The 125,219-nt window shown below is 39.6% G+C and overlaps 4 protein-coding genes, 2 long non-coding RNA genes and 1 other non-coding gene across 16 annotated transcripts in view; 4 read left to right on the top strand and 3 right to left on the bottom strand.

The window, feature by feature from the left end:
* UBN2 (ubinuclein 2) overlaps positions 1 to 25,834 on the top strand; it is a 74,297-nt gene extending 48,463 nt beyond the window's left edge. Inside the window, exons 14-17 of the mRNA XM_029917915.1 lie at positions 4,262 to 5,806; positions 11,972 to 12,203; positions 12,637 to 12,726; positions 15,675 to 25,834. Coding sequence (XP_029773775.1) covers positions 4,262 to 5,806; positions 11,972 to 12,203; positions 12,637 to 12,726; positions 15,675 to 15,724 — 1,917 coding nt within the window. The 3' untranslated portion in view covers positions 15,725 to 25,834. The remainder of the gene's footprint in view (positions 1 to 4,261; positions 5,807 to 11,971; positions 12,204 to 12,636; positions 12,727 to 15,674) is intronic.
* A 16,847-nt stretch (positions 25,835 to 42,681) lies between these two features.
* On the top strand, positions 42,682 to 42,754 carry TRNAR-CCU. Its single transcript has one exon. It is a non-coding gene; the product is annotated as a tRNA-Arg (tRNA).
* Positions 42,755 to 43,308: 554 nt separating this feature from the next.
* Positions 43,309 to 47,116, top strand: FMC1 (formation of mitochondrial complex V assembly factor 1 homolog). Its single transcript, XM_029922796.1, has 2 exons — positions 43,309 to 43,504; positions 46,636 to 47,116. The coding sequence occupies exons 1-2, from the start codon at positions 43,367 to 43,369 to the stop codon at positions 46,837 to 46,839; spliced, it is 342 nt and encodes a 113-aa protein (XP_029778656.1). The 5' UTR covers positions 43,309 to 43,366; the 3' UTR covers positions 46,840 to 47,116.
* Positions 47,117 to 52,446: 5,330 nt separating this feature from the next.
* LOC115278362 lies at positions 52,447 to 55,070 on the bottom strand. Of its 2 annotated transcripts, XR_003902841.1 has the most exons (3): positions 54,772 to 55,070; positions 53,957 to 54,391; positions 52,447 to 52,586 (listed from the first exon to the last, which is right to left on the bottom strand). It is a non-coding gene; the product is annotated as an uncharacterized LOC115278362 (long non-coding RNA). The 2 variants fall into 2 exon arrangements; XR_003902840.1 differs by lacking the exon at positions 52,447 to 52,586 and having other exon boundaries at positions 53,770 to 54,391.
* LOC115278295 (putative RNA-binding protein Luc7-like 2) lies at positions 54,216 to 112,008 on the top strand. 9 transcript variants are annotated; one of them, XM_029922750.1, is made up of 13 exons: positions 54,615 to 54,697; positions 57,656 to 57,739; positions 60,399 to 60,500; positions 67,660 to 67,730; positions 69,308 to 69,402; positions 86,028 to 86,126; positions 87,352 to 87,462; positions 91,940 to 92,083; positions 99,121 to 99,297; positions 100,745 to 100,836; positions 103,481 to 103,510; positions 107,204 to 107,395; positions 110,894 to 112,008. In XM_029922750.1, exons 2-13 carry the CDS (start codon positions 57,702 to 57,704, stop codon positions 111,069 to 111,071), a joined length of 1,329 nt encoding a protein of 442 aa, XP_029778610.1. In that variant the 5' UTR covers positions 54,615 to 54,697; positions 57,656 to 57,701; the 3' UTR covers positions 111,072 to 112,008. The 9 variants fall into 9 exon arrangements, with proteins under 9 accessions (XP_029778614.1, XP_029778610.1, XP_029778611.1 ...); XM_029922751.1 differs by lacking the exon at positions 60,399 to 60,500; XM_029922765.1 differs by lacking the exons at positions 54,615 to 54,697; positions 57,656 to 57,739; positions 60,399 to 60,500 and adding an exon at positions 57,918 to 57,932.
* Positions 95,013 to 95,574, bottom strand: LOC115278355 (transcription factor BTF3 homolog 4-like). The gene is made up of 2 exons (XM_029922801.1): positions 95,370 to 95,574; positions 95,013 to 95,168 (listed from the first exon to the last, which is right to left on the bottom strand). The coding sequence occupies exons 1-2, from the start codon at positions 95,538 to 95,540 to the stop codon at positions 95,100 to 95,102; spliced, it is 240 nt and encodes a 79-aa protein (XP_029778661.1). The 5' UTR covers positions 95,541 to 95,574; the 3' UTR covers positions 95,013 to 95,099.
* Positions 109,106 to 110,616, bottom strand: LOC115278370. Its single transcript, XR_003902847.1, has 3 exons — positions 110,132 to 110,616; positions 109,704 to 109,757; positions 109,106 to 109,529 (listed from the first exon to the last, which is right to left on the bottom strand). It is a non-coding gene; the product is annotated as an uncharacterized LOC115278370 (long non-coding RNA).
* Positions 112,009 to 125,219: the final 13,211 nt, after the last annotated feature.

Genomic DNA, 125,219 nt, shown 5'->3' with positions numbered 1-125,219 from the left:
GCAAAGCAAAGAAGAAGCTGCCAAAGTGTTATGTTGTAAATGTGTTTGAAACTATTGTTGCCTATAGGGGCATTTGCTGATTTTCATCCATCACTTAATGGTTTCTTTTCAAATTTCTTCTCAGAGCACAAGAGATAGGGTTTTCTTGGGCTTATAAGGTTAAGAATTAGACTGAAACTCTGCTTAAACCTGGACCTTAAAAGGGTAACCTCTTTGATAAAAGAAAGGACTAGAAAAAATCAGTCAGCAGTACCAGCAGAAAGTGAGAAACTTGTGTGTCTTGGCCTGAGTTCTAGATTAGGGGAAGGAAGACCTCCCTGAGGATTTAAGGAGTTTTATAGTTTAATTTACACTACCTGCAAGATCTGCGAAATCCTTAAGCTTTGAAATAACTTAAAGGTATTAGACCCAAGGCAGTTGGCAAATCAAATTCTCCTTGAAGTAATGCATTCTCATCCCAGGCTTCAAAGGCTTCCCTCATAGATACTGTATCAAACATGAGCTTACAATCTGAAAATACAGAATACACAAGGAAGTAAATTACTATGAGTGAGAGTGGCAGAAACATCTGACAGAATTAGATCCCTGAGAGGGGCAAGTGATGGGCTTACTGGGTTTCAACATAAAGGGATTTAATTTGTTTAATATTCAAAGAAGAAGACAGATAAAAAAATATCAAAATAGACAAAGCAGAGTTGAAAAAGAACCAAGTACAATCTCTAGAAGTGAAAACTATAATCATTTGAAAGTAAAATTATAAAGAAACCCCACACACTTTATTTAGGTTTTAGCCTTTCCCCATGGACTTCATCTCTTTGAATAGATGAGATTCTTTGCTTATGAGGTATGGCCAGAAGGTCATCCTTCTCTGTGGCCTTCTTAACCTTTAATCCTAGAGGCTCTGTGAGTACAGAGTAAATAGTCCTCTTTTTCTAAGATAACCTCATTTGTCTTCTAATTCAAGTAATACTGAGCTAGTATTTCATCTCATCTGTTGAGTTTGTGCTTTCTTTTGGTACTTTATTTTTAAACTCCTAATGCTCTTCATAAAGCGTTTGTTAAATTTTAATACACCTATTCAAGCATATGATTAATTTATCAGAATTCTAATAATGAAAGGGATGGTATAGGGAATTACCTGTTTTTGCTTGTTTGTGTCTTTGTGATTAAATTACTTTTTCCCTAATGGAAAATCTATGTTGCCGATTGGTGTTTTTTTTTTACCCTACTGGCCCCCAAATACATGTTTTAGTTATAAAGATAATATAAGGAAATAGAGTAGAAGATGTGGGGGTGCCTGGCTGGCTTAGTTGGTGGAGCATGTAACTCTTGTTCTCAGGGTTGTGAGTTCAAGCCCCACATTGGGCATGGAGCCTACTTTAAAAATAAAAAGAAAGAAAGAAAGAAAATGCAAACAATACAGAAAAGTAAGAAGGAGAAAAGTATAAGTATCCAGGAAAAAAACCTCCTACTTTGTGGTACAAACCCATCCTCCCTTCCTGGCCACCCTTCTTCCCTCCATCCAAACACCTGTTCATTTATTCATATGATTTAGCATTTTATAAATGGGGTAGCTTGCTTTTTAGACTCAAGTATATACCCAGAACGATTCTCTCTGCCAGTACAAATTCACACAGTACTCTGGTGGGTGGGTTTACTGTTATTTTTATAAAGAAAACATTAACTCGGGGGTCACCTGGCTGGCTCCGAAGAGCATGCGACTCTTGATCTCAGGGCTCTATGTTCCAGCTCCACGTTGGCCCTAGCCCTGGAGCTTACTTTAAAAAGAAAGAGGCACCTGGATGGCTCAGCCAGTTAAGCCTTTAACTCAATTTTGACTCAGGTCATGATCTCATGGCTTGTGAGATGAAGCCCCACTTGGGATTCTCTCTTCGTCTTCCCTTCCCCTGCTGGCGCACACACTCTCTCCCGCTCACTCACTCTCTCTTGCACCTTGCACATGCAAGGTCTCAAAATAAATAAAAATAAAAATAAATAAATCAGTAAGAATAGAACCAGTTTATTCATTAAAAAAAAAAAGTAAAAAGTTACTTTAAAAAGCAGTTTTATATTGGTAACGTGCCAGAATTATTCTGATACATTCTCCCACCATCAGTTTCTATACATTTTTTAAAAATGTTTATTTTCAGAGAGAGAGAGAGCATGAGCAGGGGAGGGGTAGAGAGAGAAAGGGAGACACAGAATCTGAAACAAGCTCCAGGCTCTGACCTGTCAGCACAGAGCCTGACATGGGGCTCGAACTCAGGAACGATGAGATCATGACCTAGGCCGAAGTTGGCTGCCTAACCGACTGAGCCTCCCAGATGCCCTCTATACATTTTTTTTTTTTATAAAATGAAATTTTCACTACTCATAGTTAGATGGATGGTATGTCAAATCAAATGTGTTTTACATGTATTACCCATTCATTTCTTAACAGCTTTGACCTTAATGCAGTTACATTCCAGAATTCTGAGAGACTGGGGTTTTCTATTAGGGCTTTGGAGTAGCAGCTTAGAAGTTGCTGAAGCAGTTAAGAGTTGAGCAGCATTCTTAACAGCTGCTCTACGGTAATACTATAGCAGGTGGTTGATGGTAGAGACACTTCTCTCCATTCTTTCCCCACGTGGTTAAGGTGATATAAACTGATACACAGTTTAAGCCTTTGGGCTTAGGTTTATTTGGGTTTGTTTATAAGAAACTAATCAAAAACTTTGAAATGATTTTTATGTAATAGTTTTATTTCTTTCAAAACATTTTTTTAATGTTTATTTTATTTTTGAGAGAGAGAGAGACAGAGTGTGAGCAGGGGAGGGGCAGAGAGAGAGAGAGAGAGAGAGAGGGAAACACAGGCTGATGCAGGCTCCAGGTTCTGAACTGTCAGCACAGAGTCTGACGTGGGGCTTGAACCCACAAGCTGTGAGATCATGACCCGAGCAAAAGTCAGATGCTTAGCCAGCTGAGCCACCCAGGGGCCCCAGATTTATTTCTTCTTCTTTTTTTTAATTTAAAAAAAATTTTTTTTAATTTATTTTTGAGACACAGAGAGAACATTAGCAGGTAAGGGGCAGAGAGAGAGAGACAAAATTGGAAGTAGACTCCAGGCTCTGACAGCACAGAGCCTAATGTGGGGCTTGAACCCATGAACCGTGAGATCATGCCTGAACCCAAGTTGGACACTTAACCAACTGAGCCATGCAGGTGCCCCTATTTCTTCTTAATCTTAAAAAAAAGACATGAGTCAAATACTTTATATTTCTTTTTTAAGGGAAAAGTTACTTTTTAATTCTTTCCCTCTTTGAATATTTTACGCTATGCTATATGGGTTTTCTGGGTGGCTCAGATGGTTAAGTAGTTAAGCATCTGACTCTTGATTTCAGCTCAGATCATGATCTCATGGTTTGTAAATTCGAGCCCCAAGTCGGACTCTGCGCTATTAGCATGGAGCCTGCTTTGGTTCTCTCTCTCCCTCTCTCTCCACCCTTCCCCTCTGCACACGTTCTCTCTCTCAAAATAAGTAAACCAAAAAAATAAACTGTGCTCTAATCCTCTTTTCTCTTACTTGAATTTTAAGATTACTTTTTTTTTTTTTAAACAAACCATATTCTCTTGGGTATTCAGAATTTTAATTCCTGCTAACCCTGTTTTCTTAGTATATGGCCTTGCTCATAGTAGACATTTAGTAAATATATCTTGACTAAAGTACAGATGACTTAATATGCTTGGATGAGCCCCGGTTTGATGTGCCACCTCCTCTGTGTACTGGCTCTGGGTGGCTATGGCACAGGGCATACAGAGGCCGAAATACAAGGAAGCGGAAAGTGAGGGTCAGTGTCCTCACAAACCATTCTTAAGAAGAAGGGTGGAGTCTTAGGATAAATGCAGAATTTCTTACAGGTACAAGGAGAATAAAAAGAGAATAGTCTCTGAACAGATGGATTTGGAAAAGTATGTGAAGACCTGATGCCAGTGGGCAGGGTCAGGGGGCTTCACAGATAACGTAACTAGTATACGAATGTTCCTTTGGCGTAGTTTTCGGTCTTCTCAGAAGAGCTGACTACAATATGGCAGCTGTGTGCAGTGTGTCAGATGATTTGGTTTATGAGCACACTTCGTCGAAGCTCTGTCCTCAGAAATGTTTTGGTTTTCACGGTCTCTAAAGATTTCCAGTAGAATTTTAATCATTGTGAGAATTTCTTAGTCCTTTAAAAACTGATAATAACTTATTTAATTTTTTCCAACATAATGCTGTTTATGATAGGAGTGTAGTCCAAAGAAGGACCAGAAAACTGCATCCTTGGTGGCTTCAGTCGGTGGTCCTTCAACGAGCTCTAGCACGTCTGCCGTGGCCTCTACCAGCTCGGGCTCTACTCCAGCCCAGGAGACCATCTGCCTTGATGACTCACTAGACGAAGACCTTTCTTTCCATCCACCTGCACTGGATCTTGTTTCTGAAGCTTTAGCTGTTATCAACAATGGCAACAAGGGCCCCCCAGCTGGCTCAAGGATAAGCATGCCGACTGCGAAACCTCGTCCAGGACTGAGAGAAGAAAAATTAGCAAGTATCATGAGTAAGCTGCCACTGGCTGCTCCTAAAAAACTAGATTCTTCTCAGACTGCACATTCATCAAGTCTTATTGCTGGTCACACAGGGCCGGTACCAAAGAAACCCCAGGATTTAGCTCATACTGGCATCTCTTCAGGCCTTATTGCTGGTTCCTCAATTCAGAACCCTAAAGTCTCCTTGGAACCGTTGCCAGCCAGGCTGCTGCAGCAAGGACTACAGAGGTCGAGTCAGATTCACGCTTCCTCCTCCTCACAGACCCATGTTTCCTCTTCTCAAGCCCAAGTTGCTGCCTCCTCTCACGCTCTGGGAGCATCAGAGGCCCAAGACGCTTCTTCGTTAACACAAGTAACAAAGGTGCACCAGCATTCAGCTGTCCAACAGAACTATGTGTCTCCATTACAAGCCACCATTAGTAAATCACAGACCAACCCAGTGGTGAAATTAAGTAATAATCCCCAACTTTCCTGTTCATCCCCGCTTATTAAGACTTCAGATAAGCCACTTATGTACCGCCTTCCCTTATCTACTCCCTCTCCTGGAAATGGTTCTCAAGGGTCCCACCCCCTGGTTTCTAGGACAGTACCTAGCACCACTACCTCCAGTAACTATTTAGCCAAGGCTATGGTGTCACAGATGTCAACGCAGGGTTTCAAGTCTCCCTTCTCAATGGCTGCATCCCCCAAACTTGCCGCATCTCCAAAACCTGCCACATCTCCTAAACCCTTGCCCTCACCTAAGCCTTCTGCCTCACCCAAGCCCTCTCTGTCCGCTAAGCCTTCAGTATCAACTAAACTTGTTTCTAAGTCCAACCCAACTTCGAAGCCTCCTGTACCCCCAAGCTCTTCCAGTCCAAATGCACTAGTAGCCCAGAGCAGCCACTCCAGCAGTAACAACCCAGTCCATAAACAGCCCAGTGGGATAAACCTCAGCAGACAGTCTCCCACCTTGAATTTGCTGCCCTCCAATCGTACTTCAGGCCTTCCATCCACAAAAAATCTTCAGGCCCCTTCAAAGCTAACAAATTCCTCACCCACTGGAACTGTTGGGAAGAATAGCTTGAGTGGAATTGCAGTGAATGTACCTGCCAGCAGAGGTAGCAACCTAAACTCAAGCGGAGCAAATAGGACTAGTCTCGCTGGGGGAACAGGAAGTGGAACACAGGGTGCTACTAAACCGTTGTCTACTCCACACAGACCATCCTCTGCCTCAGGGTCTTCGGTGGTGACCGCCAGTGTGCAGGTATGTACGCTCCCTGTGTTCCTGGGACAAAATGCCAGCTTGTTTGATCATTCTTGTGAGTCAGCCTGATAGCCATAGAGAGAGAAGGTGTTTGTAACAGCTTCTTACCTATGGCTACGGCGTGTTCCTGACGTTGACCTGACAGTGATGGGGATACTTGGTGGATGAGGTTTCTCTTGGGATGTGGACCCCCCCACCCCCCGGTAAAGTAGCACATGCGTACTTTCACAGTTTTTGAAAAACATATAGAATGAATATTTAAAACTGTATGTTGTCAAAGTCAAGAACAAAGCAGTAACTTACAAGTTTAATATACCCTCACTTGTCTCCTTTCTAGTCCCCCCTCTCCTGCTACCTTTCTGATTTTTTTTTATTTAATCAGATTTATACATTTGTGGGGTTTTTTTCCTTTAACCATTTGTCTTTTCAAGTAAAATTCTTATTTTGCATGAAACTTGCAGTTATTTATGTATGGTTCTCTCTCTCAAATTACTGTCAATCATCCTTTTATATACTAGTTTTCCCACTCATGAGTTTTTAATTTAAATTTGTCTTGCAGTTAGCAGACTGCCTCACTCAAGAAAGGAGTCTTTTCAAGAAGGCTAACATGAAGCCTAGTTTCCCTTAGCTCTGGCGTCCCTGACCATTTCTGTTCCCTCACACGTGAGGGTGTATAGCCTTCTTGGTCACTGTCTCCCTCCCGATGTTACAAATACTGTCCCACCAACCTTTGCTTAGCATTTAGGATTATGGAGAAGTCTGAGGCCTTTCTGATTTTCTGTTCCCTTATATGTGTTTTCTTTGCCTAAATTGTAGTAAGATTTTCTCTTTTACTTGGAATTCAGGTATTCTTGGATTATGACTAGATTTATCTATAAGTGCTCATTAACTTTGTACCTAAAACATGGTGACCTCTTTCAGTCTTAGACCTGGTGGTTTTTTTCAGCTCAATAATAATTTGTTCTATTATGCGTTTCATGATCATTTCTGAGCCATATGGCCTTAGCTTTGTGAGAGCCCTTTATCACTCATATATTTCATCTCTCTTCTTTCTATATCATCTCTGTCATTGTTTTCTTCTTTCTGCCACTCCTTGTATTGAGACCTTGTCAGATTTGTCCTTCATGTGACCAGTTTGATTTCTTTAATATTCTTTCTCCCTGTCCCCTGTCCCCAAAAGTAATATGTATTCACTGTAGGCAAATTCAGAAAAAAGAAAAATCTGGGGCACCTGGGTGGCTCACTCAGTTAAGCATCCGACTTCAGCTCAGGTCATGATCTCGGGGTTCATGGGTTCGAGCCCCGCGTCAGGCTCTCTGCTGACAGCTAGAGCCTGTCTTCAGATTCTGTGTCTCCCTCCCTCTCTAACCTTCCCCTGCTCACGCTGTCTCTTTCTCTCTCTCAAAAATAAATAAAACATTTTAAAAAATTTTAAAAAAGAAAAAAGAAAAATCACTATCATCCCACCAGTATTTATGTTTTCTGGGTATCCCTTTAGAGTCTTGTCAAGAAAATAGGTTTTACATAATCTGTTTCATAACAAACTTTAAAAAAATACATAACATTTTATGATGTGTTCTTGGGTTCTTAAATGTTTTTTGAAAATATGGACTTTTATTGATTTGTGGAATTCTGTTGTCTGAGAAAGTACTGCTTCTTGTTTATGTGGAAGAGGAACATCTGCTTGGAGAATGTTTACCTTAGTGTTTGTAAATTTTTTTACTATTCAGTAGAAGCTAAGCATCGGTATTCATAAACAAATGAAACCAAATCATCACTCTGCCTTTACTGTAGGCTTAGGAATGAATTCATTCCAGAATTCTAATAAAAATAAAATTAAATTAACTGATACTTGATTAGTTGAAATCTTGGACTCACTGATTTTTTTTAATCTATTTTACTTTTATCAGAAATAAAATAAGAAACACTAATTAGGGATTGCATGTTAAAATTTAAGTTATAACTAAGATCTGGGGAGTTAGTTCACATTCCTATTACATTTATTAAAATGTTGACTGCTTTTGATATTAATCTTTAATTTGAATAAAGGAAAGAATTATAACAAAAATACCCGTTCCCTGCCAAAAGGGTTCTCCTTCCTAGTATCAATTACTTTTAATTCTCCTGGTGTTCTTTTGTGTTTTTAAGGATGAAAAATGGATAAAGACAGTTGATTCATTTTAGAATTAACTTTTAACTTCTTGTCATTATAAGGCTTTTAGCTCACTTCATACCTTTGCCATTCTTCTGAAAGTAAAATTATAACCTTTGACCACGTAAAATATTGTCTCTGTTGAGCTAACTCATAAACTATGGTTTCACTTACGTTCTTATTACATGATCTTTGGCTCTTTTTCTTAAGTTAAAAATAACCTTTCTCCCCTTCACTCATGAATTTAAGGCTACATCTTTCTCCACCCTTCGTCGTCTCCAGTGTCTGTCTGTTCTGTTCCCCACCCCACTCCCTCAGCCTTCTTGTATTTCATTACTTATCCCAAGGGAAGCTAGACACTGGCAGACCGATTGGTTTGTCATTAGGGAACTATATGGCAGAATTCGTGTTTCCAGAAAGTAACTGCTTCCCTCTGGTTGTCTTCCTTCCTGAAATGACTTTATGATTGAAGGCCTTAGTGTTCGTGACTTCAGACCTGATCCTTTTTGTTCTGTCTTACTGGTTTGAATGAAGAAAAGGTCAGTAATTGAATAAAGTTGTTTGTAAGTTTGGGAGAACCGATGGCTTTTTGTTTTTAATGTAGCCTCTCACTGAAACCTTGTGACCTCTAGATCCTGTTTCTCTAGCTCTCCGATACTAAAGAGATACATCCGTGCCTGCAGAACACTCAGCTCCTGTCTGAAAGACCTCTTTAGCTGTCTGTTCATTTGCAGAGTGAAAAGGACAGGTCCTGAGCTTAACAGAAGTTAAAATCTTTCTGGGTTCAGAGTATTTACCTCTACCTTCTTTCTATTTAATAACTTTCTGCTCAAGGCTTTCCTCTTCTTTCTTACCCTTCAGCTTATTGATTTTTCTATGAATCCTGTCTTTGCCACTTTATAATTCCCAAAATAATTTATTCCTTAAGCAAATGTTTATGGGGTATATAATATGTGCCAGGCACTCTTCTAGGTGCTGGGGAAATAGAATGAACACCATACTCAAGATTCTTTTCTCTTGGAACATATATTCCAGGTAGAGACATAAACAAAACACCAATTTAAAAAAAGATATGTTAAGTGCTCTGAAAAATTAAAACAATTATATGATAAACTGTGATTGCTGCTAACATAGATAGGGGAGTTGGGAAAAGCCTCTTTCAGGACGCAACATTTGAGCAGAGAATTGAATAAGCAGGCCAGTCCTTTGGAGATAGGTGGGAACAAACAGTCCAAGCTGTCGTGAAGACACGGAACTAGGAAGGAGCCTGATGTGTAGGCACGCACGTCTAGACTAGGGAGAGACGGACAGGTGATAAGATCTGGGAGCAACCAGAACCACGTGATGGACAACCTTGCAGGCCACGATAGGGACTTGGGGTGTTAATCTGTGTTCAGTGGGAAGCTTTTGAGGGTCTTCAACAGGGAAGTAATATGGTTTGATTTATATTCTAAAAGATTAGGCTGGGCGTTGTGGAGCATGGGGGACTGGTGTACTCACCAAAATAAAACATGGTTAAAAAATTTTGTATATATGAATAAATACTGCCCACCACAGGAAGATCAAGGTTTTCCTTTATATTATCCCCCAGAAATCATGGAGGTCATGGCAGTATTTCTGACCATGGGGCATCCTGGGTTTCGCCTGTTTATGCTTGCCTGTTTTATGTTGACAACTTCTCCTGTGTACTTCTGAACGATATCAACAATAGGATTCCCAATTTTTGGAATGTCTCCATCTTGTAAGAGAGAGAGATTTATAAATGCCTTGTAACATTTAGATAATCTAATGTTTCATTTTAGTTTTATAAACAGAAGTCGATGTGGAAGTTTTTTGGAAGTACAAAATGTTAGTTATGTCATGATATCATTTTCAGTTGCTCAGTTACTTAATTTTGGAAGTTGCCCTAATTTACATTTTCCAGCTATTTTAATACTTCAGTTAGCCTCCTCCAGAAAAGCTTGAGTTCTCCTTATTACCAGTACCTAATGTTCCTTCCCAGAGGGTTTACTTGGGGCAAACAGTATTGGAGTATGTACACCATATTATCCTGAGATTACAATAGAATTATGATTTAAAAAAGAACTATTATTAATTCTTAAATTGATACAGGATCCCTTCTATCCAAATTGCTTCAAAGCATTATTTCTAAGTTAGTAATTCTTTCAAATGTATCTGTTTAGTATATAATGGTTGGCTCAGAAAGGGAAAGTCTAGAAAATAAGAAAAGTAGCCAAGTCCAAGCAAAAGTGATAAAGATTTGTACTTAAGTGTTGGAAGAAGTGGTGGTTAAAAAAAATTTTTTTTAAAGGCAGAATAAGTATGTTGACAGTGAATTCATCTGGTCTTGTTATTTTATGGTGTCTGTTTGGAAAGAATGAGATTGCTAATGACAAATAAGGTCGGTCACATGATTGCAGGGCCTGAGGAGTTCATTGGTGGCTGATGAGGCTTCCATATCCAAGTGACATTCCTCACTGAGCTTTCAGATTTACAGGATGAAAACTGTGATGAAGTCAGAAGTATGGATGTAAATTTGAGATCTAACAAAGAAGATAAGGGAAAGGAAGGCTATTGGAGAAAGAGTTGAAAAACTAGAATTGAAGCCTTCCTGAGGCTGTTCTTCATGTTTTGTTTAGCAGTGGCATGGACCTTTTGGTGTATAAATAAATATATGTAATTGCCATATATGTATGGGAAGATCACTTATATTTTTTCATGGATTAACTAAGAAAATGATCAGCCCATTTATTAATAATGTTTACTGAAAGAGTAGCATTGTTTTCTGACTATAGTTAACATTGATTACTGACTAAAAAATATTCAAAGAATTCAGTTTTCTTGAATAAGTTTAGAACTATAAAATTTTTGCCCAGGGAAACTTAGAATTGGTGAAGATAAGACTACAAAAAAAAATCACAGTTGCAGAAACTATAATTGCTAATATCCGATACTGAAAAAATTTTTATTTTTTGTTGATAAGTATATATAGAAAAGAAAATGAGGAAAGATTATTGCTGAATAGAAAATTGTTCAAAGGATTAAATTAGCTTAATGAACTATAAGTAATTTCTCAGCGAAAGCTAACTAATGTTAGCATATTTCAGATTTAAATGTATTTTTCACAAACATGGCATCAAAGCCCAGGTAGAGGAGTGTTAAAACACCTTTTTACCTTAAGGAGTCTTAAGTTGAGAAAGGTAGTGAAATGGAAACCAGCTTTCAGGGGTTAAGGAGAAATGAAATAATGTGGAAAATGTAGGGTATCGTTTAGTAAATTTGATAACAAAAGGAGTACAAATAAGGTTGTTTCTAGGGGTGAGAAAGAGCCAGGGGTAACTGTGGTTGTTTAAAAAGAAAAAAAAAAAGATGAGGACTCTGTATGTGACAAGGCAGAGGAAACATGGGAAAAGGTATAATACTAGATATTTGTACTAGAAAGTTCTGCCTAGGTGGGATTCAGGGCACAGGTCAGATGGTTAGTCTTGGAGAGGAGACAGGTAAGGCTAACGATGAGGAAGACTATCCGGATGGCCTCATTTCTTTAGGGCTTTATGATGGAAGCAGAGGGTATTCCTTTCGGGGTTCTCAGAGAGTCCTAGTCTGGCTTTAACCACAGGGATTGTGTCAGGAAGACGGTAAAACAATGAAATTACCAGGCATTTTCAAAGATCATATATTAATTGAATGGAATTAATGACTAGTGGCTCAGATCTAGGGGCTAGAAGCAAAAGTGGATAAATGGAAGTCTGAGGTGAGGAAGAAGTGTTAATATAGACATTAAAATAAGTGACGGAGTCTAAACTGGTGATGGAGAGCTGAGTAGAGAATTATGTCCGAAACCAATATGGGTAGCTCTTAGAAATCTGCTTTTCACCTCAGTCTTCATTTTCTGTCTCATGACATTTCTGTTAGAGTTAGGACACAGTGCACCCCTGAGGATATTAAATGCAATAAATCAATTCAGGTTAAAGATTTGATTTCTTATGTATTTTGACCCCTGGTTTCTGCAGTCCACAGCAGGAGCATCATTATTGGCTAATGCCTCACCTCTGACTCTCATGACATCACCTTTGTCTGTAACAAATCAAAATGTGACTCCTTTTGGGATGCTGGGTGGCCTTGTTCCCGTGACCATGCCCTTCCAGTTTCCCTTGGAGCTACTTGGCTTTGGAACGGACACAGCTGGAGTGACAACCACCTCGGGATCTACCTCAGCCGCTTTCCACCATAGCCTAACTCAGAGTAAGTGGGGCTCTTGTAGTTACTGGCCTACCTAGTTTGACAGAACGGGAAGTCTCATGAATTTATAGTCAGCAAGAGTAGTCCATGTGGAGTTAGTGAAGATTACAGAACTTTTTTTTTAAGAAATGCAGTTTAATTTCATTTATATATAATAAATCAAATTGGTGGATTCAGAGTTTATTTACAGTTCTTAAATGAACCAACTCTACCACATTTCTGTCTGAATGAAATTTATAATAAGCGGAAGGCAGATTTGCTGGATCATTTGCATACACATATTTACGTACGTACATTTTTTCAATGTATGTACTCGAAGAAGGACTTTGAAAGGAGGGGCTATGCTTAACATTAGATAAACTGTTTTCATTTTTTATCTAAGAGGGCTTAAACCTTCGATTGAAGAAGGTCACTAACAGTTCTGTTTCTCTGTCAGATTTACTAAAGGGTTTACAGCCAGGAGCTCAGCATGCAGCAACACTTTCCCACTCACCTCTGCCTGCACATTTACAGCAAACGTTCAATGGTAAGAAAGATGCCTATTTTTTCATCTCATAATATTTATATAGATTTATAGATTGGATTATAAATCTCTGGAAATTGAATGGGTTGACAAAAGTTGGAAAAAACAAATTTTCACATGACCAAATCCTCATTAGCAACAAACTCCTTGTAAGCGAAAGGACATAGGTAAAGAGATCTTTTGTTGCATGTGAAGAAAAGTTTTTGGTTGTTGAGAGCGGAACATCACGAGTGGAGGAGGGGAACAGAGAGGGGGACAGAGAGAATCTTAAGCAGGTTCCACACCCAGCACGGAGCCCAACATGGGACTTGATCTCATGAACATGAGGTCATGACCTGAGCAGAAACCGAGAGTCAACACTTAACCAACTGAGCCACCCAGGCTCCCCTGAAGAAAACATTTTGAAGGCATTTGTTTTATTGAAATGATGACAAAGAACAGGATTCAGAAAACAGTGTACAAAAGTCATGTCCAGTAATTGTAATAGTTCACATCTTTTGAAGGTTTACTAAGTGTCAGTTAGTCTTGTAACTACTTACATGTATTAGCTAATTGAATCCTTACAACACTTGTGAGTGAGCTAATAACCATCCCCATTTTTGTAGATCAGGAAACTGAATTAGAGATAAGCACCTTGCTCAAGATGATTTGGTAGTAAGTGATCTGAGACACCAATCTGAAAAGTCTGACTTGGTAATTTTTCTGCCTTTTAAGAGTGTTCCAGTTAATACCCTCCACACTGTATGCATTATACACTTGCAGCCCAGCTAGATCACTCTGAAATTAGTGGACATTGGACATAACATTTTGGCCTCTAGGTTATAGCTTTCAACAGCAGTTGACCTCAGTAGACTGCTGATACTATTGTTGAAAGCCATTTTCAGGATCTTTTGAACAGAAGTAAGTGTTCAGCTATTATTTTGAGGTTAGCTGGGATTTCACAGTTTTTTTGGCCACTGCATTTAAAATGATCCTTGAGGGGGGTCACCTAGGTGGCTCACTCAGTTAAGCATCCAACTTCAGCTTAGGTCATGATCTCACAGTGTATGAGTCTAAGCTGTGTTGGACTCTCAGCTGTCAGCACAGAGCCTGCTTCGGGTCCTCTCTTCCCGTCTGTCTCTGCCCCTTCCCTGCTCATTCTGTCTATAAATACATACATACACACATACATACACCCACACACTTTAAAGAATAAATAAAAATAAAATGATCTTTGAGGGGCACCTGCTTGGCTTCGTTGGTTAAACGTCTAGTTCTTGATTTCACCTTATGCTCATTAGATCAAGCTCTTTGAGAGAATGAATATAACTTCTATGTATTCATCTTTATATGTAATACAAACTTTTTCTATAATGTCTTCAGTAGTAAATATTTTTGGCTTTGCAGGTCATATACTCTCTATCACAGCTACTCAACTGCCAGTCTAGTATAAAAACAGCCATAGATAAATATGGAGCATGAGTGTGGCTGGGTTCCGATAAACCTTTTTAAAGTAATAGTGGGCCATATTTGGTGCTTGGGCCAAACCTTGGTCTAGAGAAGCTCACAGTTCAGTTAATATGAGTATTTTATTTTGTAATTTACCACAGCTGCTTTGAGCACAATCCTACCTTACCATTTTATGAATTTAATCATTCCTTAGGTCAAATCATTCTCTCTACAAACACAGGTACATAATATTTCATTATAAATGGAAAAGCCAATTCCTTAGATGTTGTCACCAAAGTTATTTTAATAGTGTTCTATTTATACAGCTTTTGAAACCATCATCCTCTCTCATTGATATATCTTTTCTTCAATAGAGGCAGTTTTTTGTTTTGTTTATGTTTTAGCAGTTAGATATCATATGCATGACCCTGGCAGTGTGGCTTGTGGTCTCCTTTGGCCTTAAGGTTGATCCTGTCATGCAGCAGTTTGTTCCTGTTCACCTGTGTGTTTCCACCATTCCTGCCTCGCCCTGCCTTTCTCTCAGGCCTAGGAGTGGGAGGCTTCATTGTCCTTGCTACGGCAGGACCCTGTTAAACTTTCTCTATATTTTGTTGGCCCTTGAGGTCACTGGGTTCTAGTCTTACCCATTTTAAATAATCAACTGACTAAAATTTAATAAATAAGTAAAATAACATTTTTCCAGTTAAGAAAACCATACGTAAGGGGTGCCTGGGTGGCTCAGTCCAACATCAATTCGAATCATGATCTCACAGTTTGTGGGTTTGAGCCCTGCGTCAGGTTCTGTGCTGACATTTCAGAGCCTGGAGCCTGCTTTGGGTTCTGTGTCTCCCATCTCTTTCTGCCCCTCCCCTGCTCACACATTTTCTCTCTCTCTTTCCCTCTCTCAAAAATAAATTAACATTAAAAAAAATTTTTTTAAACATGTAAAACTAGAAACCATTGTTCCCAGTAGCCGACTTTTCTATCACTTACAACTTTTGCCAGGTTAGGACCAAAACAAAGACTCAGCTAGATTTTTCACTACCAGTGTATCCCACTCATTTAATAAATAATTGAGAATTAATTATCCAGTGCTATGCCATGGCAAGAAATTCAATTTCACTAGCAAGAAAATGAAACTGACTTGGTCTTCTAAAAGGATGGAAACATGTGGTAGGTTCCTTCAAGATGGGGATTGTCTCTTCTGTTCCTCTATGATCCTCATAGCATTTGCCACAGTCAGCTCTGAGGTAGATAATAAACACATGCTGAAGTAGTATTTCATCTAAAAACCAATTGAACCGCAGTCATTTGAGTTAAGAGGCTCTTTTTTGTTGAGTTCTCTTTTATGTTTCTCAACCTCTGTAAAGCCATCCATAGCATGTAAGTTATTAGAGGTTGTCTTTTTAGCAATGTCATTCACATGAAAATTAAGAGTTAATTGTTCTCGTTGCTTCATTTGCTTTTAGTCTGTATTTTTATAACACACCAACACAGTCCAATTAAACATCTCTTTTTCTCAGATGGAGGCCAAAGTAAAGGGGAAACTAAATTACCACGGAAATCTCAGTGACTTCCCAGCGAGCAACGGAGATGAGGCACTCAGCTGGCTGATGGAATCTACCTGATGGGAAAGTACTCATGTGGTCGTAGGGCTGCTGTTCCGTCGATGTTTACATTCTCTCGTCCCAAGCACTGTGGTGAGGAGGAAAAAAGAAAAGAGAACATTACTTGAGTCAAACCAGGTGCAGGAGGAAGAAATGCTTTCGTGCAAAGTTAGTGACCTGTGGTCTCCTCTAAAGAAAGACAAAGTGACCATATTAACTGACTTGAAAGAGACTCAGTTGTCAAACCCACAGAAGTACAAATTTGATTTTTTTCCCCGGGGGAGGAAGAAGGAATCTGAGGATTTGGGTAAACTCCATCCATCCTGGGGGTTGGATCTGAACACTTGTAGACGTAATCGCATAATAAAAGGCAGTCTATCTGGAATTAGGCCAGTTTGTCAGGAGTAACAGTCATGTTTATCTGAGTGGACTCTGCAGCAGATTTGCCACACAACAAAATTAATGACCCTGTGTTTGGTCCAGACAGTAGCTGAGGAAATACTGTCCTCTCACAAGTCCTGAACAAACTTGAATCTTCTCCAGTGTGTAGCAACCCCCCATGCAAATCAGTGGACTAAAGATGTTTCAGGAAAGTTATTTTAGCACAGTGATATATATTCTTAAATCATCAAGATTTTTAAAAGTGAAGAAATTGAGCCTGTTGCTCTTAACAGACAAAACTTAGATGTCCCCTTTTTGTAAAAGGGTCAATTTCATCTTCCATTCAGAAGCAGGTACTTAACTCTTCTTCAGGTGATTTGTGCATCTGGTATTGACTGGTTAATTCTTATTTCCATTCTTGATGTTAAAATGTGACTCTTCAGAAATGGGGATCTTTGACGTAGGGCTGCGACTTCGGTGCTCCCAGCCCTGCAGACCCGACACTCTGACTGTCAGCTTCCCCAGCTTCGCCTCGGCTCACCACTGCTCCTGGGGCTTGTAGCTAGCGGTACTCGAGGTAATTCTTAATTGTTGGTAGAGACAGGTGTACGTGTACTGCACATGCCTCTTCGCTGGTCATTCAAATGGCATATATATATTTTTGGAAGTTTTAAGATAGTATTTTAAAGGGAGGAATTACATTAGGATCATTATGTGTATAAGGGATTATTTTTTATAACAATCACAGTGTATTTTTACTCCCTGTATCCAGTGTAGTGAAATTGATTTGGAGCATTTGGGATCTTAAAGCTTTATTAATATTTACTGAGAATATTGATATGTGGGTAAACCTGTAGATAACAAAACTACTTAGTTATAGCTTCCTTCTGCAAATACATATTCAACAAAGGATGTTAAGGGAGAAAGTTTAGTTCTTTTTGGATACATTTTATTTTATTTTTTTGGCCTCACTTTTTGTCTTGTCTCTTTTTCTCCCTATTTAGGCTTCTGAATGTTTTCAAACTATTCCCAAGATTGATGTAAGCTTGACCCATTTATAACAACAGACTAACCTAAAAAACAGCATGAGATTGGTAGTAGCAAGATTTGCATCTGTTTTCATTACAAGTTACCCTATACGCTTAGATTTCTTCAAATAAGTGTATTAGCCTGGCCCTTGTTTCCTTTGACAAGCACAAGTCCCACACAGCCTGCAGGTCTGTGAATAAATTACCACCGATCTGGTCAGATCTGTGTATCTATATTTTGACTTCAGAGTCACATTGGCTTGCTTCAGAGCTAAAAGTTAGTAAGTAACTGAAAACTTTAGTTCCAAGAACTTGTTACAGTCAGGGGAAAGGACTATTTCAAAGGAAACATTGATATAGTTACTTACCTCTAAGAATTTAGTTTACCTGTAAAACAAATCAGAATGTTGTATCAACCCCAGTAGATATTTTGGAAGGATATTGAGATGTTGCAGAGAGGTTTGACTTGACTTGAATATGTTTAATTAAAAGTTGTTTGTTTTTTTTAAATTAGGGAAGCTTACCCAATTCTTGACTTATTCCAGTGTAGTATACCTGTTGCTTTTATCTAATTTAGAAAAAGAAGTCTTTGCTTATACTCTGTGGGAGATTTCCTTTAGGAAGCTAGTCTTTGTTTTACTTCCCACCCCAGGAGAGAAGTCAGAGTGCATACTAATCTCTCTTCCTGCTGATAATTGTGCATGTGTTCATCTGTTTGTGTGCATACAAAGATTTATTTATATATAAATTCATTACTAATATAAGTCAGAGAATAATTTCAATTTCTTAAATCTTAAATCAGTTCCAAATCATGCTATGTGAAGATCCCTGATAATTCTTGGTTGTCGTTAGAGAACAGGATTATCAATTCTTCCCCGGTGTATTATTTTATAACTAACCATTAAAATTATCTGAAGGCTCTTGGCTCTGAAAAGCCCATATATATGGAGATGATATTCTATTCTCTTCACTCTTGATTCCTTGAGGACTACTACCAGATCCCTCCCTCAGCCCCCCACCACATTTTCACTAACTTATATCCATTTCGGTCAAGAGTGCCCTTTTATGTTGTACAAATGAAAGAAACATCCTTCTATTTCTTAATAGATAAGTAGGACCAGAGAGCTCCTAGATGTAAATACAGAACTGTTTCTTTTCTAGATCATAACATTGAAAATGGTGTACATACTTTATGGGCACCTGTCTTTACAGTTTTTCTTACTAAATACAACCATATAAATTGGTTATTTTTTAGCACAGAGACTTGTGACTCATACTGTATTTTTGCACTTAAAAGTCAAATCGTGTTATTTTTTAAAATGGTGAGTAATTGGAAAGGATATAGAGCAATGTGTATTTCTGAAGAGCATTAGCAACATCCCAATGCAAAAATAATCAGCACACTTAATTATGTCCCACTCAGCGGGATTCTTGATTCAGGAAAACTAAGCTGTTTTGTTTTCAACTGTCTTATGTTTTAAATTGCCTTCACTGATGTATAAGCTGTTACTGTACATACAAGTTACTCCTCAGTATTCACAAGCAATAACGGTCAGCAGAGCTGTCTTCAGAGATAGCAGTGCTGAGCCTCAGTTGGAGACTGTTTGGGAGCAAAGTGTCAAGCTCATTCAGAGCCTCCAAAGTCAATGCAAGCAATAATTCCACTATAACTCAATCCTGATTCTTTCTCACATGCTTCTCAAACCCGAGAGTAAAAGAAATCATGGTTTTAAAACAGCCTGAAGAATAACGTTTTGGAAAAAGAAGTGAAGTTAATCCGAAGTCACAAAAATCCTGATATTCTGAGGAAATCAGAGGATTGTGTCAGTCCATTCTGTCATGCCTACCACCCCTTTGATGGATGTTGTTGGCCCAAATTACGTTTTTTTATATCCTAGAAGTTAGTAGGGTTTCTTGCATCACCAAGGTAGGGGGAAGAACCGGGCACATACACGTTTGGATACTGTGGGTTTGACACCTGTTTGAAAACAACTTACTGGGAAAGATTTTTAACCCAGGATTTCTGCCCCCGCCCCGTCTGCTCTTCCCCCCAAGCAGATCTAAATTGTTTACTACCCAGGGTCGGAAAGGGCAGACACGTCTAGTTTGTTCTGGTTGCCATTACCACTCCCCTTTCCGCCTCTACTTGGTTCAAGACATTTTCTGAAATGGAAATTCTGCTGTTAATCAAACTGCCATTGATTGTGAGAACTCTGTGTCCCTTGGGATCGTCTCTTAGAACTCCAGTTATCTATCATATTTGCTGCTACATTTGTAAAATGAACTTTGCCTGTATTGGTCGATTTTAACCTAATTTACAGTTCCTCATTTCCAGGAGGTTTTGTCATATAACTTGACCCACGTATAGAGTTAGGATACTTTATTTTAGGAGTGTACCATAAAAGCACACTGGTTGGTCCCTGTATTCTTTTTATTATCACTTAGGTTTTGAATTTATGTTTGCCTTTTTTGGTTCATTGATGTTTTGTTTTGCTTTATTTTAAATTAGAAGTAGAAGAGTGGGAAAAATCTATAATCAGGCCAAACTTGAGAACTTTCCCTGTGCTTCAGCACTATAGATTCTGCTGACCATATGTTCTCAAAAGGGGCACTTTTACTTTCTCTTGTGCATGTATGATTGTTCTGTTGTGTTTTTTGCTTTTGTAAAAATGAAGCGGAAGAAAAATGCAGTAGTAAGTAAATGATTACAAACATGTTCTGTAATTTTATTTTATAAAATTTAAGGGGAAAAGTTTAACTCTGTAAATCATTTCTTAGCTCTCGTAAAATGCTTCCTCCTCTAAAACATGCTGAATTCAGGCCTTTGTCTTCGTTAAGTGCCTTTTTTTTCTTTCTTTTTTCCCCCCTCTTGAAAGTGTTCTCAGATATCCTAAAGTACAGGCTACTAAGTCAGGGGATTCAGAAGGAAGAATCTCATACTTGCCAACGTCATGTCATGCTGTAATATTCTTCCTTTTTTTTTGATGTATAAGGATATATGTGTAAGATACATACATACATATATATATATATATAACTAGTAGCTGCTGTACCATTGCATCCTTTCCAAACACACTTCTTTCAATGTCTGCAAAACTTCTGGCTTGTTTATTCCATTGCTTTTAGTCAATTCAAAAGGGTAGATTGGGAAACTGTCTTTATACAAGATGCTGTCTTCCCCCTTTGAATATCTGTTTGTAGAAGTTAACAAAAATACCTAAATATAATAAGTCATTTATTTCAATTAAGATAAATTTAGTGGACTCATTGACTATTCCTGGATATAACCCACTGCTCTGAGCCCTTCAAACTTGGCATGAGTAATATTGGAGAAAGCATTGGAATAACAAGAGTCTTTTGTGGGTCAAGTTGATAAGGAGCAGGATGGCAGGCGAGACTTTTAAGACTGGAGGCAGCTAGAGTCAGAATCTTGGTATTGTATCTGAATCAGTTTTGAAGAAAGGTAGCAACTTGGTCAACATTAAACATGCATCCTATTTTCTTCTGGGAAATTATTTTTCAAGAATTCATATAGCTACATATCTGTGAAAAGTTTAATAAACGTAGAAAGACTTCAGATACTCATGGAAACACTCATATAACCTATAGCATTCTTGAGAGATCTTCAATTTTCTTTTTATTTGCCAGATACTTACATTTGGCTTACTCTGGTTTTATGGTTATTTAGATTTCTCCCTTGAACAGAATAGCCTAATTTTCAGTATCTAAAATTCATCTGTGTCTCGTTAAAACCAGATATGACACCTTAAGGAGACTAAGTTGAACCAATACTCAAAGCCCAGAACGAATTTATCTAATAAGTGCCCCCTTTTAAAGACGTTTTAATTGGGAAGAGGAGACTGGTGGTGAGCAAGAAGAAAGCAGTGGCTCCTGGTGGTGTTACCTGATAGCAAAGTGCTTATCAGGTAGCCTCAGTTCAGTTGAGTCACTCTTGAATTACTACATTTAACAGGGGGAATATCATTTTAACCTTCGTGCCTCAGATTACCCATTTGAAAATTGGGTATAATAATATTCACCTACCTCCCAGGGATATCAGAGACTTTACTATTTCAAAAATACTTTGAGTTTTTCTAAAATGTCCTATAGATTTAAAAAAGTATCACCATCTTCCCGCAGAGGCTAAAAAATGTTTCCCTATGATGGGTATAAAAAGCACCATATGATTTTTAAGTTTAAAGAAGAATCACTGGAATTCTAATTTAGATGCATATTATTTAAACATATTTGTGGTGGGATTAAAATGATTAATTTCAGGTTAATAAGTGGGAAGGGGGAATAACACTAAATTGCTTAATTATGAATAGATTTTTTTAGCCTTTTACGGTGTTAATACATGTGTGATTTTTGCCAAGGTCATGGAGCTACAGCTAGGTAAAGTTTGGATGATTGGTTATTGGAGTTGATTAATGATCCTGAAAGTTTTATCTGTCTCACTTTTTCATCTTCTCAATCTGCTTTCCTTATAGCACTTGTTTGGTGATGGATAGCTAAGCTTTTAGCTTTCTAAGAAGGAAATGGGTATCTCCTCATTCTTGAAAATCAAGAGACTGTGTGCTATTCCGTCACTACAGTCTCCTCCGTCTTTGCTCTGAAGGGGCAGGCGCTATGCAAAGTCAGCTGGGCATGCAGCCAGCCGGGCCACCTCTGTGTAACTTAGGCTCCTCCCACCCACGACGGAGGCGGAGTCATCTGCCGGCCAGGCTGTAAGAGAATGGGGAGAGGGGAGGCAGGATTCACTTAGCTGGGACACTGGTGGGAGGGGTAAGGGGAGAAGGAAACATGATTTTGCTCATCTCTGAGGATGGAATGAAGATCATTTTATTCCACCTTCCATCCTGGCATATTAAGTAGTGATACTTGGAATTTTCCTTTATCATTTAAAACAAGAGCAACAGCAGGAAAAAATGGATGTTGTGTTTTTAGTTAGGGCTAAATGCTAAGCAACAATTGTTAGAGAATATGTGTAGATTTAAATTCTAGCACATATTCAGGGTCAGGAAAGAGAATGTAGACCGTAAGGAACAAATTACCCAGCTCAAGTGAGTCAAGAGAAAGCACCAGGCCCAAGCAGACCAAGCATCTGGGTTAATTCCCACAATTGGCCAAGGCCCATTTAATCTCTAGTGATAGGACGTTTTTCCTTAAAAGTCACTTTTTGGTTGTTTACTGCTTTTTTCAGATAAGGCCTTAGTTAGTAACCTCTAAATATCAGCTATGCAGATAAACATACTCCTTATTTTCCACATTTCCCTCTTTTTCCATTCTTCAGATAACAGATGTTAAATGACTTCTACCCAAAGAAATAAGGCATAAGGGTTTTGTTGAATGTGTGTTTGTTCCTTGGGGAAAATTAACAGAAGCATAAAACAGAGATATTTTATGTGTTCATCTATCCTAAAATGTGAACTTTATATTCAGAAACTTAAGTACAGACCCTTTTACTGGTGAAAAGCTGTACTTAGAATCATGGAGTGTCTTTGGGTTGTTAAGATAAAATCGTCCCAGTGTTCAATTCTGAGAACGTGTTAGGTTCTGTGGCACAGTGTTCAGGTTTATAGAGCTGAACAGTTGGTCAGACTCTAATTAAAAGTAGCTTTGAATATTTAATGTTGAGGTCCGTCTTTCCTCATTCTTTTCACCTGTAGTTTGAGCTCAAAAGTTAACCATTTCATCAGCTAGTTGCTGTACTAGTGCATGTTGTCAAGAGTCTGGAGCAGAAAGGTTAGACTCTCTCCTCCTTTTCTCACTCACTTGGGCCACCTTTCCTGTGTCTCCATTCAACCCACAAGTGCGGACCACAGGCACAGTCCAGGAGACTGTTCTGTCCTAGCACAGACTCAGCCAGGGACTCAGAGGGTTTAATCAGACTGCCTTTGAACAACTGGATAGTAAATTACATTTTTCTCGGATATTCCCAAAGTACCATTTGCTTGACAGAAGCTATTTGTGACCTTTATTTTAATTTCCTCTTACTGTAATTCTTTGACTTCTCAGTCTTTCTTACCTATTTCCATTTAGAATGGGTTAGCAGTTTTCAGAACTGTTTCCCGAACAGGTCAAGAGTACTTCCAGGAGTCTCAGTAGTATAATTAAAGGGGGTCTGTATGTCCAGGATTTGGAATCATCACTGGTGACTGGAATTATTTTTCTCTTCCCCTTGTATTAAAACCTAGATTTCCCTACTACTATACAGTGTGGTAGCTATAATTCGTGGCTTCTTCTTAATACTTCTCAAGGTTATTCAAAAAAGATGAAGACTTTTGTTAAGGGTTCTTATTTCTCATAATACTCTGCCTTGCTTATATTCATACTTCCCCTGGAATGAGCCTACTTTGCAAAGATCTGAGTCACACAGGCCATGTAAATTCTTAGAACCAGTTTTCTGTTCCTCAGAAAACTCTGCCCATTATTTGCTCCCATTTTGCTAATGATAATAAAGTTCTATTTTATCTTAAATCTAGTTTTAAAAATATTTTATAATAGAGCACTAATGGAAACCTAACTGAAATACAAAAAAGATAACTATTCCTCAAGATAACTTGGAAATACTTCTGCTTTTGAAGTTAACAGCTCCCCCTCCCCTCTGAGCGCAGTGGAGAGTGAGCAGTAACCAAGACCAGCCACTTGGCATGTTTTTCTGTGTGACAACCTGCCTTTGTCAGATCGTCCTTCCCTTGTATTTTCTGTCCTCGGAGCCATAAACTTTCCCCATGTTTTGCTGTCGTGTGCTGTTTGCAGGGTTGACGTGCCCTGTGGCAGCGCGTAGGATTTTTCTTTCCCATACCTGCAAAATTACCAAGGATGACCCCGGTGTTGGCGAGGGGCATTAAAAGACAAAGAAGTTATTTCTCGGCTGATAAAAGTGTTACTGTTTCCATATAGTGAGTTAGAAAGTTGGCCAAAGATGGCCAACTTTTTAAATCCTGGCTATGCCTGCATAATTAATTACGTATACGTCTGAGACCTGATAAGTAAGGGGCCCTTCCACAGTAGAGGCAGGTTTCCAACCTACCAATAATTTCCTCTGATCTCTGGCTAGCCATAGAAAAGATTCAAGCTTTCTACTGTCCTTTTGTTGGCTGTCGTTGAAAAATTATATCACAGAAAGTATCAAAAATATCAGACTATTCTTAAGAAGAGTATGTAATCTGGGGCTTGCCCTTGCGTTTTGCTCACTAGATGTTGTTAAGCTTAAAAGAAAAGGAAAAGAAATCTCTGGCTGGTTAAAATTTGTGCCCCAAGTAATATGCTAATCAAAGTCTACCACGGTAACTAAGCGAAGGGTGTTTTCTCTCTTACATTACAAGCAAGAAACTTTATTTGCAGTTGTAAAATTATTGCGGACTGCAGACCTATTTGCTATAACTGATTGGAAATAAGGATTCTGATTTTTAGTCTGGGTAAGCACATATTTCCAACACTTGTGGTATGCATTTTGATAAGGGAAAGACATTTGGTTGGTAACAGAAGGAAAAAACCGGACTTATTTATACAGTGAACGTTCGCTCTGTAGAGGAACTTCCCTCCAGGCACAGTCCTCCTCCACACTTGCTACATAGATGCCAACACGTTTCACAGCTGATCTTGAAGGAGGGAGCGGAAAGAATTGCTGCTCCTCTGGGTGAAAGGCACTGATTACTGTATCGCATTTGTTTGTAGGGAGGTGCGTTTTTGCTCACTTGAAGGGATATACTGTATTTTAAATAAGTGTGTGACTTAATATTTTGGGATTTTTTTTTCCTCCTTTAAAACTGGACCTGAACACAGCTTTGAGTTGATATTTGTAATAATCTCAGGACCTGAAAGATTGTAGCATTTAGTGTGTCTTAAAAATTATGTACTGTACCAGCCATGGATTTTTGTAAATATACCTGTCTCCCTTTTTTGTATTATTTTAGTAAAAAAATAATAAATTTAAATAAAAGGGGGTGGTGATGACATGTGAATGGGTGTGGGTGTGTATGCGTGTGTGTTTGTATAAGGCTCTTTTGAGACGAACTGGTGCTTGTTTAATTTCCGGCTCTAACGAGAGCAGGAATATGGCCAAACTGCTGCTACCGACCCTGCACTGAGCCGAGGTGTTTCCATGTTGTCTTTCCCAGTACTTAACACGGGCCACCAGGAAATGACTAAGAAGCTAAATTCTTCCCACTGCCACCTTGCCTTTGCATTCTCGGTTCTACACGCCCTTTGAACTTTCATGGCAAAGCTTTCCAAACTCTGGGTGGCCTGTTGGTCTCTAGTTTTTAGAGAGCTCTTGTCACTGTTTTCTAAGAAGAAAGAAGGACAGGTCAATTTTTTTTAACCAAAAAATAATCACACATTTCACAAAACCCTGATGAATTTTGGATATGTGAGAGGGCTTAAACATTCCTAAATGTGGATCTGTGAATTGAGTAAATTAGCCCCATGGATATACGCCTTCGGTGCAGGGGAAAAAAACTTTTTTTTTTTTTTCGTTTTGCAACAGCCTTGCTCATATTCCAGGTATAGCTAGCAAACCCCTGTTTTAAAGCAGGAGCCTTATTTGATTCAGTGTAGCTGTTTCCTGTCTATCCTTTGTGACAGGACCTTTTACATGAGTGTTTTTTTCTTTTTGTATGTGTTCTGTGTTGTATTAAATAAAGAGGAATGTACATATTATTCTCGTGTCTGTTGTGTTATTGGGCTAACTCGGACTTTAATACCTTATTCTTTTAGCAGTGGTTGAGTCTCTGTTGTCTGTACTGCACCGTGCCGAGGGCTGCTGGATACAGAAGTAAAGGGCAGGGGCCCCACTTCAGGGTGTTGGCAAACACTTTGCAATCTCATGAGAGCTTAAAAGATAACAGTTCAAAATTTGTCACAAGGGTGTGTCCATTGCTGCCTGACCTATGAGTTCAGAGCAAGGAAGAAATCAGACTGGAGCGATCTGGGAAGACTTTGTCAGATGGATGGCACTTGAGTTGGGTCTCAGGATAGTGGGATTTGGCCAAGAAGAAGGCAAAAGGAATGTCCCGAGCAGAGTCAGCAAGCAGACCAGGCTGGTGTGATGTGTACACTGGGATTGGTAGAAGCCAGACCGTGGGAGTCCTGGAATGCAGGCTTGCTAGGTGTTTCCTCTGGGTTACAGGGTGTGCGTGTGCGTGTGCGTGTGTGTGTGTGTGTGTCAGAGTGCAAGGAATGCTACTAGGGTCAAGGTTTGAAATGTAGATATTCCTATCATACTGGTTCTGCAGAACCGATCATCTTTGGGGTGTCTGGCTGGCTCAGTCGGTGATAGAGCATGCAACTCAATCTCAGGGTCATGGATTTGAGGCCCATGGTGGGGATAGAGATTACTTTTAAAAATAAAAAATAAAAAGCTCCCAAAAAAGTGATCCATCTTTAAATCCATTACCTGCAGAAGACCTCTAGGAAAACTATTACTAAGATAAAGAGTAGACAAAGAATTCAATCTAACTCTGGGGAAGGAGTAGGAGAAAGAGATAGAAAGCAACATGTGAGAGAAATTGAGCACTTTGTCATTTGTACGTGTGTATGTATACACATAGAAAATACAGAAAAGGGCATATACCCCAAAATATAGAGTGATTATGTGAGTGTTTTCTTCCTTTTACTTACGCATATTTTGGTGCATTATCACTAAGATGAAGAATTTTTAAAAGGGATGGTCCTTATGCATGAGGGAAGAGCTTAGGCTGCATGCAGATGGCCCTTATGAAAAAAACAATATTTGAGGACAGACGCGCCAAAGCGGGTTCTTGGGAATAATAGCCCTAAAGATATCTGTCATTATTCAGCTACATTCACCGTCTTGTATACTAACATATTAGAGGCGTTATTGTAAGCAAGACTTTTTAAATCTATAATTTCCCCAAGTTTCTTTGACCATGAAATTTTTTTTCAGGTAATTGCAATTAATATTAGGCATGTAAAGCACTTGGCACGGCGACACGTAGTAAGCACTAGGAAAATGTTCGCTTTTATCGTCATTCAAACTAGTTCTGTAGTTTAGAAAATTTTCTAAGAAGATACTTGGCTCAAGGAGTTAAGGATTTCAGAATAACCTTTGGAGAGCCAACAAGTAGTCAGGTAGAGAAGTGTACCCGGCCTTCCAGAGTTGAATGAGGGTCAAGTGTCCGGAAGGTGGGGTTTTTCAAAGGACTACGGAAGAGTATATGACACTGTTCACCCAGGCAAGAAATGGTCTCGGGCCTGAGCTTTGGCACAGGAGAGTGGTTGGTTCTGAAAAGGGTGCATGAAACAGTTACTGGTGACGGATCTCAAAGGCAAAGTTACCCTATTGGTGCCGGAGTTTGCTTTTATAAGTTTAAGGAAGAAATGGGTGGTTCACAGATTTCTGTACAATGATGTGAATGTTTGAAACAGTAATGCCATGTGAGGATTTGGTTAAGTAAGTAAAAATCATTTTTTTTTAAAGATTAAGACTCTTTTTTTTATGTTTTATTTATTTTTGATACAGAGAGAGACAGAGCATGAGAGGGGGAGGGGCAGAGAGAGGAGACACAGAACGGGAAGCAGGCTCCAGGCTCTGAGCTAGCTGTCGGCACAGAGCCTGATGCGGGGCTCGAACCCACGAACGTGAGATCTGACCTGAGCCGAAGTCAGAGGCTCAACCAACTGAGCCACCCAGGCGCCCCGTAAAAATCATATTAAATGTAAAAAAATTTTAAATAAGAAATGACCAAGATGTCAGGGCATTAAGAAAGAGCAGATATAAATATAAACGCACATTGGCGCAGAAAAGTATATAGAAAGACCAACACTCCAAAGTACAGAGGGTGGTGTGAGTGCTTGTTCTGTATCCTTCTACTTAAATGTATTTTCAACAAATGTGGAGACATGAGAAGGAGCTTTTGTTTTTAGGAAACAAACAGGTGGACTTGGTTGAAGAAAGGCAGAGAGAGAGAGTGAAGGACTTCTTCCCTGCCTCATCACCGGGAAAAGGGAAAAGACCTTCTTTCTTCTACTCAGATCCTTCTAGATCCCCCACATTAGCTCTGTTTTGGTGGGAAGACACACTGAACTGCTCGATTTAAAATAAAAATGTTGGGGGGAAAAGATTATCCTTGAACTTGTTTCAAAAAAAATACATGGGCATCCAGAGTGCAAAGCATGTCTTTCCTAGCTGTAGTCCCTGTTTTCTTTCCTCAGAGCAACCACTGCTACAAATTTCTCCATCTGGAAGTGTAAACATGTACCCGACTCTGTAACAGAAATTCAGCATACACACATTGCTGTATGGTACCTAGCATTTTTTTTCAGTTGGCTAGACCATTCCACATCAGTACACTGGGGTCTGTTGTGTTCTTCTTGACAGCTCACAGTATTCCATACTTAAGGTATCATCGTGATTTATTGTATTTGTTTTTTACTGCTGAGCATTTAGATTCCTGTCACAAGGCAAACTGTAATAGCCTGTGTACGTGCATTGCACAGAAGTTCATTTTGGCGTGGGTAATAATGACCTCACATCCTAGATTTGAAAGTCAGTGTCTGGAATCTCTGATGTTGCTTCTTATTTAAGTAAAGCTTTGATAAATGGCTGAGAAAATCAGTCTCATGTTTAAAGGAATTTTGAAAATTGGAAATAAAAGCAGAAGAGCTGACTCCGGGCACACCACTGTTTGAGTCACAGTGCAAGTGAGACCATGAGTTTCTTCAAAGGACAGCCCCCTCTGGTGTGTCATGGGTGTCCTTGCCTCAAAATCGATGGCCCTTCCTCATCAATGTGTGCCTTGACACAGCTTTTTTTTTTTCTGTCTGTATATTTGCCTCTTCTGTGTCTCTGTCTGTCCCTTTACCATTTCCCCACTCTTCTTACTAGTAGGTGGCATAGCATGAAGGAAGACAGGCTGACGTTAGACAGACGGGTTCACAAGTCCCCATTCTGAAGCTGTAACACTAATTTAGATAAGATGCTTACCTCCTTTTAGCCTGTTTCCTTATTTCTACAGTGACGATACCCAATGTTGGGGTTTGTAGTTGAACTAAGAGCCTAGATACGGAAAGCACCTAGCATAGTGCCTAGCACATAAGACCTAATTAATGGTGGCTACCTTATTCTCTCTCCTTTCTGCCTATTTTCTTCTTAAATTCATGCTTCCTTTTGCTCTCCTAACTTCCCAAACTACAGAGGTGAAACCATAGCATTAAAAAAATATTTTTTCAAAAACTTACAGTACAGAGTGGATAAATATCAGAATTCTTTGATGGCAGGTGTCAAACCCCTGGCTTAAAAAGTAAAGAGAAACTTGTCTAAAAGTAAAATCTGTTAAAAAAAAATAGTAAAGGGAATCTTTTGGTTCATAGAACTGAGTAGTCTAGAGGTGAGCTTGGAGTAGGTGACCCTTTATCCAGTGATTCAATGTCATCCACGTCTAGCCGTGTCTCTGCCCAGGCATTCAAAGTATCAAGATTTCATAGATAGCCCTCTGACAGCCTCAGACTCTCCTTTCGTGGCCAAATGGCTGCTGTAGTTTCAAATGACACAAGTGTGTCGCGTGTAGTTTAGTTTTGCCTTATTGTACCTCACATGCAAAGCAGTGCATTAGTCATGTGCCTCCATTCATAGTACATGGTCACCATCACTCAGTACAAGAACTCATCCCTCATTTTATTGTAAAAATTCAGCTTCTCCTTCCTTAGTCCCCAGCCCCCTGTGTCTCATAGGTGCCCACTTGATATGTGCCCCTCATTATGCATGTATACTTCTAAAATATATAAATTTCATTTGTACAAATGGTCTGGGGCTATAAATTTTGCTGTTTCCTAGTTTTCTCACTTTTCTTAAATTTGCTATGTGTACATCCTGTGTGTTGCTTATCACTGCATAGTATTCCGTACTGTGTATCCACCACGTTGTATATACCCGTTTCTCTGGAGGTGGATAGCTTGTTTGCCTCCAATTCCCTATTATTGGAAGAAAGGCTAGAGGCCATCTTCCGCAAATTGCCTGTTAACCTCTGCTCATCATTCAGTTGCATTGTATCCTTCTGTTATAGATACTCTCTTACCGGTTTTAGATGTGCTTGATATTTCAGCCTGTAACCCCTCTTTTAACTTTGTGGAGGACTTCCTATATTGAACAGAAAATCTTCTAATAGTCAGATGGATCTATTTGTCTACATGTACGTTGAGGAGTTTGTTAGGAGATATTTCCCTACCCCTACATCACAAAAGTATCTTCCTACACTTTCTTCTGTTAACTTTATAGTTTTGGGGCACCTGGGTGGCTCAGTCGGTTAAGCAGCTGACTTTGGCTCAGATCTCACAGTTTGTGGGTTTGAGCCCCGCATCGGGCTCTGTGCTGACAGCTAGCTCAGAGCCTGGAGCCTGCTTGGGATTCTGTGTCTCCCTCTCTCTCTCTGCCCCTCCCCTGCTTATGCTCTGTTTCTGTCTCAATAATAAATAAATAAATAAGCATATTAACTTTATAGTTTTAAATTTTCTCTGTAAAGATATTATTCAGGTATTGATCTCTAGGTACTATGTAGTTGTTGCTTTTACGAATGGTCTGCTACTCTCCATTAGATCCTCCTGTGGTTTTTATGGGTATCAAGCTACACTGTTGATTTCTGAAAATTGAGTTTGTGTTCAGCAACTTTGCTAAACTCTCTCCTTTAAATAACTTATCTGATTATTTGCTTAGCTTTTCAATGAAGATGATCATATAATCTACAAAAAATGAGTTTAAGGGCGCCTGGTTGGTTCACTTGAAGAGCATGCAACTCTTGATCTTGGTCATGAGTTCAAGCCCCATGTTGGGTGTAGAGGTTACTTAAATAAATAACCTTTTAAAAATGACAGTTTACTCTCCCTTCCCAATTCTTTCACTTTCATCTTATCTTAAAGCATTAGACTGATCCTTTAATACTGTATTAAGTAGTAGTGGTGAAAGCGACATCTTTGTTCCTCTGTTCCTTATCTCAATTTTCTCAAGTGTGGTGTTTATTCTAGGTTGTCGGTATATAGATTTTAAGAAGCTAAGAAAGTTCTATTCCTAATTTTCTGGGAAGTTGATCATAAATATGAATTGGATTTTATCGAGTACATTCCCCCTAATCCTGATACATGATCAACACTTCCAGAAAATTTCTTAGAAATGTATTCATAAGTTTTTATTCTTATAATCATTGTTATCTTTGTTTTCCTCTTTCATCCTCTGTTTTATTTATATGCATCTTCTCTCTTTTTCTTCTTCAGGCTTGCCAGTTTTCTTCAGTCTTACAAATTTTTCAAGGAATCATGAATTTTATTGGGTGTACATATGTTCGTTATGGTTATATCTTTTTAATCTGTTGTTTTTTCCACCAATATGTCATGTCCTTCTTTTTTCTTTATGATTTGTTTTGCCCTAATATGAAGTTTGGTATCACAGCTATCTATATTCGGAGAAGTATCCCATTATGTGGATATATCACATTTTTACTTATCCATTTAACAGTTGATAGACACGTAGGCTGTTTGCACATTTTGGATATTATGAATAATGCTGCTATGAACACTTATGTACCTATGTACAGTAGGTCCCCACCCCTTATGCAAATAACATACATTCCAAGACCCCCAGGGGATGCCTGAAACCATGGATAGTATTGAACCCTATAGATTCTATGTGTTTTCCTATGCATATGTACCGATGATAAAGTTTAATTTATAAATTACGCATGGTAAGAGATGATCAATAATAACTAACAATAAAATAGAACAATTATAACAACATATTGTAATAAAAGCTAGGTGAGTATGGCTTCTCTCAAAATATCTTATTGTACTGCCCTCACCTTTCTTCTCCTGGTGCTGGGGATGACCGAGTGCCTGCATGATGAGATGAAGCGAGGTGAGTGACAGATGCAGGGTGGCCTTGCAGTAGACTACTAGTCACCTTCTGACGGTGTCAGAACATGGTTCCAGCACATGGTTGACTATGGCTAACTGAAATGGCAGAAAAGGGGGACTACTGTACAAGTTTTTGGGTGAATGTGTGTTTTCACTTCCCTTAGGTACATACCTAGGTGTGGAACTGTGGGGCCATATGGTAACTCTCCGTTTGACTTTTTAAGGAACCACAAAACTGTTGCCCACAGTAGCTGAAACATTTTGCATTTCTACTCACAGCATGCAAGAGCTTAAATGTCTCTGCATCCTTGCCAGCACTAGTTATTTTCCATTTGTTTGGTGACAGGCATCCTGGTAGGTATGAAGTGATACCTCATCCTTTTGATTTGCGTCTCCCTAATGACTCATGGTGTTGAGTATCTTTTCTTGTGCTTATTAAGTATATTCATAAGTATATTAACATAATTACAGAATATAGCTTAATACATTAAGTATATAAGTACTTCTTCAAGGAGAATTTCCAAAGAGACTGTGTGCTGTGAACTCTCCAAGGTCTTGCATGTCTGAACGTTTCATCTTTGCATTCTCACATTTAAATAAGAGTTTAGCTGGATATAATATTCCAAGTTATTTTCATTCATCACTTAGAAAGTATAACTTGCTTGTTGTCTCCAGTGCTTGTTAGAAAGATCAGTGTCAATCTAATTCTTACTTTTTTGTGGACTATCTGCTCCTTCTCTCTAGCTTTTACAATTTCATTTTTGTCCTAGTGTTCTTCAACTTCACTATAATGTGTCAAAGTTTTAGTTTTTCCATATTTATCTTGTGTGGTGCACCATGTGATCTTTGTAGTGGAATCTTTTTTTTAATTTTTGCAAGTTCTGGGGTGCCTGAGTGCCTCAGTCAGTTGAGTGACTGACTCTTGATTTTGGCTCAGGTCATGATCTCATGACCTGTTTTCAGCTGGTGAAACTCATGGTTCGTGAGTTTGAGCCCCACATCGGGCCCTGCACTGACAGTGCGGAGCCTGCTTGGGATTCTCGTTCTCCCTCTCTCTTTGTTCCTGCCCTACTTGTGCTCTGAGCTCCCTCTCTCTCAAAATAAATAAATAGACTTAAATTTTTTTTAAGTTCTTAGCATTTCTGTAAATATTCTTTCTAAATCCATTTCCTCTCTTTCTGGCATATCTATCATACAGATATTTATGTCATCATCATCTCTTAAATGTTCTTTCATATTTTCCATCTCTTTCCAGTACTTCTGAGAAAATTCCTTGAGCTGATCTGGATCATTATTCTTTTTTCAGCTATTGTAGTCATTCTTTTTTTTTTTTTTTTATCCAATCTATTGGCTTTATTCAACTATTACATATTTCATACCCACTATTTCCATTTGGTTCTTAATAGCTGCTTGTTATTATTGTCTTCCTAACTTAGTAAGGATCTTTATTATGCTTCTTTTAAGTTCTTGATTTGTCTTGTTCCATTCTGGCTTGTCTGGTACAGTTTGTTCTAGATATTGTCTCTTTTGTTGTGACTCTACTCTTCAAATATCTGATGATTTTCATTTGTGAGCTTGTTTTTTCCTGGGCTTATGAACAGCTGTCTTAGCTGGTGGAGTGCATACCAAGGGGCCTCAGGGGCATTTCCCAGAGCAAAGTCCCAGGTACCAGAGTCAGCTCTTGACCCACACTGTGGGTACAGTCTTATGGGTCATTGTTTCCTGCAAACTTGCTCACAGTGGCTTATTTCTGTATATTTGGACATTTTTTTGCTATATATCCCTGCACTTTATAACTTCAGCCACAGGCATTCTTTGAGGCCTAGATTTTTATAAAGTATGTTCCTCTAAAGAGCATTTGAGTTTGCTTCTTCAAGGTTCCTAGGAACATTACCAACCCGGGACCACTTCAAACTAAATGTTAGCGTAGGGATTTCAGGGCCTCAGAGATAGGATGACTTTCAGCCACAAATGCAGGTGAGTAGTTACTGCTGGTGGTTAGGAACTCTAGAAGAAGCCTCTCTGACCTGCTACCCTACCCCGAGCTGAGATTAAAACAGAGGGGTCTCAGGGCTCCTAGCTGGCTCAGTCGGTAGAGCATGCTACTCTTGGTCTTAGGGTTGTGAGTTTGAGTCCCACATTGGATGCACAGATTACTTAAACAAAATCTTACACACACACACACACACACACAGAAAGAGAGAGAGAAAAGTCTCTTTTTGCTGAAGTCAGTGATTGTTTTTTCATTCCCACCAATGAGGCCAATTTGGAGTGGGGGGTTCCATCATTTTGTAAGAGGTTCTGATCTGACGCCCACCATGCTAGTCTGAGGCTTTTTTTTCCTTCTGACTGTCTACAGCAAACTGAAATCCCGACTGTAGGCCACCCAGGGATCCACAGATATCTTCAGGGCAAATCAGTGCTCATTTTCCCCTTCCTCCTCCTTCCTCATCTCTGGTTATTCTGGCTCCCTCTCCTGCCAGCTCTATCATGCTCTGAAAAAGTGTTTTTATGTGTTTTGCTAAAATCTCACTCAGCACTTAAGGTGTTTTATATTGAGATTCTCTGCACATCTAATCTTTCATAATGTCAAAAATGAAAGTCCTATATGTATTTCATATAGTTATCTCTACATGTAATTATAGAATATGTAAACAATATTTAATATGAAATTATAATATATATGCGACTTAGTATTTAATTCTATTTGAACTGTACATTCACAGTCCAGTTCATAAGTCAGACTACTGCAGGTTACCCACAGTGCATCAGGTGTCCTGATGAAAGACCAGGAGTTCCGTAAAGAGGAGGGGTTGACAGTGGTGACTCCATTTACTAAAACGGGACTCTTTCTGTGTCAGTTTCACCAGAAACCCCAAAGGCTGAGAACAAAACCATAGGCGCCGAGTCTGTCCACATTCTAAAGGGAGGAGGAGCTAGACCACCTATGCACCCCATGCTAAGAGATTGTGAACTGGACCCCGGAAAGCACTAGCTCAACACTGGGAAGGATTAGCTCGCCTTCCACCTCAGGCTGTGTCAGAGAATGTGAGAGGATTTCCTTGGAAGTAGTTGTCTGTATGCTGGACGTTCCCCTTCTCCCCAAGCAGGGGAGCGTGGGGGTGCTTCCTCTTTGCTTCATGCCAAATGCGGGGCCACTTCAAGAGGATCACCTGGGGAGCTTGATGTATCTTGTGCAGTTTGAGGGACAGAGGAACTGGTGTCTGACTTACTCCCCAAAGTCTAAAGACAAACTGTTGGTGGCTAGCTCCTTGAGAAGACAGAAGAGAAGACAGTGTTCAGAATGGCTTGCGTGCCCAAAGTTCCTGAGTTCCTCGGGGCTTGAGCTGCTTATCAAGAAAGGGAACCGGGTTTGGGCATTTTAAGAAGGAGTCCAGCCAAAGGGAACACCTGGAGGGAGGAGATGACATCAGTGGTGGGGAGGCTGCTGCAGACTGGGAGGCTGGGCAGAAGCCCTAAGGAACTGGAAAAGGCATGGACCGTGGGGGGACGACAGGTGAGCGATCCCCAGTGATGGACAGAGACTGGGGAACCCATGGAAGCTCCTGGGAGAAAAGCAGCCCTGGGTTCTGCTACGCCCAGGGGACACCAGTGCCAGCTTACAGCTCGGCCACTCGCGGGAGACCTTACCCCTCCCTCCTTCCCCTGCGGCCGCTCCAGGGCAGGCCCGGAACAGCCATGAGTGGGAAGAGGTCCTGTGAGAAATCGAAATGATGCTGACCGAGACCCCCGTTCTCCCTCAGATTTCCCGGCTGGGGAAGGGGAGATGTTTTAAAATTAACTGACATTTGAAGTTTTGATCGATCACTGGATGAGACTTGTTAATAGCCAGAACAAGAGACTGTTTCGGAAATGATGATGATAACAAGTCTTCAGCCTGTTACTTTACAGAGACTGGAAAAGCTCTCCATTTCATCCAGGCCCACGGAAGACCCAACCGGGACCGCGGGTTTGTCGGCGCACTCGTGAGAAAACAGAGTTCTTTCTGTTGATACTTTACAAGTCTAGCGTGTTCCACAAACAGGTTGCATCTGAGGAGGCCAAGCGCCGATCGGGGGATGGAGAGGTTGGCCAGGTCCACCAGCCCTCGCGGTTTACGCGCCAGCCTTCGGCAGTCTCCACTGACAATGAGGAGCCTTGCTGGGTGACGTTTGGGGTTTTAATGTTTTACAGACTGGACTTTTTTTTTTTTTAAACCAAAGAATAACAGCCAATTGTCCTGTTATCTCTTGGAAGAGCTGTGTGAACCGCCCACGATCTCACGCTGGCAAAGGAAGAAGTCAGCCAGGAGGTCCGCAAGCAGCTGCGGGGAGAGACACACGTCGCGGCTCTCTGCACCCACGAGTCGCCTCCCTTGTGAACAGTCACATTCACTTCTGAGTATTATAACGTACGGAGCTGCAGGATGACACCAGCTGGGTTAATTTCATTAAAAGTAATACGTTTAAATAGAAAAAACTCTTATGTGATGCAGAGTAGCCATCAAAATTCCATAAGCCACAAAGAGACTGGTAAGTGATTCTCTTGCTGAAAAGGGTTTACCAGAGTTGTCAAACTTAAACATTAATTCCTGTTTCTTTTTACAAAAGTGCTTCTCAGTTGCTCTCTTTTCTGTGATGAGAGGCGGTCTACAGTCTGGTTTTGGACAGCCAGCATTCATTCCCATGTCCCTCTGCGCGAGGCCCTCTGTGCGACCGGAATTACGGGATTGACGTCTCCCAGACTCCTTTGCCTTCAGGGTTCTGGATGTCAGTTCTTTCTGCCAGAGTTTTCTTTTTCTTTTTTTTTTAAATGTTTTATTTATTTTTGATACAGAGAGAGACAGAGCATAGAGGGGGAGGGGCAGAGAGAGAAGGAGACACAGAACTGGAAGCAGGCTCCAGGCTCTGAGCTGGCTGTCAGCACAGAGCCCGACACGGGGCTCGAACCCACGAACGTGAGACCTGAGCCGAAGTCGGAGGCTTAACCGACCGAGCTACCCAGGCACCCCTCTGCCAGCGTTTTCATAGGAGATTGCTGTAGGCGGGAGGAAAAGTGGCTTATTTTTTTCCTCTCTGGCAGCACCTTGCAGAATGGGTAGGTCCTGGGAGACCGGAAGCTCTGCCCGAGCCTGCAGGCGATGTCAGCTGCCATCTCAGTATTTAGTTCTGATTAGCAAGAGGGGGCGCCCTGCACTCTTCTGACCTGCGTGGCGGCAGCAGTGACCTAGTTACTGCTTTTAACTGTACAGCGTCAGCGGCAACTCCCCCAAACTCCCGCAGTGCTTCTAATAGTGCCCCGAGCCTTTCCAGTGCCCTGCAGGGGGTTCTCGCTGCTGACTGGCCCTTGATGGTCACAGCGCCTGCGGAGCTGATATTGTGAAAGAAACGAGCATGCTTGATGGGTCTCTGAGTGAAAAGTAATTTTTAAAGCGATAAATGAGGCCCGAACTGCCGCTTTAAAAGAAATTCATGCTATGAAGAGAGAAATTGGAGTCAATCTTTAGAAATACTTATCACTATGTGATTCTGTTGCCCCAAATAATGTGTTAAACCAACATTTTCAAAATATTGAAACGTAGTGAATTACATTGTTTTCAATAAAATAAACAATAATCTTTCGTTACGGAGAGAAATTAGGACTTTTTTTTACTGCTAATAAATAAAAATATTTTCCAAATATTGTATATTTCACTTTTATTTCAAAAAAAATTTTTAACATTTAGTTATTTTTCAGAGATAGAACATGAGTGGGGGAGGGGCAGCGACAGAGGGAGACACAGAATCAGTAGCAGGCTCCTGGCTCTAGAACTGTCCACACAGAGCCCAATGTGGGCCTGGAACTCACAAACTGCAAGGTCATGACCTGAGCTGAAGTCAGACCCTGAAACGACTGACGCTCCCATATATTTCATTTTTAAAAGCATCCTTTTAATTCTATTTTGTGCATAGTTTTAATGTATGTACTACATCCATTCAGTAGTACATGTATATAGTTTAAAAGTAAATACAAATACTTATGGGGGAGGGCACAAGATTTTTACCACTATGAATACACAATCAAAAAAGTTTACAGGGGGGTCCTGCCTGGCCACAGTAGACCGTGCAACTCTTGATCTCACAGTCATGAGTTCAAGCCCCATATTGGGTACAGATTTACTTACTTACATAAATGAATAAATGAATGAATGAATAAATAAATATATAAGGGGCCCTCATTAAAAACTTAGAAATCACTGTTTTGGACCCTCATCTAAAGTATCACAACTGATGGAAGCGCCTACACAGAATATATTCTCTCAGGTGCACCCTTTCATTAGTCCTGGCTCTTTCCCACTGAAAATTTCCCCAGATTCCCATGTGACGTGTGTTAAGACTAACTCCTCTGGGTGCGCTCCCACAGTGTCACTGAGCACAGAAAACGTCCCGGAATTCCTCTTTTCCCTTCACAGAGCTTGAAGGATCAGAATGGATCCCCACAATGGCTGGGGAAGAGATCGGGTGTCTACTTAATAAAGTATGGGCACTAGGGTGCCTGGGTGGCTCAGTTGGTGAAGTGGCCAACTCTTGAGTTCACCTCAGGTCTCTATCTCAGGGTCATGAGTTCAAGCCGCATGTTGGGCTCTATGCTGGGCATGGAGCCCGTTTTAAAAAGAGTATGGGCGCTGTCCCACCCCAACACGTGCACCCACACGCAAGCAGAAGATGCTTATACCACTTGTGTTTCTGCTCAAATTTGTCACCAAGTCCAGAAGGACATCCCTGACCACATTATAAGGCAGCAGGTCTCAATCCCCTGCCTCCAGCTTTACTTTTTGCAATGGCACTCATCACCACTTAATAAATTTTGCTTTATTTGATTATTGTCTGTCTTCCCTTTTCTAGAATGGAAACTTCATAAATGTCGAAGTTTTACGAACTCCACTTGCTTCTCTCTCCTCATCTAGAGTGCTTGACTCATAAGCAGATGCTCAATAAACATTCAATGAATGATAAAATATTTGCTTTCGCAGCCATCCTTGACCAAAACATAGGGATATGACCCAGGCCACGCTAATCACAAGTACTCACCCCAGAATGAGACTCTTAGGAAAAGACTTAATCCTTTCTGGCACAAGTTACGAGCAGAGAAACCAGCCCAAACCAGTGTCCTGGAGCAGCAGCTTCCGTGCGGTGCCCGGTCCTTGTCCACTGTCATTGTGTCTGCATTGTAAAGCTGTAGTAATTGTGCCTGGTGGCGTTTTCACTGGAGCAGTCCTGGGGCAGGATCCTGGGTGAGGTTTCTGAGCCTGGTCTCTGGCATTACCAGGAAATTCTGAAAATTATCCAGCATCTTTTTTTAAATGTTTTATTTATTTTTTAGACAGAGAGAGACAGAACATGAGTGGTGAGGGGCACAGAGAGAAGGAGACACAATCAGAAATAGGCTCCAGGCTCTGAGCTGTTAGCACAGAGCTCACCCGACGCGGGGCTCGAACCCACGAACATGAGATCATGACCTGAGCCGAGTTGGAGGCTTAACCGACTGAGCCACTCAGATGTCCCAACCCAGCATCTTTTCAATAAAAATCCTTTTTCTGCTATAACTTTAAAAATATAATATGCTTTGGGGTTAGACTGCCTGGGGCCAACTACCGGTTTTCTGCAGACCAGTTAATGTTGACTAACCCACGAGATTGTTCTGAGATTCTGAGATTGTTCCCACATTTGTGAGTGGGTAAAACCAGGGTACTACCTCACAGGACTGTGGCCAAGGTCAAATGGGACATTGCCTGTGAAGTGCCCCGGGACACAGCTCACACACCTGCAACCCTAGACTACATAAGGCCAACAGAAGTGGTTTGTCGGACAAATTATTTTTAGCTTGGTTGCTAACATTGAAAAGTCAGGGCACTTCATAAAAATGTGGGATTTACAACTATTGAAAAACCAAAAATCCTGGCAACACTGGGACCACGTGCCTACTTGGCACGAATGAGATTGAGCGGCAAGTGTCCAGCTCCTTTGCAGGAAGCAGGAGCCCGCCTGGCCTGATTTATTCTTGTGTCACCTGCCTAGTCTCTGCTGTAGGGTTTCGAGTTTGTAGCCCTGCAACGAGGAACAGAAAGATTTTCTAAAGCTGCAAAACTGAGAAATTGGGCTAAAGTGTCTCTACAAACTTTTTCAGACTGACGTGGTGTTTTGTTGCTGCACAGAAATTCCAAAACTTCGTGGAGTCATTCCCAAACAACAGCCATCTTGTCACCTTTAAGAATTCTTTGGGTTACTGGGGTTTAGTAGGGCAATCCCCTGCTCCAGCTGACCCTGGCAGAAGCTGTGGACGTCTGAACATCCAAGATGGCTTATTCACATGGTTGGCAACTGGTGCTGTCAGAGGAGAGCTCACCTGGGCCCATCCCAGTACCCCTCCCTGTGCCTTGGGGTTTTCATAGCATGGTAGGTAGATAAGAAGCAGGAAGTGAAAGCTGCCAGTTTTAAGACCTGGTGTTCTATAGAAGTTCCAGAATGTCACGTCTGCCACATTCTGTTGGTCAAAACTAGTCAGAAAGCCAACTCAGATTCCAGAGAGGGAAGGGTGCATGAAACAGGAAATAAGCTTCACCTCTTGATGTAAGGAGCAACATACACATAGAAAGAGAAGACTGCTAGAGGGCCGTCTTTGGAGATTAATGGCTACATATACATAAACATTTCATGATTACTTACCCTTTCCTAGTGTAAGAATGGCCTAGAGCAGAAGAGTCTCTTGGCCACTGAGTAAAAAGGAATTCACAATTACTTACTGCCCTCTACCACAACATAGCAAATTATTGAAGACCTACTTCCTATCAATTCTCCCAAGTCCTCAGAGCTGGCTTAAATTTGCTACATCTTAAAAGGCTGGTTAAACAAATTTATATTGTTAAATAAAAATTCAGCCCAGTAAATTTGAAAAGATCTAATCAACTTATGAATCAGGCTGCAACCCATCTAGCAAGTATATGGGAGTTCCATTGAAAAAGAAAGTTTTTTTAAAGGTAGAGAGTTGAAAAAAGTAAATTATTAGCTAAGAATCCATTGTTTTAGGCAAGGTAGCCTTCCTAAGGGGAACGGATGGGGTCTCTCAGTAAATGTCCTGGTGCTGACTGGGAAATTTCCACACTGACTGGTTATAGGTTCCATTTTGGGGGGGCTTATTACTGCAGTCAGGTTAGGTGTTAATTCTTCATTTACAACACTGACTTGGGCCCTTAACCCAAGTGACGCCACTTTTGGCCTGTGGTTTTTCTCTTTAACAATATTAAGAGGAGAATAACTGATAGCCTTCTCCCCACCTCTCCTGCAGATGTGCCTTTTAAAATCAGATACTCGTGAATTATTGTTTGATAAATATTTTATGAATGCCACAGGGAGAGATTAACTCACTCATATGAAGTCATTCTAGTATGCTTTCCTCTAATGTCGATTCTGGGGGTGTCAGGATTCCAGTCAAAGTATGAAGCGGTACCGTTGCCACAGTTAGAGATGATTGACCCTGACAAGAGGAGGGTCCTATTAAGAGTGGGGAGTTCGAGTCTGCTCAGTTACATCCTGGCTCATGTGAAAGATAATGGAACGGAGATACAGGTAATCTTCATGTAAAAGGAAAGATTAACATGTCATGTAGAGAATCTAGAGGAGTGCAGAGGTGAAATGAATCATTTTCGGTTTACCACACCGACCACAAAGGCCTAAAGCTGTGTCTGACCTAGACTTCTCAAGGAAACTGGAAGCCCCAAACGTAAATAAGAATAGTAATACAAATGGCCAAACTTAAGGCGGAGAAATAAGACCAGAGGAGGAGAGAAGACAGAGAAGTAGAGATACCTGGCGTAGAAAGAGTGTGAGGTAACGAGAAGTGAGAGATGATGGTTACGATACAGGCAAGTCTCCGGGGCAATGCGGAACCACTGCGAGATTTTAAACGAGGAATTAAGATCGCTGATAACTAAAGAATCAGAAGTTATACAAGTTATACAATTAGGAACAGAACCAGAAAAATAGCTACTAATTATTTCTAATTAACTAATTCCTAGCGAATTAAATAATAAATTCCCGTTCTCCTACGTTTCTCTTTTACTCGGCAATTGTGAAGGTAAGGTACACGTTCCCAACTGGCCAATGGCTCTGCCGGAAATGGCCTCACCTCTACAACCGGAAACAGAAAGTGACCGCTGCGGACGCCACCTAACGGCGTTTTGGAGCCAAGCTAAGTCCGGAAAGCCTCAAGACCGGAAGGGGCCGCTGTTTCCGGTAAAAATCCGACACAGCAGCAGCTCAGAGGGCGAGTCTCCGAGATTCGGCCAATGTGCCCAGCGCGCTCGGCTCCACGACATCGCATGCCCACTTTTGCGCAGGCGCGGGGTTACCGGGCAGGGAAACGCGTACGCAAAACCGTGCGCGGGCCCGTCCTCCGTCCGGCGCATCGGTGCTGTTTCGAGGGTAAAGCTTTTGGAGCTGGATCGCGAACTCTTGTTCTCTGAACTACAATTCCCAGCATGCCTCACCCCTCATAGTGATATTAGGTGTGGTTTCTCAGGATAGGTTCAAAGGAGGCCTAAAGTGATGATGACGTACCAAAGAGGAAAAAAAAATTGAATACGTTGCTGGAGCGCCTCGCTCACAGAAGCCCCAGTGGCCTAATGGATAAGGCATTGGCCTCCTAAGCCAGGGATTGTGGGTTCGAGTCCCATCTGGGGTGATGAGACTTTTGCCTTGATAAAGGACTTTTAACCATTCTTGAAGATCTTTACCGAAACATACTAACTTAACTTTACCTTTTAAAAATTGGAAGTACATGTGTCGTTTTCCTAGGTCTTGGGCTACTGTTTGAGAGAAGCGTATCCCATTTCCTTCTTCTGACCCGCCACAGTGCCGTAAGATTTCTAGGAACTCAATGCTTTGAATTCTGATATCCTCTCTAGATATCTTTCGTGTTCTGTTTCAAATCAACACCTATTCCTACAGACCCACTTATTCTCGAGACTCCACGGTCAGTAAATGACGTCTTAAACGATGCAGTCACCAAAGACTCTCCTTTCCCCTAGCCTGGCCTTTCTCAGTATTTTCTTAAGGACCTGGCGAGTCAGTTACACTCGGCTTTCGTTTGCTTCTCTCTTAACTCCTTGAGGCGCCGCTCGGCGTTTGATTAGTAAAGCTGTGCCGAGAAGGAAGTGAGACATTCCACGACTCGGTAATCGAAGGGGGGATCCGGCAGTGTGGATCCGGCCGTACCATTGAGCAGCTGGGCGGGGTGTGAGGGAGTTAGAGAGGCGTAGGGCGCCATTGGGCACCACGCTCCGAGGACGGGAAAATGGCGGCCTTAGGGTCGCCGGTGCGCACTTTACGAGGCCTTCTACGAGAGTTGCGCCACATGAACGCGGCCACTGGCCGATCCTATCGTGACACCGCGGCCTATCGGTACCTCGTGAAGGCTTTCCGTGCACATAGGGTACGGAAGCCCGTGTCTGGGTGCTCCAGCGTCCCTTTCCCGGGGAAGAAAGGGGGAAGAGGGTAGTATCTGGCTTGGGGTATGGAGCGTCTGGCCTCAGCGCTTCTGTTTCTGAAACCAGTCCTCCCATCCCGCTGTGGTTCTTGCCAAGCAAACCCAGGCTCTAAGCCTTGATCTATGGCCTAAGCCCGGGGACTAACCAAGGACTAGGGATTTCATTGGCTGGTCTTTTGCAGGTGCGGAGGACAAAGAGCAGAGTGAAGTGGAGGGGCTGGGGGGCGGGGTGGGGGTGGGGGAAGAAGAGATGCACTTGATGGAGTGTAGGGTCACTAGCTGCAGTACTTATCAACCACTCTTCTCCCCCTTTCAGTTACTCTGAAAACCAATTTTTGAGGCAGAAAAGAACTGTAATAAGATGAGGAATACTAAGAACTTGGCAGGAACCGTGTTAAACATATGTTGTATTTCATACCCCATTTAAAGGACATGATGCTTTTTGCAGCTGAACTCGAAATCTGTAATGGGGTTGTGCTATCGCAACATTAACGTGATATCTGACCACCTGTATTTTTTCCCTTCTATAACAGATAAATATGAACATATGGGGAGCCATCCTTGGGAAATTCCTTTGTGAAATCCACACTTCATATTCCTCTTAGGCAAGAGGGGGTGGAAGATGTTTTACTTTTCAAATGGGGCAACAGAGGCTCAGGGACCTTTGCAAGGACTTGTATAGGAACAACCAGAACCTCGGTTCCCAAATATTGATCTTCTATTTAATTGCTGTCTTCGGAGTTAGGGATCGGGCTTTGAAGGAAGTTGCAAGCTATCTCCAAAATAGTATGTTGGAGAGTACCTTCGGGCTTTAGGGTAGGAAACTGCCTTCTGAGCAATGTGAGAAAAAGGAGAACCAGGATCCTGTTGAATCTTTGAGATATGGAAGTTAGAATGCATTATGTTAGAACTAAAATTCAAATATTTTTATTTTTTATGTATACAATTTTATCAAGTAAACTACACCCAATGAACTAAAATTTAAAAGCTTTACTTTTTCAATATTTATTTTTGAGAGAGAGAGAGACAGAGCATGAGTCAGGTAGGGCAGAGAGTGAGAGACACACACACACAATCCGAAGCAGGCTCCAGGCTCTGAGCTGTCAGCACAGAGCCTTACATGGGGCTTGAAAACTGGGAGATCATGACCTGAGTTGAAGTCGAACACTTAACTGAGCCAGCCAGTCACCCCTAAAATTCAAAAACTTTTTAAAGGCCACAGTGTTAGGGACTTCTAGGAACTTGGCAAAATGATGGATCAGATGCACATGGGTCCTGTCTTTTAAGAAGCTTACAGTCCAACAGAGGAGCCCCACAACAAAGCACATAGAATAAGTGCTAAGAGTGTAAACAACAGGAGGTCCTTGTATAAAGGAGGATTTCTGGAGGAAACTAAATAGCGACCTTAAGTGTAAATTAGAGTTTGCAAGCAAATAGGGGTTGGGGAAGATGAGGTCCAGGTAAAGAAGCTGTACAACTGGACGCCCAGAGGTGAGAACAGACATTTGAGACTGGTTAAAGATCAGGGTGTGGTAGGTGAAGCAGGAGATGTGGTAGGCTGGAGCTTGAACTTGATTGTGAGTGTCATGGAAGGTCGTTCTAAGATTTTTAAGATGACATGATGATAGCTGTACCTTGTGGGGGCATTATCACCCTTAAGGAGAGGCTCTCAAAGTCTGTGGAAATTCATACTAGAAGTTCCAGAAACACAGCACGGATATGGGGAATGCTTGTTTCCTGCTGGCTCCGAGCTAACTCAGTAACCATCTACGCCCATTTTCCAGTTCCCTAAACTGAAGAGGTTCAGTTAGGGGGGAACCTCTGCTTTTTCCTTAGAGAAAATAACAGTTGTTGGCTTTTTTTTTTTTCTCATTTGATCTCTTGTGATTCATGTACTGTTTATATATTGCTGACCTTTCTCTCCTGACTCATGATTCAGGCTTAGCTGAATTACGGCCTACACTACCAGAATTTGTTTCGAATCTTATCAGTTTTGGTGTTTATAATAGAAATGGATGTTACCTGTTTTTAATGTTTGACATTGGCGTTGGTCGCTCATAAGTTTTTACTTATAAAAAGCTAATTGATTAAAGCAGATGAGTTCCTTTTTTTGAGCAGCTTATGAGTGTCATTTTCACATATGTGATCTGCAGATCTTTTTTTGTACATGTGATGTGCAGATCTTAAACCACACTTTCTAGTTTTCAGATTCCAACTCTACATATTCAAGTAAAAAAAAGGTCAAAGGGGTTTAGGCAGTGGTGCAGAGGTTAATCTGCATTTAGACAAACACAGGGCTATGCATTTTAAGCTATGTACACATCTCTGTCTCCCCTTTTCTCCCTTTCTCCCAACTTCAGAACCCAAAGCTTGTCAAATAAAGGACAGTGTACAAAATCTGGAAGTTAGTTGTGATGAAGAAAAAAACAAGGTTTTGGCATTATTGTGGACTTGTGAATGGATATCATTTCTAGCTACTTACAGTCACTAGAATATGGGCTTTTCAGATGGAAACGTAAATTATAAGTAATATATATGCATATTAATTTTATATATAAAGCCTTCATTTTGTTACCATTGAGGACAAAGCTATTACTTTTCAGACAATATGGTTTTACTTTTCATTGAAATGACAGACATACCACATTAACCAAAGACAGAAATATAAAAATTAGACTCTCATTTGTTTGAAGGGGAGGAAGTTCTATACACTTTAGGCGACATTAATGATGATAGTTTCCCATCTCTGCCAGTAACCAACTCGTGAGCCTCTCAGGGCTTATAGTTGCCTCATGTGTAACACAAGGGAGTTGAAATGACTTTTTCCGGTGTTAAAATGTGAGGACACTCAATGAAGCTCCTCAGTGAAACTCCTTGTAAAACTCTTCAATTAATTAGAGGTCAGCTTTCCTAAGCAACAATTAGAGTGCCTCTACATATATAATTAATATAGACATATGCATGTTTATATTTCCTCTGGGCAGGTTACCTCCATGCTACAGAATGCTTTTTCAATCTCTCTGGCTCTGTGTTTAGCTGGGCTGTTAATAAAGTGTGTGACCTTGCTACTTCTCCAGGTTACCAGTGAGAAGTTGTGCAGAGCCCAACATGAGCTTCATTTCCAAGCTGCCACCTATCTCTGCCTCCTACGCAGTATTCGAGAACACGTGGCCCTTCACCAGGAATTTCATGGCAAGGGTGAGCGCTCAGTGGAGGAGTCTGCTGGCCTGGTGGGTCTCAAGTTGCCCCAGCAGCCTGGAGGGAAGGGCTGGGAGCCATGAGAATGGAGAGATTCCTTGGAAGCTGCCTTCAGACAAGAATTTAATCATTTCTATCTATATTTTTTTGTTAAGTTTAGGGTTTTGCTCTGTAATTTTGTCAGCTGAGTGTTTCTTAGGTTTTATCCTTAGTGAATTTACTGAATTCCTTATATTCGACTGATTGATGCTCTTCATTTACTTTTTAAACTTTATTATTTAATTTTAAAAGTATATAAACCTATTGTTTTAAGTAATTCAAATGGTATAGAATATAAAATAAAAGCTCTCTTTTCTTTTCCCTTGCCTCTCCCCTTTCCCATCCCTGTTACCAGGTGAGAACCGTTGCTAACAGTTTGGTGTGTGTCTTTCCAGCTAGTTCCTATCCTTATACAAGCATGTATTTATTCACACACACACTTCAGTACAAAACCCAGATATGATGTGTTTACGTTCCTGACGGGAAACAGATGGTATACTCAAATATGGTTGCTGAAGAGAGTTAACGAAGGGCTATAGAAAGATGTGATGCTAGCAACAGTCGGGAGCTATTACCTCCACAGGCTGGGCTGACCCTTAGGTCTAGGAACATGACCACCACACAACCCCAGGCAGCAGGGAGGAAGTCCAGGGACCGGACATGGAATGAACAGTGACTTCTTCTGCCTTCTAATCTGTCAAAGTGTTGTTCCTCTTCGAATTCTCTGTCAGGGTGAAGGGCTTCACCGTGCGCTTGGCTGACCCAAGTAAAAACACTTTGGCTTCATTCTGTATTCCTGACTGTTCTTAGTCTCCAAGTCTAGTCAGCAATTCTGCTTCTGCAGTGGCTCTAACTTCCCTTCCCCCTCCCTGTCTCTTCATTGCTTCTCTTCTTGTTCAGGCACTAAGTCTTTTCCCTGAACTACTAAACTAGTCTCCTAAATGGTCTTTTTTGCTTCTAACATCCTCGAATAGAAATTACTCTTTCTGTGAACTACTAGTGGTTCTTTATCTGTGATCACGTGGTGTCCTAGGTCAGTTTGTTGCAGGCGCGTCTTACAGCTGCTTCTCTGCACTGCAAGCTCCCGAAGAGTAAGGACCAGGTCTCGGTCATCTTTGTTGTCTCCAAAGCACCATCCACGGTGACTTGCACAGAGCATTATTCAATATTTTGAACACGTAGCTCAGTTAGCACTACTTGTTAGGAGTACAATCTGAACAGAACTGTTCAGAAAGCACTCCAAGCACCGTCTCTTCAAAGAGATCAACATGAAAACAATAGTATAAGAGGTCATACAAGCATTTATTCAATTAATGGATCAAAAAATTAGAAATATTTAGCATAGTTTGTTTCCTGTTTTATTTCATAAAATAAAACGTGGGCATAAGTATATTATTATTTTAATGTTTGTTTATTTTTGAGAAAGTATGAGTGGGTAAGGGGCAGAAAGAGAGAGAGAGAGGGAGGTAGAGAATCTGCAGCAGGCTCCATGCTGTCAGCCCAAAGTCCAATGTGGGGTCAAATCCACAAACCTCAAGATCGTGACTGGAGATTAAGTTGGACTCTCAACCTACTGAACCATCCAGGTTCCCCAGGCACGAGTATATTATCTGAAGATGTCTTACTTTGATAAAATAAATAAAGCAAAAGGATAACGGCAAGTTAAGTTTTGATTTCCTTTGTTGGTACAATATTGTACATAACAGTAAAGTTTAAGGCAGAATCGTCTAACTGGGGTAAGGTATTTATTATGGATTTGAAGTGATAGAGACCTAGGTTTGAATCCACTTTTCTAATTCAGGCATATTATCTTACTTAGATTAGTTGACCTGAGCTTGTTCCCTCTTCTGTAAAATGGGAATGCCAACAAGGTGGTTGTAATAGATATAGAAAATACTTGCACAGTATATATGGAGTACTTGACAAAAAGAAAATCTTAACTGTTTTAATCATTTTACTATACTTTCATTCTTTTATCATGAACCTTCTCTAAACTCTGTTGACACCTATCTTCTGGATTATAGACAGGGTTTTTTTTTACTTTAAATAATTTGCTCAGACCATTTTAAAAATAGATTTTAAGATTTTACTGTTAAGTAATCTCCATGCCCAACATGGGACTCAAACTCACAACCCCGAGATTAAGAGTTGCACGCTTTTCTGACTGAGCCAGACAGGCGCCCCTGCTCAGGCCATTTCTATCCATATATATTCAAGCCTTGCTTCTTAGTTATGGTCTTACCAAAAAATAATTAGTTGAAGTCAGTTTTAGAAGTAGAAGGAAATGATTTTTGTACACAAACTATTGGAGATAAACTTTCTATCCTGGGAGTTTCGAGAACTGAGGTTTTTGCACTGTGTTAATATGCTGCTCTAGTTTTTGATATGCTACATGCTTTGTCCTGTTCCTTTACTGTGCTGTCTCTTACCCTTGCTCCTTTATTTTCAACTGCTTCCTCCAACTGCATATGCTCAAGGCCCTTCCATCTAAAAACAGATACTCGGGGCGCCTAGGTGACTCGTCGGCTAGGCCTCCGACTTCGGCTCAGGTCAGATCTCACATTCGTGGGTTCGAGCCCCGCGTTCAGGCTCTGTGCTGACAGCTAGCTCAGAGCCTGGAGCCTGCTTCCAGTTCTGTGTCTCCTTCTCTCTCTGCCCCTCCCCCTCTCATGCTCTGTCTCTCTCTGTATCCAAAAAAAACAAAAACAAAAACATTAAAAACAGATACTCAACCTCTTACACAAATGCCTTTTCAGTTACTACCTCTTCATTTAAAACATGAAATAAGCTGGGGCGCCTGGGTGGCTCAGTCAGTTAAGTGTCCGACTTTGGCTCAGGTCATGATCTCACAGTCTATGACTTTGAGACCTGCATGGGGCTCTGTGCTGACAGCTCAGAGCCTGGAGCTGCTTCGGATTCTGTGTCTCTTCTCTCTGACCCTGCCCAGCTCCTGGTCTGTCTTTGTCTCTCAAAATAAATAAACACTAAAGAAAAATTAAAACATGAAATAGGCTGTATTGAGGTATAATTTATGTATAATAAATATATCCATTTTAAGTGTGCAGGCCAATGAATGACAAGTGAATATATCTGTGTAATAAACACCCTATGAAAATGAAAGAACATTTCCATCACCCCCAAAAGTTGCCCTGTGCCACTCTGAAGTCAATCCAATTCCCCTTCTCCACACCTGGTCTCAGGCAACCACTGACATGCTTGCTGTGAGCATAAATTATTTTGGCCTCTCAGGAATTTAACCCAAATTTGGTCATATAGTATCCACTCTTAAGTAGCATACTGATTCTGAGGTTAATCATGTTGTTGCGTATGTCCATTTTCTGTATTTTTCACTGCCCAATTATCCTCAATCCACTAGAGTCTGGTTTCTGCCCTCCACTCTACCAGAACTGCCTTGCAAGGTTACAAATGACCTTCAGGTCACTAAACTCAGTGGATCATTCCCTATCTTGCTCGATCTCTAGGGAGCTTATTTTTTCTTAAGAAAACATAGCTACCCTCAACGTGGGTCTTGAACTCATGACCCTGAGATCAAGATTCCCATTTCCTGCTGACTGAGCCAGCCAGGTGCCCTTCTAGGAAGCAACTGACACTACTGACCATTACTTTCTCAGGGCTTTGATGAAATCACATTCTTGTTTTCTTCTCTTGCTCTAGCCAGTTGTCTTCAGTTTCCTCTCCTGCATATTCCTTATATATGTTGATGTTTCTTGGGTTCAAATCTAGGTTGTTACTGCACACTTGATATGCTTTCCCTGGGTGAGATCACCTCTTCTTCCCAGGCTTCAATTATCATCAACAGGCTAACTCCAGCCAAGCCCTCGTGCAAACCCATATGTCCAACTGCTTTACAGACAACATGACTTAGATGATTCAAAGGCATCTCAAATTCAATGCATTCAAAATAGAACTTCATCATCTTCCCCTATAAACCTACTCTCTGGTATTGAGATTTGTGCCAGTTACTCAAGCCAGAAAATGGAGTCATTCTTGATTGCTTCTGCTCCTTCATAGCCTCAGTTAAATAATCACTGAATTAATTAGATTGTACCTCCTAAGACTCTCTTGAATCTCTAATACTCTAGTCCAGACTTCTTACCTCTTGCATCTCTTCCCTGAACCACTTTTGTCCCTTGTAAATGTAGCACATAAAGACACATATTTGGCTTCAGGACACATGCCAGTTTTGTAGTAACAGGTTCAGTAATAAAACTGAGCTGCATTTTTGGTGGGTTTGTAGGGATGGGCATGCAGAAAGCCAAGTCTAGGGCCCATCAAGGTAGGCACTCAAAAATTCCACACCCACTTGAGTCCAGAACTCTGACGTTCCCCCTCAAGGATGATCTGTAAGCAAAAAGCCCTTGCCAGGTTTCCAGCCCAGATTTTTGTCATTTTGGTGGTCAAGAGGAATTGAGACCTTGAACCTGTATTATGGTAGTCCTTGACTAGTAAGGTCTTCAACGACCTATCAGAAAAATAAAAATCTTCTCTGGAGGAAGATATTATTAGATCTTACTTAGGCTTATACTATTCCCCTACATATTTTTTAAAATACATGTTCAGCACATAAAGATAACCAGACACACAGGAAAACAAGACTCTGTAAATGAAAAACAGCAGAAATAATAGGCAACAAACAAAACTACAAAAAAAATTCAGATACTTAGATTTAGCAAACTCAGATTACAAAACAATTATGTTCACTAAGATCAAAGAATAACCAGGCTTGGAAATTATATCAGGGAACCAGAAACTATTAAAAAAAAAAAAAAAAAAAAAAAGACCACAGAGGCACAGAAGAAAAAGAACTCAAAAACTCTGAAACTGAAAAAATTGATAATTCTATACCCAATAAAAATACCTATCTAGAATGAAAAGCAAGAGTGAGCTTTTAAGATCAACAAAAATGGGACAGTTCCCCACGAGCAGACCAACACAAAAGCAAACTCTGAAGCAGGTTAGGCAAACTTCGGTTAAAAGCTAGATAGTAAATATTTCAGTCTTGCTGGCCATACAGTACGTTGTCTGACACAACTACTCAACAATGCTCAACAATGCTGTCGTAGTGCAAAAGCAACCATAGACAATAGCAAATGAATAAGCCTGGAGGTATTCCAATGAAACTATTCAGAAAAATGGGCAGTGGGCTGGATTTGGCCTGTGGGCTGTAGATTGCTGACTCCTGTCCTAAAGTTTAAACTTCAGACAAAAGGGAAATGATTCCAGATGGAAAGGCAGAAATTCCAGAAGGAATGAAGAGAAAAGAAAGTGGTAATGAACATTACATGAAGTGAAGAGAAAACAAAGTGGTAAATAGATGAACATTACATGAAGTTTAGCTTCAAAAAATGGGCATAAAACTTCAGGAGAGGTTAAAAGGAGTTAGTCTTCTTTGTGTTATCTGGACAAAGTGAAAAGGTATTAAGAATGCCCATTTTAAGTTTCAGGGTAACTGTTAAAAGCATAAAAATAAAATCAAACTTCCAAATTACTAGAATGGGAAAAATGGAATGAGTAGAAAGCAGGCAAGAAAGGAGAGAAAATCAAATAGATGAGACAAGTAGACAAAATAGAAGAGCTTTAAGACCAAACATATGAGTAATTACACAAATATAAATGAATAAATGCTTCAATGAAAAGAAATGAATATGATTATTAAATTTAAAAAAAGCCAACTATATGCTGTTCATGATTTAAAATGGAAGCAACCACTGGGTGTTGGGACCCTCCAGCTGTGTCTCAGTTCCTCATCTTGTAATCTAAAGAAGTTGAACTGTAAGAAAGTAAATCAATAAAATGTAAGCAACCAGAAAAGTAGAAGGTAAAGGATAAAAACTAAATTCTCATTAACACATAAATTATTCAACACATTAGTCTACTTCCTTCCCAAGGTTTAAAAAAAATTTTTTTTAATGACTTTATTTTGAGAGTGGGAGACACAGAGTGAGTGGGGGAGGGGCAGAGAGGGAGACACAGAATCCGAAGCAGGCTCCAGGCTCCGAGCGGTCAGCACAGAGTCCGCTGCGGGGCTGTAACTCACGGACTGTGACATCATGACCTGAGCCGGAGTCCGGCGCTCAACAGACTGAGCCACCCAGGTGCCCCCTCTTCCAAGTTTTTCAAAAGATCATACTGTATATATAGTATGACTCCCACTAGGGCATAATTTGTACACTTCTGTTGCAAATTGTTTTCAATGATATTAGTATTTGGAATTGTTGGAATTTTGAATTCTTTAAATAATTGGAGGGAAACTCTTTCGTCAGTTACAAAAGACAGCCTAATTTTAAAGTTTTTTATTGGCCCAATATTCATTGAAAGGGATCTTGGGCCTATGACTATTTTATTTATTAATTTGTTTTTTACTGATCTTGCTAATAAATTGTTTCAGGCTAATGCATATAAACTTTTAATGAAAACATTTTACTGTTATTTCTTTTCCAAGTATCTAGGAAGTACCTAGGTCTCATTTTAAGGGATATTTTACAAAAAAAGTTAAAGTACAAGGCTAAGCATTTTCTGCTAGCCCTCACAACAATTTTGTGTTTATATCCATAAACATGAGATTACGAAATCAATTGCTGAAGGTCTCAGTTAGCAATCGGTCGACCAAGATTTTGAATCCAAGGTGATGGCAAGCTATGAACGCACAGGTTTTCTTTCCCGCGGTCAATGCTGCCGATACACTGATAAGGCCTAATTCTTCAAACTTACTTCTTAAGCAGGAAAAAAAGAAATTCTCTAAAAGAAGATCACCTCCTTTCCTTTCTGAAAATACTGCTTAATTTTTATAGTTCCAAATTTAGACTACCAGCTTCCTGTTATAAATAATTATAATCAATCTGAATGGGTTAGGGCATCTGTTTCCTAGTGTATTAAGTTCAGGTGTTATTTCCTGAAGTTCAGGGGTGGGAGTTTAGCTTCTCTATGCGTAGATAAGGAAAACGACCCAGACATCAGTTCTCCAGGGTTCCTTTTATAGAAGGTCAAGGCAGCAGTGGGGAAAAGGTTGAGTGAATGTATACACTGGGTGGGCCCCTAAAAGCGAGTTAATCGGTCAGTGAATATGCGTTAGAAATACGCCCGTATTAACTACTAAGACTGCTAACCTCAGTAGAACTGATCCGCGAGGTCTCCACTTACTTTTGACTCGGGCTAACCTTCAGGCACATTTGCTAATTTGAGTTCGGTTCGCCAGCACAGCGTGCGGCGCGGGCCTAGCCCACTCGCAGACCGGTGCGTGCAGTTTGGCGCCGCGGGCGGATCTAGCTCGAGGGTCGTTTGATAACCAGTCTCGCGAGATCTGGGGGAAAGGGGCGGGAGAAGCTCGCGTGCACGCGCCCGAGAGCCGTTAGGGTGGAACCTCTCCCGGGCGGAGCGGGTGGAGCAAATGCAGTTGGACGCCAGTTGGTGGAGCCCCCGCGGGAAACAACTAAGCGCGAGGAGCGTGCGCGCTCACGTCCCGGCGACGGTGGCGACGAGCGGCGTCAGAGCTTGAAGGGGGGGCTGACGGCTTCTGGCGGGTGGCGGTGTTGGAGGCGAGAGCTTGCTTAGCCCGTAACGCTTCTGTCCCAGGACCTGACGGAGAGTGAGGGAACGAGGGTTGCGTTCGGGGGCTGCTGCCTTCCACTTAACGCATCGTCGTGAGGAGCGCAGCCCGGACTCTCCTACAAGCCCTCCGGCTCCCTTTCCACACGCCTCGAGGCGGCGGCGGCGGCAACTGAGACAGAGTCTCACCTTCCCCCACCCCTTCCCCTGTCCCCCCGCCCGAAAGGGCCCGGTCTGCGCCCCACCCCCGCCCGTCCGCTCGCTACGCCGCCGCCATGTCGGCGCAGGCCCAGATGCGCGCGATGCTGGACCAGTTGATGGGCACCTCCCGGGACGGTAAGTGTCTGCCAGCGCCCTGGGGGTGGGGGAGGGGAAGGGGCTAGCGAGGGGAAGGGGCTCCGCGGGCGTACCTGGGCTTTAGCGTGTGGCTGAGTAAGGGGCTCCCAGATTGGTAACACGAGGTCCCGGCTCCCGTCCCATCCAATCACGGCTGGGCAGGCGGGCTGGGGGGGCGGTGACCCCGCGGATTGGCGGGAACTGCTGCCAATGGGGTCAGACGGGGCCTGGAGGCAGAAAGGAGAGTTTGGGATTCCGTGTTGACTTGTCTGGGATGGGGGAAGCCCACGTCTCTCTCGGATTGTGGGGCTTCCGGTCTTGTGGCTGATTAGGTACCGGTGGGCCGCTGAAGCCTCCGCCCCCTGAACTCATTTCTTAACCCAGAGCTTTGGAATCGTCCCTCGCCGCCGCCCTCCCGAGCATCCAGAGACAACTGTCCTGCCCCCACCCCATCCTCCTCCCCTCACCTGGGTCCGGAGAAAACCCTCACAGTGATTCCAGGCCCAGAAGTGTACTCTCGAGCCCCACAGAAACAACCATTCTTACGGAAAAATCTGACCCAAACCATGGTTTCTTGAAGTGGGTGTGTTTGGCCCCATTTTGTGAAAAGAAAAAATATTATGGCCTGTTTTTTCCGAGAGACGTCCATCTTGTTAGAAAATTTAATAGAAGCTTTGTTCAGTAAATATTGACAAATTTTGCATGTCTCCCAAATAGAGCCATTTTGAAAATGTGCCCAGTGAAGTAGATTTGAGGGAAACAACAATCCTTCTAAGCACTTAGGTTAGAATTTGTGTAGAAGAATCTCTAATTGCTGGATATCTTTTTGTCATAAAGAATTTTTAATAAAAAGATGAAATGCTGTTGCTTTTTTGGTGATAATTAGTAATGTATTCTCAAATTGAGCTCAAATCTACGCTGTTTCCGAGGAAAGGCCTAGTTCAGTACTTTCTCTTAACAGCAAAACCCTTGCTCATTTTTATGTTACAGATCGTTTCTTAGCCATTAAATGGTTTTTCCTTGAAAAGTTATTTAAATTGCTCGACGTAAGAGAAAAGGCACACATTTTTTTAACAATTGCTTTTCTGATTTTCTTGAGTACTTTGCAGCAAAATATGTGAGTAGATTAAAAATATATATATACTGAATTCATCTATTTTTCGCAGTGCATACTGAGAGTGACTTTTCAGTGTTACATTTGAAATTTAATAAAAACCCACATGGGGAACTTGTCTTCATAGGACATATAAACAGGTGAAGGTGGCAGACTTATTTGTGGTTGTGTAGAGAGGAGTGGAAGATTGGGAAGGAAATGAATTTTGCGTAGTAAACCCTTGAAAGTTAACATTAATTAAAAATGCCCCTGAAGAAACGTTTACCTGTTCATTTTTCACTTTTAGATAAGAATGGCTATTTTGTAACTGCAGCATGTCTTAACATTGCTCCTTTTCCATAATGAAGATGGTATTGGGAAGAGACCTAATTCAGGATTTTGGCTGATAGAATAATTTTTGTAATAAAAATTTGGAAATCATTTAAGATTTTATATGACCCTTTTAATCCTAGATGGATACCATTTTTGGTACCTCCTGCATGGATTGAATTTTTAATTTTACTGGGAGGGTAGTTGGAACAAAGTAACTTAATCACCTGATACATTTCCAAACAAGGTAGCCAATCTAGTATTGCAAAGCTACATAAAAAAAAAAAAAAAAAAGAATACCTATCCTTCTCTTCCTGTGTGTGTAGATCGCAGAAACATGGGTTTCTTAAAATCCATTCTGCTTTGTGTACAAATAAATTTACATTTTTATGTGTCTGTTACTGGATTTTTTTTTGCCTCAAGACTAAGAGGATTTCAAATGAACTCCTGTAAACAAGTCCATGATATTATTTAGCTGAAATGACTGGGTTTTCACTGCTGTGTTGGGCCAGAAGTAAGAAACCTACTACTTTCAAGGAAAAGGATTGAATGTTTTTTTTATCTATCCAGATTAATTCATTTATGTTTACAAGAATCAGAACATTCTTTTCCTTTTTACTAGTAATGAGTTTACATATTTCATCTTATGATTCAGGACCTTTAAATAATTAGGATTGTTCTTTTTTTAGCATTCAGTCAACTTCAAGTTACCCAGGGGTAGGGGAACTTGGATTCGTTTCTGAATAACACCATATAATTTGAAACCACATAATGGAAACTTTGTATTGGACAAAGGAACAGCTTACAGGGAATGCTGTTGGGTGACTTTGGCACTAAGAGGTGGAAATGGGGATCCAAGAGGTGGGAGAGAGATGGAAAAGGTAGGTAGGGGAGGGTATTTAATTAAGGCAGCTCTCGCGCTCTCTTGCTCTCTCTTTTCTCTCTCTCTCTTTCTTTTGTAAAATCATCCCAGAGACTAACTATAAAACAACCACAGTCTTCTGGGATAGTGAGACTCAAAGTCACAATAAGGTCCCTTAACTCTCAGTGTCCTCCTGTCTCTGAGGGAATCTGAAGTGGCACAAAAGGCCTGGGGCACTGGGAAAACCTTTTTCTTGCACCTCCCCCTCTCCTCCTCCAATAAAAATATTTCTTCCTTCTTCCCCTCCCCAAAATCAGTTTTTAATTACTTCCTTTTTAAACTCCTTGGAGATGTAAGTCTATTAAAAGTAGATCTTACTTTGAGTTACTTAAATCAGTTAATCATTTAGATTACCTAATACCTAAACTTCATTGAAATTCTCAAAAATAGGAGTTTTAGTGTCAGGGAAATGGAGAGGTAATTTTGGAACACTGGGCACTTCCAGAAAGGTCAGTCCTTGGTGAGTGGTGGAAGTGGGGGGCTTTGGACAACCAGAGGGCAGCATGATGGTGCCGGGAGGCTGGGCAGGGGATGACCAGGCGGTGGGAGAGGAATGCCTAAGGGTGGTGGGAGGGCCAAAGACAAACTTTGCCTTCTTTGCAATTTTGCCTAGGGCCCTGGTGGTGGCAACCGCCTGTGTGCCACTGAAAATCGTGCCGATGCCTGGCATACTGCATAAATGGAAGCAGGGTATCGCGTGAGTTGAAACATTGGTCACACTATATAAAGTTTGTATATGTGAATCAGTGTAACTCATACCCATGTAACTGGGGGTCTGACTGTATCTGGATTTTTCTGATAAGGCATAATGGGCTAAGGAAAAGAGCCCTGGGCTGAGACTCAGGAGACCTGGTTTCTAGCCCCAGCTGTTCCTCTAATTATAACTTTGGGTAAGTCACTTAACCTTTTTTGCCTCAAGTTAAATCAATAATTTGTTCAATGGGAAACCAAATAATTTCCTATGTTACACTCAAGAAGTATTGAAAAATAAGTATATTTTAAGCTTTTTAGAAGAGAGGAACCATAAGTAGATATAAGTTAATATGTTATTTTATCTGAAGTTTGAGATACGTTAAACTTTACAGATACCTTTCTATTTTTTATTTGTTAGCATTAATAGAAGCGAAAGGGATAATTTATTTTCCCTGAACGTAGTCCATTTGAAAGTAGGGAGGAGCAGCAAAGGAAAATTCGAGCAGCAGTTTGAGAACTGTCTTTGTCACAGTGGGAGGAGGAACTCTGTGTCCTTGCACAGACTGTAGTCATTTGTTGAGAGTTGGGTTAATTGCAGGGATGTCCCTTAGCTAAAGGCCTTTCGCCAACACATAAAATTTGGTTATCAGTCTCTGGTCCTGACTCCAAAACCGCCTGGCAAGGTGCAAGGGATAGGAATTAAAATTGAGGATATGAATTTAGATTACATCCTAAGTTTAGAAATTAGGGAATTTACAGTAAGCAGTTTTGAGGACTCCATATAATATAATTGCTTACAACCTTTAAATAGCAGAAATCATCTCTGAAAGGTTAAAACAGGCCAGGCATGGCAATCACTCCTCTCTCCCCACCACCACACTCCCTACCCCCAAACAACCAGTAGAATGTAGAACCCAGAATAGAATTTTTATAGCATCCTTAATTGCCCATTATGGTTAGGAAATGTTTAGGGAAAGTTAAAGCTTTCAGATAATTTTATCTATATTTGAGGGCAATCTTTCTAACCATACAATGATGTACTTACTCAGTTACTAGAGTACATTTAGTCAGATTTAATATTTTTGCTGTCATTTATATTGTGCAGTAGTTTTCTGGAATGTAAAATTAAAAGGATACTACTCATCCTAAGAGATAACCAGGAAAATAAAGTTTAGAAAATCATTTACTTGTGTCGAATGTAAGTTTAGTGGTACATAAGTATTGAACCTGTAAGACAGTATGACATTGCTGCCTTTCTGGTAAATAATTGAAGATTGAAGTAGTGTTTTCTTCAGTAGATTTTCTCATAAAATCATCTTTACTGTAGTCTGTGTTCCTTGACTTGTCATGAACATTGAGAGCATTAAAAAAATTTTTTTTTCTCATTAGCATAATGAACCATATTTATTTCTTGGTCAGTTTTAAGCCATTCTTTATTCTCCTTGGATTGTTCATTTTAAGTGAAGGAGGCATAGCCTTTGATGTAAAAGCACACAGTTTAAAAAATAATGGGATATATCTTACTCCAGAGCTTGTAAATTCTTTTAACATAAGAAATATTAGCAAAAAATAAGGCTAAATAGTAGTTAAACATAGGCTAAATAAGAGTTTTAGTAAAAATTTGGCTTCATCAGAGGTCCAGGCATATCAAAATACAGTGAATATGTTTTGAACAAACTTTAACTAATTTTGCATCTTAAACTCTGAATATTTCTGTCTGCAAAACAGCTCAGAAAATAAGAATAGTATCATTTCATATATTCTTGTATTGTCCTTGGATTGTCTATAGCTGTTTAGCTCTCTTCAAGGAAGCCTATGCAAGAGAGCCTATGGTCTTTTTTACTTTAGGTAAATAAATAAGTTGAAATTGAAGAAAAATCATTTTGTCTATCTGCATAAGCTCTGTAAGTAGAAAGTAAATGATTTGGTGTGGATAAGATGTCAGACACGGAGAAATGGTAAGTTGCATGTTCAAGATAGGTAGCAGGAACTCAAGGGCAAGTTGATGTCATGGATCATGGTCATTCACTGAGTCAGATTGTGTTCAGTATCAGGTGATTTCATACATTAAAGCTTGAAGTTGCTGAGAGTTCGGGCAAGTGGTGGGGTTACAGAAGATAGACGGCATTGAACTGAAGGTCCCTGAGTATAGGTAAAACTATGAAAAATGAGGCAGATGCTTCTCAAGAATGAAATTCTAGAAAGATGCATGAAATGAGTTGAATCCTAAGAGCCCGGGGCTGTTAGTATAATCTGTGAAGAAATATAAATGGTCGTACTTGTCCAGCTTAATCATTCTTAAGAAGTTGTAGACTAAGAAGATAAGGAAGGTTGGGACATTTTACTGGAGCAAGAATGAGGGAGTGAGAGAGGGCACATTTTTAACAGGAGTCTTATGAATTCAGCACCTGCAGAGAAGTCATTCTGTTCCTTTTGGTTTAAATTCTCATGCACTAGTAGCTGCTAGGGTAGCAATTGGAAGGCAAGGCCAAAATGTATCAGTTAATCCATTTTTGTAAGTTTGTTGAGGTAATAGAGAAAAGTAGTTTGTAAAAACCAAATAAATTGTCAGTTTTGCTGTTTAACATGGGCTAGAGAAAGGAGTCTTTAAAATTTTTTTCTTAAAAACTCACTAGATAATTGATCCATATGTTCTAATTTAGTTGTGAACCATGTGCAGTGATGTTTGACCTGTGTGATTCAACAGGAAAAGAGGTTAACAAGCTGCCTTTGCTGAGTCTTTTGTCATGTCTTCTGAATGCATGGTAAATTGTTTTGTTTTACCTTCTTGAGATCTCAGTTTTCTCTTTGAGTTAATCTTTCCAAAATTTAGCCTTTCAGTTAAATAGGTTGGGTATTTATTGGATAGTATCTTTATTATACTTAGTTGTTCACTGCTTCTTTGTTCTATTAGATTACACAGTATACCCTTTTCAGTTATATTTTTGGGTATATTTTAGATCAGGACTGCCACTGTGGCACACTTGCTTTTTGTAAATAAAGTTTTATATAAACACAATTATGCCATTTGTGTATATACTATCTGTGGCTGTTTTGATTTAAAACAGAGTTGTCTACGGCCATACCACCCTGAATGTGCCTGATCTCGTCTGATTTAAAACAGAGTTGAATAATAAGAGACATATGGCCAGCAAGCTTTAACTGTTTGCTTTCTGGCCCTTTAAGAAAAAGCTTATTGATCACTCTTCTAGATTAGTGATTCTTAAGGTGTGATACCTAGACCAGCAGCTTTAGTAATACCTGGGAACTTGTTAGAAATACAAATTCTTGGGCCTACCTTCACCCAACTGCCTCCAGAAATTCTGGGGTTTGGGACCAGTAATGTGTGATTTAAGAACCCTTTTACAAGACTCTGATGCACATTTAAGTTTGAGAAGCCCTGTTCCAGGTAAATGTTTCCAAAATGTTAGTCACACTACCATGTTGACTATTTCTTACTCTATTTTTTGTTTTTTTAATATTTTCTTTATTTCAACTCACTTTCCAAAATTTAAGTTTAATTTTAAAATGAAGATTTATGTCAGCAGAAAAGTACAGTGAGAACAACATGGTATTTTAAGAGGTAAAGTAGACTGTTGTCACTTGTGCTGAACATTAGAACTTGTTAGATGTTAAGCACCAGATGGACTTCATGTACTTTTAAACTTACTCATGATAAATAATCACCACTAAATGATTGAGTAGTGTTTAAAATGTTGGTGAAATCCTGTTGGGGTGAAATCGTACAACAGCTAAAGTCACCTTTGGTACAAATCTCATACATTGGAATGAAAATTGTAGCTGTAATTGTGAAAGAAAAAGCTGTTTGAACTGTACATACCCAAGGCCTGAGGTAGAAATAACTGACCAGAAGAAATACATACCTGTGAGATGGAGAGATCTAAAATAATCACCACTAAATGATTGAGTAGTGTTTAAATGTTGGTGAAATCCTGTTGGGTGAAATCGTACAACAGCTAAAGTCACCTTTGGTACAAATCTCATACATTGGAATGAAAATTGTAGCTGTAATTGTGAAAGAAAAAGCTGTTTGAACTGTACATACCCAAGGCCTGAGGTAGAAATAACTGACCAGAAGAAATACATACCTGTGAGATGGAGAGATCTAGGGGTCCCTAGCAAGGTTCATCTAGACCTCTGGGGTGAAATTACCTCATTTAGCTTGAATTCTTACCTCTCCAATAGTGTTTTGGTCTATAGTGACTAGTGATTTTGCAGAATTTCACCAACCTGTTCCACAGTAGGAATGTGAAAAGCTGCCTGGCTGTGGGAAAAGTTGTTTATCAAAGATAACCCTTGGTCTAGATGCTGTGGGGGAAATGGCTGCGGTTTTACACTGGACAGGAGGACAGCAGGACGTGCTTGCTAAGAAAATAGTGCATTCATCTCAGGTTCTAGAAATCATGCATTCGTATTTTGATCTTTAACTTGCCTCTGAGTATTTAGAGGGATACTTCCCTAGGCATGGTGTTCAGTATATTTATTGGCTGATGTTCTTTAGGGTATAGTAGTTGTTGATAGGAGTAGAATCTTTCTTTCCTGAATATCTCCAGGTTCCTGAGTTGCTTTAGTTATTTCTTCCTTTCCTTGGAGATTATGGACATACTTGTTGTATTATCTTTTGTCTCTGCAATATAAAGTAGTGATCTAAGACTCTAAGATACACAGTTAACATTTATTTTTAAGTGATGAATTCTCTGATGCTGATTATGGGGCCTAGTTTTGCAAATACTGTTTAAAAATTCAAAGGACTATCAGACACCTATAGAAGTAAACAAATGTGTTTTGTATAGTTTCTTCAAATTAAAAAGCAACAAAGCATTACAGATGAAGTACCTTCTCTTCCCCTTTACAGTCACAGTCCTTTCCCCAGAGGCAATCCTTGTGAATTTAGTGTGTATTCAATGTGACACAGTATTTCTGCTGTGTCTTTTCAGAAATTAGAAGGCTCAGTCTCCTTCATGGTAATCTCTGTTTTTCATTTTAACTTCCTTTATCATTGAGACGTTTGTCACTTCTGTCCTTTGATATTCTCATTTCTTTTCCTTTTTTATTTAGCTGCATTATTTTTTGATTTGGGGAGGCTCTGCTTAGCATTTATAGCTATAGCCAGCCAGCGAGAATTTGTCTTTTGGTAAATCAGTCAATCACTTTTTCTTTGGTTCTTTTCAGCTATTTCTTCATAGCCAGAGATAGCTTTCCTTACTTCTAATTTTGTGCATAGAAAGTTGTGGATGATAGAAGGTACCAGATATCCAGAGTACAGCTGTTACTGTATCAGAATTGCAGTTCTGCAAGTAAGTATCAAAATATAAAATTTAGCAGGCTGCAACTTTTTAGTGACTAATTTTTCTCTGTGACATATATTGTAATACATTCTGTATAATCAACTTCTAGAACTTAATTTTTAGGTAGTAATTTATTAATAAGGCTTTCCTAATGTGTTAAGTCTAAAAGGAGAACTCTGTTGATAGATTTCATAAAGTATGTATTCCGCCACGACCCCTGCCAGTGGCCGAGACTCTGCTTGTGTAATGAGAGAAGATATGGTCGTGGCAAGGGGTGGAACAGCGCCTGTGGAATGTAGCCACTTTAGTACTTCTGTCCTCACATTTCCATCACCATTCTGTTAGCTCTTAAATATCTTGCAGGCTTTTTCACCTAATCCCAAGGTTATTTCCCTGTCTTGTTCTTTATAATTGGTTACAGGGATTTTTATGGACAAGTAGGCTGGTAAATTTAAAAAGTTATTTTAGCATTATTGATCTTTGATCACACTCGGTAAGAATGAACTTGTTCTAGAGATTTCTTCTACAATGGGCATTGCATTTTTTATATGTTGGGTTGTCTTGGGAGTTCTGATAGGGGTAGTAGTAGTACCCATTTGTAATTATAAACCTCTAGGACCATATGAAAAGATTAGGAGGGATAGCCTTTCTGAACCATATAATGCCCTTACTTTTGCATTTTCTGGGGGAAAGGAAATTTGCTGTTATTTACTCAGTATGATTTTGTGAGTTCTATTAGATAGAAGTGACTTGATACTACATTTGGGAAGGAGAATGCCATAATTTTTCCCACTGCCACCTTTGGCTGAGTACACTTTGTTTTCTTATGTAATAAGGATATTCTTGAGAAGTTTGACACGTATCAAGTCAGATTAACTATTTTCAAAGCATCTGTAATCATAATATGTTAAGACATGGTAGTGAGTCCTTTTATAAAACAAATTCTATACTTTGATCTATATAAACATACAGTGACTTAAACTGAGTGCATTTATTAACAATTACATGGAGTAATAGATTTTTAAAAAAGAATAATAAGACTTTTTACAGAGGAGTTTTAGGCTGAATTCTAAAGGAACAGCAAAGGTAGGTGGGAGAAGTTAGAGATGATGAGAAACCTCATGGAGGGTGTAAAAGTATTCAAATTGGTTCTTTAGGGTAGTAGGCACTGTGCAGCAGTAATCACCTGATTTTACCTCTGAACTGGGGTAAGGGCGAGTTACTGGGACAGGGCAAGTTTCTTCCTGCCCTAGACTAGAAATTGGCTCTGGGTCTTTATATAGTTTCTTTGTTACTATGTGGACTCAGTAGATAATACAAGATATGGTGGTAAGAAGGTGAACATTTCTCTGTCTTTGATGATTTGAGGGCACAGGGAAATAAGCTTTAAGCTTTTGGTTAGACGCTTGTCTTTCTTGCTCTGCTTTCCTCTCACTGAAGGTGTATGGATTTTATTTCAAGGGGAATGTGCCTACTCTGTTCTAAGCCAGTGGTGACATTTGGCCTGTAACAAGTGTACCTGTGGGGAGGGCTTTCCCTTTTCTGGCCCCATTTATAAACCAGGGGTTGCTTCTGTTTGCTTTGTGTGCTGTTGAGTTTTATTCTCTCTGGTTTCCCTAAGCTAAGCTCTAAACTAATTCTATACAAAAGAAATACTAATTAGTTGTTTTTATAAATTGCTTGCCATTAATGCCTGATAATATGCAGTAAAATTAGGATTCTGCATACCATTATATATGTCAAATATTACAGACTTTAAGGTTCTTTTAATTACAATACTAAACTCAGTTCACTTTTGCTTAGCCTTCACAGTTGTTGATCACATAGCATGGTCATCCACTCACAGCTTAAAAAAATACAGGGAGCATCGGAGAGAATGGGTAAAGTAAAATTTTGATGTTTTTAAAATAGCACCTAAATCTATGAAAGTTTATTTGATTTATTGTTTGTATGGGAGGGAGAGGGTGGGTGGCGCTGGATGGGAGGTGGGGGTGGGCATTGGTAAAATAGCATGCACCATGTAAAACGATGTCAGATATGATACAGGCTGAAGGTTTCATTGTTACTAGTACAATTTAAGGCTTACGTCAGTTTCAGAAAAGGCAGGACCATAAAATAGTGCTGTTGGCATTTACAATGAGCTTATTTTTCCCTCCCAACAGATTGAAGGGGATTTTGAGAATAGCAATATTTGACCACAGTTCGGACAGGAGCCCTCTTTTTAGAGCGACCTATTGGCATTCCCCAAGTGAAACTGCTTCAGTAACGTGTTAGACCCTGTTAACTTGCTGAAAAAACTTTTGAGAGGAATAGTAGGCATTCCTGTTTTTATTGTACCCCTGCAATCAGGTGTTCCCAAATACAAATTACAATTCATGAAACTCATGAAGGGATTGAAGCAGTGAGGTAAAATAAGTTGTTATCCTGAAGTTAGTTGCTTGGTGGGAAATAATGACAGAAATTTGATGCTTCCATTCAAATGAAAGGCACTTTGCCTACCAAAGTTCTGAGTCAAGTTTCTTATTCTACAAATCTGGCGTTGTAGTTATGTACAAAGCCTAATTAACGTAGAGGTTATAGAGTAGAGCAGCCTCCATGCTTTTATAGATTGTGTTGCTGTTAACTCAGATTGCTGGATCTAATCTCTGCCTCATAATTTTTAACTTTATTTCTTTGTTTATATACTAAAAATCTAGATTAAAAAATGAAAAAATTAAGAAATCAAATATTACCCACAAAATATTCTAGCCCCAACTTTGCTATTCCCTTACATGAAGCCATTTGCCAAAGTGAAGTAAGACTTGCTGTGTTTACCATTCCCTAAGCCTTTCTGCCTCTATAAGCTTTGTCAACGGTAATACTCCAGTTTGGAATGTTGTTCTTCTTTCCTGTAGTTTAAGTCCTATCTTTTCTTTAAATTTTGGCTTCTACTTTTTGCACGAAGCCTTTTCTGACCTCTCCATTCTTGGTGGCCATTCTGTAGAGTCTTAGAATTCCTGAAGCACTCCTGTTGAGTAACACTCATTTGGCATTCGGGTCATGCTACCTTTATTACTTGTTAAATGTCCTGTTTCTCAGAATCATGGACTCCTTGAGGGTAGAGGGCTTATAGTTTATATGCCTATTTGTAACCACATTGACTAGCACAGAGGAGATAATGTTCACTAATCGGTTTGAGGCTGTGATTTGGATCCAGTGTTAGTGTAAGAGGGTTATTGTTTTTTTGTAACTCAGGTTATTTTTATATGAATATAGGCCCAGAAGACCCAAAGATAAACTATATTGAATTTATAAAGTAATTCTTTGTATTCAAAGATTTGATTCATAATTGTTTTTTATTGTAGTGTGCCTCCCCCTCTACTCCTCCAAACGGGAGCTATTTTACCTAGTTTCTTTTGAAAAACATGGTTTGGGCCAGATACTTTGACAGAAACCAAAGTTACCAGAATTTTATTTAAAAATTCTTTTGTTGATTTAGCCAAATTATACTTTCATGGCATATGCCCAAATAAATTAATTACGTACTATATGGTAGTGTAACCATATTATTTTTAAGTATTAACCTTAAGACTCTTAAATAAAGCTTTAAAAATACCAGTAAACAAATACTTAGTTGTTAGTCCCTCAGGATATTTCTGTATCTCAAGTTATTAGGGGTTCCATTATTTCATTGTCTTAGAGGTTTCTGTAATGTATAGGCCAATATTTGATAGCTGTATATACTGTGTTTGCAGTTATCAAATGTTTATAGAGCAGCCATTCTTAGGCAGTGAGAAGTTACTTGAAAACACCTTTTGGCATTTATAGAAATAGATTCTTTTTGTAAAAGCTCATCAGGGATAATGTTTGCTAAATTCATATTTGGAATTGTTTATATTTTTTCTGATAGCTGTGTCTTCAGGGCACATATATCTTAATATTAGACTTAATGTTGTGATTTCTGAAGCAAAAACAGTCACCCTAATTCACTAATGTTTGATTAGTAAAACTCCTAAGAACCTTGATTTTATTCTAAAGTCTCATATATAATAATCTTGAGCCATTAGTTTGACATAGCATTGAAACCATACTCTTGTTGCATACTAAAAAACTTAGATATTGTAGCAGAGAGAGTCGTAGATATGTAAGGGGTTTTTTTCTACTTAAAAAAAAACTACATGATCTTTAAGTTTTCTAATATAATTTGGGTAGAGATTTTAAATAAGACAGTTTTTCTTACATGCCAGTAACCAAAAAATGTCTAATATATAACATTGCCATTCTGGTGCGAGTTTACTTATCCTAGTACCATTCTAATGTGAACTTAGGCCCTCACCAAAGTCTCAATGAGGTAAGATTTTTAAAATATATTTTTAAAAACCCCAGTTGGCCTACAGACCATTTCCTATAGAGTTCCAGCATTGGACTTTTTCCTGTGGTCAATCATATTCTTTAGTAGGGTTACACTTGTTAAGTCAATATTTTGAAAAATAAAACACCCTGATTTTGTTCACTTTTGTTTTCCTATACAAGAATCTTTACAGTCAACATGTACTTCTAGATGCTGTATTGAAATTGCTGGCAGAGTCTATTCTATACAAACTGAACAATCTGGCCCCTTGTTTTATTTGTAAAGGTTCAATGTATCTATGCCTGCCTACTTCAATCTGCAAGGGAGTGTCAGAAAGGCCCCGCATTCGCCGAGCCGTGAGTTATCACTAACTTTTCAGATGTGTTAATGAATGTGGAACAAAAGCAGTTGTGTTTAAAAGGAAAAAAGGACCATCAAAATAACCTTTATTATAGTAGCAGGCTCGTGAACACTAAATGATTTATTCCAAATTGTGGTGTCAAAAATAACCTACTTTAACTAGAGACTAGCCTCTAGAAAACCTATTGTTGAACTGCTCTGAAGCTATCATTGTAGCTATAAATTACTTTTCTTAAAATTAATGTACCCTGATTGCAAATTAGAATGTTAAGTCTTTTTGAGAGAGTTAAAACAATTTGAACAAAATCTTACCCCACCTAAAAATGACATATTTAGTTGACTGCATTAAGCTCTTCAAATAAAACCATGTGAAAGGGGTAATGGCTTAACCTTTCTGTTATTCACATGTAAAAAAAAAAACACAAATTAAATAATTGAATCACTTTCTAGATGAGTTTTTGGAGTGCCCCAGGCATCACATGAAGTAGAGGTTTTTATAATCTCTTTTGGTAACAACAGTTCTCGCTTCAGTAATTCATCAGTAGGTTTTCACTCATCAGTAATGATATCAATTTAAGGCTAAAATAAAACACATTTCTTAGGACTTATCATTCTGTAGAGAGGAAACATCCTTAAGAGTTTATTTTTTCCAAAGAGAGTCTAAGCAAAAAAATTGTAACTAACATCTATATTTTGTTATTAGAGCTAGTTACCTTTCTTTTCCTTAGACTCTTTAAAATTTGAGTTAGAGAGGCCTATTTGATTAGCAAGTTGATGCTTCTGTTGCTTAGGAGGTGTATTGTGTTATATGAAGACAATAAATTTAAATGTATCTAGTTTGGCCATATATAGCACTGATCACCTAAAACTTGAAGGTATGGTACCTTTGGAGGCATTAAAGTTAACGTTTCATTTAGGCAATGTGCCTTTGTTTGACTGGTGTGTAAGTCCTTCTTCCAGGTTTGTACACTCTTAAACATGCTATTCTACCCTCTCTAACTCATCCCAGCAGCAAATGGGAGACTTCAGCTGGAACAAAATAGTGGAAGAAATGGCGTCTGGGGTTCAGTGGGGATTCGCAGTGTGTATGCAATGTTTGCAAGATTATTTTTATGTTTTTCAATTAATGTAAATAATTACAAAATAAATCTATGCTTAGTGTCAAGTAGGGAACATTGTATACCAGTAGAAACTCTCCTAGTGGGTCTGCTGCAAGTCGCTTAACCTCTTGGGGCCTCCATTTCCTCATCTGCAGATTAAAGGAGTTGGACACGATAATCTTTAAAGTCCATTCCTGCTCTGTATCCTATGCTTTTCTGAAGTACTCTATTTAACAATGCATTGCTTTCCCACTTTGACTATTTGAATTACATTTGCAGTACACATACTGCAACTGCATGTCTAAAATAGTTTTTTTAATGGGATATATATAAAAAACTAATCCCTCTTGAGCTGATACATAAATATGTGTGTGTATAGCCACACAGAAAAAGCTAGTGATAGTAGGGCTCTGAGAAAGTAAGTATTTTCCAGTTGTCTAACCTTGAATGTTATTAATTTTCCTATATTACAGGAGATACTACTCGCCAACGAATCAAATTCAGTGATGACAGAGTGTGCAAGAGTCACCTTCTCAACTGTTGCCCCCATGATGTCCTCTCTGGAACTGTACGTATTTATTATTAAATCTATTGTTTGATTATTAGTATCCTTCAAAAATGAACTACTTGATAAAGACTTAAATTCCTTGTCGAGTTATTATGCAGTGGTTTTTTAAAACTCTGGTAGAGGAGGGATTTGAATCCCTTACATTGTTTATTTGGGTTTCCCATCTGCAAAAATGGGATTCCTCCCAAAAGTAATTGCTGTACTTTACTTTATCATTTTTTTCATTCTTCAGAGGAATGTTTGGAAAAGCATTTCTTATTTGGAATATTGAGACAAGTACTACACTATAGCTGCATTTCTAGTTCCAAAATAATATAAATGACTTTTAAAATAGTTTTCTTTACCGTTGAACAGAGTAGACTTTTACCCAGAGCATTATATGTTAAGATATGTGCACATTATATTGTGGAAATCATAGTGGGGAAAACATATTAGTAAACGCTTACATTCACATAGCTTAATTTGCTAGTAGTGTTGTCACTTAAATTCATTTTATGTTGCTCACTTACAATATTATAAAAGCTCACTTAATTTAGATTCTATACCTACTGATACTGGTTGACCTTGGAGTATCATTTTAGTTTGAAAGATAAACCCCATGATGATGTACCTATTTAATGGAACAAAGGATTTGATTTCCTGACTCGATTTGGTTGAAGTGGTTCCTCACTGTAAGAGCTTCCCTTCTCGGACTACATGTGCTGGCAGTCGGGGGTAGTGGGGCTAAACCATGAGCTGGCTTTATTTCTCATTTGCCAGAAATGATGGAAAGTTTTCTGACTTCCATTTTCAGAAGTGATGAGTTCCTGTAGTTGAATTAGTTTAAATGAATGGTTTCTTCTTGATAGGAAGAATTAAGTACCTCTAACAGATAGATACCAAGGCATATAGCATAGGAAACGCTTGTCTTATTCCAGTAGGAAAGACTGTGGAAACTGTATTATGTTTAAAGGAAAAAAAAAGAGCCTCTATTTTAAAACATATGTAATATTTGGATTTTTTTCAGTGTAATAATATGAGGCAAGAAATTGGATTCTGAGCACTTGAATTAGAACTATGACAGATAATTACCCCTCATATCTACTCTTTCCATAATGTATTTTTACTGTGTTATATATTTGAAATGTGAAAAATCGATAAATATCTGTAGTATCCTTTGATTGTCCATTACTTTTATAGTAAATTTAACAAAGTCATTTTATGTAATGGCTAAATTAATAACTTCAAATAGCTTTTGAGAACAGGATTACCAAAGTGACAAATTTAGTTTATTTTTTTAAGGCTTAAAACCAGCCATAGCAAAACTTGGACATGTGTTATATTCTTTAGATATAGCATTAATAATAAGAATCTGACATCACAGGTGTGCTTTACATTTTATAATGTACATATGCGATTAAGCTCATTTCTTAAAATTATTTTGTGAGGTATGTGACTCACAGCCGTAATGATAGTAGGTGACTTGTTCAAAGTCACGTAGTTCTGTTGATTTAAAGTAAAACTGGAACCAAAACTAAATTTTATTCAGCATGTTTTCTACTCTAGGGAATACTTAATTTTTCATTATATTAAATTAAAAAAAGATGCATGGTTGGTCTTGAACGTTCCTTTTTGTAAAGTTCTTGTCTGGTAGATTTATAAAATGCACATTTTCTTGATTGTTAGCATCTCTGAAATACACATTTTAAATTGATGATAGAAAAAGTGTGAATTGGTTACTCTTTCTTATTGTACAGAATTGAATGGTGAGGCTTAAAATTGATGGTGCTTGGATTATGTTAAAAACAGTTAATGAAAGCCCTTCTACAGGTACTTGGCAGGGAAACTCTGGATAAAAATACCTCATTTTGTCAGTGTAATAGACAAAAGATTGTCTTACGGAAGGATGAGATGAATAATTGTGGACCTCTTTAAGAGTTGAATCTGAACTTTATAGATTGGCTGTAGGACTTTGTGAGAATCCAGGGTGATCATAGAGTGGTCTCCTTGCGAACTCAAAACTGTTCATGGTGTGTGTCTTTCTTGTGACCCATAAACACATTATTTCTGGTACATACCCTCCCTGAAGAAAGATAAGTATATTGAAGTGCTTAAAAAAATATCTTTCAGTCTGGTTCTTTGTGATCTGGGAAAAAGATATGTAGTAGTAATAATAATTTATATATAAGCATTAAATTTAAAGCAGAGATGGTAATAGAAGCCTGAAATTAAGATCTACAGAGATGAAATTGTACACTCTTCATGATGTGCCAGTCCTAAAATCAGAAATGGCCACTACTAATTACAGCCTTCATCATAGTACGGTTGTAGGGTTGACGGGCCTTCATGATTATAGTAAGCTTCGTTATTCCATAGCTGGGAAAAATTAAGGATCAGAGAAGTCGTGGTTGTCAGATGTCTGATAGAGAATTACAGGAACACACAGGAATCTTAAGAATTATTTAAATCTACCTTTAAAAATGTTTCTGTTAATTTTTCAGATCACATTTACTTACCGCAATGACTTTCAGATGCTTCTGAAATGTGCTTGGAGGCATTTCATGCACTAAGAACATGGGGACAGGCCAGTCTTTACTATTGCAACTAGAATTTTACACATTTTAAGTATAGGGATTTTCCATGAAGTTTTGTTTAAGAAAGTAGATTCTAATGCTCAGAAATAGAATTTAAAGTTTAAAATTGAGAAAGACTTAAGGGATAAAGTAAAAGTGTTCTCTGCCTTTTTGAAGTGATCAGGTAGGATTATTAGTTTTCAAAAATTTTGAGTTGATTTTATAGTGCCCCAATAAGCTTTGCGGCTTTTCTTTTTCTTTTACTGTTTATTTATTTTTGAGAGAGAGCATGCATGTGAAGGCCAGAGGAAGAGTGAGAGAAAAAAAACACACAAGCAAGGAATTACACTGTCAGTACAGAGCCCAAAGCAGGGCCTCAATGCCCATGAGCCACAAGACCATGACCTGAGCCGAAATCAGGAGTTGGACGCTTAAACCCCTGAGCCACCCAGACGCCCTAAAGTATAGTTTTTACTAATTCAGACTTCTTTATTGTTTCTCTAAACAATTCTGTTTAAGGGCTGGTCTAAAATCAGTTACTTGGATACATACAAACCTGAACTTTAAAACTGCTGCAGTCTTTGCTAGTACATATCTAAGAGACTCATGAAACTATGGAGAAGAAGAATAAGCAATAAGAAAGAAACCACAAAGTTTTCTCAACCAGCCACTAGAATGTAAGTTTCATAATAAGAGCAGGGAAGTTTTGTTGAGTGCTGTGTCCCCAGCGTCTAGAACACTGTTCCTTCATTGTGTTGAATGAATAATCGACCCAAAGTAAAATACTAAATAAATCTGTTACAGAATTAGCTTGAGTTTGAAGAATTAACTATTGTTAGTGGAAAATGTGTTAGCTTGTAACTCACAAGGAACTGGAGAGTATTTGGGTTTGTTGAGAGCGGGTTATCAGAATATGACAGCAGTAGTTCCACATGCAGATGTGAAAAAATTGGCCTGTAGATCTGTTAAACAACCACAAATAGTTTGTTTACAGCTGCTTTGGTATTAATTTTTTTTAATGTTTATTTTTAAGAGAGACGGAGTGGGGCGGGGAGGTGGGCAGCAAGAGAGGGAGACACAGAATCTGAAGCAGGCTCCAGGTTCTGAGCTGTCAGCACAGAGCCCGATGTGGGGCTCAAACCCATAAACTGTGAGATCATGACCTGAGCTTGAGCTGAAGTTGGATGCCTAATGGACTGAACCACCCAGACGTCCCTGCTTTGGTATTTTTTTAACAATTGCTTTTAGCATTAGCTTACATTACGGACTTGCTTTTTTTTTTTTAATTTACATAATGCTCAATTTCTAGAGCTTCCCACTTTATTAAAAATGCCAGTTTTTGCAACCTAGATTTTACCAGTTTTGGCTTTTGAAGTACATTATACATGTCTTTATATGAAGCAGATTTGTTTGTATATTCTTCTTCTCTGTTAAAAAAAAAAAGTACATGTTCCTTTCTTCTCATGCTATTACAAAAATGTGCATTCCTTTAACAAGCACTTGTAGAGACTGCCTAAACCAAAAAAAAAAAAACAAATGCCTTGGTGTCCAGGAAGTCAGAGGCATGTTAAAAGCTTCCCACTGAATAATTAAAACTTTAAAAACCAGGTCCTCAATATTGTTTATAGCATACTGGCAAATTAACATATGAATATCCTGAACTATTCAACTTGTATACATACACCCTTTGCAATAACTTTTTTTTCCCATATTGAGTAATATTGGAGTCATTCCTTCTATGTACTTAAAATAATATACTTGAGACTTATGGAAGTGAGTTTAAGGTGACTCAGAGACTATGTTTTCTAGAATCTTTTTCTAGTTTAGTATGTCTTTAGTTGAAATTAACTCAACAAATTTGTCTCTTACTCAGAGTAATGGTTAAATACAAATGCACAGTTGACCTCTGAACAGCCTGAATCTAGGGCTGCGGAGCCCTTTGCAGGCATAAGTCCCTGTGTAACATTTGACTCCCCAAAAACTGAACTACTGATACCCTGTTGTTGACTGGAAACTTTACCAATAATATAAACAGCCCATTGGCAATATTTTGAATGTAGTATATGCTGTATTCTTACAATAAAGTGAGAAAAAATATTTCAGAAATAAGGAAAATGCATTTGCAGTACATACTAAAAGAAATCTGCATATAAGTGGACCCATGACAGTTCAAATCCAGGTTTTTCGAGGATCAGCTGTACATGCATGTAGATAAGAAGAACTGCAGTATTGATGTTTTAGTCTTTATAAGTGAAATTACAGATTCATTTTACTTTTAACTTTTATTCTATAATGAATCAGTCTGAGGGTAGAATCTTTAACTTTTTTTTTAAATAATTTTTTTAGTGTTTATCTTATTTTTGAGAGGCAGAGTGCGAGAGGGGGAGGGGCAAAGAGAGAGGGAGACACAGAATCTGAAGCAGGCTCCAGGCTTTGAGCTGTCAGCACACAACAGGGCTTGAACCCATGAACCATAGATGATGACCTGAGCCGAAGTCAGCGCTCAGCAGACTGAGCCACCCAGGTGCCCCCTTTTCAACTTCTATAATAGAAAATTTCAACTATAAATAAAAGTAGAATTGTATAATGAGTTTTATATACCCATACAGCAGCATCTGTAAATCTTTTACCACATAGCTGCCTTATTTATAATCACGTATTTTTGTTTTTATGAAGCAAATTTTAAATCTTAGACTTATCTGATAGGATTAGTCTTGAAATAGTATTAAGTACTAAAGACCAGTTATTCTCAAGCAATGTATAGTGAGATCTGAAAGTCATTGTTAAAGCACATTGTTTTGGGGGCACCTGGGTGGCTCAGTCAGTTAAACATTTGGCTTTGGCTCAGGTCATGGTCTCCTAGCTTGTGGGTTCGAGCCCTATGTTGGGCTCTATGCTGATAACTTAAAGCCTGTAGCTTGCTTCATTGAGATTCTCTCTCCCTCTCTCCCTTGCTCGTGCTCTCTCTCTCTCAAAATAAACAGACATAAAAATTTTTTAAATCAGATTGTTTTTCATAGGTTGGCACATGGTTAACATATTCTAGTGTCACATTTTTTTCCCTGTACAGTGATTCTCAATAAATATTTATTACCTGAGAATCTTGAATCATCCTCCCAAGTGTTCCCTGAATTCTTCAGATCTGTTTTAGAGATATGTACAGTTTTGTAAACTGTTTTAGTGAGTCTGAGGAGACTAGTGTCTCTGAAGCTATTTAATGAAAAAGAGAGGATGGAGTTATAAATGCATTTTTGGAGGATGAAGGCAGTGAGCACAATGCAGTAAGCACATGATAAATGGAAACTTGACGTATTTGTTGTACAGGGGATTAAACTACAAACAACGAGCAAACTCACAGATTATCTGCCATCGGAATTTTTTTTTTAGTTTATTTTCAGCGAACACCTGTGTACATGCTGGGAGTGGGGGTAGAGAGAGGGAACACGTGTGTACATGCTGGGAGTGGGGGTAGAGAGAGGGAGCAAGAATGGCAAGTAGGCTCCATGCTCTCAGGATGGAACCCAACGCAGGTTTTGATTTCACTGAACTGAGATCATGACCTGAGCCCAAGTCATGAGTTGCATGCTTAACCAACTGAGCCACCTAGGTGTCCCTAGAAATATTTAAAAAAAATTTTTTTTATATTTTATTTATTTTTGATAGAGAGACACAGCATGAGAGGGGGAGGGGCAGAGAGAGAAGGAGACACAGAACCAGAAGCAGGTTCCAGGCTCTGAGCTGTCAGCACAGAGCCTGATGCGGGGCTCGAACCCATGAATGTGAGATCTGACCTGAGCCGAAGTCGGAGGCTTAACTGACTGAGCCACCCAGGCGCCCCTAGAAATATTTTTTAAGTTGATGAATTCTACCTTGATGTACAAAGATAATTGACTAAAATCCTTTTTAGCTTGGTGGTTCTCATTAAGGGAACTTGTAAAAGCATTGGGGGAGGGGCCTGTATAGAGTAAAACATTTTGAATGTATATTGTCCCATAGACATAACTGGTTTATAGGATCAAAAATTACAGGCATAAATGTTAATGTATTTGGATAATGTAATTTGTAAAATTTCCAAATTTAGATTTTTTTTCCTTTTATGATATTTATTACTGTGTTTGGAGTAATGACACTTAAGTAATATTCAAATTAAGAGGAGGAAGAAGTAGAAAAAAGTGAACAAGGGATATTAGGTTAATGAGGGCTGAAGGGAGAAGGTACAGAGAATTAACAGTAAAGATTAACCAAAAAAATCCTTAAAAAGTGATTTATTTTTTCATCTCTTTGGGAGTGGTATTGATTGCTGAGATCAGCATTCATTCATTCACCTAACAAGTACTTACTGAATTGAGGACTTAGTATGTGTTGTATTGGGGATACAGAAGTGAACACGGGTTTCTCTCTTAATGGCAGGAGCTTGCATTCTGATGTGGGAGACACAGACGATGTGAAAAGAAATAATGTGATTTCAAGTAGTGGTTTAAGTTGCCAGAGAAGAAAAGCAGGGTTAGATAATTTAGACTATATGGGACCGTGGTCTGGGAGCTACTCACATGGTTAGAGGAAACTTGTGATGAAGTGACATTTGAAGAGATCTACATGTGAAGAAAGCCAGTCATTTGTGAGTGGGGAATAAACTTCCCCACAGAAACTTTGGGTGTTTTCCTATTATACATAATAGCCTCACATATAAAATCCCTAGCCAAGTCTACCTCTTCCTTGAACGAATAAATCAGTTTGGCCCTCTCTTTTTACCAGATTGATTGCTTCATTGTTGTCTCACTATTTTCCTTACCCAGCACACTTCTCATTTTTGCCTCTGTTTTTCTTTTCCTGGGATAACTTTTCTCCTTTACACATTTGAATCCTGCCTAGCTTAGTGCATGTGATTGCCTGAGCCTGTAGCTGTTTAGCCTCTGACCCTCTGTACAGCACCTGCTCTCCTGACTGCTGGATCAGGCACTTGTTAATTCATCTTGTTATACATGTGCCCGCCTGCTCTCTCACTTGGGCTGGCTCACCCGTGTTCTCTCTGTCTCTCTCTCTCTCTCGCTCTTGCACTCGCTCTCGTCTCTGATAGTATAGTCTTTGTAGGGCAAAGACTTTTCTTTCAATGTTACCTAGATATATCTGCATATATTTGTTTGAAATGGATAAGAAAGCATTTTCTGTGTTCTTCAAGAAACCATATTAAGGGGCGCCTGGGTGGCTCGGTTAAGCTTCCAACTCTTGATTTCGGCTCAGATTATGATCTCACAATTTGTGAGTTTGAGTGTTAGGCACGAGTTCAGTGTCAGTGCGGGGCCTTCTTGGGATTCAGTCTCCCTCTCTCTGCCCCACTCCATGCACGTGTGTGTGTTTGTGTGTGTGTGTGTGTGTGTGTGTGTGTGCACGTGCTCTCAAAAGAACAGAAAATAAATCAATATTAAGAAAAGCTAGAAGAATTTTATTTTTCTTTATCCACTCAGGGAAAAATGGACTTGAAAGTGGAACACACAAGTGGGAACAGGCAGTCACTAAATGGGAAGTGGTAAAAAGCAGGAACTACTCTGCATGCAGTGTGTCCCGTCTCTCTTCACCCAGCAGTCATGGTGGGCTTGTTAGTTTAAACGCCAGGATTGGAATTAGGAAAGAAAAAGCTTAATTTTATATATGTATATTTTTTTAAATATATAAATTTATTTACTTAAAATGTTTATTTTTGAGAGAGACCAAGTGTGAGCCAGGGAGGGGCAGAGAGAGAGGGAGACACAGAATCTGAAACAGGCTCCAAGATCTGAACTGTCAGCACAGAGACCAATGGAGGGCTCAAACCCACGAACTGGGAGATCATGACCTGAGCCGAAGTTAGAGGCTTAACTGACTGAGCCACCCAGGTCCGCTACTTTATTTTAAGACAATATGGCGTAACTTAACTCATACCCAGGTTTTGTTATTTCAAGACTTTTTCCATAATATATGACTTTCTCTTGTTCCTTGAACTGGGGCTTAACTCAAGCACTGAGCATGTATGGAAGAGAGATTTATAGAATATGAGGAAGAGAGAAAGTGAAGGTGCAAGAATCAAAATGCAGGCTATTTGTGCAGTAGAAATTAGCATTGGCCTTGAAAGGTTCATGTGGCCAGACGGTTGGCCACAGGTTTATGTTTCCCGTGCTCTGTCCTGCTGTCTTGTAGCTGTTTACCTGTTCTCCATCTGGCGTGTATTCCTTTTAGCACTTGACCACTGTTGCTATCTACTTATTTTTCAATTCCTTGCTATTTTTCTACTATATCTGAATTGTCATTTATCATATTGCAGTGTCTTTCATCCTTGAGACTCTTAAAAAATAGTATAAGAAAACATAATAAAAAGACAAGTGGTAAGAATATTATTTTAAACAGACTAAGCAGTATAAATAAATAAATGAAAGAATTAAAACCAGGTTAGATAACAATGAAACTATTGCTCTTATGAGCACGGGTGTTTAGAAAGTTAAATAAAAATTACCAAGCAATGGGGTTTGGTTTTAAATCTTAAGTAAGGTAATAGAAATTTATACTGTTATTCCCAAGCTGCCTTCCTCACCTTCATTGTTTTCCTGTGGCAGTATACTATTATCTTGCAGGTGGTACTGTTCTTTAGAAATACTTTTCCGAATTTCCATTGTTAATAAATTGACTTAGGGAGGTCAGATTTGGGTTTCTATGTATTTAAAGAGGGTCTCCTAGAAGAATACTTGAGTTGTAACTCTAAGGAGAAATATGTAATACTGTCTGCTTGGAAAATTTAATTGGATAAAGAGAGCCTTTAGTATTATATCTGTCCCATACTGGACATGGCTACTAGATTTCCTGCTATATCACATTCAACATGCCCAGAACAAAACATTTTCCATCACAGACCAACTCTCCCATTTTATTTAGTCATTTCTCTTGGTGGCATCATTGTTTGCCCATGCTTGAAATATTTGAAGCCTGGATAAAACTCCTGGCCTTTTCTTCTCTGTACTTCATTTCCAGTTAATTAATTGGTTAGGTGATCGTTCCATTTAATTAGTTGTTTGAGAATCATTGTGTTACTGAAAGAATATTGAGTTATATTAAGGACTGGACTTAAACGTTTACTTCTGCTAGCTGATAATCTTAGGCTTATGATCTTAGGACTTCTCTGAGCCTTGATTCAGAGATCCTTCCCATCTTTAAAATGCTTTTACTCTTCTTTAGCACCCTATTTTACCTCCATTACCTGCTTTCTTTTTCTTCTCTAATCTGACAGTAGAATTTATTTCTGGCTTATCATATTAGCCTTTCCCACCGTTGATCTCTTTCTTCTGCTCAATCCATCTAGTAGTGTGGTGTCAGTGCTTCTAAAATACAGATTTTATCATGTCTTATTTCTGTCCAAGTCAAGCATTCGTGTTTGCCTAATAGAGCAACTTCAACATGTTGATTTGTATTCAGAATCTCCCACAAGCTAGTCAGAGTCTGTAATTGGATTGATAAAGCAGTCTTGAAGTGTTTGAGGAAAGACAAGTTCAGACAGACTAAGTGAGTTTATCAGCATTAAATGGATAATGAGATGTAAAGGGACGGCATGTGAGTTGCTAAGTACCCAGTCTGTCTTATTTTGTTAATTACTTGGACAATATAGTCTTCAGTTACAAGTGGAAAAAGCATTAAATATGAATATTTGCCATTAGATATAATCCCTCATCTCAAACCTAAAGCTTCTCAACAATTTACTGTACCTTTTTCACTTTCTTTTCTGTACATTTACAAGTATGTGTGAGTTGTTTTAACAAATGGCATTGTATGGTTTGATTTTTTTTTCTTTACTTGGAGAAGTTTCCATATTAGTGGTCTATATTTTATTTAGTTTTTAAATGTTTATTTTTGAGAGAGAGAGAGAGAGAGAGAGAGAGAGAGCACGAGCCACAAGGAGGCTTGGGGGCGGGGGAAGAGAGAGGCACAGAATCTGAAGCAGGGTCCAGGCTCTGAGCTGAGCGCAGAGCCTGATGCAGAGCTTGAACCTGTGAACTGTGAGATCATGACCTGAGCTGAAGTTGACTACTTAACTGACTGAGCCACCCAGGTGCCCCAGTGGTCTATATTTTAAAAACATGCCTCTGTAATATTTCATAATATGGCTATTTCCTAAATTATTCAGTGATTATTAATGTGTTAATAGTTTTTGGTTTCAGTGCACAGTATGGCGATGAAATCTTTGTATTTACATCTTTGTGCAACTGTTGCTTTCATTTGATGTCTTGAGAATATAAATTCCTTGATAGGAGTGATATTCTCGTACTGTTTTATAGTTCCCTTTAGGATCTAGTGCATAGACCGAACAAATGTACTAAATACAACAAAGCAAGAATATTGCAATTTTGAAGTAGTTACTGTGCTAGTTTCTCTCACTGGTTTATTCATTAACCTATTAAATGCCATTAGTTTACGCCTGGCAGTACACTAAAATGTATAGGCCAACACTTTGATTTGTTCTACTATAAATCATATTTGGTCATTTTGATGTATAATTTCCACGTCTCTGTTGTTACTTACATTATTTGTCCAAAACTAAAGTTACTTCATTGATTTTTTTTTTCTGATTGTAAGGCTAATACTAGTTTATTGTACTTAACTCAGCCAATATCAAATGAGCCTCACAGCACTGTCTTATATGAATTTACAAAAATGGTATTTTTATTACATTTTTTTTGTCATCTCTTTACTCCACTTAGTATCAAGATCTTCATTTCTCATGGCTATATAATGTATTATATAGCCGTTCCATAATTCAGTTAAACTCATGTTGTTAGGCTCTTTTTTTTTTTCCAATAATATTTTATTGTCAAATTGTTCTCCATACAACACCCAGTGCTCTTCCCCTTAAGTGCCCTCCACCATCACCACCATGGCTCTTAAAATGTTTCTAATTTTTTACATCAAAACATCATTGTTAAACTTTTGTCCATTTACCTTTGTGTGCTTATTTCATTGTTTCTCCAAGTTCTTAGAATGCCTTACGTTAAATTGTTAAATCGTCAAGTTTATTTAGTAGTCATGGGTTGTGTAAAATCTGGTCTTTTACATAGGAAGGCATAAATAAGAGGAGCCATTTTCCTCATGAAGCTTAAAGTCCATTTAAGGAGATAACCTTCATTTTTGAAATTTCAAAAGAACACTTAAAAAGCACAGAGGGGAGCTTAGCTTTTGGTCAAGTCAGTTAAGCCTCTGACTTCAGCTCAGGTCATGATCTCTTATGAGGTTCCAGCCCCTCCACAGGCTCCGTGCTGACAGCTCAGGGCGTGGAGCCTGCCCCTCTCTCTGCCTCTCCCCCCCAGCTTCTTGACACTTTCTCTCTCTTTCTCCTTCCCTTCCTCCCTCTCTTTCTCTCTCCATCCCTCCTTCCTCCCTCCCCCCAAAATAAACATTAAAAATTTTTTAAAAATAAAATCACTTAACATAATCAGCTTTGTTAAACAGTAAAAGGTAGTACAAAATGTTGAGACGGTGTAAGAGAAGTTACCAGAATCAGATACAGTTATTTGATAAAGATTTCATGGAGGAAGTAGATTTAAAAAGGAGAGACAGAATGCAGAACTGAATTTATCCAACTAAAAATAAGCATTTTAGGCCATCCAGGTGGCTCAGTCAGTTGAATGTGTGACTCTTGATTTCTCCTCAGGTCATGATATTGAAGTAGTGGTCTCTGCACCAAGTATGGAGTCTCTTTAGGATTCCTTCCCGCCCCCCCACCCCCACTTCCCTCTCCACTGCTGGAGTGCTCTTTCTCTAAAATAAAAGCATTTTTTCCATTTACAATCTGAGAATTTAGATGCCTTTTAATTAAAACATCAAGAATAATAAACTTGTGGGAAGAATTTAATTATGAAGTCAATTGTTAAATTAAAACTCAAGTCTCTTCCTATGGCTTTCATCATAGATAGGACCATTATAAGTTAAAATAAATAACCAAACATTTTGTTCAGTTGGAGCTTAATTGTGTCACAAGAGAAGCAGGGGCAAATATCAGTTCATTTAATGTTGAGAGTACTCGGACCAGCACTGAAGAAGTCAGGAATGTTGTGGCTTTTGAGGATTGGTTCATAGTTGGTCATAGTGTGGTTCTATTGTAGTTCCCTTTGTGGTGACGTTTAAATTAGATGACTGCGGTCATGGAAAGCATTAACTTGCTCACACTTGCCCCTTGTTCACTTTTACAGTTGCAGGCACTTGTTATATTTGTTTTAGCTTTTCATTTTAAATACTCTGCATGTACATGATCAGTCATGACATGGATGGAAAGCAGATGACTAGTATGTAGAATTCTGAAAATTCTGTCTATACCTTCAGTCCTGCTAGATCCCTAGGCCATATACATACATACATATAAATATAAATATAAATATTAATAAATAAATGAAAACAGCTGCTTTCTCCTAGGGCTTTGGCCCCCAGATCTACTATTGTAAACTAGCCTAGCCTCAGGGCTCATGGCCCAGGATAGCGTCAAGCCCGGATGGTCTACCTCCTGGCGGACAGTAACACATAGGACAAAAAGAGAAATGAGTAGGTTTAACTGCTTAGGAAGGAAAGGAGTCCCAGCCGAGTTGATAATCTATGGAGAGGCAAAGAGCTTCTCCTCGAGAGCTCCGACCTGGAACTTTTGTGTCCTGGGTTATATCTTTTTTTTTTTTTTTTTTTAATGTTTGTTTGAGAAAGAGACCAAATATCAGCGGGGTAGGGGCAGAGAGCAGGAGACACAGAATCCAAAGCAGACTCCAGGCTCCAAGCTGACAGCAGAGAGCCCATTGTGGGGCTCAAACTCATGAACCATGGAATCATGACCTGATGCTGAAGTTGGATGCTTAACCGACTCAGCCACCCAGGCACCTGCATCCTGGATTGCATCTTGACCACCCTTACTTGTTAAGCTCAGGGCTCTTTGCACCAGATGTTCTTTTTTGTCCTCTTTTACCAGTTAGTTTCATTCAAACAGTATTTATTAGACATTCCTATATGCCAGGCACAGGTGCATAGTACATAAAACAGCCAAAAATCCTTGTCATTGTGGAACTCACATTCTAGTGAGGTAGCAAAAAATGGCCCCCTTTCACAAATCGTCCTCCAAGGCATACATTACTCTTACTCTCTTCCTCTTACCAAAACTCCACCCTTACCACAGTGGTATAATTGTGTTCGTTTTGTTCTTGACCCTCATAGTTGGGTTTTTTCCTTTGGTTGGTTATATGATGTAAATTTAAAGATAAGAGTGGAGGATTGCCTGCCAATGTTTAGTATGGGTGGGTAACCGATTTTTAAGTAAAACACAGTGAGACAAGATTTAGATTGTTAGAGACACTACTTTTAGATTATGTGAGAACAGATTGGAAATATAGTTAAGCAAAGAATAAAGATAGGAAGATAACTGGAGGAAAGGCAGTGTGACAACTGCTTTGAGTATCTACAGTGTGCTGAACTTTGATAGAGGTTGTGGGGAGTGATGGTTACCTACAAATACTAAAAGATAAGTTAGTACTGACTTAATTGGAACTAGCATGGCAAAATATGAGTGTTAGACTAGAAATCAGTCTAACCAGATTTTCTATTAAGTACCTGGAATAAAGCCATTTTTCTAGGCCTCAGTTCCTTTGTCTGTAGAATGGGAATAAAACTAGATCAGTGAGTGGTTCCCAACATTGTACATTAAGAATACCTGAGAAGCTTTTACAATTCTGTCTTTGGAGGATAGGGCTCGGGCCTCTTTTCAGTATTACCCTGGGTCTAGATTAAGAACCACTGCATTGGATCATTGGCATTTCCAACTGTGACCTTGTAACATTTTAGGAAATAAGTATAGCGTCCCATTAAGCACTATAGCAATACACATATAAAGGGAGTTGTTGGAGTGATTAATGTTAAGATATCAATTAAGAAACACATTGGTGTAGCAAAGATGGTAACAATGTTCTTTTGCAATTTGTCTTATTTTCCTGCGATTTTTAAGAGTATTAAATTTTTTTCTATAGGTTTTTTAAAATGCCACTAAATAAGCAGCTTTGAATTTCCACATCAGCAACACGTTTTAATTACTGTTTATTGTCATTGGAAGACTTCTTAGCTAACCCATAGACTTATGAATGAGAGTAACCAATGGGGCCTGGAAAAATCTCAGAATCCTCAGCAATGCACTGATACATGGTAGCCTTCAGCAAGTGTGATGAGGACTTTTATTATACTGGTGAATATTCATTCTTAATTTCCAAAGGATAGCTTCAAAGATACTGTCTGTATTTTCCCATTCATTCTTTTATGTAATTAAAAACCAAGGTAATAGAGTTTTACAGAGGAACTTGTTTTTTTTACTTCTAAAACCTTAACTTGGAAAGAAGAGGCTAGCTGATATTTGAATTCTTTCCTCAGTATCCTAGAAAAATGGTTGTCTAAACCGTATCTGAATCTTTCCATTATCTGGGAACTCACTAACTCTTGAGGAAGATTTTTTCTCTTTAATGTTTGTTTATTTTGAGAGAGAGTATGTGTACAGTAGGGGAGGAGCAGAGAGAGAAAATGAATTCCAAGCAGGCTTCATTTCCATCATCTGAACCATGAGATCATGACCTGAACCAACACCAAGAGTCAGATGCTTAACCACCAGAGCCACCCAGGTGCCTCTTGAGGAAGTTTATTCTGTCTCTGGAAAGTTTGACTAGAAAGTGTCTTACTGTGTTTTGTTTTCAATTTGAGAAAGAGTTAAAATCTGACTCTTCTCAAGTCCCTTGCAACCGTAATAAAATCTGTTTGTTTGTTTTTTTCATTCTGAAAAGTTCTTCATTTGATTCATGACGAGGTTCACATCTTTGTCTTTTTCTGGCTAATTACATCTTTCCTCTGGTGCTTTTTGTGTAGCTTGGTGTTGAAACACTTTGTCTAATTTATTTGTATCCCTTTTGAAATGTATTAGCATACAAAATGTATGGCTCAAAAATTTTTCTTTTTAATATTTATTCTGAGAGAGAGTGTGTGTGTCTGTGTTGGGGGAGGGGCAGAGAGAGAGAGGAGACACAGAATCTGAAGCAGGGTCCAGGTTCTGAGCTGTCAGCACAGAGCCCGACCTGGGGCTTGAACTCATGAACGTGAGATCATGACCTGAGCTGATGTCAGATGCTTAACCAACTGAGCCACCCAGGCGCCCCAACATGTATGATTTAGCAGGGAGGGGTTTGCCAGCCTCCAGCAATAGATTTCTGACTTTGCTCTCATACTGTATCCTGTAAGTTTATTTATCTCCATTACATCATACTGTAACCCTTTTGAGGACTATCTTGGGGGAGAAAGAAAGTGGTTGTGTGTGTACGTGTGTGCATGTTCACATAAGAAGGGGAGGGGCAGAGAGAGAGAGGTCAGCATAGCTGACCAGCATGCTGTCAGCATAGAGCCTGATGTGGAGCTCAAATCCACAAACTGTGAGATCATTACCTGAGCCAAAACTGGGAGTCAGACACTTAACCAATTGAGCCACCCAGGTGCCCCGACATGTTTAATAGGGCTAGATACTGGTTCTTTGTGAACTTACATTGAGTCTTAATAAATTTCTTTTTTACTAGTTCACCTAGAGTCTTGTCTGGAATCCATATTGAGGTTACCAGTCTAATGTTTTGAGGACTCACATCTTTATTTGAAAATCGGAATGTTCTTCAAAGAATACAGACTGTAATTCAGCAGTCTGACTTACATATACTTTTAGTTTGATTTTAAGTTAATGTTATCTCTTCTGTGTTAATGGGCTAAGTGAAATTGATTTTGATACAGAAGCCAGAAGCTTTTTTTAGATTCTGGCAGTTTTCCTTGTCCGTTCTTAAGTACAAAAGTGATCACTCCTTCCCCATCTGCTGGTAGACAGAATTGATGTGTTGTTTTTTTGTTCTTTTTTTCCTGGCACCAAGTTTTATACTTGTCTATGAAATTTTGTAATTTGGAAGTCTGTAAATAATTACCTGTAAGACTTAATGATGTAATTTGCAGAGAACTGTGGTTTATGAATTTTTGCAGTATGTGTTTACTCTTTCAATATGTCTTTTTTCCCCCTAGAGAATGGATCTCGGAGAATGTCTGAAAGTCCATGACCTGGCTTTAAGAGCAGATTATGAAATTGCATCCAAAGAACAAGATTTTTTCTTTGAACTTGATGTATGTGATTTTGCTTTAATGTGCTAGAGTGCTTTATGCAGTAAAATATTTTGAATATGGATTAATATCTCCACAGGGAAAGGTTCTTAGCTAATTATCTTTTTGGTTATATGGACAGTGCTAAATTAAGCTCATGTGCTTTCTTGACTAGCAACACTTTTTTAAGACTTTTTTTTAAAAAGTTTTTTTTAATTTTAGGAGAGACAGAGACAGCACAGGTAGGGGAGGGACAGAGAGGGAGAGAGAATCCCAAGCAGATTCTGTGCTGCCATTGCAGAGCCGACACAGGGCGCAAACTCACAAAACCATGAGATCATGACCTGAGCTGAAACCAAGAGTCAGATGCTTAAATGAAAGAGCCACCCAGGTGTCCTGAAGACCAACATCTCTAAAAAATATGTAAGGTGAAACTGGGTGTTTGAAGAAAATGTGTAAAAATCATGCAATGGATATATTGTTTTGAAAATTAAACTATTATTTCCAGTAAATCCATAATGAATACAGAAACATCAATTTAAACACATGAAAACCAACACATTTTTGTTCTTAAAAAATTTTTTTTAATGTTTTATTTATTTTTGATACAGAGAGAGACAGAGCATGAGAGGGGGAGGGGCAGAGAGAGAGAAGGAGACACAGAACCGGAAGCAGGCTCCAGGCTCTGAGCTAGCTGTCAGCACAGAGCCTGACGTGGGGTTCGAACCCACAAACGTGAGATCTGACCTGAGCTGAAGTCAGAGGCTTAACCGACTGAGCCACCCAGGTGCCCCAAAACCAACACATTTTTGATGTGTATAAGGCCCTTTAATAATCTATAGAATTTTTACAATTTTTTTGTATCTGTAAATATCTGAAGAGGGAGAATATTAAGTACAATGTGCATTTTTAAAAATTTATTTATTTTGAGAGGGAGGGAGGCAACAAGTAGAGAGAGAATCCCAAGCAGGCTCCATGCTGTCACTGTGGAGCCTGACAATGGGGCTCGATCTCACAAACCAGAGATCATGACCTGAGTCGAAACCAAGAGCTTTACCTTTCCTGGGGAATTATTTATGTTTATTCCTTGCCAATTTGATAGGTGATGAGTAGTATTTTTGTTCTATTATTGAATCTGCTTTTGTTATTTCTTAAATTCCATTTTGGCATGAAAAACACTTTGAATAAAGAGATTTCTTAAGAAAATTGCTTTTTCTGGCAATAATTGTCTTTAAATTAAACTTTGCAGGCTATGGATCATCTGCAATCATTCATTGCAGATTGTGATCGAAGAACAGAAGTGGCCAAGAAAAGATTAGCAGAAACTCAAGAAGAGATTAGTGCTGAAGTGGCCGCAAAGGTAAGAATTTCGGTAATTTCATTAGTACAAAAGTATAGTTTCATCTCCCTAATTTTCATTTTTTATTTTGAAATAATTACATGCACAGATTACAGATATATATATATATATATATATATATATGTATATATATATATATATATCTGTAGGGAATTCTCTGAATTCTTCTTCTAGCCTCCTCTTATATGTTCACATCTTATACAACTACGGTACACCATGAAAGCCAAGATACTCATATTGGTCCAATCATGACATTTCATTTAGATTTTACCAGTTATGTGTGCACGTGTGTGTATGTGTCGCCCTATGTAGTTTTATCACATGTGTAAGAAACTTGAGTAACTACCATTATAATTCTGTTACTTTACTGTAACATCAACCATGAGAGCCCCTCATGTTACTCTTTGTAGCCACACCTGTTCCTCCTTTCCCTTGTCTTCTGGAGACCACTAATGTATTCTCCATCTGAATAATGTTATTTTACTAAATATTGCATAAATGGAATTATGTATCCTTTTGCGAATTCTTTTTTTTCACTCAGCACAGCTTCCTTGATTCAGACAAGTTTAGTGTATCAGTAGTTCATCCCTTTTTATTTCTGAGTAGTATTCCATGGTATGGATATATTATAGTTGAACCACACATTGAAAGATGCTTGGATTGTTTCCAGTTACTGGTTAACACCAGTCAGACTGCAGTAAGCATTTCATTTCTGTGGGATAAATGCCCAAGAATGCAACTTCTGGGTCATATGTTAAGTCCATTTTTAGTTTTGAAAATAGGTGCCAAACTTTTTTCTTGAGTGTCTATACCATTTTATATTTCTGCCAGCAGTAAGTTAATGACTTAGTTTCTTCACATCTGAGTCAACATTTGATGGTGTCACTAATTTTCATTTTATCCTTTCTCAAAGGTATATAGTGCTGTTTCTTGTTTTCAGTTTTCATTTCCCTGATACCTTATGATGCTGAACATTTTTTCATGTGTTTATTTGCCATTTGTGTATGTCTTTAGTGAAATGTCTGTATGTCTTACACTCATTTTCCAAATGGATTGCGCATATTTTAAATGTTGACTTTTGATGTTCTCTCATACCCACTACTTTAAAGTAATATTTTGTTGTGAATGTATATGCAAAAAGTAGAAAGAAGGGTGCCTGGCTGAGTCAGTCAGAAGAGTATACAACTCTTGATCTTGGGGTCATGAGTTCAAGCCCCACGTTGGGTGTAGAGATTACTCAAATAAACTTTAAAAATGCAAGTAAGAGAAATATAGAAAGAAAAGTACAGTAAATTCCAGTGGATTTGTAGTAATCAGTTTTTTCTCATTTCATTATTTAAAAAAATTTTTTTAACGTTTATTTTTGAGAGAGAAACAGAGCATGTGCAGGATAAGGGCAGAGAGAGGAGACACAGAATCTGAAGCAGGCTCCGGGCTATGAGCTGTCAGCACAGAGCCCAACGCGGGGCTCGAACTCACGAACCACAAGATCATGACCTGAGCCAAAGTCGGCCACTTTACCGACTGAGCCACCCAGGCGCCCCTCATTTCATTATTTTAAAAGCAAATTCTGTATGTCACATCATATCACCTCTAAAACATAACCATAAAATCACATTCATAAAGCTAATGATAATTTTTAAATATTTTCTAATAACCAGAATGTGTTCATTTTTCCTATATGGAGTTGGTTTGTTTTAATCAGAACCCAAAAAAATTCCCTGTATTGCAATTTGTTGATTTGATAACTTACTACTTTGTAACATTTTGTGCCATTCAAGGTAGTTTGTACATTTTATGAAAATGTAGAATAGAGGCAGAATTACCCAAATAGTTTGGATGACAGCATTAAATACAGTCCTCAGAGATGTATGTACAAAGGGAAATGGATTCCCCTCTTTGAGGCAAGGTCTTTTAAGTAATCTCTACACCAAACGTGGGGCTTAAATTCGTGACCTTAAGATCAAGAGTTGCATGCTCTGCTGACTAAGCCAGCCAGGCACCCTGAGGAAAGGGTGATTTTTAATCAACTTTTTCTGAGAAGATCTCTAAATATGGGACCCTAAAGTAAAAAGATATCTCATGATTGAAAAAGACCCATCAGCTCTATATTGGTTTATATGGCAGTGTATTGGTTATTGATCACTACAAAAGTGCTGCTTAACAAATTACTTCAAAACTCAGTGATGTGAAGCAGTATGTATTTAGCCCTTGAGTCTTCGGTCAGTGATTTAGGCTGGGGGTGCCTGGGCGGTTCAGTCGGTTAAATAACACGTCTGAGTCTTGATTTCTGCTCACACTCCCATCTCCATGAGATGGAGTCCCACGCCATACTTCGTACTGATAGCATGGAGCCTGCTTGGGATTGTGTATCCCTCTCTCTCTTCCCCTCCTTGCCCATATACTTTCCCCCTCTCAAATAAATAAACGCATTAAAAAAAGTGATCTAGGCTGAACTTGATTGGGAAGGTCTTCCTCTCTCAGCTAGGCTCACTCACATGTCTTCCAGTCATCCAGAGGCTACTGAACCCAGAAGCCTAGCCTGGCCGTGTTCTCATGGTATTAGTAGAGGTGCAAAAAATATCACAGCCTCATCATACATATGGTTTACATGCCTTTCCTTCTGTCCCATTTGCTGCTATCCTATTAGCTAAAGCTAGTTATGTGGCCGAATCAGAATGTGATATTACTAGTTATATTACAAAGAAATGGATACAAGGAAAGGTGAAGAGTTTAGAGCATAATTCAGTTACTCTATGATGGATATTGGGGAAAAAAAATACCACTTTGTTAAAGAGGTAAGAAAATGATAATAGCATTGAGAATTTCTTTGAGGGATGAATACTTTTGATTGAGAGACGTTTGAGAAGTTAAGGTTATTGCCACACTAGTTTGTTGGGACTGAATGTCCATATCAAATTAAAACCTTTGCTAATAGGCCACATAGCCTAAATACTTTCTTTGTGGACAAAATAAAGACTGTATATATATCATATACCATTAAAATAGGGGTGAACTAACTACCTTGTCAGGATGATGGTGAGGAGGAGGAAGACACAAATCCCAAGGCAAGAATCCCAGTTGAAAGACATTTGCTAAGGCTAAGGAAGAAGGAGTGCTGTGGTCGTACACCGAGTCAGTAATGTGTGTGTGCAAGACACATTTTCTCACTGCTCACAATTTTGTGAGGTGGTAGTATTCCTGCTTCTCAGATGAGGAAGTGTATTCAGGTTAAGTAATATGGTCAAAATTCCACATCTGGTAATTGGTTTGGCTATAAGCTAAAACTGCTGGACTCTAAAGTCATATCTTTGCCTTAAAGTGTATGCACCAGTTCATTCCTATAACTCCATATTGAGCCTGTGCTACTTGCTGGGCATTGGAAATATAAATAGCTATTTTTAAAGTGATGTGATATGTATATAAAAATAGTTGTTACAGAAGGTACAAAGATGGTACCAAGGCGGGTTTTGTTCTCTCTCTGCTTATGATTAAGTGGGGTGAGATGTGTTGACAGATCAAGAATGCTTCACAGAGGGGCGCCTGGGCAGTAGCTCAGTTGGTTAAGTGGCTGACTCTTGATTTTGGCTCAGGTCATGATCTCACAGTTCATGAGTTGGAGCCCCACGTCAGGCTCTGCGCTGAGAGTGTATAGGCTGCTGGGATTCTCTCTCCCCCCTCTTTCTTTTTTTTTAATTTTTTTTTTAATGTTGTTGATTTATGAAAGAGTGTGAGTGGGGGAGGGTCTGAAAGAGAGGGTGACACAGAATCTGAAGCAGGCTCTAGGTTCTGAGCTGTCAGCACAGTGTGATGTGGGGTTCCAACTCACAGACTGCAAGATCATAACCTGAGCCGAAGTTGGCACTTAACTGAGCCACCTAGGTGCCCCAACTCTCTCCCTCTCTTTCTGCCCCTCCCCCTGCTTGCACTCTCTCTGTCTCTTAAATTAACAAACATACATTAAAAAAAAAGAGGACTGCTTTACAGAATAACTGAATCTTGTTGAATGAATAGACATACATGAGTTCAGGCAAAGGGATGTAAGGGATGGTATCCCAGGACGAGGGATGACATCCCTTTCCAAAGTCACAGAGACAGAAATTAAGAGTAAATTTGGAAAACTAGACGTAACTACTAGATTGTATTGTGAAGTGAGGAAACAGCCAGAGATGGTTCGGAAAGGTACATAGGGCCACATGGGAAGAAAGGTATTTTATAGTTGGAATACACTGCCAAAGCAGAGGTTGGAAAGTAAGAGTTTTAAATTGAGATCATTTGTTTTCCTGGCTTCACTGTAGCGACGGCAGGCAGGCTCGGACATCCTCCTATCCCACCATTCATGTATTACATGCTCAGAACGCGTTATTTATACTCCGGTTGTTTTAGATAACTGAAGTCTTTTCTGAGCATTTATGAAATATTTTGAACTTGGTAATTGTGCTTTTTATTCATGATTTTCTTTTCTGTTTCTTTCTAGGCAGAACGTGTTCATGAATTAAATGAAGAAATTGGTAAGTTGTTGGCCAAAGTGGAACAACTAGGAGCTGAAGGAAATGTGGAAGAATCCCAAAAAGTAATGGATGAAGTAGAGAAAGCACGGGCAAAGAAAAGAGAAGCAGAGGTAATGAAGTTCTTAATGGTATTATCTAGAGCCTGTCTATACTTCTTAACATGTATTTAATTAGAAATTACTGGGGCATCTGGGTGGCTCAGTTGGTTAAGCATCCCACTTTGGCTCAGGTCATGATCCTGTGGTTCGTGAGTTCGAGCCCTGCGTTGGGCTCTGTGCTGACAGCTCAGAGCCTGGAGCCTGCTTCCGATTCTGTGTCTCCCTCTCTCTCTCTCTGCCCCTCCCTTGTTCACATTCTGTTTCTGTCTCATGTTAAAAAAACATTTTTTTTTAATAATAATTACTGAAAAGTTAAATGCTATTCAAGCTAATTAAAAACTACTTTAGGGGCGCCTGGGTGGCTCAGTCGGTTAAACATCCGACTGCAGCTCAGGTCAGATCTCACGTTCATGGGTTCGAGCCCTGCGTCAGGCTCTGTGCTGACAGCTAGCTCAGAGCCTGGAGCCTGCTTCCGGTTCGGTGTCTCCTTCTCTCTCTGCCCCTCCCCCTCACATTGCTCTGTCTCTCTCTGTATCAAAAATAAATAAAACATTAAAAAAATTAAAACTATTTTAATTAGCAGCTATCATAGTAGTGGCTTATGTATCAGAAGTTTTGGGTTTGTTTGTTTTACTTTAGAGCCATTGATCTGTTGAAATTTGTAACTAGTAAATGAACTAAACTAGCTAGTGATATACAAGTCCCAGCACACACAGAGAGTGCATCAATGTCAGGATGATACCTTTCCCTCCCCCAGCTTAACTCCATCCAACCATTGCCTTCTCCCTTCTCTTCCCACTTTAGTACAGTCTAGTACTTTGGGAGCCTCTCCTCATGCTTTCTTCACAGCACAGGTCAAAATCTAGTATCTACAGACAAAGTTCTATTTTGTTTTGCCCACCTGATGTTTTTTAGAAAGTTGGATGCCTTCAGATGGGGTTGTATTCTCCACAGTTTCTCCATAGTCTCCATTGATCTTAACTGTATTACACCGCGGTTTAATTTTTTTCTTATTCTGTCTTCCTAAAGTAGAAGCTTGGATAACTGATTTTAGCCCATTTAATGCTATAAATTTTCTTCCATGCACAATTGTAGCTGCATCTCACAGATTCATATGTTGTATCTTTAATTATCATTCAGTACAAATATTTGCTAATATTGCTTGTGACTTCTTCTTTGACACCTGTGGGTTATTTATTAGGAGTGTGTTTTTATATATTTGATGTTTTTTCCAAATATTTTTCTGTTCTCATTTTAATTTAGTTCTGTTGCAGTCAGAGAACATTGGTGTCAATTTAGGTCTCTTATATATGTCAGTACTTGTTTTGTGCCCTGAATTTAGTCCTGGTAAATGTTCCATCTGCACTTTATTTGTTTTTATTATTTAAAGCATTTTTTAAATGTTTTATTTATTTTTGAGAGAAATAGAGACAGCGTGAGCAGGGGAGTGTCAGAGAGAGAGGGAGAACAGAATCTGAATACAGGCTCCAGGCTCTGAGCTACCAGTCAGCACAGAGCTTGACGTGGGGCTCAAACCCACAAACCTGAGATCGTGGACTGAGCCAAAGTTGAATGCTCAACTGACTGAGCCATCCAGGTGCCCCTCCATCTGTATTTTAAAATAATGATATTCTCCCTTGTTAAATGGAGTGTTCTGTAAATGTCATTTGAATCATGATAGTTCAGATAGTTAATATAGTTAATTGTTCAAGTCTCACGTATCCTATTGATTTTCTATTTACTGAGAGGAGTATTTAAGTCTCTATCTGTAATTGTGGATTTGCCTGTGCTTTCCATTTTGTCAGTTTTTGCTTCACGTATTTTGAAACTGTTATTAGGCTAATATACCTTTAGGTTTCTTGTGTCTTTTTGGGTAATTGAGCCCTCTATTATTTTGAACTGTCCTAGTAATGTCTTTTGCTCTGAAATCTTGGTCTGTTTAATAAAGTCTTTTTAGCTTTCTTTATATCTTAAAGTTGTATACTATAATTTCTAGAGAATCCATTACAGGGGGAAAAAAGTAAAAGTAGAAATAAAATGGAATCCTAAGATATATTTAATCCAAAAAGAGGCAGGAGAAAAGAAACAAACGAGATTAGATATAGAGAAAATAAGTAGCAGAATGGTAGACTTAACTCAGTGTACCAGTACTTATGTTAAATATAAATGGTCTGAACATTCCAACTAATAGGCAGAGATTGTGAGACCGAATGTTTTTTAAAAAGTAAGCTAGCTATACGAAATCTACTTTATTATTTTTTTAAGTGTTTATTTTGAGAGAGAATGCATATGAGCAGGGGTGGGGCGGAGAGAGAGAGGGAGAGAGAGAGAGAGCAAATCCCGAGCAGGCTCTGTGCTGTCAGCACAAAGCCCAACGTGGGGCTTGATCTCCTGAACCATGAGATCATGACCTGCACCTAAGTCAAGAATCAGACACTTAACTGACTGAGATGCCTACGTGCCCCAGGAATATACTTTAAATATAAATACAAATGTATTAAGATGGAAAAAATATATACCATGTAACCTTTCTTGGTATTTTTGAAGTCTTAATATTTAGGATTTCTTTGTTTTTATTTTTAACTTAGATTTTTTTTTTTAACGTAAAGATTTGTTTTATTTCTACGGGGGGAGGAAGTAGGATAAATAGAACTGTTTTCCGATTTGCTCTCCACTGTATACACATATACCCACACACAAACACACACACACACACACACACACACACACACACACACACACATCAAAAACATACTCAAACTGCACCAATACTTCGTATTTTGACCAAAAGAATAGATCCTGGGAGGAAGTACAAAATGCAAAATGAAATGACTGAAAAGTGCTGAACAAACAGCATTATTAATATACAAAATATTTATATTACTGAACTCGTAACAGTTGATGTTCTCCATGTCTGTCAAACTTTGGAACCACAGAGCTGATTTGTTAAATCTAGTCCATGCCAGCTTCTAAACTCCAGAAAAAATTTTTTAGTTAGCTTTATTCTTCGATGCCTCATCAAAATTTTCTACAAGATCTGGAACATCCTCGTCCTCCTCATCAGTGTCTTCTGGTTTTGGTGCTTTGCTATCCAGCCCTTGCCGAGGGAACTGTTCAGCTAACCTCCTGAGACTTGTTCATCTGTCAGCACTAAGCTGACTTAATATTCCAGGAAGCATTTCTGTGATTGGTGTGGCTTCTGCATGACCAGTAATTGCAAAGTGTTAGCTGAAAGGGAAGCTTGGACTTTGGGATTGTTGAAATGAATAACTGTCCCATCATCTTTAATCATGTTTACCTCTTCAGTACCAGCTATATTATTCACAGCCAGTTTTTTTTTTAGAGAACTCTGAAGTTTTTTGTCATCAGCTGTAGCTGTTCTGTGTACCACCTCCTTCTTTCTGTGAGCTGTGCCCTTGCCCCCTATCTGAACCTGAGCTTGAAGTTTGGCTAACTTTTCTTGATTCATGCTGTTGGGAAATCTGAAGCAGGGAGGGTCCTCCAACAACAGCATGTGGCAAGAGCAAGATGGCTGCCTCCTAGATTTTATATTTTAATTTATTTTTTAAATAGAACTGTCAAGCTATCTAACATACAGTGTATATAGTATGCTCTTGGCCTCAGGAGTAGATTCCCATGATTGATTGCATACATCAAACACCTGGGGCATGTCCCCAACAAGTGCCTTCTTCAGTGCCCATTGCCCGTTTTCCCCTCTCCTCCGCACACCCCTGCCATCAACCCTCAGTTTATTTTTTTATTGAAGAGTCTCTTATAGTTTGCTTCCCTCTTGGTTTGAAATGGCTTTTTCCCTTCCCTGCCCCCCATGGTCTTTTGTTATGTTTCTCAAATTAGGAGCTCTTAAAATGTAATTAATATCAATCCAGAAGATAAACGCTATGGATTTTTATTTTTTAAATGTTTGCTTAATTTGAAAGAAAATGCACACATGAGCAAAAGAGAGGCAGAGTGAGAGTGAGACAGAGAGAATTCCAAGCAGACTTCTCATTGTCAGCACAGAGCTAGACGCAGGGCTTGATCTCACAAATTGTGAGATCATGACCTGAGGCAAAATCAAAAGACTCTTAACTGATTGAGCCACCCAGGTGCTCCAGCACTGAACTTTTAAATGCAGAGTATTTTATTTTTTTAATTAATTAATTTTTTATGTTTTTTATTTATTTTTGAGAGACAGAGACTCTGCGAGTAGGGGAAGGTCAGAGAGAGAGGGCAATAAAGACTCCAAAGACTGGCTGCTCCAGGCTCTGAGCTGCTGTCAGCACAGAGCCCGATGCGGGGCTCGAGCCCATGATCCGTGAGATCCAGTAATGAATATAGTGACATTACTTGCGTATTTTATTTCCATGAAATTTTATTTTGTTTTCATGAAATTTCATACATACGTATTTGAAGATTTTCTAGTATCACACAATGGCTTAACATCCTTATAACCTGTTGCAAAGTGTTAGCTGAAAGGGAAGCTTGGACTTTGGGATTGTTGAAATGAATAACTGTCCCATCATCTTTAATCATGTTTACCTCTTCAGTACCAGCTATATTATTCACAGCCAGTTTTTATCTACAGTTGATTTTTACTAAGGATGGTGCTTTAAAAAATATGCTTGCCCATTGTAGATTGTGTTTAACTGCACATATAGAAAACTTAGCTTACAGTGGGTTAACCAGAAAAGGGTTTTGTTTTTCTCACTTAGTAAAGACTCGTGGTTGAGGAGGCTGTGAGTCCAGCTGGTACACAGGCTACTTACAGCTTTTGTGTTCATCCAGCCTCGCTATATGGACTCATCTTTATGTTTATCTTTTTTTCTGGCGGCAGTATGGCCACAATGCCTACAGGCTTTTCTCTGTGTAGCTAGAAAGGATAACAAGGCACAAAAATTGAGTTGACTTGCCTCTGTGTGTCATGTGTTTGTGTTTTGCTTTTTAAAAAACTTTTATTTTGAAATGTTTTCAGAAAAATAAAAGAAATAGTATAAGGAATTCCCCTATATCCCTCACCCGGACTCCAAATACTAACATTTTACCACATTTGCTTTGTCTTTTATGTTCTCTTTTTATGTCTTTTTATGTCCTCTTGTATGTGTATGTATTTGAACTCTTTGATGTTAAGTTATAGATGTGATGCCTCTTTATCCCCAAATACTCCAGTATGTATTTCCTAAAAACAAGGATATTCTATTACATAAATGCAATACAATGATTTGAATTAGATATTAACAATAATACAACACTGTTAATCTCAAGACTTTATTCATATTCTTCTGAATTGTCCCAATAATGTTCTTTTTTATTAAAATTTTTCTCTTTGGGGTCCCTAGATGTCTCAGTTGGTTAAGTGTCCAACTCCTGATTTTGGCTCAGGTCACTATCTCACGGTTTTTGGGTTTGAGTCCTGCGTTGAGTTCTTTGCTGATGGTGCAGAGCTTACTTGGGATTCTCTTTTTTCTTTCTCTCTCTCAAAATCAGTAAATAAACATAAATTTTTTTTTCTTTAAGGCCCAGTTCAAGATCATAGGCTGCATTACTTGTTCATGTTCCTCTAGGCTTCTTTAATGTGTAACTTCAGTCTTTGACATGATCTACACAGTTTTGAAAAGTACAAGCTAGTTACTTTGTAGAATGCCCTTCAGTTTTGGTTTGTCTGATTTTTCTTCCTGGCTGGATTTTTGACAGGAGCACCATTGAACCATTGAAGTAATGTTATATTCCATCAGAAGGCACATGCTAGTGATTTGTCCCGTTTCTGGTGATATTGCCTATTTTTCCACTGTAAAATCACAGTGCTTTCCTTTTTGTAATTCATAAGTATCTTGGTGTTGATACTTTTTTTTTTTTTAATGTTTATTTTTAGAAAGAGAGCCTGAGCAGGGAAGGGGAAGAGAATCTGAATCAGGCTCCAGGCTCAGAGCCTGAGGCAGGGCACAAACTCATGAATGGTGAGATCATGACCTGAGCTGAAGTCAGATCCTTAACGGACACTTTTGAAACTGTAAATATTGCTTGCCATCACTTCTGATCCACAGGTGATAACAGCCATTAGTGACTTTTTCTCAGTCTCCTAACTCTCTTTGAAAGAACTTTTCTATGTATTCCCACCAGCAATGTCCAGATATCTCTATCTCTAAAGCCAGAGCTCCATGGAGGCTTGGAAATAGAATCCTTTTGTTTTTAAGTTTTAAGTATTTATTTATGTATTTTGAGAGAGAGCTCATGCGCATGCTCAAGCAGGGGTGGGGGCAGAGAGAGAGGGAGAGAGAATTCTAAGTAGGCACCACACTGTCATCGCAGAGTCTGATGTGGGGGCCCTCTCTCACAAACCATGAGATCATGACTTGAGTTGAAATCAGGAGTTGAACACTTAGCCTACTGATCCACCCAGGTGCCCCAGGAAGTGTAATGCTTTTTCGGTGGCCATGTGACTGCATCAAACAAAAAGAGTATTTTCAGTAAGGAAAAATGGTTGAATATAAATCCTCTTACTCTCATTAAGTCACCTCCTCTTAGACCTGTTAGAATAGAGCTATTCCTCTTAGTGGAAAGTCTTATCAATTGTATGTATGCTTTGTCTACATTTCCAAAGGGGAAAGAAATGACCTGTGGGAAAGAGGGCAGTAGAAGGAACCGTAATAATACTGAAGACATTCATTCCCTCTGTGCCAGTATGGGTGACTTCTTTCTTGATCCTTGATTGATGTATATAGTTTTGGGGTTGCTACATCTCATTTTTAAGAAAAATTGCAGAAAACAAGACCCAGAACACTGAGAAAGCCTTTCTGAAAGTCATATTCTGTTCATGGTAGAATTCTTACAGTAGTTCTTGGCAAAATACCATTCAAGCTCTGATCTTTTACCTCCATTGGAGAGTCCTGAGAAGATGGGGGAAATGCGGAACCCATGATTTTCATGACAAAGTAGCCATGCTTTTGTGTATTTGTCAAAAAACTTTTTTTTAATGTACATAATATATTTTGTGTAATGGTATGACTCTCCCTGAGGTTTATATGGATGTTATTTTTCTTACTTTTGTTCAGGAAGTTTATCGGAATTCTATGCCAGCTTCCAGTTTCCAGCAACAGAAGCTTAGAGTCTGTGAAGTCTGCTCTGCCTATTTAGGTCTTCATGATAATGACAGACGACTGGCTGATCATTTTGGGGGCAAACTGCACCTGGGATTTATCGAAATAAGAGAGAAGCTTGAAGAATTAAAGGTACATTGGTAAATTAATATCCTGCACTTTATCTAATTTAACCCCTCATTGTTTTGATATGTGTTAGTTATTTTTTTGTAAAATATCTTGGCTGTAATTGTGCTAACAATTCAAACCGAATAGAGGAGGATCGTAAATGGAGATAACAGCTGGTTTAATGGATGATGTCTGAGAAACAGACTTTAAATACTGCTGGAGTTCTAAACTAATTCTTTCATACAAATTGCTCCCAAATGTTCTTCTTTTTATAAAATAAACTATAATATTTAAAGGACGATTGAGAAAGTGAGTCTAGTATTTATTTGAAATACTTTGCAGTTCTTCACTAAATAGCAAGCAAGCTTGTAGGACCTCTAGTTTTATTTTATGCTCCTGCTTCCATTTCAGAAAGGAATCAGGATGAAACCTCTCTTTAAAAAAAGGACAGTTACCATCACTTACATATATATATATATACACACACTCTTTTGAACATATACTTATGTTCTTATTCATGTGCTGAATTCTTTTGAGAAGACAGGCAAACAACAAACATGAGGGTATTTCTAAAGAGGTTAAAGATCAGAGTAAATGGATAGAGTTTGTTTTTTTTAATTGTGGCACTGTAGCATTAGTTATGAGTGGAAGACTGGCTCAAAGATGGTAATCACTGGACAGTGACTTTTATGACTGAAATTAACCCAAGGTCTGTAGTTTCACATTTAAAATGTGGAGCGAGAACCACTTGGGGACAACTCCATATTTGTAATTAACAGTGAGCTCTTCTAAGTATTCTGAGTGGCTGGATCATTTTGGGCAAGTTTTAATGACTAAGTCTCACTGTTTCAGATGGTTATTGAGTTTTAAGTTAAACCTCAAAAATAGTACTGTTTGGGAATCTTTGCTAGCAACAGGACTATGTACCATTTCATGGTACTTTTTGAAGCAACAGAATTGAGATGGTAATTGGAAGTGACAGAAGACATTTTTATTTTGAAAATCATAGAGAATGGGAGCTTGTAATGATTTATAATGCTTCATGTTCTTTAAAAAATACAAAATAGGTGGCCCTAGCTGGCTCAGTTGGCACAGTGTGTGCTGCTTGATCTCAGGGTCGTGAGTGTAGAAATTACTGAAGAAGAAAAACTTGAAAAAAATGCAAAGTAATGCTAGAAAATATTCAAAGGAGAAAAGTCTTGTAGAAATGAGCTTGAAATATTGTCATGAAGAAACATGAAATTTTACAATTGTTCCCCAAAAGAGGAAAAGAAACATTTTGGAAACTAGACTTGCATAATGATTTTACCCAGGGAAACTTTTAATTGCATTGTTATTAAACAAATTTTGATGTTACTTGTGCTGTATTGGGAACCACACATTGTAGTGTGTAGGGGTATTCTCATTAAGAATGGACTCAGTAAATAACGCTCCTCATTTTATATTACTTGAATTGTCATTGTCTTTTAAGAGAGTTGTAGCTGAGAAACAGGAGAAAAGAAATCAGGAACGCCTGAAACGAAGAGAAGAAAGAGAGAGAGAAGAAAGGGAGAAGCTGAGGAGGTATGGAGTGATTAATTGAATAGTCCAACTATCTGAAGTTGAATGTCCCTGGCTCTAAAAAAAGATGTGATTAATACAAGACCTTCAGTGTTACTAAATCTGGAAGTGGTAAATTTGTTTACTCTTAAAAATGTTACCTTGTGAAACAGTGAAACAGTATTTATAAAAATGTTAACTTATAGCCATTTAAGTCAAAGTGCTTTCCTTCAACACAGGTGGAAGAGTAAATAAAGAGTCACATCCTTATTTTTTGTAAGATTTCTTACAAAGTTCTTTCTAGCCCTCTGGTTTTCATAATGGCTATGTTTGTACCAGATTGGTATAAAACTACTTTTATTTTTGTTGTATACTTTATTCTCGATAACAGTTTGTGTTTGTTTGTTTCATTGATTATCTTATATCATGCTTTGATCCTATATTTCAATACTAGGCGCTATAAATTTAATAGCTAATAGTACACATTTTAAATATTTGTATTCATCAATTGATAAAATCATATTCTTCATATTTAGTAAACATTTCAACATTAATGTTCTGAGCCACTTTTACCCATTGGCAACAAGTGTGTGACATCCTGGTGGGACCCGTCTCTGAACTCAAGTACATAACTGGTTTAACAATTTTAGGATGGACAGATCATGCCACAAAATAATTATCTGTACTTCTAGTTTATAGTGTTCCCTTAATTGTATTATACATCTCTGAAATTTAAATACTTTCCAGAAGACTTTGTGTCTAATTAAAACCCTTTATGATATGTGACTGTGATGCCAACTTCCCCCAGTCTTTGAGCATGTTTTATGTAGTCCATTTCAGGCTGCTTAAACTAACTTTGTTTTACATGGCTTATAGTAGGTAATATTTTTGCACTGTAGTGAAGAAATGAAACAAACCTACACTTCCTTTTTAAGGGGAGTGCTGTCATGCATCTGTTGATATGTGTGTGTTCATTTCCCATAAGATTTACCTTACAGCTCTATCATTGTTCTCTTTTGTGTACACCGAGTTTCTGTGGGAATATTGCTCAGCAGTATAAGACCTTATAAATGGCATTAGAAGTATCAGTTTTAAGTTAAAATTCTGAATATAGTGCCACTAATTTATATAATTCAACTGAAGTGATAGTTGAATGAAAAAAAATATCTTTGCCATGACTACATTTTCACATCTGTAGCTGACAAAGTTTATCACATCTTACTCCTTTGTTGCCAACTGGCACATTTCTTTTAACATTGATGGTAAAATGTAATGCTATTTCAGAAATGTGTTTAAAATTTTCTTTTTTTTAATCTGTGAACTTGAAATGTCAACTAAGAATGAAAGATGAAGAAATTACAAGCAAGTATGGAATTATACAAGATGGGATTCCAACTATGGTATTGAAAAGGAATATGATAAAAACTACTATTCCTTAGTGCCTGTTATGTACCAGGCACTGTGCTATGAGTTTACCTACATTCGTTCATCTAATCTCACAACTCCATGTGAAATTTATATTGCTGTGCTTCTTTTGCAAGTAACTAACAAAGCTGAGGGAAGATACCTAATCGCTGTCTGGGTCACAGGCAGTGGTGCGGCTGCGTTAAAACTGAAATCCGGAGAGTCCAGAGCCGTCCTTCACTTGTGCTGTGTCTTCCCCACGATAGACACTCATGGCTTCCTAGTAACCACAGTACTAGCCATTACTGTTTATTGAGTGTTAATTAGGTGCCAAGAAATGTGAAGAGGGCTTTAATAAGCGTATCCTGTGTCATGTTAAGAATGACGTTTTAAGATTGAATTGGGTGTTGTAGGAATTATACTGTGAGGTTGTAGTTCAAAAGCGAGTATCTCTCAGATTATAGAAATTTTACTCTGTTCCCAGAGGGAATGAAGAAATGACAGAGATATGAAGAATTTTTTTTCCAGGTTGGGAAGTATTTTCTGGGGAATTAGTGGTTATATACTGTGTTTATTCCTAGGAGCACATTTTTTTAAATTTTTTATTTTTTTATTAAAATTTTTTTTTGATATTTGAGAGAGACGAAGCATGGGTTGGGGGGGGGGGGCGCAGAGAGAGGGAGACACAGAATCTGAAGCAGGCTCCAGGCTCTGAGCTAGCTGTCTGCACACATCCTGCCACAGAGCTTGAACCCATGATCCACGAGATCATGACGTGAGCCAAAGTTAGACATTTCCGTGAGCCCCCCCCCCCCCCCCCGTCGGAGTGTGTTCTGTTAGAGGGCCGGTATCCCAGATGGAGGCTCTCATGCTGAGGCTGGGAAGTCTGTGCGGTTTGTGGTGTATTTTGGAAATTTTTGTATGTGTTCATACATGCCTTAGATTTATAGAACTAATAAAAAGATTAGAAATTGGGGTGCCTCCGTCAGTTGAGCATATCTGACTCTTGATTTTGTTTGGCTCAGGTCATGATCTCACGATTCGTGGGATAGAGCCCTGCATCAGGCTCTGCACTGACAGTATGGAGCCTGCTTTGGGATTCTCTCTCTCTCTCTCAAAATAAATAAACATTAAACAAACAATAAACATTAAACAAAAAAACATTAAAAAAAAGATTAGAAATCAGGAAGGATGCAATTTTAACTGTGTTGTACTTTTTCCCCACTTATTCTTTTTTTTCTAAAAATAGATATTCTTTTTTCAGGTCTCGATCACATAGCAAGAATCCCAAAAGGTAAGTTTTACACAAAATATACATAAGTAGTAAAGTTGGGTTTTTTCCAGAGGTAGTTTTAATAGATTAAATATCTTTTTTAAATGAATGATAATTAATAGATTCGTACTCTTAATTCTTTTGTAGGTTCAAGTATGGGCATTTTGTTTTAAGATGAAACTGGTCAGAAGGTACTCATGAACTGCAACCTAATTTTATTGAAGTAAAATTCTACACAGTGCCCTGGAGTTAAAGGGAAAGCTAGAAATATGGGGGCACCTGGCTGCCTCAGCAGAGCATGCAGCTTTGATCTCAGGGTTGTGAGTTCAAGGTCTACTTTGGCCATAGAGCCTACTAGACAAAAAGGGGAAAGCTAAAAATATTTTAGAATATTTCTTTTAAATCCTTAGAAGTGCAGGCTAACTATGTGACAGAATATATTTTTTAAATAATTTTGGGTGGTGCGTGTAAGTAACAGATCTAAGTAAGGAGGGTGTAGGGTGTACCTGTTGAAAATAAAAGTAGGTTGAATAGTTAAATACATTTTTGAAAGAGGGATCCATAGAGAGTTCTGTTCTTGAAGGGAACCTGAAATGTTTATTAGTTTATACCCTGGTCTTCACTTTATATGTTTATTACTCATAACATTGTACTGAGATCATAAAAAACTTGAAAGGGGCACGTAAATCCTTAAAGAGGACAGGAGAACACTTTCTTTTTTTAACATTTAGCATTAATATTTGAGGGCTTTTTGAAGACATTCTTTAAAATTTTCAGAAGTTACTAATTTTCTGAGAAAGGTGGAGAAGCATGGTGTACATTGTCATTTTTAATGTTTTGTGTGCAGTTCTCATCTCTGTCCTTGGGTCGTTCCTGTGAGTCCATTGCCACCTAGAATGCCCTTGCTCATTTTTTGTCAAATCTTACGGTTTTTCTTGTTCAGATAAATTCCTGAAACCTTTGGAGTACTCTTAACTCTAAAGTTAATTATTTCTCAAGAACTTTCCCCTATAAACTAGAGCATTTGCTGTTATGAAAGAAAAACCTACATTTCTTTGAGATGCCCCATAGTATTTTTTAGGATCTTGCAGTGATATTTCTGTTCCAAACACTAAAAAACTACTAGAGGACCAAGTGTGTCAGCCAGTTTATACTGTGATCTCTGAAATCTAGGAAGAGAAGTAGAAACATTAAGTGGTGATAGTCTTCTTGTTGACCAGTTTGTTAGTGCAAATTAGTCCCTTTGTTGAAAAGGTATTTAAACTGTACATAGAACATCTTCAGATATTGAGGCCAGAAAGTTAATTTCTACCATTGTACTCCAGGGCCCTTTTCTGTACTTGTTCAGTCCTCTTCTCTGCCTCAATCTGGTTTTCATACATCAGCCAAAATGAGCCCTTTAAAAAGTGAGATAAATTACACCAGTCCTCTGTTCTCATGCTCCAAAGGTACTCCACTTCACTTCCAGAAGTGGAAATCCTCGCCATGGCTTTTAAGTAATTGATCTGAGACTGGGGTAGTAGGTACCAGTTTGTCTTGTGTCAGCAGACTTATTAATAGCTCCCCCCTTGCTTTTTATGAAATTTGTCTTTGAGAGCATCCTGGTTTGAATGGTAAGGGTACTTGGTCTCTCTGCCCCTAAAGCCCCTGAGTTCCTCCCCTTGCTCACTTCGTTCCAGCCAAACAGATCTTTTAGTCCTTCAGCGTGCTGAACGTGCTCCTTCCTCGGAGTGCTTGCTCTGAGGTGTTCCCTCCGCCTGAAGCATCCTTCTTTGAGATGGGTGATTATCTTATTTCATCTGTGCTTAAATGCTGTTTTACCAGAAGAGCCTTTTCTGCCTATTCTGTACAAAGATTACAATCCTTATTTCTCTGTCCATCTTTACCTTTTTAATATAAGCTTTCTTTACTGGCCAACCTATCATCATCTACTGCTTACCTATCCGTGTGAAATTCTTCCTGGAATAGAACCTCCATGAGGTTAAGGACTTTGCTTTATTTGCTGCTCAGTCTTCTTGTTCTTACAAGAATGCCATATGCACCCAGTAAATACTTTTTGAATGAATAATTGTCTAGAATTTTTAAATTTTTAAATGTTTATTTTTGAGACAGAGTGCGAACAAGGGAGGGGCGGAGAGCGAGGGAGACACAGAATCTGAAGCAGGCTCCAGGCTCTGTTAGCACAGAGCCCGACATGGGGCTCGAGCCATGAACCGTGAGGTCCTGACCTGAGCCAAAGTCCGATGCTTAACCGACTGAGCCACCCAGGCGCCCCTAGAATTTTTTAAAAGGAATGAAATTATGCATTGAAAGATATAAATTCATTATTATTAAAGCTCAAAATGAGTGACTACCATTTAAACTTGGCATTGAACCAATTTTATGTTCTTTTCCCTATGCTACTTTTCTGAGAAATTTTATTCAGTTGCGAAAATACTCATTCAGCCGTAGTTGACTTTGGGTCTACTCTGTATGCCTTCCTTTGAATATAAATGTTAAAATAAGCTGAATGCTTTTAAACTGGATTTAACAAAATAATCACTTGAAAATGAGCTCAGTTTGTAAATTGTATCACCTGAATAATACGCTTTTGAATTTATTAAGTTCTAAGAAATCATCACATTTTTAAAGTAATTTTAACAGCTTTATTAAAGTATAATTTATGTATCATAAGTTCACACATTTTAAATGTACAAGTCAGTCATTTTGGGGAGCCACAGGTGTGCAGTGTGTCAAAGTCAAGATCACTGCAGTCACTCTAATAGTGACACTTAGAACAAAGTTCCGTATCTTTCTTCCTGCTTTTTTCCCCCCTCAAATGTTTTATGGCTTCTCCATGTGCCATCCTGACGCTCACCACACACACAGGCTGTGGGTTTCATAATTCAGTGGAGGTTCCAGAAGTGTTTTTCCTTTCTGTATGCCTATGTACTCATAATTTTTTTTTTTTTTTTACAATTAAAAAACCATGCGTAGGGGCGCCTGGGTGGCTCAGTCGGTTAAGCCTCCGACTTCAGCTCAGGTCAGATCTCACATTCGTGGGTTCGAGCCCCGCGTTCAGGCTCTGTGCTGACAGCTAGCTCAGAGCCTGGAGCCTGCTTCCGGTTCTGTGTCTCCTTCTCTCTCTGCCCCTCCCCCTCTCATGCTTTGTCTCTCTCTGTATCAAAAATAAGTAAAACATTAAAAAAAAAAAAAGTGTAAATCATTTGGAGAGCTTTTCTCCCAAATTAAGTACTGCTTAAAAGAGAAAAGTCTTACTGTGTTGATTACACTGTGGCTAGGCATATTGTGGACATTAAAAACTTATTTTGATGGCCATAATGGCCATATAATCTTTTAAATTCAGAGTTAGTAAATTGTTCTAAACACTATTCTTTAAGCCTCTCTTCCCTTCTTTATTCATGTCCATCAGAAATTATTTAAATGAACGACACATCCATAAGTCATCTAGATAATACAATCCCTGACATATAGTAGTGGTATAGATTTTCTCCATTTTTATTATATTTTTATTGTTTAAGAACTAACGTTTCATTTTGAAATTGTAGAAGACAATATACTATATGCTAGCATTTTATTTTGGTGTAGATTTAGCTGACTTGAAATAAAACCAGCGTTAAGCTTACTGAGAGATTATTTCTCTTTAAAGAGGCTTTACTAAATGAGAAGTGCACTGCTGAGGAAGCTAGAGACTAAAGCAAGTGGGTTTTGTAGGTCCAGGTCCAGAGAGCATCGCCGACACCGGTCTCGCTCCATGTCCCGGGAGCGGAAGAGGCGAACTCGCTCCAAGTCGCGGGAGAAGCGCCATCGGCACAGATCCCGCTCCAGCAGCCGCAGCCGCAGCCGCAGCCACCAACGAAGCGGGCACAGCTCTAGAGACAGGAGCAGAGAACGATCCCGGAGGAGGTACTGAGGTGTCGTAAGAGGATATGGGACTACCTTTATTAACGGTTTACACTTGGAATCCTGGTGGTTTGAAACTTGCATCTGGTAACATGTACACATTTGTGTGTGAGTGTAACATTTTCCCCCTGATGATATGGGTAAAGAATACACTTAGGAACCAGAGTAAGAAATTGGAACCATATGAGCAGAGGTTATTGCTTTTTCTCTGCTTAGTGTGTCTTGGGGGGAAAGAAACTTTATGGACAATTTTAGGTACCAGTACTCAGTTTTTTCAGTATGTATCGGCAAATTAAGGGCTTTAAGGAGTCCTTTCATTTACAGAGTTTATCTTTGTTTGACTTACTGTTTTCCAAGCTTCTTTTGAGCTGGTGCGCTTTCTCAGAGCAGACACAATCTGGTATATTGTTTAATCTGCACTGTAGGTATGCGTTGCTATATACAGTTAGCTTGGTGGGGCAGATTTAGAATCTTAAGGAGGTTAGACTTTCTTGGCATGGAAATTTAAAGGTTGCAAGGATGCGGTATGTTTAAGGACCAGAAAATCTATTCAGGACAAAGGATTAGAATGTGGTGGTGGAGTCTTAGCACACACAGGCTACATCGACCAAGCTCCCCAAACTTCTCAGGTCACAAGATGGTCTTTAAAAGCCAGGTCACTTCTACGGCACATAAACCATGCTTAAAATTGCTGTTTTTCATGACAACTCTTAACTAGATAAGTGATAAATCTTTGAGTGCCTAGCACCTACTGGTCTTAAATTTTCTATCGATGACTCTTCTTCATAAAGCCCATGAGAGAATCCACAGAAAGGTAAAAATTTTTGTTTGGGGTTAGGGTGAGAAGGAAGCCTTTCCTTGAAATCACTCATAAGCAGAGTTAATAGGCTTTCACTGAATATTTTCTTATAGCCTATCTTGTCCCAAGTAGGTCTCCCCCCTCCCCCGTGAGTTATAATTGACAAAATTATAAGATTCAAGGTGTGCACCGTGTTGACTAGATGTACACACATTATAAAGGGTTCCCGCCACTGGTTAACTAACCCATCCTTCACCTCAGATGGTTACCCCCCACCTCCCCGTGAAAAGTTGTAAGTTCTCTTATTAGGAAATTAAGTAGTTCTTCAGTTAACTTTTAATCAGTAAGAGTTATATACTTCTATATTAGGCCTAGTTAAAAAAAAAAAAGTGTAACAGTTGAGCAACTTTATTCAAATTAGAACACAAGACTAACATCTTTGACAATAGCCTGATCTGCTTCTTAACATATAAAAGTCTACATCAAAATGAGGAGTTTAGATGAGGCCAGATACCAGAGAAATAAAACATGGGTTCAGATAGTAGGTAGGAAAAAGGCACATCAGAGAATGAGGAGGATCTTTATAAGGGACATAGTTCCTAGAGTGATTTGCTCGATGGCCATTCATCTCACACTCTTACAACTGTGGACCCACAGTGCCCCAAAAATGCATTAACAAAAAGGAATCACCCTACTGGTTGTTGGAAGGTCTAGAGGGTTTGTCTTGTGAACCTGCCCACCTGTCATTGTTTCTGGTATCTGTGATCTCTCCGATGTCTGTGCTGGTGCTGGGGATGGAAGGGAGGGGCACGTCTCCTTACCCGGGATCGTGTGATCCTAGTCCTTAATGAGTCCTGCGTTTATGAAGTTGTAGAGGACATTTTTCCAATCTCCTACATTGCCACCCCTGTTATTTTCAGCATGTTCATAAACAGGTTATTTTTGTAAAACTATTAAAAGTTTTTTGCTTTTCTCAAGAGCACTTCTAATCTCGACAGCTTATTCTCTTTCAAAAGCAACATTGTGTTTTTACCAAAAATTAACAGCCAATTGCTCTTCAGACCTACGTGTTAGTATATATAAAACATCAAGTTATTGCTACATATGAATTTAAATTTCAAGGTAAAAGTCCTAACTAGAAGTCTAATCATGTGCTGTTTCCCCACCCCAACTGTGAAATGCTCGTCTGATATTATTCTGGTGACATTTCCCTGGCAACAGTTACCTTAATAAATGAGGACTTGGCTTGCATTTTTCTACTTCCTGGTCTATTCAAACACGTGGTGCAGACTTCACAGATTAGCGGGGTTCAGTGGCTGTGGCCAAGTAACCTAAGTACTTAAAAGCCGGGAGAGGACAGGATAATTAGATTATTAGGATTATTGGTAATTTAAATGAAATGTTGAATGTAAATAAACTGCTTGTAGCTGGGACATTATAATCTCTCACAAGATGCAAATTGATGCTCATCTCATGGTTATTTTCTAGTTATTACTGACCTTTGAGACTTACCTGCAACTGTGTCTTTAATTCTTAGGCATCTTCTCTCCTTGCTGTACAAAGATTCTGGAGAGGAGACATGCACTCTGATTTTTCTTCCCACATCTTTTAAAAATTAAGCCTATTCTAACAAGTAGAATGCTCAAGGTTGACATTAATCTTTCAACCTTTTGGGTTCAATCCCCCCCTAACTTTATTTCTAAACAGTTCCCCCCCCCCCCTACATTAGAAGCTCAAAGTATCACTTAACCCATGTTCAGAATTAAGATCTGAGGCCTGGTTAAATGAGATGATTATATAAAAAGTACCAGATATATGTAATATATATTACTAATTCATTCTAGAGATTGAAAGTATAGATTTCATGTTCTGATCCCATAATATATATCCTTTGGTTTTCCTTCTGACTGAATATCTGATAGGAGCTTGTTATCACTTACCTTTCTCACTGAAATCGGGGATGGGGATGGGGAGATGGTATGAAGAAACCATTGTGGTTAATCAAGAAGCAGCGTGATCATCTCTCTCTGTCTTCCATTCTGAATTTTTTCTGTTGCTTGAATGAACTCAGGAGGAGTAAAGATTTTAGAAATAATAAATGGTTATCGGAAGCCATACTACTGAGTACTTCTCTTACCTAAGTCAAGTGTGGCAAACTGTTGCCTACAGGCCACGTTTGGCCCCATAGCCAGTGAGCTCTGGGGTGGTTTTTACCTTCTTAAAGGGTTGATAGAAAAGGAAGAAGAATATCTACCTAAAATATTTACTCTCTGCCCCGACAGCAAAGAAAATAGAACTGAGATCAGCAAATCATGTCTTTAATTTCCATCCAATTTGGAACCTATATTCTTTTTATCAGGTTTTTAAAAAATTGGCATAACACTTCCATTTTTAAAGATACTATTTTCATATTAAATACATTTGCCATGAATTGGAAATGTTTTATGATTGCCTCTGAAATACTGAGAATATCCTACAAGTCATTATTTTAGCTTATGGTTTTGAGCCTTAGCTATTTGTTTTCAACCCGTCTCCCTTGTCAGCTCAGATAGGGCTCTGTTCAGTCCGACCACTGGCTCCTCTGTCTTTCTTGGATGTAGTCTGTATATCTTCAGCTATCAGTACCTTAATATTTATCCGATTCTTTCATTTGGATATTGGGTTTCCCAACACATTTTGCTCCTCAAATTAATATTTTTCAGATCCTCAAAAGAAAGATTCAGAGACCAAGACTTAGCATCACGTGACAGAGACAGGAGTTCAAGAGACAGATCACCTCGTGACAGAGACCGAAAAGATAAGAAGCGGTCCTATGAGAGCGCTAATGGCAGATCAGAAGACAGGAGGAGCTCTGAAGAGCGCGAAGCAGGGGAGATATAATTAGCTGTGTACATGTCCTCAACCCTTAAGCTTCCTACGGAGTTACGTACTCGTTTAGTTTACAGCTGTTGGGGGGACAGTGAGCAGTTCCAGACTCCGATCCACATAGGCTAGATGCGCAGTATCTAACTCGATCTGAACTGAACTTGCTTTCCCTGATGAAGCCTAAAACTACATCCATAGTTTCTGGTGAACCTGTAATGCGATTCTGAAAGTACAGTTTTATATAATAAGATGCCGATACCTTTATTCTTTCTAGTAGGAGTGATAGTGAACGAATTGTGTTGCTTGCCTGGGGAGTTTTTGAACATTTGTAAAATGCTGTCTTCCTTTCTAGTCCACAAACAACAGCTATCAGAATTTTTCTTTTTAATTCTTCTTCCTCTGACTTTTGTATCCCCTGACACCTCCACCCTCTAATTATAGGAGAAAGGGGGAGCAGGGAAGCAATATAACTCCTGTTCAATGGTTCTGTTCCATTATGAGCTGATTACAGAGCATTTATACTGGAAGGTGTGCTGGAGAACTTAAATACTGGGAGTTTCTGTTTTGTTTTACGGTGCCTATTTAGAGTTGGAAGTTGAACAGCTGTTGCATTACATACTTTGCTTTTCTATTGAAATTTTGAAATCGAACATGTCTTGATTTTTCTGTTTTATTGAATTGCTATGTTCAGGATGTTTTGAAAAGGGGGGTGGGGCAGGGGCTCTTTCATAAGCACTTGTTTTATTTTTTGTGTGTGTGGAGTATAAAGGCTACAACCTTATTGTAAAAAATAATAAAATGAAACAATCACCACCACCATCATTAAACTGTAACTTGTCTAAATTGTCACTAGAACTATTTGCTGTGGGCATTTCTTCTATTCTGTTATATCATTATTAGTGCCTTACTGTGCAAGGCACCAAAGGAAATAAACGTTACTTGCCAAGATGAACTGTTGCTCCACCTGGTCCACCCTGAGCCCCTTGCTGACTCTCTCCAGCTCTTCTAGGGGCCGTCTGCGACAGCTGCTCTAGAGAAAGGACCAGACCTGCAAAAGAAATGAGGTTTTTCTGGCATCGTGTTTTTCATTCAGCAAACCGAAATAAAAACATGGTGTCATCATAACATAACAATTTCTGCACTGAAGAGCTATGTAAGGTATCACTTGTGATTCTAGAAAATCAAGGAAAATACTTCCATGAAATTAGTGTCTGTGTTAATGAACATCACCTTCCAACAACTGTCTTTGGTCCCATAAATATGGCAAATTTAACATGACTGAGGCATGTGGGTCAGAGGGAAAGTGGAAATCTGCATCTAAAAGGGACGCTCACCAGGTTTACCACGTGGTAAACATCTTTAACTGAAGGTTTTCTACCATGTTCGGTCCCATGTATTCCAGCTTGTACAGAATTTAATCTGCGACCCATCTGTCAGCGCCCCGTTCTCTTTTATTCTTGGTTCCTGAGACATTGCTTTGTATCTCTACTACGTTCCTAGTGGTCTGCTCTGTTCTAAATCCTAACAAGCACCGTGGCTTGAGTCCCATGGGGTGTGTGATACGATTAAACAGGTTAAGCCGGTAGGTGCAAGGAGATTGTGACCAAACTCCAAAACTGGAAAAGAGCTTTTAGCCTTGTTTGTGGAGCTGGGATTTACTACCTGTCTATTGTATAAATGTTTGGTGGCTGTTGACGTGGCTGTGACTTGGCGGTGGTACAGGCTACACAGCCATCAGCAAGGGTACTGGTGGTCCGGAAAGGGCGTCAGCTGCCCAGGTCTGGCTGCCGTGGTGGACCGCTTCAGTTACAGGACTCTAAATGAACCACCCCATTTTAAAAATCTTTTCAAAACAGCACTGTTGCTTAGGTACTTACGTATTTGGTCTTTGGGATAAAAAAAATCTACAGTTTTTGTCATCACTTTCAAGCCAGGACAGTCACTCTGATTTAGAAGAACGCTAAATCTCAGTACCTTTTAGAATACTGTTTGCTCCGTACTGGAAAGGACTTTAACACCGATAAAGCAGACTTGTCTATACTGTTTATGTGGTTTTATTCAGGGCAGCTTACTGACGGGCAGTTGGGTGGGGGTCAGACGATCCAGGTTACTGTGCACACATCCTCCACCCCTGCTTTCTACGCCGGATACCCCACAGCTCCATAGACCTTCATGCCCCATATTTTAGAACAAGGAACATTATGGGGAAGTCAGTGTTAACTTCAGTGGCACCACCTTGTTGGGGAGGGGGGTGCTGCAGAGTTGTATTTGTCTGATCCCACAAATACAACTAGGTAGCTATTGAATCATCTCATACTCCAGAAATCGACCTCGAGACTGGCAAAAGAACACCACAGCTAAAGGTAAGGAAGATACCAGTTCGAAGGTAGGAAGCAGAGTTTGGGGAGACATGGATCCTGGCTGCGGTGGGGAGGAGCACTAGGCGCCCATGAAGGGAGAACATTTCCTCACAAATGCCATTGGTTTGGAAAGCGAGAGGGGATTACGCTCTTGACGCCTTCCCTGCTTTGGGGCTTAAAGCCTGAAGGTTTTGAGTGCTAGCAGGCTGGGCCCCTCGGGAGTCCAGTCCAGAGGCATCGGGGCTGCTTTTGGAGAAGGCAGGCTTCAAGAGCGCCAGTGGGACCCAGTGGGGAGGTGGAGAAGATCCACTCTCTCAGAGCGGGCCCAGAGGCCGTGTTCACGGAGACACGTCTCCAACAACCAAGGACCTGGCTGGTGCTGGTACGCTCCCGTGCCCCCAAGCATAAACACAGCGCCACCCGCAGGAATGAGTGGAGCACGGTCACTGCTGCCTAGCCTCAGTCCCTTCCCCTGTGCTCCAGATCTGCCCCTCTCAGGCTTGCTTCATTCCCAGGCTCGAGGCCTCCCTCGTGCAGAGGGCACAAAGCCCTGCTGCCCACAGCGTGCCTCCCACACAGTTGTGCGGAGCCTCCGTCCCACTGCAGGCGGAGACAGGCTTCATCTCACAAGCAGACCCACACCTAACCGGAACTCGCCCGCTGAAACATTCAGGCCAGGGCCCAAACGCTGCCCGCAGCAGGCAAGGCGAGTTTCTGCAGACGATGGGCCTGAAAACAGCAGCCAGAACGCCAACAGCACATAGAAGAGACACACGCTGAAGCATCAGTCCCTGGACACCATATGACCTCCTCCGTACTCCCAATATCAGCAGCCAGAGACCTAACGGGCTAGTCCACAGACGCAGGCAGTGACTGAAACAAAATGAGACAAATTTATCCCGAATGAACAAACAAGTTATGGCTATGGCCAGAGATTTAAGCAAAAATAAAAGTAATATACCTATTGAAGAATTTAAAGCAGTGATCATTAGGATACTCACTGAGCTTGAAGAAAACATGGAAGAGATCAGTGAGATCTTTATGACAGATAAAAGTTTAAAAAAAAAGTAATAAAAGATTAGAAACATGCTTGATGCAGTCAACAGCAGGCTGGAACAGTCAGCAAGAAGTTAATGATAGAGATTAGCAGAAAGTAACCAAGCTGAACAAAAGAGAGAAAAAGAATTCTGCAAAACAATAGACATAAAGAACTCCGTGACTCCATCAAACAAAATTGTATTCATATTATAGGAGTCCCGGAAGAGAGAGAGAAAGGGGGGCAGAAAATCTCTTTGAAGTAGTAGCTGAGTAACCTGAGGAAGGAAACGTACATCTAGATCCAGGAGGCACAGAGAATGCTCATCAAAAACTCAACAAAAGCAAGCCAGCACCAACACATTTAATTAAATTTGCAAAATACAGTGGTAAAGCAAAATCTCTTAAAAGCAACAAACAACTCTTAGTTATATATTTGAAAACCCATAAGGCTACTAGATTCTTTTCATTAGAAACTCGCCAATCCAGAAGGGATTGCCATGGTATTTTCAAAGTGCTGAGTGGTACAAATCTGCAGTCAAAAATGCCCCACCCAGCAAGGCTAATGTTGAAAGTAAGAGAAAGTTCCACAAAAACTAGCATTCATGACCACTAAACCACCCTTGCAAGAAATACTAAAGGGGACTCTGTGCATAGAAACGACCCAAAGTGACACTGTGAAGCTAGGAAATACAAATGCAGTAAACATGACTTTCTATTTAAAAAAAAAAAAAAAAGACCCTGAGAAGTTCAGTCGGTTGAGCATCCGACTTAATTTCAGCTCAGGTCATGATCTCACAGTTTGCGGGATCGAGCCCCGTGTCGGGCTCCATACTGACAGCACAGAGCCTGCTTGGGATGCTCTCTGCCCTTCCCCCTGCCCCCACACTTGTGCTCTTGCTCTCAAAATGGGGGCACCTGGGTAGCTCAGTCAGTTGAGCATCCAGTTCTTGATTTTGGCTCAAGTCATGAGCTCACTGCACTGACAGTGCAGAACCTGCTTGGCTCGTGCTCGTGTGCGCGCCCTCTTGCGCGCTCTCTCTCTCTCTCTCTCTCTCTCTCTCTCTCTCTCTCTCTGCTCCTCCCATACTTGCTCTATCTCAAAAGAAATAAACTTTAATAATTAAAAACTTGAGAAAAATCAGTCAAGGAATTCACAAAGTAAGAGGAGGAGAGGATACAAACGATGGACGCATAAGCCTGAACTGTGTGGGGGACAGGAGTCCAGAACAGGTCAATCCTCAGCAGCCATCAAGTCAGTATAGACTACGGTATGCAGAAGATGCTATATGCAAACCTAATGGTAACCGCAAAATGAATAAAGATGCAAAGAATAAAGAGAAATCAAAATAACTGAAGAAAACCAGCAAACCACAGAAGAAAAAGGATCTCTACAACCCCCAAACAAGTAACGAAATGGCAATAGATTCTTAGCAATAATAACTTTCAGTGTAAATGGACACAATCAAAAAAGACATAGGGTGACAGTGTATTAAAAAAAATAACACCAACCAAGACCCAGCTGTATGCTGCCTATAGGAGACTCATTTAAAAAATTTTTTTAGTGTTTATCTTCTGAGAGAGACAGCACAAGCAGGCCAGGGGCAGAGAGGGAGACATAGAATCCGAAGCAGGCTCCAGGCTCCAAGGGTCAGATCAGAGCCCAACGCAGGGCTTGAACTCACCAACCATGAGATCATCACCTGAGCCAAAGTCAGACGCTTAACCAAGTGAGCCACCCAAGGGCCCCAAGGTTTTTGTTTTTAAGTAATCTCCTCTACCTGGCATTGGGCTCAAACTCACCACCCCAAGCAAGATCAACAGTTTCATGCTCCACTGGCTGAGCCAGCCAGGAGCCCCAAGAGACTCTTTTAGACTTAAAGACACTTGCAGATTTCAAAGTGAGGGTGTGGAGAAACATAATTCAAATGAATACCAAAAGAAAGCTGGAGTAGCAGTACTTATATCAGATTAGTTAAGCCAGACTTTAAAAGACAGACTGTCGGGGTGCCTGGGTAACTCAGATGGTTGAGTGTCCGACTTGATTTCAGCTCAGGTCACCATCTCACAGTTTTGAGATAGAGCCTTATGTCAGTCTCCACACTGACAGCATGTGCCTGCTTGGGATTCTCTCTCCCTCCTAAATAAACTTAAAAAAAATTAACAATTGTAAATCTTTCTGCATCCAACATAGGAGCACCCAAATACATAAAACAATAATATAAAAGAACTATCTGATAACAATACCATGTTAGTAGTTAACACTGCATCTATATCAATGGACAGATCATCTAAACAGAAAATCAGCGTCACAATGAATTTGAATGACACACTGGACCACATGGACCGAACAGGTATATTCAGAACATTCCATCCTAAAAGAGAATACACATTCTTCTCAAGTGCACATGGAACATTCTCCAGAACAAATAGCCTATTAGTCCACCAAACAAGCCTCAACAAATTCAAGATCAAAGTACTATCATGTACCTTTTCTGACCACACCACTATGAAACTACACGTAAACCAAAAGAAAAAATCTGGTAAAACCACAAACACATGAAAGTTTAATAGCATGCCACTAAACAATGAAATAGGGGTGGCAAAAACAATGAATGGGTCAGCCAGGATATGAAAGAAAAAAAATCCATGGTAACATGAAAATGAATACGCAGTGTTCTAAAATCTTTGGGATGCAGCAAAAGTGAGAGGGAAGTATAGAGCAGTTCAGGCCTGCATCAAGAGGCAAGAAAATCTCCTAAAGGAGTTAATAAAAGGAACAAAACAAAGCTAAAACCAGTAGAAGGAAGGGAAGAAGATTAGAGCAGAAATGATAAAGAAATAGGAAAAAAAAGACATCAATGAAACCAGGAGCTGGTTCTTTGAAAAAACTAATAAAATTGGTCAACCTCTAACCAGACTTATTAAAAAGGAGAAAGGACCCAAATGAATACCACAAATGAAAGAGGAGAAATAACAACCACACCACAGAAATACAAACAATTTTAAGAGAATATTATGAAAAACTACATGCCAACAAATTGGACAACATGTAAGAAATGGATCAATTCCTATAAATTACCTATAGGTAACATAAATTGCCAACACACAAGAAGGAATAGAAAACTTAGACTGATAACCAGCAAAGAAATCCAATCAGTAATCAAAAAGCTCCCAACAAACCCAAGTCCAGGGCCAGATGGCTTGATGGACAAATTCTAAATTAGTTTAAAAGAATCGTTAATTCTAAAAGAATAATTAGTTTAAAAGAATTACTACCTATTCTCAAACTACTCCAACAAATAGAAAAGGAAGGAGAACTTCCACATTCATTGCATGAAGTCAGCATTATCCTGAGCCCAAAACCAGATGCACACAATTATTAAAAACAAACAAAAAAGAACTATAGGCTAATATCCCTGATTAACAAGGATGCAAAAATCCTCAACAAAACACTAGCAAACCGAATCCAACAGTGTGTTAAAAAAAAAAAAAATCATTCACCACAAGTGTGATTCATTCCGAGGTTGCAAGAGTGGTTCCATATTCACAAATCCATCAATGTGATACACCACATTAACAAAATGCAGAAGGTGCATTTGACAAAGTACAACACCCATTCAGGATAATAGGTACAAAGTAGGTTTAGCGGGAACATAACTCAATGTAATAAAGGTCATATACGAAAAGCCCACAGCTAATATCCTAAGTAGGGAAAAAACCAACAGCGTTTTCTCTGTTGTCAGGAACAAGACTGCTCTCACCACTTTATGTAGCATAGTACTGCAAATCCAAGCCACAGCAACCAGACAACAAAAAGGATCAAAATCCCTAAGGAAAAAAATCACTGTTTGCAGATAACATGATACTATTGGTAGAAACCCTGAAAGACTCCCCCCAAAACTGCTAGGACTGATAAATTCAGTAAAGTCCCAGGATACAGAAATCTGTTGCATTTCTATATACCAAAATGAAGCAGCAAGCAGAAAGGGAAACTAAGGAATTAATCCCATTCACAATTGCACCAAAAATAGTAAGATACCTAGGAATAAACCTAACCAAGGAGGTGAAAGACCTGTACTCTGAAAACTAAAACACTGATGAAAGAAATTCAGGATGATACAAAGAAATGGAAAGGTATTCCATGCTTGTGCATTGCAAGAACAAATAGTATTAAAATGTCTATACTACACAAACCAATCTACAGATTGAATGCAATCCCTAACAAAACTTGTTCGCAGAACTAAAACAAGCAATGCTTAAATGTGTATGAAATAAAAGACCCTGAATAGCCAAAGCAATCTTGAAAACAAAAAGCAAAGTTGGAGGCATCACAATTCCAGACTTCAAGTTATATTACAAAGCTGTAGTAATCACAATAGTACGGTATTGGCATAAAATAGATATATAGGTCAATGGATCAGAATAAAAAGCCCAGAAATAAACCCACAATTATTTGGTCACTTAATCTTCAATAAAGGAGGCAAGAATTTACAATGGGAAAAAGACCATCTCTCAACAAATGTAGGAAAAACTGGACCACTTTCTTACATCACACACAAAAATTAACTCAAAATGGATCAAACACCTAAACTGCACAGGCAGTAACATCTCTGACATCAGCTGTGGCAACCAACTTCTTTCTGGATAGGTCTCCTGAGGCAAAGGCAACCAAAGCCAAAATAAACTATCGGGACTATATCAAGATTAAAAGCTTTTGCAGACCAAGGGAAACAGTCAGCCAAACTAAAAGGGAACATACTGAATGGGAGAAGGTATTTGCAAATGGTATATCCTATAAAGGGTTAGTATCTATAAAGAACTTATTTAACTCAACACCCAAAAAGATAATAATTCAATTAAAAGTGGGCAGAAAACATGAGCAGACATTTCTCCAAAGAAAACATCCAGATGGCCGGCAATCCCATGAAAACTCTCATGATCACTCAGCGTCAGAGAAATGCAAGTCAAAACTACAACAGGCTGTCATCACCTCACACCTGTCAAAATGGCTACTCAGAAACCCAAGAAACAAATGTTGGCAAGGATATGGACAAAAAGGAACCCTCCTGCATGGTTGGTGGGAACAGTGTGGAAGTTCCTCAACAAATTAAAACCAGAACTACCCTACCATCCAGCAATCACACTACTGGCTGTATTTAACCAATGAATACAAAAACACGAATTCCAGTGCATCTGGAATGAATTCGTGCGTCTCATGTTTATGAGTATTTACAATGGTCAAATATGGACACAGCCAACTGATAGATGGATAAAGATGATGCGGTATATATAGACCATTACTTAGCCATAAGAGTGAAACCTTGCCATTTCCGACAACATGGATGGAGCTAAAGAGTATTATGTTAAGGGAAATAAGAACACATACCACATGATTTCCCTCATATGTGGAATTTAAGAAACAAAAGAGCAAAGGGAAGGGAGAGAGGGGGCAGACCAAGAAACAGACCTTTACGGTATAGAGAACAAAGTAATGGTTACTGGAGGGGAAGGGAGTGGGGGAATGGGTGACAGAGGTGAGGGGTGTTAGTGTTAAGTAGGACACTTGGGATGAGCACTGGGTGATGTATGAAGTGTTGAGTCACCATATTGCACACCTGAAACTTAGACTGTATGTTAACTGGAATTTAAATAAAAGCAAAGTGTCACCACCTGTGCATCAGAGGGTAGAACAAGATGGAAGGCCAAAGGGGGACTTGGTGTTGTCAACACTCCTGTACTCTACTCTCGGCATCTTATGGCCTATATAACACTTGGGTGCCATATTCCCTCTATGAACCTAGAACCAGATATGGGGAGATCCATTGCGGCTCTAAGCTACAGCAGCAATATAAACAGCCAATAGGAGATTCCCAGCCACCTTATCGAGAGGTCCTTTCCTCGCCCAACAGTTGGAGGAGTTGGGAACTTAAGCTTAAGTGATGGTCCAGGACAGGACGACATTTCCCGATGCAAGAGGAAGGAGTATTAGTGCAAGGCTAGGGGCGATAAGACTAATGTTTTGCAGACAATAGACGTGGCAAATTTTTCTTGAACAGTAACACAGCTGTTTGGTCTTCATAAGCTGATAGCAGCCCTGGCTTTCAACACCCTTCATTTTTGAGGAACAGAGGCTATGGACACTCGAGCGACTTCCTGCTGAAAGGGACACATATAGCTTTGACCAATGAAACTGCCTTGCATCTAACAGCAGACATTCCTTGTACTAAGTTGAATCTCCATCCTTCTTAGAGTCATTGTCATGGAACTCTGGTGTACGGACCTAAGTTCTTACTCTGCATTTGTAACGAGGTCGGTTAAGTTAGTTCACTTAAACAGTGCTGGCTTTTCAGGGGGCTGTCTGCCAGTGGGCTTTCAAAGGCAAGCCTATCACATGCAGTTGAGCAGAAAATTAGCCAGATATGCAAGGAAACCAGACTTCAGGATCCAGACTAGTTTTATAGGTAAACCATCATTCAACGATAATCAGAACTAGAATGTAACTCCCATCAAGGTGGTGACAAAAACAATTTCCACTTTTCATCTCTAAAATCATCCTATCAAAGGTAGGCAAATTAAGAGTCAGTTGTTTGTAAAGCAAATCCAGTTTTTTTTCCATAATATTTTATTGTCAAATTGTTTTCCATAAAAGCAAATCCAGTTTTAACAAACTTGGCCAAATTATTTACATAAGTGCAGCAAGAATAGTGATTGATTAGGTTCTTTTATATTTGCTTTACTAGAGCTTCTCCTAAGGAATTTCAGACTGAGGCTACAGTAGCTTTTGAGGGCTAAGAGCCAAACCAAATATTTGCCACCAGCCTACAATACCTTTAGGCCTCGGTTACTTCTTTCATGAGCCCCCCCGAGAAACCCTGAAGTTCTCGAGCCTGCCAGGACCTGGCCTCCTCACTCACTTGGCTCCTGGGAACACTTGTAAGCAAGGCACCAGGCCGGAGATCTCCAAGGGGCTTCATGGGCGCTGTAAAATCAACCTCAGGTCCTTGATGCTGTCTGGTCGTATCTGAGCTGATGCAGGTCGCTCTCAAATAAGACACTGCAGTCAAAGCCTTGACAACATAACCAGTGTTTTCCAGTGGTGTCCTGTCACAAGGAAAACAGACTCTTACGGACTTACTCAGGTAAATTTAATTGATTTCCATGTCGCTGCTGCAAGCCCTAGCTAAACCCTTCTGGATATGAAATTCCCTCAAATTCACAACTCACATCCAGCATTAAGACCCCTAGGTCCTGTACCTGTTTTACTATCATTTTTCCTTTAAGAAAGTTTCTTATGATTAGCAACTCAATCCAGTCTGCCTCCCTTCTTAGCCAAGGCATATAAAGGGTGTTTAAGATTTTTTATTTTTAAGACCTCTACACCCAACGTGTAGCTCAAACCCACAACCCCGGATCAAGAGTCACATGCTGTACTAAGCCAGCCAGGTGCCCCTTAAAGGTCTTGATATCTGGATTATATAGGAAATAAAAGGTCTCCAGTAACCCACTTAAAAAAAAAAGAAACCTATAAGCCTGTAATCGCTTTCCCATTTTAGAGATTGGGAAGGTTGTTTTTTGTTTTCTTTTTGTTTTTTTAAATCAGTAACTACCTTAGGATCACTTCTGTCTTACACAACCAGATGATGCCCAGGAACTCGACCCACTGACCAGTCCTTGGATCTTGTAGGTATTTGCATCCTCATGACTAAGTTCACAGCTGCTTGAGTCGGAGGAGAAATCGTCACAGGTGAACATCATCTACGGAAGGAGCGCACACCATCTCCTCAGGCCATAGTCCCGTTCACTGCTCTCAGGGACCAGCTGTGCTGTTTAGGTTCCCATTTTGCATGACCCACGAGGACAGGTTTCACTACCCAGCTACACAACCTGAACCCACGTGTCATAGTTAGCTAGCTCCAGATCCGGTAGATCCCTACACCCAAAATATACTCCAGAAGGGGGGAAATATGCACTAGAAAACATCAGGGAGGCAGCCTGCTGATCTGTAGGTAGAGACCAGTCCGTCTACCCTTGGTAATTTGTCCCCCGTGGCCATCAGTAGCCTTTATCTCCCCCAGTTTTGAAGGGTTTCCACAGATCATTGGGCATTCAGCCCCGTTTTCTATCAGAGCTAGTACAGTCTGTTAGTGGGGCCCCAATAAATGGTTAATTCAGCTTGGGTCCTCTGGTCACCACCTATTGCACAAACTAGAGAACAAAGCACTAGAGGTCAATGTTGGCCTTACCTCCGGTTCACAGAAGGGCAGTCATGACACCTCTGGCCCTTCTGAGCCTTCCAGCCAGTAAACTACTTTCCCTTAGGTGATGCCTTCCGTAGGTCTAGCAAGACTGAACTGGGCTGTCTGTATTTTCTCTTGGGGTCCCAGATAATATTAGATCTTGCCACAGTTGTTCACAATCAACCTCGATGCCCACCCCCCCACCCCCACCCCCGCCATTTTGCCGTAGTCAGAGTCCTTTGATTTTCAACCTATTTCCCTTCTGAGGGGTCCTTTCAGTGTCACTTAGGTCAGGCACCATGAAGCTACTGGAGAAATGGGCTGATGGACCATAGGGTCCAGGACAGATCCTGAAGTCCTATACCACGCCCTTGGGGCTGACTGTAAGACACAGTTCATATCAGAGCAAAGTAATTCTTCATCTGGGCTTCTCATTTCCGCTGGATGTAAAGGGCAGGTTTCATTCCCAGTTCTCGTCCTCCTCTGGAGGCCAGGTTACCTTAATGCCATCAGTCACCCAACCGAGCTCAGCGCCTGCATTTCTTACCCACGCTTGAGGCATGTAACCCTTGTTGCAGTGACTGTGCCTATTTTTTTTTTTATATCACACTTAACCCACTTAACATAACACCATCTCCCCCAGTATCCCACAGTTTTAATACCCAAGCTGCCACCCCTTCTCAGCCCTTTTGCTTCCCCCCCATGTCAGGTAGAATACCTAACAACTCTTTGGGCGTGTTTAAGTCCTGCCCATACTCACACACTGATCTGAAATGCTCCAAAGACCTGGCCAAGTCTCCCCACGCGGCCGGGGCTGGCCAGCTTGGGGTTGAACCCCAGCACCCGGCTCCTACCCACACCTCCCTGTGTTCCCCCCCTTCCCCCGGACAACCCACTCTTCCCCAGGAAGGACCCTTTGCCCAAGCTTGTTTCGTCTTGGGTGTCCTGTTGATTACACCCATTAACAGGTAGAGGAGCCTTAGAGCGAAAACTGAAGCAAGCCCCTCCTGTTTTGCTCAGTGACTTACTGACACGGGCGGGGGTCCAGGGCTCTGCGCCGGGATCCTCCCGGGGCTGCTCTCTGCGCCATAGCCCCGAAGCCACCCAGACCTTAATCACCAGCTTTTATGGAGCGAGAAGCAAGCTGGGCGGTCCCAGGTAGTTACCTCGAGTGGTGTCACCTGTGCTCGCCACCGTCATCTAATGTGGTGCCACCCGCGTGCCAGAGGGAGCACAAGAGGGGAGGGCCCCTGACGGAGTCCTGCTGCCCGCACGCCTGCGCCATCTGTCTCTGCCACAGTCTCGGCCCTGCTGGGTCCGCTGGGGACTGCAGCAGAGAGTACAGTGTAGTCACAGCTGCAAAAACATTCCGTCCTCTGGGGACACCACGCTAGGCGTTTCCTTCTGGGGGCCTTGGTTTTGCGGTCATCAAGCATTTCTCCCAAAGCTGAAACACAAGGGGAAACCTCCATTTCTAAGTTGACTTTTTATTTTCGAGAAAGACTTTCTTGCTCCTCCGATAACCCCTAAAACTAAGGTTGACTTTTCTTTATTGTTTCCAAGTTCCTGGTTTTTTCTCTCCAAGTCTCATTTTAAGAGTCTGCTTTTATATAAACTACTTAACAGTAGCTTTCCGCATGATCCCATCATCCCATTGGGTCAGAACCAAGTGTGCACCTCGGTGTGAACACTGTGACAATTAGTGTGATCTTTTGTCATTCAGTGTGGTGCCTAGTAAAACGAGTTTAGGCTATGGCCCATTTCGTAAGTTACTTTTGAAAAGTTACTTTTTCACAAGTTTTTTTTACAGATATTGGTGACGGTTTTAAAAATCAGAAAACTTTATAGGATTTTCCACATTAAAAGTCCAAGTGAGGGGCACCTGGGCAGCTCAGGCAGTTAAGTGTCCGACTTCAGCTCAGCTCATGCTCTCACAGTTGCTTGAATCCGAGTCCTGCATCGGGCTCTGTGCTAACAACTCAGAGCCTGGAGCCTGCTTCCAATTCTGTGTCTCCCTCTCTCCCCGCCCTCCCCACTTCATGCGCTCCCTCAAAAATAAACATTAAAAAAAATCCAATATACAGTTTAACAAGTGTGTGTACATATCCAAGATGGACACGCAGTTGGCATTTATAGGTAGGACAGTTAAACCACTCAAACGTGCCCTCCCAACTGGTAATTAGCTGCTGCCCTGAACTTGAACACCTTCCTCCCCACCCAAGTCCATGCCCACGTCTCTCAAGGTTGATGTCTGGCACACTGGTCCACCACAATATGCTATACTGACTCAAGTATTTTGAAAGACATTTTTTGGGGCAACTGGGTGGCTCAGTTGGTTAAGCACCCAACTTCAGCTCAGGTCATGATCTCACAGTCTGTGAGTTCGAGCCCTGCATCAGGCTCTGTGCTGACAGTTCAGAGCCTGGAGCTTGTTTTGGATTCTGTGTCTCCCTCTTTCTGCCCCTCCCCCACTTGCACTCCATCTCTCTCTCTCTCTCTCTCTCTCTCTCTCTCTCTCTCTCTCTCTC

This window comes from Suricata suricatta, chromosome 2 (genome assembly GCF_006229205.1).
Source record: "Suricata suricatta isolate VVHF042 chromosome 2, meerkat_22Aug2017_6uvM2_HiC, whole genome shotgun sequence".
NCBI lineage: Eukaryota > Metazoa > Chordata > Mammalia > Carnivora > Herpestidae > Suricata > Suricata suricatta.
The sequence above is the reverse complement of the archived record's forward strand: the minus strand, read 5'-3'. Positions and strand labels throughout refer to the sequence as shown.

Excerpts from the sequence above, each read along its gene's own strand:
- FMC1 (XM_029922796.1), top strand. The coding sequence starts at position 43,367 with ATGGCGGCCTTAGGGTCGCCGGTGCGCACTTTACGAGGCCTTCTACGA. Across the intron at positions 43,505-46,635 it reads AGGCTTTCCGTGCACATAGG|GTTACCAGTGAGAAGTTGTG; the intron begins GTACGGAAGCCC and ends CTACTTCTCCAG.
- LOC115278355 (XM_029922801.1), bottom strand. The coding sequence starts at position 95,540 with ATGAATCAAGAAAAGTTAGCCAAACTTCAAGCTCAGGTTCAGATAGGG. Across the intron at positions 95,169-95,369 it reads ATATAGCTGGTACTGAAGAG|GGCTGGATAGCAAAGCACCA; the intron begins GTAAACATGATT and ends TCCCTCGGCAAG.
- LOC115278295 (XM_029922750.1), top strand. The coding sequence starts at position 57,702 with ATGCCTGGCATACTGCATAAATGGAAGCAGGGTATCGC. Across the intron at positions 57,740-60,398 it reads AAATGGAAGCAGGGTATCGC|TTGTGAACCATGTGCAGTGA; the intron begins GTGAGTTGAAAC and ends GTTCTAATTTAG. Across the intron at positions 86,127-87,351 it reads ATTTTTTCTTTGAACTTGAT|GCTATGGATCATCTGCAATC; the intron begins GTATGTGATTTT and ends TAAACTTTGCAG.